Source organism: Oncorhynchus mykiss, chromosome 4 (genome assembly GCF_057628025.1).
Source record: "Oncorhynchus mykiss isolate SJ-2025 chromosome 4, ASM5762802v1, whole genome shotgun sequence".
NCBI lineage: Eukaryota > Metazoa > Chordata > Actinopteri > Salmoniformes > Salmonidae > Oncorhynchus > Oncorhynchus mykiss.
The window spans coordinates 16,327,501-16,432,500 of NC_143025.1; the positions used below are offsets into that span (position 1 = coordinate 16,327,501).

General features: G+C 42.6%; 1 protein-coding gene across 3 annotated transcripts; it reads right to left on the reverse strand.

The window, feature by feature from the left end:
* Positions 1-31,895: 31,895 nt before the first annotated feature.
* Positions 31,896-83,758, reverse strand: LOC110517476 (protein Wnt-7b). 3 transcript variants are annotated; one of them, XM_036969229.2, is made up of 5 exons: positions 83,287-83,628; positions 83,073-83,174; positions 75,088-75,314; positions 46,987-47,258; positions 32,698-34,409 (listed from the first exon to the last, which is right to left on the reverse strand). In XM_036969229.2, the coding sequence occupies exons 2-5, from the start codon at positions 83,147-83,149 to the stop codon at positions 33,930-33,932; spliced, it is 1,056 nt and encodes a 351-aa protein (XP_036825124.2). In that variant the 5' UTR covers positions 83,150-83,174; positions 83,287-83,628; the 3' UTR covers positions 32,698-33,929. The 3 variants fall into 3 exon arrangements, with proteins under 3 accessions (XP_036825122.2, XP_036825124.2, XP_036825123.2); XM_036969227.2 differs by lacking the exons at positions 83,073-83,174; positions 83,287-83,628 and adding an exon at positions 81,079-81,646 and having other exon boundaries at positions 31,896-34,409; XM_036969228.2 differs by having other exon boundaries at positions 83,073-83,758.
* Positions 83,759-105,000: the final 21,242 nt, after the last annotated feature.

Genomic DNA, 105,000 nt, shown 5'->3' on the forward strand with positions numbered 1-105,000 from the left:
GCATAAGGTGCTAGTCGATTCAGGCGCAACTGGGAACTTTATGGATTGCGGACTCGCCTGTAAGATGGGAATTCCGCTGGTGCCGATAGATCCCCCTTCCCCGTGCAGATAGCTAACCATTAGGGTCAAGGCTGGTCAGGGAGGCCACGGTTCCACTGGACATGGTAACGCAGGGGAATCATAAGGAGCGGATTAGTCTTTTCTATATCGATTCATCTGTGTTTCCAGTGGTGCTGGGGGTTCCCTGGCTGGCCAGTCACAATCCCAGGATTTCGTGGAGACAGGGGGTTCTCCAGGGGTGGTCAGAGGAGTGTTCAGGTAGGTGTATGGGAGTTTCCATCGGTGCCTCGTCGGTGGAGAGTCCAGACCAGGTGTCCACTGTACGCATTCCCTCTGAGTATGCCAATTTTCCCTTCTGTACGAAGAGGGTGACTAAATTACCACCCCATCGACAGGGGGATTGTGCGATAAACCTCCAGGTAAACGCTGCGCTTCTCAGGAGTCACGTGTACCCATTGTCACAGGAGGAGACGTTGGCTATGGAGACATATGTCATGGAATCTCTGCGACAGGGGTATATTTGGCCCTCCACGTCACCCGTCTCCTCAAGTTTCTTTTTCGCGAAGAAAAAGGAGGGAGGTCTGCGTCCGTGCATTGATTATAGAGGTCTCAATTCCATCACAGTGGGGTTTAGTTACCCGCTACCTCTCATCGCCACGGCAGTGGAATCATTTCACGGAGCGTGTTTTTTCACGAAACTGGACCTCAGGAGCGCGTATAATCTGGTGCGCATTCGGGGGGGAGATGAGTGGAAAACCGCATTTAGTACTACATCGGGCCATTATGAGTACCTCGTCATGCCGTATGGGTTAAAGAATGCTCCAGCCGTCTTTCAATCGTTTGTAGACGAGATTCTCAGGGACGGGCAGGGCGTGGTTGTATATATCGATGATATTCTGATCTATTCCGCCACACGCGCCACGCATGTGTCTCTGGTGCGCAAGGTGTTTGGGAGACTGCTGGAGCATGACCTATACGTTAAGGCTGAGAAGTGTGTGTGTCCTCCAAACGAGCCGTCTCATTCCTGGGTTATCGCATTTCCACCTCGGGGTTGGTGATGGCATGTGACCGCGTTAAGGCCGTGAGTAATTGGCCGACTCCAACCACGGTGAAGGAGGGGCAGCGGTTTTAAGGGTTTGCCAATTGCTACCGGAGGTTTATCTGGGGTTTTGGTCAGGTGGCGGCCTCCATTATCTCACTGCTGAAGGGGGGGGCAGTGCGTTTACGGTGGTCGGCAGAGGCTGACAGAGCCTTCAATCGGTTGAAGGCACTGTTCACTGATGCGCCCGTGTTGGCGCACCCGGACCCCTCTTTGGCTTTCATAGTGGAGGTGGACGCGTCTGAGGCTGGGATTGGGGCCGTGCTATCACAGCACTCGGGTACGCTACCGAAACTCCGCCCCTTCACTTTCTTTTCGAAGAAGGTCGGTCCGGCGGCGCGTAACTATGATGTGGGGGACCGGGAGTTGTTAGCTGTAGTCAAGGCCCTGAAGGTGTGGAGACACTGGCTTGAGGGGGCTAAGCACCCTTTCCTCATCTGGACTGACCATCGTAATCTGGAGTATATCCGGGCAGCTAGGAGACTGAATCCGCGTCAGGCAAGGTGGGCCATGTTCTTCATCTGGTTTAGGTTTACTATCTCGTATACACCGGGTTCCCTTAACACAAAGGCCGACGCGCTGTCTCTATGACATGGAGGATCGGCCCGTCGATCCCACTCCCATCCTTCCAGCTTCTAAGCTGGTGGCACCAGTGGTATGGGAGGTGGACGCAAACATTGAGCGGGTGTTATGGGTGGAACCTGTGCCTCCGAAATGTCCTACAGTTCGTAAGTACGTGCCGCTTGGTGTCCGTGATCAATTGATTCAGTGGGCTCACACACTACCCTCTTCGGGTCATCCTGGGGTGGCGAGGACATGAGGTTCTATGTCTCTTCCTGTTCGGTGTGCACCCAGAGTAAGGCTCCTAGGTACCCTCCTAGAGGGAAGTTACAGCCCCTTCCCCGTTCCACAGCGTCCGTGGTCTCACCTGTCAGTGGACTTCCTGACCAATCTTCCCCCGTCCCAGGGGAACACTACGGTCCTGGTTGTTGTGGATTGGTTTTCTAAGTCCTGCCGTCTCCTCCCGTTGCCCGGTCTCCCTACGGCCCTACAGACTGCGGGGGCCCTATTTACCCACCTCTTCCGGCACTACGGGGTGCTGGAGGACATCGTCTCTGATCGGGGTCCCCAGTTCACGTCCCGAGTGTGGAGGGCGTTAATGGAGCGGCTGGGGGTCTAGGTCAGATTGACCTCTGGTTATCAACCCGAGAGTAATGGGCAGGTGGAGAGAGTGAACCAGGAGGTGGGTAGGTTTCTGAGGTCGTATTGCCAGGACCGACCAGGGGAGTGGTCAAGGTAAGTCCCATGGGTGGAGTTGGCCCAGAACTCACTCCGCCACTCCTCCACGAACATGTCACCATTCCAATGCGTGTTGGGCTACCAGCCGGTCCTGGCACTGTGGCATCAGAGTCAGACCGAGGCTCCTGCGGTGGAGGTGTGGGTGCAGCGCTCCAAGGAGACCTGGAGGGCCGTCCAGGAATCCCTCAAGCAAGCCGTTGAACTGCAGAAGAGGGGCTGACCACCACCGCAGTGAGGCCCCCGGGGGGGACAGGGTCTGGCTCTTGACCCGAAACCTACCCCTCCGCTTGCCCTGCCCGGAAGCTGGGGCCGCAGTGTGTAGGGCCCTTCAAAGTCCTGAGGAGGATAAACGAGGTGTGTTATCGATTACAACCCCTTTCCTATTATCGTATTAACCCCTCGTTTCATGTGTCTCTCCTCAGGCCAGTGGTAGCTGGTCCCCTGCAAGAAGGTGAGGTGCCGGAGGTCCCTCCGCCCCCTCTGGACATCGAAGGTCCCCGGCGTACACAGTACGTGCTGTTCTGGACTCGAGACGCTGGGTGATGGGCCTGCAGTACCTCGTGGATTGGGAGGGGTACGGCCCGGAGGAGAGGTGCAGGGTAACGGTGGGGGACATCTTGGATCCGTCACTGTTGAGGGATTTCCATCGCCTCCACCCGGATTCGCCTTGCCCTCCGGGTCACCCTCGAGGCCGGCGCGCTGCGGGAGCCGTGCATGGGGGGGGGGGGGGGGGGTACTGTCACGACTCCGCGGTCTACTAGCTGCCACCGATCCCTTTTCCCTCTTCTGTTGGTTTTGTCTTATTAGTTACACCTGTTTCTTGTTTACGTTTAGTTGGGCTATTCAAGCTGGTCGGCCCGCCTGCTCTTTGTGCGGGCTTATTTTTTCCCACTGTGTTTGTGTGTGGTAGTGTGTTGGTAGCGTGTTTCGTTTTGGGGTTTTCCCTCTGGACTTAGTCCTGGTTTTGGGTATTGTGTTTGTTGCACCCGTGAGTTTTGGCATGCACGATTTTTCCCGTGCCTAAATAAAGCACTACTCAGTACTTTCTGCCTCCTGCGCCTGACTCCGCACCCACTACGCTTAAGTGCATCACACCCATAATGATGCAGCCACTTGTTTCTCCTTGATTTGCATTTACAACACAATTGTATTGATGTGTTATAATCTCTCACCCACAGAATTTAATAGACTAAACAAATAAGTAATTTGAGATTCCAGACAGACTTGACTAATTTGCAGGCTTTCCCTGATTCAATCTTTGGTGTACCTCTTTGATCGAACAGTCTATTGTTAAGCTGTCAGAGCACCACAAGTTAATTTAACTTCAAATAGAGATATAGGGCCATGATTACTGGATGTCTTGTGGTACAAGATTTAAGGAAATAATTATTGTGGGGGGATGTGAAATAGTTGATTGTGAGTTCACCCACCACTGGGTGGCCCTCTTTGTGGTCCTTCGAACCAGATGGTCTTAACCTGCCAGAGCAATACACAGAAACATGGAGCGGCTCACTCCCCTATTGAATGACTCTTGAGTGGGTGAGGGTTCACATACTGTATCATATAGGCTACTGCTCAGTTCATGATATCTGTGCACCTGAGTTCCATTCAAATGATCTGTTTCTTTATTTTTCATTGACCCCCCCTGTAGCAACCAGGTGGGGCTGGTAGGGTCACAGTCGGGCTTGGCAGAGCAGTGTCTACTGTGCCAGAGAAAGAGAGCACTGTGGGGGGGTTAAACCCTGAGATCAAAGGCCCAGTGATGGACCAATAGGCTCTGCTAGATCGTCAGTGCGACCTCTGTGCATCCATCAGGCATAAGGGTTCCGGATTGTGGCTAGAAGTGGACCGTTTGATGAGGTTGGACTGGGATAAACAAGAGGGGAAAACTGGAAGGAGGAGGAGGAGGAGGAGGAAGAGGAAGAGGAAGAGGAGGCAGAGGAGTGTTGGATTAAAACCTAACCATCCTTTCACTTCTACAAAACCACATGACGTTCATGTCCAAAGCCCTACATATTCAAAGGCATGGACTCCAGCCAGCTCCAACCCTGTGACACAGATGGAGACCGAAGTATACAAGTGCAGGCCGACCGGTCTCTCTGATGTTGCCATCGGTGTGGTGTGCTCTGCTGACAGAAGGAGTTAGCCATCAATCCTCTGAAGATAGAGATAGATAAGTCCACTCCTATTTACTTTCATACGGTACACTGCCAACGTGCTGAACCAGACAACGGCTGTGAATCAGAACGATGTCTGTTATCCTAAACGTATTGATGGCAGGGGAACAGTGTATTATAGTGGATCAGTTGTCCTGTCACTCAGGATAAGAGTTAAATGGTGAGATGACACAAACCTCCTCTATATTAAAAACAAAAGCGACGTTTTAAGTGCCAAGTAAGTATTGGTATTCATGAGCACCACAATGTGTACTTCACCAATGCCCTACCAAAGTTTTCCAGCACACAGCTTTAATCTGTTGTGTCTTTGGCTATGCCGGATTAAGTGATATGACATGCTATTCTATAAAATAATTTATCCGTAATTAATATTACCCGATTGAGCTAATCATGTAAATGTAATTAACTAGAGAGTCGGGCACCATGAAAGAATATTTATAGAGCTGTAATCTTCTGAATAAACTCTTAAAGACCTAGTAACATTTTACATCAATAGCAGTCAATATTAATCGTCATCTTAATTCAGTCTCATCTGAAAGTTGTAAATTCTTGGTTATCTGCACGAACCCTGGCTAACAAGTTGAATCAGCAATACAAAATTGGGTTTAATTATTTATTTACTAAATTCCTAACTAATCACACAGAATTACACATACACATAATTAAATCATTACTTGATTAAAAATGACGTCATAAAGGAAAACATCCCTAGCGGGCGGAACAGATATGACAGCTTGTTACACAAAAGAAAAGGGTCATGGTTTGAGTGAAAGAGCGGGAAGACTGAGGAACAAAGGGGGAAGCAGTGCTATCGTAAATACAGTATCTTATGCATTCTAAATTACCGCCCATTTGGAAAAGGAAAATGCAATAAATATTTACTCTGAGCTGCACTTTGGTAGGTTGGTGGTAGATGGAAGGCCGTGTTGTCCAACCGAGTCCTTTGTCCTTTGAAGAATGTCTCTGGTTGTCAATTGGATACGTTGTAGTAACATTGTTGTGTGATAGACGGGATACTCTGTCTGTTCCTTCCTAACCCTTGTTTGCAGCGGCTGTTGCTAACTCAACGGCTAGGAGGTATCACTTCTCTAGTGAATAAGATTTCAAAGTTCATACCATTCGCAACCAAAGCTCACACAGACAGACAGACAGACAGACAGACAGACAGACAGACAGACAGACAGACAGACAGACAGACAGGGGAGGATGATGTTCAGTACTGGAGTTTACCCATCTATGTACACAAGCCACTGTCTGACACAGCACCAGCACAAGGCAATGGCATGTAGCGCGGTCATTTACAATACTTTCTAAATAAATGTATATTTTTTTACTGTTTCTGAGTGCGAGTTGAACCGTTGTGAAAAGTACCTCATTGAAATGATTGTAAAGTCTGATCTCTTCTCACAGTTGGCAGATCCTTTCTTAGCTTGGTGACAACATCTTGAGTGCTCTGAAAGCTAACCAAAACGTTCAAAATGCAAAACATTTTCCAAATGTCCAAGGAATTGGGCTGTGGGGTATCGAGTTCTGTGGTCTCAGCTGTGTAGCACATTGATGTTTTATCAATTGAGAACAGATCACTCAGAGCATGGCATTCTGGGCCATTTTCATGTTTCCGGCTTGGACCTGGTTTGCAAATGCAAGAAAACAATGCTCCTCTCTTTCTTCAATTCTCTCTTTATTATTCCCGTTTAATTCTAGCATGCAAGAGCAAGAGGAAGGGGCCAGTTTCAAATTGATACTTTAAATTGATGTGCTAAGAAAAGCTGTGAAGGGTCTCTCTGAGTTTGCCCTAGGTGGAGTCTGCTTTTAGAACCCCAACCTCACTTAATGAAAAAAAATACTGTAGGAAGAAAATATCCTCAAGGAAAAGCCGTGGCCTAGTCCACCACCGGACACCGAGACACACTGCACAAAGAGCATGTGGGCTGTCTTCGAACTCTCCCCACCAATGTCTCCATGTAGAAACCCACTTCCCTATGTGATCTGTCTGCCTCCAAAAGACACACACTAATTCATACAAAGCAACACTCATATATTGAACCTTTACTTAACTAGGCAAGTCAGTTAAGAACCAATTCTTATTTACAATGACAGCCCACCAAACCCGGGTGACGCTGGGTCAATTGTGCACCACCCCATGGGCACCCTAGATGTGATACAAACTGAATTGAACCAGGGACTGTAGTGACACCTCTTGCACTGAGATGCAGTGCCTTAGACCGCTGCGCCACTCAGGAGCCTGTACAGACACTCATACATACAGTACAGACACTAAGAGTTAACCAACAATGCAGTTTTAAGAAATTTACCTAAAAAAAGTAAGAAATAAAAGGAACAAATAATGAAAGAGCAGCAGTAAAATAACAATAGCAAGGCTATATGCAGAAGGTACCGGTACAGAGTCAGTGTGTGAGGGCACTGGTTAGTAGAGGTAATTGAGGTAATGTGTACATGTAGGTAGAGTTGTTAAAGTGATGTTAAAGTGCATAGACTATGACAGAGAGTAGCAGCAGTGTAAAAGGGGGGATGAGAATGCAAATAGTCTGTGGTAGCCATTTGATTAAATGTTCAGGAGCCTCTTGGACCTAGACTTGGTACCGCTTGCCATGCGGTAGCAGAGAGAAAAGTCTATGGCTAGTGTAGCTGGAGTCTTTGATCATTTATAATGTTTTATTTTTATTTTTAGGGTCTTCCTCTGACACCGCCTGGTATAGAGGTCCTGAATGGCAGGAAGCTTGGCCCCGGTGATGTACTGGGCAGTACGCACTACCCTCTGTAGTGCCGGAGGCCAAGCAGTTGCCATACAATCAATCAATCAATCAAATGTATTTATGAAGCCCTTTTTACATCAGCAGATGTCACAAAGTGCTATACAGAAACCCAGCCTAAAACCCCAAACAGCAAGCAATTCAGATGTAGTAGCACGGTGGCTAGGAAAAACTCCCTAGAAAGTCAGGAACCTAGGAAGAAACCTAGAGAGGAACCAGGCTCTGAGAGGTGGCCTGTCCTCTTCTGGCAGTGCTGAGTAGAGATTATAACAGTACATGGCCAATATGTTCAAATATTCATAGATGACCAGCAGGGTCAAATAATAATAATCACAGTGGTTGTAGAGGGTGCAACAGGTTAGCACCTCAGGAGTAAATGTCAGTTGGCTTTTCATAGCCGATCATTCAGAGTTAGGCACGTTCAACGATACCCCCGGACAAGGCCAACCGGGCAGGATATAACCCCACCCACTTTGCCAAAGCCCAGCCCCCACACCAGTAGAGGGATATCTTCAACCACTAACTTACTACCCCTGAGACAAGGCCGAGTATAACCCACAAAGATCTCCCCCATGGCACGCACCCGAGTGGGACGCCAACCTAGACAGGAAGATCACGTCAGAGACTGAACCCACTCAAGTGATGCACCCCTCCTAGGGACGGTATGGAGGAGCACCAATAAGTCTGAGAAGTGACTCAGCCCCCAGTGGAATCCCAGTGGAGAGAGTGGAAACAGCAGGGGTGGTTCATCACTCCATTGCCTTTCCGTTCACCTTCACACCCCTGGGCCAGACTACACTCAATCATAGGACCTACTGAAGAAGTGAGTCTTCAATAAAGACTTAAAGGTTGAGACCGAGTCTGCGTCTCTCACACGGATAGGCAGACCATTCCATAAAAATTGATCTCTATAGGTGAAAGCCCTGCCTAAAGCTGTTTGCTTAGAAATTCTACGAACAATAAGGAGACCTGCGTCTTGTTGTTGCCTACCCTTACCACCTGGAGGCGGCCCGTCAAGAAGTCCAGGATACAGTTGCAGAGGGAGGTGTTTAGTCCCAGGGTCCTAGCTTAATGATGAGCTTTGATGGCACTATGGTGTTGACCACTGGGCTGTAGTCAATGAATAGCATTCACACATAGGTGTTCCTTTTGTCCAGGTGTGAAAGGGCATTGTTGAGTGCAATAGAGATTGCATCATCTGTGGATCTGTTGGGGCGGTATGCAAATTGGAGTGGGTCTAGGGTTTCTGGGATAATTGTGTTTATGTGAGCCATGACCAGCCTTTCAGAGCACTGCATGGCTACAGACATGAGCGCTATGGGTCGGTAGTCATTTAGGCAGGTTACCTTAGTGTTCTTGGGCACAGGGACTATGGTGGTCTGTTTGAAATATTTTGGTATTACAGACTCAGACAGGGAGAGGTTGAAAATTTCAGCAAAGACAATTGCCAGTTGGTCAGCGCATGCTTGGAGTACAGGTCCTGGTAATCTGTCTGCAGGGCAGATCTGCAGGGTAATCTGTCTGCAGGGCATTACCTTCTGAATGTTGACCTGTTTAAAGGTCTTTCTCACATCGGCTGCGGAGAGCGTGATCACACAGTTGTCCGGAACAGCTGAAGCGCTCAAGAATGTTTCAGTGTCATTTGCCTCGAAGCGAGCATTGAAGTAATTTAGCTCGTCTGGTAGGCTTGTGTCACTGGGTAGCTCTCAGCTGTGCTTCCCTTTGTAGTCTGTAATAGCAAGCTCTGCCACATCCGACAAGCATTGTAGCCGGTGTAGTATGATTTGATCTTAGTCCTGTATTGACCCTTTGCCTGCTTGATGCTTAGTCGGAGGGCAGAGCAGGATTCTTATAAGCTTCCGGGTTAGAGTCCCTCTCCTTGAAAGCAGCAGCTCTACCCTTTAGCTCAGTGCGGATGTTGCCTGTAATCCATGGCTTCTAGTTGGGGTATGTACGTACTGTCACTGTGGGGATGACGTCATCAATGCAATTATTTATGAAGCCAGAGACTGATGTGGTGTACTCTTTATGGTCAGATTTGCCAAATGGAGGGCAAGGGAGAGATTTGTGTGTGGAGTAAAGGTGGCCTAGAGTTTATCCCTTGGGTTGCACAGTTAACATGCTGATAGAAATGAGGTAAAACTAATTTAAAGTTTCCCTGCATTAAAGTCCCCGGCCACTAGGAGCGCCTGTTTGCTTATGGCGGTATACAGCTCATTGAGTGCGGTCTTAGTGCCAGCATCAGTCTGTGGTGGTATGTAGACAGTTTAAAAATACAGATGAAAACTCTCTAGGTAGATAGAGTATCTCATGACAAGCTGTAGACCACACTATCTCAGGCGAGCAAAACCTCAAGACTTCCTTAGATATCGTGCACCAGCTGGTGTTTACATGTAGTCTGCCACCCCTTGTCTTACCAGAGGCTGCTCTTCTATCCTGCCGATACAGAACATAACCAGCCAGCTGCATGTTGATTATGTCATCGTTCAGCCACGACTCCATGAAGTATAAGATATTACAGTTTTTAATGTCCTGTTGGTAGTTTAATCTTCTTCGTAGTTTGTCAATTTTATTTTCCAATGTTTGCATGTTAGCTAGTAGAACGGAAGGCAGGGGGTTTTATTCGATCGCCTACGAATTCTCAGAAGGCTTCATGCAAATGACGGGGATTTGGGCCTGTTCCTGGGAAAGCAGTATGTCATTCACGTCGGGCTCATCAGACTCGTGAAAGGAAAAATGCTTATGCCAGTTCATGGTGAGTAATCACTGTTCTGATGTCTAGAAGTTATTTTCGGTCATCAGAGACGGTAGCAGCAACATTATGTACAAAATAAGTTAAAAAATAAGTTACAAACAACAACAAAAAATGAACATAAAAACACAATCGGTTAGGAGCACGTAAAACGTCAGCCATCTTCTCCGCCGCTGTCTTACAATTGATCCATGGATTGTGTATGTGTGCCATTCAGAGGGGGAATGGGCAAGACAAAATATTTAAGTGCCTTTGAACGGGTTAAGGTAGTAGGAACCAGGCACACCGGTTTGTGTCACGAACTGCAACTCTTTTGGGTTTTTCACACTCAACAGTTTTCCATGTATATCATGAATGCTCCAACACCCCAAAGGACATCCAGCCAACTTAACACAACTGTGGGAAGTATTGGAGTCAACATGGGCCAGCATCCCTGTGGACTGCTTTCAAAACCTTGCAGAGTCAAATTGAGAAGGTTGTGAGGGCAATAATGTATGTTATTTTAATAGAAGGAAACTTTAAAGTCCATTATCCCTCTGAAGAGTATGAATTAGGCTGGTTGAGAAGGTTTGAATCCCAAGCAACCTCGCTACACAATGTTGGAAGTACAATAGACCAACATAGCTACTGTAGTAGTACAAAGCTGTGTGCTGGAAAACCTTGGTAGAGCATGGGTGAAGTACTTATTGTGGTGCTCATGATTTTCCTTTCTTTTTTCGGCTTCAGACCAGTGTCAACTTCTCACATAAAACGTTGTTTTTTCATGTTTTTAATTTCCATGGTTTTTACACCGGACAGTGATTATGCAACATTGTAATACAGCATAACACAGCAATAAAAGCACACAATAATGACAAATGGCAACAGAAATAATTAGTAGTTATTAGTTTTAATGTCATTTCCCACACAACATACATAGGTGCTACTGATAGTGTGCGATGTACTGTGTACATATGGATGAGCATGTCGTTCGTCAGTTCCAAGTGGACCAACTTGTCAAATTTAGTAGCTTCTCACATGACAGAAAGTGGCGCCTGAAAAGGAGAAATGTTTACAACCTGTGCAACTTATGGCATGCATTCGTACCGTAGGCGCGGCTTGCAACTGATGGATGAGGGCAAAGACATGAGGGCAAAGACTTGAGAGTTTGAGAGCTATCTGTGACTGATCTCTCCACTGCTCTCTCTTCCTTAGTAGAAAGACGCACACACTAGTACTAGTACACGTCACACTCCCTGTCCCTAGCTAGCTAGCAAGCTTCTTTTTCCTTCTCATCCAACTGGTGTAAGCTAGACAGACAAAGACAGGGAAAGATGATGCTCAATACTGGATTTTACCCACCTCTGTAGACAGACAGACAGACAGACAGACAGACAGACAGACAGACAGACAGACAGACAGACAGACAGACAGACAGACAGACAGACAGACAGACAGACAGACAGACAGACAGACAGACAGACAGACAGACAGACAGACAGACAGACAGACAGACAGACGAGGATGATGATATTCAGTACTGGAGTTGACCCAACTCTGCACACAAGCCACTGTCTACTCCAACACAGCACCAGCACAAGGCAATGGCATGTAGCGCTGTCATTTACAATACTTTTTAAATAAATGTATTTTCTTTACTGTTTCTGAGTGTGAGTTGAACCGTTGCGAAAAGTACCTGATTGAAATGATTGTAAAGTCTGATCTCTTCTCACAGTTGGCAGATCCTTTCTTAGCTTGGTGACAACATCTTGAGTTCTCTGAAAGCTAACCAAAACGTTCAAAATGCAAAACATTTTCCAAATGTCCAAGGAATTGGGCTGTGGGGTATCGAGTTCTGTGGTCTCAGCTGTGTAGCACATTGATGTTTTATCAATTGAGAACAGATCACTCAGAGCATGGCATTCTGGGCCATTTTCATGTTTCCGGCTTGGACCTGGTTTGCAAATGCAAGAAAACAATGCTCCTCTCTTTCTTCAATTCTCTCTTTATTATTCACGCAAGAGGATTATTACCATTGACAAAATGGCATTTGCTTTCTTGTGTTTTACATGTCTGCTACTGTTCAAACAGTCACCGGTAAGTTCCAAAGCATTTTGTCCTCTGTTCCTTTTGAGGAGGTTGGGATTTAGAGGAAGGGGCCAGTTTCACATTGAAACTTTCAATGAATGTGCTAAGAAAAGCTGTGAAAGTTTTCTCTGAGTTTTCCCTAGGTGGAGTCTGCTTTTAGAACCCCAACCTCACATAATCAAAAAAAATATGCTTGGAAGAAAATATCCTCAAGGAAAAGCCGTGGCCTAGTCCACCACCGGACACCGAGACACACTGCACAAAGAGCATGTGGGCTGTCTTCGAACTCTCCCCACCAATGTCTCCATGTAGAAACCCACTTCCCTATGTGATCTGTCTGTCTGTCTGTCTCCGAAAGACACACACTAATTCATTCATAGCAACACACATACATTGAACCTTTATTTAACTAGGCTAGCCAGTTAAGAACAAATGTATATTTACAATGACAGCCTACCCCAGCCAAAGCTGGATGACACTGGGTCAATTGTGCACCACCCTATGGGACTCCCAATCATGGCTAGATGTCATGACACCTCTTGCACTGAGATGCAGTGCCTTAGACTGCTCCGCCACTCAGGAGCCCATACAGATACTCATACATACAGACACTCATACATAAAGTACAGACACTAAGAGTTAACCAACAATTCAGTTTTAAGACAATTACCTAAAAAAGTAAGAAATTAAAGTAACAAATACTTAAGAGCAGCAGTAAAGTAACAATAGCAAGGCTATATACAGGGGGTACTGGCACAGAGTCAATGTGTGAGGGCACCGGTTAGTCAAGGTAATTGAGGAAATATGTGGATGTACTGTAGGTAGAGTTATTAAAGTGACAATGCATAGATAATAAAAGAGAGTAGCAGCAGCGTAAAAGAGGAGATGGGGGTAGGGGGAGAATACAAATAGTCTGTGCAGCCATTTCATTAGATGTTCAGGAGTTTTATGGCTTGGGGTAGAAGCTGTTCAGACGCCTCTTGGACCTAGACTTGGAGCTCCGGTACCGCTTGCCGTGCGGTAGCAGAGAGAACAGTCTATGAATAGGGTGGCTGCAGTCTTTGACAATTTTTAGGGCCTTCCTCTGACACCGCCTGGTATAGAGGTCCTGGTTGGCAGGAAGCTTGGCCCCGGTGATGTACTGGGCCATACGCACTACCCTGTGTAGTGCCTTGCGGTCGGAGGCCAAGCAATTGGCATACCATCAATCAGTCAATCAATCAAGTTTATTTATGAAGCCCTTTATACATCAGCCGATGTCACAGGGTGCTATACAGAAAACCAGCCTAAAACCCCAAACACCAAGCAATGCAGATGTAGTAGCACGGTGGTTAGGAAAAACTCCCTAGAAATGCAGGAACCTAGGAAGAAACCTAGAGAGGAACTAGGCTCTGAGAGGTGGCCTGTCCTCTTCTGGCTGTGCTGGGTGGAGATTATAACAGTACATGGCCAAGATGTTCAAACGTTCATAGATTACCAGCAGGGTCAAATAATAATAATCACAGTGGTTGTAGAGGGTGCAACAGGTCAGCAACTAAGGAGTAAATGTCAGTTGGCTTTTCATAGCCGATCATTCAGAGTTAGAGACAGCAGGTGCAGAGAGAGAGAGTCAAAAACCTCAGGTCCGGGAAAGGTATCACGTCCGGTGAACAGGTCAGATTTCCATAGCCGTAGGCAGAACAGTTGAAACTGGAGCAGCAGCACGACCAGGTGGACTGGGGACAGCAAGGAGTCATCAAGGGAAGGTAGTCCTGAGGCATGGTCCTAGGGCTCAGGTTCTCTAAGAGAAGAGAGAAAGAGAGAAAAAGAGAAAGAGAGAGAGAGAGAGAGAGAGAGAGAATAAGGAAAGAGAAATACTCCAGATATAACAGACTGACCCTAGCCCCCCGACATAAACTATTGCAGCACAATTACTGGAGGCTGAGACAGGAGGCGTCGGGAGACACTGTGGCCCCGTCCGACAATACCCCGGGATAGGATATAACCCCACCCACTTTGCCAAAGCACAGCCCCCACACCAGTAGAGGGATATCTTCAACCACCAACTTACTACCGTGAGACAAGGCCGAGTATAGCCCACGAAGTTCTCCCCCACGGCACGAATCCGAGGGGGGCGCCAACCCGGACAGGAAGATCACGTCAGAGACTGAACCCACTCAAGTGACGCACCCCTCCTAGGGACGGCATGGAAGAGCACCGGTAAGCCAGTGACTCAGCCCCTGTAATAGGGTTAGAGGCAGAGCAACCCAGTGGAGAAAGGGGAACCAGCCAGGCAGAGACAGCAAGAGTGGTTCGTCGCTCCAGCGCCTTTCCGTTCACCTTCACAGTAAAACCTTGAAATCAGCCCTAGCCTAACAGGAAGCCAGTGTAGAGAGGCTAGCACTGGAGTAATATGATTACATTTTTTTGATCTAGTCAAGATTCTAGCAGCCATGTTTAGCCCTAACAGAAGTTTATTTAGTGCTTTATCCGCGTAGCCGGAAAGTAGAACATTGCAGTAGTCTAATCTAGAAGTGACAATAGCATGGATTTTTTTGGATATTTGGATATTTTTCTGCATCATTATTAAACAGAAAGTTTGGGATTTTTGCAATGTTACGTAGAGGGAAAAAATATATATCTTTGTAACAGTCTTGATATGTATGAGGTCAGGTTCCAGAGTAACGCCGAGGTCCTTTACAGTTGTACTTGAGACGACTGTACAACCATCAAGATTAATTGTCAGATCTAACAGAAGATCTCTTTGTTTCTTGGGACTTGGAACTAGCATCTCTGTTTTGTCCGGGGTTAAATGTAAACAATTTTCCGCCATCCACTTTTTTCTGTCTGAAATAGTCTCCCAGAGACGGTAATTTGGGGGCTTCACCATGTTTCATTGAAATCTACAGCCGTCTATCGTCTGCAAAGCAGTGAAAGTTAACATTATGTTTCTGAATGACATCACCAAGAGGTAAAATATAATGAAAACAGTAGAGGTCCTAAAACAGAACCTTGAGGAACACCGAAATGTACAGTTGATTTGTCACACGAAAAACCATTCACATAGACAAACTGGTATCCTTCCAACAGATAAGATCTAAACCAGGCCAGAACTTGTCCGTGTAGACCAATTTGGGTTTCCTAACTCTCCAAAAGAATGTGGTGATCGATGGTATCAAAATTAGCACTAAGGTCTAGGAGCACGAGGACAAATGCAGAGCCTTGGTCTGACGCCATTAAAATATAATTTACCACCTTCACAAGTGCTGTCTCAGGGCTATGATGGGGTCTAAAACCAGACTGAAGCGTTTCGTATACATTATTGGTCTTCAGGGAGGCAGTGAGATGTTGCGCAACAGCTTTTTCAATTTTGTTTGAGAGGAATGGGAGATTTCAGCAATTGAGTTGTGAGACTCTGCTGTAGAGCTCACCCTTAACTGTGAGGGGGCCAGATACAATTACTCGATACCGACACATCTGTTTTGCTGATTTACACACTGAGGCTATGTTGCGCTTGGTGACCTCTGACTGTTTCATCCTAATATCGTTGGTGTCGACATGGATAACAATATCCCTATACTCTCTACACCTGCCAGTGTTAGCCTTAGCCAGCACCATCTTTAGATTAGCCTTAACTTTGGTAGACCTGCCCCCTTGTAAACAGCGTATGATTGCTGGATGATTCTTTTTAAGTCTAATACTGCGGATAATGGAGTCGACAATGACTAGGGTTTTCAAGTTGTCAGAGCGAATGGTGGGAGGGTTCGGTGTCTCACCGTAACGGGTGGAGGAGAGACCAGAGATGGCTCGGCCTCTGACTCCGACTCATTGCTTAATTGTGAGAACTGGTTGAAAGTTTCTGTCAGGTGAATGAGCGACACCGGTTGAGCACTCCTACAGCATTTCCTTCCAGAAGCCATGAGAAAATTGTCCAGCTGCGGGGACTGTGCGCAGGAGTTAATTAAACCATCTGTACTAATTTGTGGCACAGATGCTGTTTCATCCTTTCCTACACTTAAATTACCCTTGCCTAACGATTGCGTCTGAAGCTGGGCTTGCAGCACGGCTATCCTCACCATAAAGCGATCGTTCTCCTGTATATTTTGAGTACAGCGACTGTAATTAGAAGGCATAATGTTAATATTACTACTTAGCTTCGGCTGGTAGAGGTCCTGTAGAACCATGTACAGATAAAGCGTAATGGGTGAAAAGGATGAATGAAAAAAGTTGAGCGAGGGATAAAATAAAAATATAAAACGGTAATTAAAAAATAATAACCGTAAACGTCTGCAGGTAGCAAAGTAACGCTAGCAACATAACGGACAGCATCACGTAAACAAGTCCACAAGTTATGACAGGAAATTACATAATCTCCAGGGAAAACACGTCAGGATGCCCTCGATGGTGCAGCTATAGAACCTTTTGAGGATCTGAGGACCCATGCCAAACCTTTTCAGTCTCCCGAGGGGGAATACATTTTGTCATGCCCTCTTCACGACTGTCTTGGTGTGCTTGGACCAAGTTAGTTTGTTGGTGATGTGGATGCCAAGGATCTTGACACTCTCAACCTGCTCCACTATAGCTCTGTCAATGAGAATGGGGCCGTGCTTGGTCCTCCTTTTCCTGTAGTCCACAATCATCTCCTTTGTCTTGATCACGTTAAGGGATAGGTTGTTGCTCTTGCACCACATGGTCCGGTCTCTGACCTCCTCCCTATAGGCTGTCTCATTGTCGGTGATCAGGCCTACCACTGTTGTGTCATCGGCAAACTTAATGATGGTGTTGGAGTCGTGCTTGGCCATGCAGTTATGAGGGAACAGGCTGTACAGGAGGGGATTTAGCATGCACCCCTGAGGGGCCCCTGTGTTGAGGACTAGGGTGGCAGATGTGTTGTTACCTACCCTTACCACTTGGAGGTGGCCCGTCAAGAACTCCATGACACAGTTGCAGAGGGAGGTGTTTAGTCCCAGGGTCCTTAGCTTAGTGATGAGCTTTGATGGCGCTGTGGTGTTGAACTCTGAGCTGTAGTCAATGAATAGCATTCTCACATAGGTGTTCCTTTTGTTCAGGTGTGAAAGGGCAGTGTTGAGTGAAATAGAGATTGCATCATCTGTGGATCTGTTGGGGCGGTATGCAAATTGGAGTGGGTCTAGAGTTTCTGGGATAATGGTGCTTATGTGAGCCATGACCAGCCTTTCAAAGCACTTCATGGCTACAGACATGAGCGCTATGGGTCGGTAGTCATTTAGGCAGGTTACCTTAGTGTTCTTGGGCACAGGGACTATGGTGGTCTGTTTGACATATTTTGGTATTACAGACTCAGACAGGGAGAGGTTGAAAATTTCAGCAAAGACAATTGCCAGTTGGTCAGCGCATGCTCGGAGTACAGGTCCTGGTAATCTGTTTTGGCCCTGCTGCCTTCTGAATGTTGACCTGTTTCATGGTCTTACTCACATCGGCTGCGGAGAGGGTGATCACACAGTCGTCCGGAACAGCTGGTGAGCTCAAGATTGTTTCAGTGTTACTTTGCTCGAAGCAAGCATTGAAGTAATTTAGCTCATCTGGTAGGCTTGTGTCACTGGGCAGCTCTCGACTGCTTTGTAGTCTGTAATAGTTTGCAAGCCCTGCCACATCCGACAAGCGTTGGAGCCGGTGTAGTACAATTCGATCTTAGTCTTGTATTGACCCTTTGCTTGTTTGATGCTTCGTCGGAAGGCAGAGCAGGATTCTTATAAGCTCCTTGAAAGCAGCAGCTCTACCCTTTAGCTCAGTGCGGATGTTGCCTGTAATCCATGGCTTCTGGTTGGGGTATGTACGTACAGTTACTGTGGGGATGACGTCATCGATGCACTTATTGATGAAGCCAGTGACTGATGTTTTGTGCCCCTCAATGCCAGCGGAAGAATCCTGGAACATATTACAGTCTGTGGTAGCAAAACAGTCCTGTAGCTTAGCATCTGCTTCATCTGACCACTTTTTAATTGGCCGAGTCACTGGTGCATCCTGCTTTAATTGTTGCTTGTAAGCAGGAATCAGGAGGATCGAATTATGGTCAGATTTGCCTAATGGAGGGCAAGGGAGATATTTTTACGCGTATCTGTGTGTGGAGTAAAGATGGTCTAGAGTTTTTTTTCCCTCTGGATGCACAGTTAACCTGCTAATATAAATTAGGTAAAACAGATTTAAGTTTCCCTGCATTAAAGTCCTCAGCCATTTGGTGCACCTGTTTGCTTACGGCGGTATACAGCTCATTGAGGGGGGTCTTAGTGACAGCATCGGTCTGTGGTGGTATTTAGACAGCTTTGAAAAATACGGATGAAAACTCTCTAGGTGGATAGTGTGGTCTACAGTTTGTCATAAGATACTCTATCTCAGGCGAGCAAAACCTTGAGACTTCCTTAGATGTCATGCACCAGCTGTTGTTTACAAATATACAGTACATAGACCGCAACCCCTTGTCTTAACAGAGGCTGCTGTTTTTCCTGCCGATACAGTGTAGAACCCGGCAGCTGTATGTTATTCATGTCGTCGTTCAGCCACGACCCGGTGAAACATAAGATATTACAGTTTTTAATTTGTCGTTAGTAGGATATACAATATTAGTTTGCCCAATATATTATCCAGCGATTGTACAATAGTATGGAAAAGGAAGATTAGCCACTCCTCACAACGCACCCCGATCTCCTTCCTCAAAATCTCTGTCTATTTCTCCTGCGAATGACGGGGAGGAGGGCCTGTTCGGGTGTCTGGAGTAAATCCCTCTAGTCCGACTCAAAGAAAAATTCTGCGTCCAATTCAAGATGAGTAATTGCTGTTCTGATGTCCAGAAGCTCTTTTCGGTCATAAGAGATGGTAGCAGCAACATTACGTGCAAATTAAGTTACAAACAATGCGAAAAAAATAACAAAATAGCACGGTTGGTTAAGAGCCAATAAAATGGCAGCCATCCTCTCCGGTGCCATCACAGCAAAACTCCTCGCCATTACAAATGTCCTCGCTTCTCTGAATTGTTGTTGATTCACTATTCTTGTGAGGACTTCTGGTACGCACAAGTATCGTAAACGTGCACACACACACACACACACACACACACACACACACACAACACACACACACACACACACACACACACACACACACACACACACACACACACACACACACACACACACACACACACACACACACACACACACATCTGCTCAGCCTGGGGTTGGACCCATCCCATCATGTAAGAGTACTGATGTCCTAACTGTAGCTGTGGGGCCTGACTGAAGTGATCACCATATAAGTATTAACCTTGCCTGTATTTTACGAGCACCGCTTACCGCCCCTGTCCAACATAAACAGGTGTGCTGGCAAAATGACTCCCTAGGCTAATGTCTCATCTCCACATACAACTTTCTCGTTCACATGATCTATTCATCTGAAATGATTTAAAGTTTCACTTTCGTATAGTTAGTAAATATCAATTGTCTAACACATTTACCTTGAAGAATATGAGTAAATCATCTCTAACTATATACTTCTGCTGAAAATTCAATGAATAGCAAATGTTTTATATTCTAAGGTGTGCTCAAATGTTTTCGCAAACAAAAACATCAACATTTGCTTGTAGACATTTACCCTGAAGAATATGAGTAAATCATCTCTAACTATATAATACTGCTGAAAATTCAATGAATAAGCACATTTTTTATATTCTAAGAGGTGTGCTCAAATTTGTCGCAAACAAATACATCAACATTTGCTTGTAAATTATGTCCCCTATCTTTGTTAGTCTCAATAAGGTAGTGATTATTTAGAATGAATATGCAACTAATAGATATTGGTTAACCATTTCCTGGAATTATGCAAATGTTATGTAGCCTCCTGAACCGGCCTCTAACAAGTAATGTGTGTTAAAGTTAAAGTTTGAAGCCAAGAAGACTACATCTAGTAAGTTACTGTTACTGTTACTGTTGAATAAATGAAGGTGAATCCCATAGATGAAGACTACACCAATACAACAATGTAGAAGATGCAGGGTAGTGAGGTAGTCAGGTATACTGAACGCAACATACAACAGTTTCAAAGGTTTTACTGAGTTACAGTTCATATGAGGAAATCAGTCAATTAAAATACATTGATTAGGCCCTAATCTATGGATTTCACTTGACTGGGCAAGGGTTCAGCCGTGGGTGTGCCTGTGAGGGCATAAGCCCATCCACTTCGGTGTCACGACTTCTGCCGAAGTCGTTGCCTCGCCTTGTTCGGGCGGTGCTCGGCGTTCGACGTCACCGGTCTTCTAGCCATCATTGATACTTTTTTCAATTTCCATTGGTTTTGTCTTGTCTTCCCACACACCTGTTTTCAATCCCAATCATTACCTGTTGTGTATTTAACCCTCTGTTTCCCCACATGTCTTTGTCAGAGATTGTTTTATTGTCAGTGTAGTATGATTGTTGTATAGGTGCGCGTCGGGTCCTCGTACCCATGTTTATGTACATTTAGTGTTATGGAGCATACTCCGTGGACTTTATTAAAAGACTCCATTTTACACTCCATTTGACTCTCCTGCGCCTGACTTCCCTGCCACCTATTACACCTATGCATGACATTCGGAGCCATGCCCACCCACCCGGGAGCCAGGCCCGGCCAATCAAGATAAGTTTTAACTCACAAAAGGTCTTTATTACAAAAATAAATACTCCTTAATTTCATCAGCTGTCCAGGTGGCTGGGCTCAGACAATCCCGCAGGTGAAGAAGCCAGATGTGGAGCTCCTGGACTGGTGTGGTTATTGGAACGGAAATGGCGCCACACCAAACTGGAAGTCTTCCGACTAGCTTGGAAAGACAGTACTGTGCAGTACCGAAGAGCCCTTACTGCTGCTCGATCATCCTATTTTTCTAACTTAATTGAGGAAAATAAGAACAATCCGAAATTCCTTTTTGATACTGTCGCAAAGCTAACTAAAAAGCAGCATTCCCCAAGAGAGGATGACTTTCACTTTAGCAGTGATAAATTCATGAACTTCTTTGAGGAAAATATTATGATTATTAGAAAGCAAATTACGGACTCCTCCTTAAATCTGCGTATTCCTTCAAAGCTCAGTTGTCCTGAGTATGCACAACTCTGCCAGGACCTAGGATCAAGAGAGACGCTCAAGTGTTTTAGTACTATATCTCTTGACACAATGATGAAAATAATCATGGCCTCTAAACCTTCAAGCTGCATACTGGTCCCTATTCCAACTAAACTACTGAAAGAGCTGCTTCCTGTGCTTGGCCCTCCTATGTTGAACATAATAAACGGCTCTCTATCCACCGGATGTGTACCAAACTCACTAAAAGTGGCAGTAATAAAGCCTCTCTTGAAAAAGCCAAACCTTGACCCAGAAAATATAAAAAACTATCGGCCTATATCGAATCTTCCATTCCTCTCAAAAATTTTAGAAAAGGCTGTTGCGCAACAACTCACTGCCTTCCTGAAGACAAACAATGTATACGAAATGCTTCAGTCTGGTTTTAGACCCCATCATAGCACTGAGACGGCACTTGTGAAGGTGGTAAATTACATTTTAATGGCATCGGACCGAGGCTCTGCATCTGTCCTCGTGCTCCTAGACCTTAGTGCTGCTTTTGATACCATCGATCACCACATTCTTTTGGAGAGATTGGAAACCCAAATTGGTCTACACGGACAAGTTCTGGCCTGGTTTAGATCTTATCTGTCGGAAAGATATCAGTTTGTCTCTGTGAATGGTTTGTCCTCTGACAAATCAACTGTAAATTTCGGTGTTCCTCAAGGTTCCGTTTCAGGACCACCATTGTTTTCACTATATATTTTACCTCTTGGGGATGTTATTCGAAAACATAATGTTAACTTTCACTGCTATGCGGATGACACACAGCTGTACATTTCAATGAAACATGGTGAAGCCCCAAAATTGCCCTTGTTAGAAGAATGTGTTTCAGACATAAGGAAGTGGATGGCTGCAAACTTTCTAATTTTAAACTCGGACAAAACAGAGATGCTTGTTCTAGGTCCCAAGAAACAAAGAGATCTTCTGTTGAATCTGACAATTAATCTTAATGGTTGTACAGTCGTCTCAAATAAAACTGTGAAGGACCTCGGCGTTACTCTGGACCCTGATCTCTCTTTTGAAGAACATATCAAGACCATTTCAAGGACAGCTTTTTTCCATCTACGTAACATTGTAAAAATCAGAAACTTTCTGTCCAAAAATGATGCAGAAAAATTAATCCATGCTTTTGTCACTTCTAGGTTAGACTACTGCAATGCTCTACTTTCCGGCTACCCGGATAAAGCACTAAATAAACTTCAGTTATTGCTAAATACGGCTGCAAGAATCCTGACTAGAACCAAAAAAATTGATCATATTACTCCAGTGCTAGCCTCTCTACACTGGCTTCCTGTCAAAGCAAGGGCTGATTTCAAGGTTTTACTGCTAACCTACAAAGCATTACATGGGCTTGCTCCTACCTATCTCTCTGATTTGGTCCTGCCGTACATACCTACACGTACGCTATGGTCACAAGACGCAGGCCTCCTAATTGTCCCTAGAATTTCTAAGCAAACAGCTGGAGGCAGGGCTTTCTCCTATAGAGCTCCATTTTTATGGAACGGTCTGCCTACCCATGTCAGAGACGCAAACTCGGTCTCAACCTTTAAGTCTCTACTGAAGACTCATCTCTTCAGTGGGTCATATGATTGAGTGTAGTCTGGCCCAGGAGTGGGAAGGTGAACGGAAAGGCTCTGGAGCAACGAACCGCCCTTGCTGTCTCTGCCTGGCCGGTTCCCCTCTTTCCACTGGGATTCTCTGCCTCTAACCCTATTACAGGGGCTGAGTCACTGGCTTACTGGGGCTCTCTCATGCCGTCCCTGGAGGGGGTGCGTCACCTGAGTGGGTTGATTCACTGATGTGGTCATCCTGTCTGGGTTGCCCCCCCCCCCTTTGGGTTGTGCCGTGGCGGAGGTCTTTGTGGGCTATACTCAGCCTTGTCTCAGGATGGTAAGTTGGTGGTTGAAGATATCCCTCTAGTGGTGTGGGGGCTGTGCTTTGACAAAGTGGGTGGGGTTATATCCTTCCTGTTTGGCCCTGTCCGGGGGTGTCCTCGGATGGGGCCACAGTGTCTCCTGACCCATCCTGTCTCAGCCTCCAGTATTTATGCTGCAGTAGTTTATGTGTCGGGGGGCTAGGGTCAGTTTGTTATATCTGGAGTACTTCTCCTGTCCTATTCGGTGTCCTGTGTGAATCTAAGTGTGCGTTCTCTAATTCTCTCCTTCTCTCTTTCTTTCTCTCTCTCGGAGGACCTGAGCCCTAGGACCATGCCCCAGGACTACCTGACATGATGACTCCTTGCTATCCCCAGTCCACCTGGCCGTGCTGCTGCTCCAGTTTCAACTGTTCTGCCTTATTATTATTCGACCATGCTGGTCATTTATGAATATTTGAACATCTTGGCCATGTTCTGTTATAATCTCCACCCGGCACAGCCAAAAGAGAACTGGCCATCCCACATATGCTCTCTCTAATTCTCTCTTTCTTTCTCTCTCTCGGAGGACCTGAGCCCTAGGACCATGCCCCAGGAATACCTGACATGATGACTCCTTGCTGTCCCCAGTCCACCTGACTGTGCTGCTGCTCCAGTTTCAACTGTTCTGCCTTATTATTATTCGACCATGCTGGTCATTTATGAACATTTGAACATCTTGGCCATGTTCTGTTATAATCGCCACCCGGCACAGCCAGAAGAGGACTGGCCACCCCACATAGCCTGGTTCCTCTCTAGGTTTCTTCCTAGGTTTTGGCCTTTCTAGGGAGTTTTTCCTAGCCACCGTGCTTCTACACCTGCATTGCTTGCTGTTTGGGGTTTTAGGCTGGGTTTCTGTACAGCACTTTGAGATATCAGCTGATGTACGAAGGGCTATATAAATAAATTTGATTTGATTAAATTTACATTTAACCTTTATTTAACTAGGCAAGTCAGTTAAGAACAAATTCTTATTTACAATGACGGCCTACACCGGCCAAACCCGGACGACACTGGGCTAATTGTGCGCCACCCTATGGGATTCCCAATCACAGCCAGTTGTGATACAGTCTGGAATCGAACCAGGGTGTCTGTAGTGACACCTCAAGCACTGAGATGCAGGGCCTTAGACCGCTGCTCCACTCGCGTGGTCTGCAGTTGTGAGGCCGGTTGGACGTACTGCCAAATTATCTACGATGTTGAAGGCGGCATATGGAAGAGAAATTAACATTCAATTATTTGGTAACAACTCTGGTTGACATTCCTGCAGTCAGCATGCCAACTGCATGCTCTCTCAAAATTTGAGACATCTGTGGCATTATGTTGTGTTACAAAACTGCATGTTTTAGAGTGTCCTTTTGTCCCCAGCACAAGCAGCACCTGTGTAATGATCATGCTCTTTAATCAGCTTCTTGATATGCCACACCTGTCAGGTGGATGGATTATCTTGGCAAAGGAGAAATGTTCACTAACAGGGATGTAAATAAATTTGTGCACACAATTTGAGAGAAATAAGCTTTTTGTGAGTATGGGAAATGTTTTGATATCTTTTATTGCAGCTAATGAAACATGGGACCAACACTTTACATGTTGCGTTTATATTTTTGTTCAGTATATATTTAAGAAGTCTCTGACTGGGGTCTGATGTTACGATCCCGGCTTCGCCATGCGGTCTATGATGTCACTCAGGCCTCTGCCTTTGAATAGCCATGTGCTCATTGCCACTAATATCAAACAGATGATGCGAAACCTCAAAATGACGGTCTTTCAATAAGACAAGCAGTCAAAACAATGTAAAATAACTGATGAGAAACACCATTCTAACCTAACAGCAGATAAAAGGACATGTGATTTTGGAACTGGGTACAGTACTGTGTTGCAACCTTTGATGCACTAGAGGAATAGGTCCTGTTGACTTGGCAAAAATAGTTTGCACCTATTTTCTATTGATTCCATTTACTGGAAGAACACTTCATGAGTTTTGGTGTGTTGTTCTTAGATCACAAAAAAGGATAACATGCATTTTAGAAATTGATTTTAGAGCCAATAGGATTTTAGAGCCAAACATCAGCTGATTTACCTCTCAGGAACACTACAGTAAGACTATAGGAACACTGAAGCGACATATTCAACCTGTATGGCGATACAGCGTGGTTGAAATGTAAAGACAATGTTCCCGCGTTAGCAGTAAATGCCGGCTCAGTCGTAAATTACCGTAAAATGTATAATACGCAGTCTGTAACGCTTTAGCGATACAGATTGAATACAGTCTAAGATTACAATCAAATGACATGGTATACTGTAAAAATTCTTACATCACGTTACAGAGTGCTACCATACCAGGACAGACGGTTTCAGCAGCACAGTAGTGCCTCAGGACTTTCTGTCAGCTCATCAAAAGCCATCATCCCACTAGGCAGAGACGTCAATTCAATGTCTATTCCTGTCACGTTCTGACCTTTATTTCCTTTGTTTTGTATTTATTTAGTATGGTCAGGGCGTGAGTTGGGGTGGGCAGTCTATGTTTGTTTTTCTATGATTTGGGGAATTGTATGTTTCGGCCTAGTATGGTTCTCAATCAGAGGCAGGTGTCATTAGTTGTCTCTGATTGAAAATCATGCTTAGGTAGCCTGGGTTTCACTGTTTGTTGGTGGGTGATTGTCTATGTTAGTTGCTTGTGTCATCACAGGTCTCATTTAGCTTCACGGTCGTTATTTGTTTATTGTTTTGTATAGTGTGTTTCAGTGTTCAGTGTTTTCTTTATTAAATTTCATCATGAACACATACCACGCCGCATTTTGGTCCTCTGATCCTTCTCGCCTCTCCTCTTCAGATGAAGAGGAGGACGCCCGTGGCAATTCCCACGTTGGTTCAACTTAATTTCATTGAAATGACGTGGAAACAATGTTGATTCAACCAGTGTGTGCCCAGTGGGATGTTGCTCCAACAACAAACAAGACTTAGTAGAATGGTTTAGAATGATGCATCACTCTGCAGACTTTTACATATGTTCCCTACGTGTCTCCCAGGCACCCTGTAATTGATGTTCAATGTCTGGAAGACAACAGTCCTTCCTTTCTTCTCTCTTGATCCCTGGAAAATCTCAAACGTCAACTCCAACGACTCCTGACTCCTTGAATTTACCCCCTCCCTCCATGGTTTTGAGGAAGAAAAAAAAAACATTTTCACCACCCTCGCCTCTCTCCCCCACCGCAGCTGTGCCTTATCTGTGATGGCCAGCCTCTGATCCTAAGGTTCTCGTTTGTTTCACAGAAGTTATAAATTACTGGGTGGAGCCAGATCCCCAGATCCCCCGAGCCAAGCTGGAGGAATCTATAGTGCTTTTGTCAATTCTTAAATGTTAAGGGAAAAGACAGAGGAAACCCTAGCCCCTACACTGGGGCTTTTCCGGTAGTTCTGTGCAAGGCAGGACTAGCTAATGTCTTTGTTACCTCTTTAGTGACCACCCCATATCTATTCTACATAGAGCTGGTCTGATACTTGAAGCTGACAGTTGGTTCTTGTGCCTCTGGGCTGACTCTATAGACCATAGTAACTAATGCTGCCCCATTTCTAGAAGCAGTGAATTAGGATGTTTGTCAGCTGAAGCAGGACAACACTGCATGGTCAATCTGTGCAGGCACTTCAATGGGTCTGAGCAGCAAAGACTTCCAGAAAAAATGGAGAGAAAACATTCACTAGAATTGATCAGGAACTCACGAGGGAGGGCATCCAGCTTCCTGTCCTCTCTTCGCTCTGTGCTGTGGGCAACCAACTGGTCTCAAATGAGACTTGGCAGCCTTTTGGGCCTCTCTTATGTTCTTTAGACTCCGACTGTGTCTCAAATGGCACCCTATTCCCTATATAGTGCATTACTTCTTACCAGAGCCCTAATAGGGTGCCATTTTGGACAAACACTCAGTCATCTTTAAGTTAACGGATCTCGTTCTCTTGCCAAAGTCATGTACATTGGATCAGACCTCCCCCTCTTGTTTGTCCCCACTCTAAACTCTTAATCATGACCATAGATGTGGGTTGGTTACAGATACAACCACTGTTCATCCATTCCCCATTAGTTTTCAATGGCTGTGTTACTTTGCAACTCTCTCTCCCATCCCGGAACCTGATTTGGAAAAGCAGACACGTCGCTCTCTACTAGTGTGAATTAGACCAGAAGGATTAGCTTGCAGAATATAACCCAATGAACTAATGATTCTGACACCTGAACAATAGCTGGTTTACAAGAAGGCACACACACAGCAAAGTCTGTTTTTCTATCTCATATTTTTTAATGACAAAATGTTTGTCAGACACAAATGGATTTATTTTTCTCAATCCAGGGTATAGTATGGGGAGCTTATGTGGTTCCGGTCCCCAGGGTTTCAGACAACTAACAAAACACATGTTACTTCTGCTCTGGTGCCCGGCTGTAATGCTTTTCACATAAAGGAGTGGGAGCGCCCACTAAATTAATAAAGTAGCATGGCCCTTTTCACAGTTATGTAGCGCCACTTTACATTAAGATCTGGATTTGAAATGTCCAGTTTATCACACAGCAACCATTTACACTTTTCACATAATAAAAAAAACATAATTTACGAGATTTGTTTTCAATAGCTGTAAGTGTGAAAGCTCTTTATGTACAACGGTCAAAATATACCCTTGTAATGTAATTATGCATTAATATTGTTTGTCTTTATACCAATTCACCCATAATCTTTACAAATATAGACAGACACTTGTCTGTTTAAAAGCTGTAGATTTACATATGTCACATGTCAAATATACCATAAAACTCAACAATAATACCCATGGAAATATTGATTTTGAAACCATTGATTTTTTTAAAAATGTATTGGATTTAAATAGAAATGAAACAATATTTTGTTGTCTAAATTATATGGTAATATCTTCATATCTGAATTTTATTAAATACTTGCTGGCCCAAGTGAATTTCATGTTTATTTTAGTTTTCTTTATTTTTCAGGGCTAACTAATTTGTTATATCAATCATATTGTCAATGCTAATATACCAAGTTTTCAATTTTAAAGGCAACATTCACCCACATTAGTACTTCACTAGGAAATGACTAGACAAATTGTTCTCAACTCCATAGATGTGGTGTAGATTGTGGAGTTGATGACTGTGGGTGTACCCCCAACGACATCGAGTCTCTGTAAACTCTTAAACCCTTACCGTGTACCTAGGTTTGTCCCCTGTAGCTGCGCACCTTTCTTTGTTTGCTGGAATCCCAGACTTTTTAATAAAACCTATCGACTGAGTTGAGAAACCCATCTAGCAAATGACATGAACTTGTTAGCTCCTACAATGCTAATTTGAAGCTGTGGCTACGTAAACAAACCCAAGTCTTGCTCATTGACTTTCCTGAGTCCATTTGAGAATCCATAGAAAAGTTGATTTAACCATCCACAATGAACAAGGGAACTAACCAACACATGAATTGGTTCAAAGATGACTAGGCTATGGGTTTCTTCTTACTTTTTTGATCTGATCTTAATCTTAATTGATCTTAAAAAATGTGAATATTTTTTATTTATTTAACCTTTATTTAACTTATTGAATATTGACTATTAGAGAACACATCATCCCAGTTGAGGAAAACACAGCAACACAAATCAAACATTTGTGATTCACACCATTTGCTCTCCGCCACACAGACCTGATAGGTTAATCCTAGGGTTGTACCTCCTGAACAGTATCCCCACACGTTCGCTCCCTCTCCCAACCCATTTTCACCAGCCCCTTTCTCTGCTAGCCATTCTTTTCACTTGCTGTTTCCGGCTGCACATGCACATCCTTGTTCCATCCAGCCATCCCATCCATCTAGAAAACACACTCAAAAGAACGAAACTCTCGTTTGTGTCCAGAAACAAGAGGCAAACTGAGGCACTGCCTATTCAGCACAGGTCATTTGCATGGAGCTCCACTTCCCCAGTGACACTGGATGCCAATTCTGCCAACACAGAGAGTATGGAGAGGGTCCAGAGAGTTAAGATAATCACTGTACTGGTACTCTATCAACATATAATGGCAGCCATAACACTTGAGAGATAACTTATTGATGTCAATAAGTTATCTCATATCAAATGGTGATATATTGACGTACCGCAGGCCTACATCCAGGAACCTGGGCAATGCATGGTGACTGAGTTAGACCAATTAATCAGATGATAGCGTGAGAAGGTTTATCTTCAGAGGCAGCTCTGACAATCCAAGCCAGACCTTCACAAAGCCCCAAGACCACAGGTGGCTGGTGGAAGCATAATTAGGGAGGACATGCTCATTGTAATGGCTGGAAAGGGACGAATGGAATGGTATCAAACACATGGTTTCCATGTGTTTGATACCAATCACTCCATACCAGACATTATTATTATTACTATTATTATTATTACTATTATCCTCCCCTCATCAGTCTCTCTCAGACTCGCATGTGACTGACTGACTCGGAGATGGGCTTCGAGAGATAATTGAATTTTGTTCCCTGCGTGCCATAAAGACAAACAAAGCACAGATTACTATGTACACTATGTGTACAAAATAATGTATTAACAATATTGAATGATTTATGCTTCCTTCATATCGCCAATAGCCATATTAAGGGTGGTTGGAAGTTCTGAATAAGGGGTATGTTTTATATACATGTTGGTGGCTCAAACCTCTACATACAATGGCCAGACATGTAAAGCATGTGTTGAATTTCAGGGAGTCAGTGGCCAAATAAGGGCTTTGGGTATTTGGTGGAACAGTTGACATGGGCAACTGAGATGAGCACCGACATTATGTGGATTAACACGCACTTGGCCCAAACAATATTCAGTTGAAGTCGGAAGTTTACATACACCTTAGCCAAATATATTTAAACTCAGTTTTTCACAATTCCTGACATTTAATCCAAGTAAAAATGTCCTGTTTTAGGTCAGTTGGGATAACCACTTTATTTTAAGAATGTGAAATGTCAGAATAATAGTAGAGAGAATTATTTATTTCAGCTTTTGTTTCCCAGTGGGTCAGAAGTTTACATACACTCAATTAGTATTTGGTAGCATTGCCTTTAAATTGTTTAACTTGGGTCAAACGTTTCGGGTAGCCTTCCACAAGCTTCCCACAAATAAGTTGGGTGAATTTTGGCCCATTCCTCCTGACAGGACTGGTGTAACTGAGTCAGGTTTGTAGGCCTCCTTTGCTCGCACACGCTTTTTTCAGTTCTGCCCATAAATTCTCTATGGGATTGAGGTCAGGGCTTTGTGATGGCCACTCCAATACCTTGACTTTGATGTCCTTAAGCCATTTTGCCACAACTTTGGAAGTATGATTGGGGTCATTGTCCATTTGGAAGATCCATTTGTGACCAAGCTTTAACTTCCTGACTGACATCTTGAGATGTTTCTTCAATATATCCACATAATTTTCTTCCCTCATGATGCCATCTAGTTTGTGAAGTGCACCAGTCTCTCCTGCAGCAAAACACACCCACAATATGATGCTGCCACCCCTGTGTTTCACGGTTGGGAGGGTGTTCTTCAGCTTGCAAGCCTCCCCCTTTTTCCTCCAACCATAACGATGGTCATTATGGCCAAAGAGTTCCATTTTTGTTTCATCAGACCAGAGGACATTTCTCCAAAAAGTACAATCTTCTCCAAAAAGTACAACCCCATGTGCAGTTGCAAACCATTGTCTGGCTTTTTTATGGCGGTTTTGGAGCAGTGGCTTCTTCCTTGCTGAGCGGCAATATAGGATTGTTGATATAGGACTCGTTTTACTGTGGATATAGATACTTTTGTACCTGTTTCCTCCAGCATCTGTACAAGGTCCTTTGCTGTTGTTCTGGGATTAATTTGCACTTTTCGCACCAAAGTACGTTCATCTCTAGGAGACAGAACGCGTCTCCTTCCTGAGCAGTATGATGGCTGCGTGGTCGCATGGTGTTTATACTTGCGTAATATTGTTTGTACCGATGAATGTGGTACCTTCAGGCGTTTGGAAATTGCTCCCAAGGATGAACCAGACTTGTGGGGGTATACACTTTTTTCTTGAGGTCTTGGCTGATTTCTTTAGATTTTCCCATGATGTCAAGCAAAGAGGCACTGAGTTTGAAGGTAGACCTTGAAATACATCCACAGCTACACCTCCAATTGACTCAAATTATGTATCAGAACCTTCTAAAGCCATGACATAATTTTCTGGAATTTTCCAAGCTGTTTAAAGACATAGTCAACTTAGTGTATGTAAACTTCTGACTCACTGGAATTGTAATACAGTGAATTATAAGTGAAATAATCTGTCTGTAAACAATTGTTGGAAAAATGACTTGTGTCATGCACGAAGTAGATGTCCTAACCGACTTGCTAAAACTATAGTTTGTTAACAAGAAATGCGTGAGGTGGTTGAAAAATGAGTTTTAATGACTCCAACCTAAGCGTATGTTAACTTCTGACTTCAACTGTATGGTTTTCTGCCAAAGAGGTTTGAAATAACTGATTCAGGATGAGTTTTTCATATTGTTTGTTTTGGTGTTGCTAAATGTGTATTAGTAATATTATGAGAAACTGTTTGAGAGATGGTTTGGATCATTTTCACGCTTTTGTCCCCTTGTTGCTGAGTTCATACTGTATCTAGAAATAGCAACATGCCTGCGGTGGTTTTAATCAAAATTAGAACACATAAATTAGCCAAGAAAGAAACTGGCCCATCTGACAGGTAAACCTTGGGTCATCATAATCTCAAATAAGCAGAAAGCAAATATTCTCTTATCAACATATGAAGGTTAAAGCTAAAATCCACTGTTGAAACTATACCAAAGTGGTCACCCGCCTCCTTTTTGGGAAAAAGTTGAGGGATGGGCCTGGAGAAATGTAACCACTCTAAAATTCATAGACAGAGCTATGGATGCAATGACTGACCATCCCAGACATCAAAATTATAGTTTCAATCATGTTTTAAGGCTATACAGTGTTTGTTTACGTTATTTACAGACATTGGAGTAAAACAGGCTTATATTTGGGATTCTGATAGGATGAGACAGTTGAACTAAGCTCATGAGGCATTTACAAGTTATATTCTTCAAAAATCAATGGGTATATACCATTCGTTTATAAGTCCAAAAATGGATGTTGCAACTAAATATTCTAACTTTAAGCATGACGAAAAGATGCTGAAAATAATGACTGTTTTTGATCAGTGATGTATACTGATGGTTTACGTCAATGGAACTCTACATAGCCTGACACTTGGTATAGTTTAACCACAACCAATGAATACAGATGAGAATGCCAACACAGCTTTGGAAGCAGTGAATTATCGAAACTGTTGGCTAAAACCTAACATTTCCTCTCACGACCAGCAGACTTCACTCACTGACTATCAGTCTTGTTTTTCTTTGATTCTCAGTCTTGTTTTTCTTTGCAATAAATTTCAAAAAGCAGTCAAATGGGAGATTATTTCTTTTTAATTTTGGTCGTTTCTGAATAGAAAATAATATCAGTGCACCACTCTACAATACATCCAGCAATATCATGTTTAAATAATTGAGGAAGGATCTTTGCGGTTAAGAGATGAGTTCTCTTGCTACTGTCTATGCTAAATAACCCAGACAGGATGTAGGCCTAACGTCTGCTGCATAAATGACTGCAAACAAAAGCTATGCTCCAGCAAAATAGAACCAATGTGATTGATTGTGATGTGAAATACCCTGTATTGTTGATGTTTTATGTAGTCAACACACCAGTAGCAATGAAACCATTTTAGAAAAAGGGGGATTGATAGTGGGATAGTGGGATAGGGCCATATTCTAAAAGACACGCATTATCTTCAGTCAGAGTTTTCTAAAAAGTAATTTTTACACTTAGTACAAAAAAAGACATTTCTACCCGTTAGTGCTTTGTTTTAAGATACTATAACATAAATAAACAATTTATTTTCAGTGTTCAAACAGACAGTTCCAGTGTGACTGGAAAACTAACATACTCCACCGTATTCCAGTTGGCAGCAGAGGGCTTACTATAGAGACTTCTCCACTTTCAATGCGCCCCAAAGGCACCACACTTACACAGCGTTCTTCATGTCTACACAGCTCCAAAAAGAAAACACCTCCAGTTTGGGGGCTCAAATATTCACCTCTGCTCTCTCCCTCTGTGGAAAAAGAAAGTAAAACTCAAAGTTCTCACTAAAAGACTTTTAGAGTCTCATGCCAGTCTCATCCCTCAACAGTTACTGTCATTTTCTACCACATCTCCAGAGTCTGTCTCTGTCTTTCTGTTCCATGAAGAAGCCATTTTGTGAAAAAAATAACTACAAATCCCAGAGTGCAATGCACAGTTCCCATCCAGGCACCATTTGCTTCCTGTAGTCATAACTTTTACATCAGTACATGATCACACATTATTCTGTCTCAGTCAGTCAAAGATTTTAGTATTATTATCTATTGATATTTAGCCCTCACTTTTCTTTTAAAAAGCTCATATAGATTCTGCTGTGCAAAACGATGCCATGAAGAGCTGATATTGAACATTCCATTCCTTTTTATTTTTAAATCTTTCACTATTCCTGTTCCAAGACATGTCCTTTTATCTTTTCTCTGGGGTCTTCCTTGTCATCCAGGTAGTCCTGCCACGCCCCTTCCAATCATAGTACCGTACTGTAGGTCCATTATGTCATGCCCCTTTATTTGCAGGTAAACACCTCCGTCCTCTCGCTGCATGTGTTGCACTTGACGAAGCAGCACCACTGGAACTTACAGTTGCACTGCCACACTTTGGTGTACTGGTGCGTGTTGTAGCCCCGGCCACAGCACATGAGGTCGCAGCCGTCTGTGTGGGGCGAGGTGCGGTTACACAGCCTCCCCTGGGTGCCAACGCTCCCCGTGGCTGCGTCCTCCTCGCAGTAGTTGGGCGACCTCTCGATGTAGACGAGGTCGGTCTCCATGGGCTTGCGGTAGCCCTGGGTCTTCTTCACCTTGAGGAAGGTGGGCTGGCGTAGTCGGCTGGCCCGGACCACCTCCACGTGGACCGCCTGGTTGTACTTGTCTTTCAGGACATAGCCGATCTCTCGGAACTTGGGCAGGGTCGTCCAGCAGGTTTTGGTGGTGCAGGAGCCTGACACGCCATGACACTTACACTCCAACTTCATCCGCTCCTCCAGGACCTGGATGGACAAACAGGGATAGAGGAGGTTACATGGTGTTAGATTACATTACTAAACATTACATTACATTACATGGACAAACAGGGGGAGAGGCGGTTACATGGTGTTAGATTACATTGCTGAACATTACATGGACAAACAGGGATAGAGGAGGTTACATGGTGTTAGATTACATTACATGACATTACATGGACAAACAGGGGGAGAGGTGGTTACATGGTGTTAGATTACATTGCTGAACATTACATGGACAAACAGGGAGAGAGAGTCATACATGACAATGTTTTACTGGGGTAGGCCCAGTGTTGAAATAGAGAGATGACCTGACTTGGGTGGAAAGAGAAACCCAAAGAAACCCAAAGGGTGAAGAGGTTGCTAGCTAGCTCTGCTGCTGAATTGAATGATGTAAAAAACAATCCACAGAAGGTCAGTGAGAAAAGATGTTCCTTGGATAATATCAGTTTTTTCTATAATAAAAGAACATTAGACAAGACCAAGCTGTTCTCAAACGTTGGTGAACCACCACACTTTTCTAAAAACTCCCTACGAATTACCTCTTGAGCCAACAACTGTCCTTTGAAGGGATATTATTTTAGTGCGTTTGGCAATAACTACTGAACTCCTAAACCAAATGCAAGGTGAAAATGTGACATGATGTTGTCCAACAATCCTCTATTGGGCTTGGTAACATTGATGATGTTTCTTTTTAAAAAGTACGAGAACATTTAATGATACTAATGAATCACACTGCTCCAAAGTCTTCCCTGACACTTTAAAAAGGACAAACTCAGATAACAATCAGGAACCAATTTTTACAAGACAAGTCTGAGAATACGTGAAAGCATAAAGTTTCAATGTCTCTAACCGTCTTAATATTCTTTAATTAAATGTGTCAAAACATGGAGCGATACCACACTGTTGCATGGACCAAAAGACAACTGTTGTCTGTGGTGTATTTGGAGCACTTTTAGCTAATGTCTAAGTACAGTATACACCATGGCACTGTGGCAAAATGACACTCTATAGACTACCGTTCAAAAGTTTGGGGTCTCTTAGAAATGTCCCTGTTTTTGAAAGAAAAGCACATTTTTTGTCCATTAAAATAACATCAAATTGATCAGAAATACAGTGTAGACATTATTAATGTTGACTTGTAGCTGGAAACGGCTGATTTTTAATGGAATATCTACATAGGCATACAGAGGCCCATTATCAGCAACCATCACTTCTGTGTTCCAATGGCATGTTGTGTTAGCTAATCCAAGTTTATTATTTTAAAAAGGCTAATTGATCCTTAGAAAACCCTTTTGCAATTATGTTAGCACAGCTGGAAACTGTTGTTCTGATTAAAGAAGCAATAAAACTAGCCTTCTTTAGCCTAGTTGAGTATCTGGAGCATCAGCATTGGTGGGTTCGATTACAGGCTAAAAATGTCCAGAAACAAAGACCTTTCTTCTGAAACTCGGCAGTCTATTCTTGTTCTGAGAAATGAAGGCTAGTCCATGCGAGAAATTGCATATATATATATATATATATATATATATATATATATATATATATATACACACATATATATATATATATATATATATAAACAGAACCAGTCAAAAGTTTGGACACGCCTACTCATTCAAGGGATTTTCTTTATTTTTACTATTTGAATGATAGAATGATAGTGAAGCTATTAAAACTATGAAATAACACATACAGTGGGGCAAAAAAAGTATTTAGTTAGCCACCAATTGTGCAAGTTCTCCCACTTAAAAAGATGAGAGAGGCCTGTCATTTTCATCATAGGTACACTTCAACTATGACAGACAAAATGAGAAAAACAAATCCAGAAAATCACATTGTAGGATTTTTAATTTGACTGGTACTGTATATACAGTTGAAGTCGGAAGTTTACATACACTTAGGTTGGAGTTATTAAAACTCGTTTTTCAACCACCCGACAAATGGCTTGTTAACAAAGTATAGTTTTGGCAAGTCGGTTAGGACAACTACTTTGTGCATGACACAAGTAATTTTCCAACAAGTGTTTACAGACAGATTATTTCATTTATAATTCACTGTATCAGAATTCCAGTGGATCAGCCGTTTATATACACTAAGTTGACTGTGTCTTTAAACAGCTTGGAAAATTCCAGAAAATGATGTCATGGATTTAAAAGCTTCTGATAGGTTAATTGACATAATTTGAGTCAATTGGAGGTGTACCTGTGGATGTATTTCAAGGCCTACCTTCAAACTCTCTATTTTGCTTGACATCATGGGAAAATCAAAAGAAATCAGCCAAGACCTCAAGAAAAAATTGTAGTCCTCCTCAAGTCTGGTTCATCCTTCTGAGCAATTTCCAAACGCCTGAAGGTACCACATTCACCTGTACAACAATAGTATGCAAGTATAAACACCATGTGACCATGCAGCCATCATACTGCTCAAGAAGGAGATGCTATCAGTCTCCTATAGATGAACGTACATTAGTGCGAAAAGTGCAAATTAATCCCAGAACAACAGCAAAGGACCAGGTACTTAGGTATCTATATCCACAGTAAAACAAGTCCTATATCGACATAACCTGAAAGGCCGCTCAGCAAGGAAGAAGCCACTGCTCCAAAACCGCCATAAAAAAGCCAAGCTACAGTTTGCAACTGCACATGGGGACAAAGCTCGTACTTTTTTGAGAAATGTCCTCTGATCTGATGAATCAAAAATACAACTGTTTGGCCATAATGACCATCGTTATGTTTGGAAGAAAAAGGGGGAGGTTTGCAAGCGAAAGAACACCATCCCAACCGTGAAGAACGGGGGTAGCAGCATCATGTTGTGGGGGTGCTTTGCTGCAGGAGGGACTGGTGCACTTCACAAAATAGATGGCATTATGAGGAAAGAAAATTATGTGGATATATTGAAGCAACATCTCAAGTCATCAGTCAGGAAGTTAAAGCTTAGTTGCAAATGGGTCTACCAAATGGACAATGACCCCAAGCATACTTCCAAAGTTGTGAAAAAATGGCTTAAGGACAACAAAGTCAAGGTATTGGAGTGGCCATCACAAAGCCATGACTTCAATCCTATTGAAAATTTGTGGGCAGAACTGAAAAAGCGTGTGCAAGCAAGGAGGCCTTACAAACCTCACTCAGTTACACCAGCTCTGTCAGGAGGAATGGGACAAAATTCCCCCAACTTATTGTGGGAAGCTTGTGGAAGGCTACGCAAAACGTTTGACCCATGATAAACAATTTAAAGGCAATCCTACCAAAAACTAATTGAGTGTATGTAAACTTCTGACCCACTGGGACTGTGATGAAAGAACTAAAAGCTGAAACAAATAATTCTCTCTACTTTTATTCTGACATTTCGCATTCTTAAAATAATGTGGTGATCCTAACTGACATAAGACAGGGAATGTTTTCTAAGATTAAATGTCAGGAATTGTGAAAAACTGAGTTTAAATGTATTTACCTAAGGTGTATGTAAACTTCCGACTTCAACTGTGTATATATATATTTAAGCAACAAGGCCTGAGGGGTATGGGATATTGCCAATATAGCACGGCTAAGGGCTGTTCTTACGCATCGTGGAGTGCCTGGATACAGCCATTTGCCGTGGTATATTGGCCATATACCACAACCCCCCGAGGTGCCTTATTGCTATTCTAAACTGGTTACTAAAGTAATTAGAGCTGTAAAAATAAATGTTTTGTCATACCCATGGTATACGGTCTCATATACCACGGCTGTCAGCCAATCAGCATTCAGGGCTGGAACCACCCAGTTTATAAATATATATATATATACGTATATAGTACTTCACTGTTAGTGTACAGCTGTTGTTTTTAAAACGTGTCAAATAGAAATATATTTATTTATTTTTGTTGAAATTGCTGACGATTTCATTGATTGAATAGACATTTGGATGGCATTGCTCAATGGATGGTATTTCTCTGATATAACGTCAGCTTCACAGTTCACACCAATGCTTTGTTTTCTCTTCAGTGTTACATGCTGACCATACCGGACACTTCGCGTGCGCGAGCCTCGCAAAATAAATGTAGAAATCCATGTTATTCAATTATTGCACTCACACTGCTCGCGGGCTCCAACGAGCATCTGCGATGCCAAGGGCTAAAATAGAACTCCTTTCTATTTCTGACGCAGATCGAGCTGAAAGTCCTGCCTCTTCCATCTCCTCATTGGTTTATAGAAGCAGGTACCCACGTGCCATCTCCTCATTGGTTATACCCACGTGGGTGATTGAAAGACGAACTGTTTTGCCGGTTGTCGTGGCAATACTATGAAAGTGTAAATGTGATCACCATATAAGTACAAAGATGAAAAATCCTGGAAGGAGGAGAGATGACTAGAAACGATTCGGTTGGCCGTTTTATCTGTGGATTAATTGTCGGAGTAGAGGACCTTGTGCATTTCGGGTAAAATAACAACTCAATGTTTATATCCCAGGACAAATTAACTAGCAACTGCAAGCTAGCTAAATAGGACAAATTAGCTAGCAAGTGCAAGCTAACTAGCTAAATTGCTATACATGTTTAATGCTTTTCGACCTGTCCCCAAATGAATGTCATTGGTTCAGAGTTTGTTTTGATATTTTAACCTGCGTGTCGTGGTCGCGTTTGGTGTAGGGGGACAAAATAAATGTATGTACGATAGCGCACGATGGCGCACACGCGCAGCCGGTTTGGGTTCTGTGTTACATATACATTAGGAACATTAGGAACACCTTCCTAATATTGAGTTGCACCCCCTTTTGCCCTCAGAACAGCCTGAATTTGTCGGGGCATGGACTCTATAAGCAAGGTGTCGAAAGTGTTCCACAGGGATGCTGGCCCATGTTGACTCCAATTCTTCCCACAGTTGTATCAAGTTGGCTGAATGTCCTTTGGGTAGTGGACCATTCTTGATACACACGGGGAACTGTTGCGCGTGAAAAACCCAGCATCATTGCAGTTCTTGACACACTGAAACCGGTGCGCCTGGCACCTACTACCATACCCCCTTCAAAGGCACTAAATCTTTTGTCTTGCCCATTCGACCTCTGAATGGCACACATACACAATCCATGTCTCAGTTGTCTCAAAGCTTAAAAATCCTTCATTAACTTGTCTCCTCTCATTCATCTACACAGATCTATCTCAAAGGACATCAGTCTGTTAAATAGCCATCACTAGCCGGCTTCCACCCGGTTACGCAACCCTGCACCTTAGAGGCTGCTGCCCTTTATATAGACATTGGTCACTTTAATAATGGAACACTAGTCACTTCAATGTTTAAATAATGTTTACATACTGCTTTTCTCATCTCATATGTATATACTGTATTCTATTCTACTGTATTTTAGTCAATGCTACTAATATTTATATATTTCTTTATTCCATTCTTTTACTTTTAGATTTGTGTGTATTGTTGTGAATTGTTAGACACTACTGCACTGTTGGAACTAGGAACACAAGCATTTCGCTACAACCACAATAACATCTGCTAAATATGTGTGGCCAATAACATTTTGATTTGATTTGATTGAAGTTAATTTAACAGTGACATCAATAAGGGATCATAACTTTCACCTGGATTCACCTGGTCAGTCTATTTCATGGAAAGAGCAGGTGTTCCTAATGTTTTGTTCACTCAGTGTAAATTCTTTAGAGAGAGACCAAGAAACATTCTGAGTGAAGAGGACGTATTTATTTGAGTTCAACATTGTGTTTATTAATGAATAACAAAGAGTTTTCAGCAGACGGTTGGTGAATGCCCTCTTTGTATGGAGGAGTCCCTGTAAGTGGAAACGGATGTTCACAATGACAGATGCGTGCCATTCCAAAGACAGTTGTTTTGATTTTAAAGTATTTGAGTACATTGTGTTATAGAATAGAGAGTTGTGTTTGATCTGAATTCACACTGGTTGTTTGTTTTGTGCGTTGTGCCACATCCATTTACATCTGAGGGTCAAACATTCCCAATCTGGCGTAGAGTGACTGTTCCCTATGAAGTAGACCAAACCAGGCATATCTGACATTCTAAGAGGGACACTGATGCCAGCTATATGTCAAAAACAAGGGAAAATGCACTTACTGGTAATATTCAACCATATAATTATCCCTACCTTCCTGAAGACTACATCAATAGCAAGGGAAAATAAATATAAATCTCATATAACCATACACCATTACGCTTGAGTTAAATGTGGATCATTCAGCTATTTAATGCGTTGCAGATACGACATTCTCAACAGATGTTTATTAACTGTTTGCATCTGGATCAGTGTGAATGCTGGGATCATGGGTTGGTTAATTAACGAAAGAAACATGACGTTTGAATGAAAGAAGTATTTAATACTGGATTTCACAATATAAAAGAACATGCAAATCAACACTTCAAGGCCTCTTATCTTAAATCAAAACACTCTTACATGTTCAGATAGCAGTCATATATCTTAGAAACGGAATCGTTTCAAAATGCACTGGTACCCACCCGTTCATTACCAAGCTCATCTCTGACATGTGGCACACAGTGTAGTAGAGAACTCCTCTAAATGCCTAATCCTAGGGCACCTGGGAAATATTGTGTGCTGTCCTCTGCAGTTTAGTGTCAGGACCAAGTCAATCCTTGTTCTACAACAGGCCTCTACTTACCTACTGTAAATCTGCATTCTGTCACTACAGTACATGTTGTATTCTGTGACTACAGTACGTGTTGTATTCTGTGACTACAGTACGTGTTGTTTTCTGTGACAACAGTACATGTTGTATTCTGTGACTACAGTATGTGTTGTATTCTGTGACTACAGTACATGTTGTATTCTGTGACTACAGTACGTGTTGTATTCTGTGAATACAGTACGTGTTGTTTTCTGTGACTACAGTACGTGTTGTATTCTGTGACTACAGTACGTGTTGTATTCTGTGACTACAGTACGTGTGGTATTCTGTGACTACAGTATGTGTTGTATTCTGTGACTACAGTATGTGTTGTATTCTGTGACTACAGTACATGTTGTATTCTGTGACTACAGTACGTGTTGTATTCTGTGAATACAGTACGTGTTGTTTTCTGTGACTACAGTACGTGTTGTATTCTGTGACTACAGTACGTGTTGTATTCTGTGACTACAGTACGTGTGGTATTCTGTGACTACAGTATGTGTTGTATTCTGTGACTACAGTACGTGTTGTATTCTGTGACTACAGTATGTGTTGTATTCTGTGACTACAGTACGTGTTGTATTCTGTGACGACAGTACGTGTTGTATTCTGTGACTACAGTATGTGTTGTATTCTGTGACTACAGTATGTGTTGAATTCTGTGACTACAGTACATGTTGTATTCTGTGACTACAGTACGTGTTGTATTCTGTGACTACAGTATGTGTTGTATTCTGTGACTACAGTATGTGTTGTTTTCTGTGACTACAGTACGTGTTGTATTCTGTGACTACAGTACGTGTTGTATTCTGTGACTACAGTACATGTTGTATTCTGTGACTACAGTACGTGTTGTATTCTGTGACTACAGTACGTGTTGTATTCTGTGACTACAGTATGTGTTGTTTTCTGTGACTACAGTACGTGTTGTATTCTGTGACTACAGTATGTGTTGTTTTCTGTGACTACAGTACGTGTTGTATTCTGTGACTACAGTACGTGTTGCATTCTGTGACTACAGTATGTGTTGTATTCTGTGACTACAGTATGTGTTGTATTCTGTGACTACAGTACGTGTTGTATTCTGTGACTACAGTATGTGTTGTATTCTGTGACTACAGTACGTGTTGTATTCTGTGACTACAGTACATGTTGTATTCTGTGACTACAGTACGTGTTGTATTCTGTGACTACAGTACATGTTGTATTCTGTGACTACAGTACGTGTTGTATTCTGTGACTACAGTACGTGTTGTATTCTGTGACTACAGTATGTGTTGTTTTCTGTGACTACAGTACGTGTTGTATTCTGTGACTACAGTACGTGTTGTATTCTGTGACTACAGTATGTGTTGTATTCTGTGACTACAGTATGTGTTGTATTCTGTGACTACAGTACGTGTTGTATTCTGTGACTACAGTATGTGTTGTATTCTGTGACTACAGTACGTGTTGTATTCTGTGACTACAGTATGTGTTGTATTCTGTGACTACAGTACGTGTTGTATTCTGTGACTACAGTACGTGTTGTATTCTGTGACTACAGTACGTGTTGTATTCTGTGACTACAGTACGTGTTGTCTTCTGTGACTACAGTACGTGTTGTTTTCTGTGACTACAGTACGTGTTGTATTCTGTGACTACAGTACGTGTTGTATTCTGTGACTACAGTACGTGTGGTATTCTGTGACTACAGTATGTGTTGTATTCTGTGACTACAGTACGTGTTGTATTCTGTGACTACAGTATTTGTTGTATTCTGTGACTACAGTACGTGTTGTATTCTGTGATGACAGTAAGTGTTGTATTCTGTGACTACAGTATGTGCTGTATTCTGTGACTACAGTATGTGTTGTATTCTGTGACTACAGCACGTGTTGTATTCTGTGACTACAGTACGTGTTGTATTCTGTGACTACAGTATGTGTTGTATTCTGTGACTACAGTATGTGTTGTATTCTGTGACTACAGTACATGTTGTATTCTGTGACTACAGTACGTGTTGTATTCTGTGACTACAGTACGTGTTGTATTCTGTGACTACAGTACGTGTTGTTTTCTGTGACTACAGTACGTGTTGTATTCTGTGACTACAGTACGTGTTGTATTCTGTGACTACAGTATGTGTTGTATTCTGTGACTACAGTACGTGTTGTATTCTGTGACTACAGTATGTGTTCTATTCTGTGACTACAGTACGTGTGGTATTCTGTGACTACAGTATGTGTTGCATTCTGTGACTACAGTACGTGTTGTATTCTATGACTACAGTACGTGTTGTATTCTGTGACTACAGTACGTGTTGTTTTCTGTGACTACAGTACGTGTTGTTTTCTGTGACTACAGTACGTGTTGTATTCTGTGACTACAGTACGTGTTGTATTCTGTGACTACAGTACGTGTTGTATTCTGTGACTACAGTACGTGTTGTATTCTGTGACTACAGTACGTGTTGTATTCTGTGACTACAGTATGTGTTGTATTCTGTGACTACAGTACGTGTTGTATTCTGTGACTACAGTACATGTTGTATTCTGTGACTACAGTACGTGTTGTATTCTGTGACTACAGTATGTGTTGTATTCTGTGACTACAGTACGTGTTGTATTCTGTGACTACAGTATGTGTTGTATTCTGTGACTACAGTATGTGTTGTATTCTGTGACTACAGTATGTGTTGTTTTCTGTGACTACAGTACGTGTTGTATTCTGTGACTACAGTACGTGTTGTATTCTGTGACTACAGTACATGTTGTATTCTGTGACTACAGTACGTGTTGTATTCTGTGACTACAGTACATGTTGTATTCTGTGACTACAGTACGTGTTGTATTCTGTGACTACAGTACGTGTTGTATTCTGTGACTACAGTATGTGTTGTTTTCTGTGACTACAGTACGTGTTGTATTCTGTGACTACAGTACGTGTTGTATTCTGTGACTACAGTATGTGTTGTATTCTGTGACTACAGTATGTGTTGTATTCTGTGACTACAGTACGTGTTGTATTCTGTGACTACAGTATGTGTTGTATTCTGTGACTACAGTACGTGTTGTATTCTGTGACTACAGTATGTGTTGTATTCTGTGACTACAGTACGTGTTGTATTCTGTGACTACAGTATGTGTTGTATTCTGTGACTACAGTACGTGTTGTATTCTGTGACTACAGTACGTGTTGTATTCTGTGACTACAGTACGTGTTGTTTTCTGTGACTACAGTACGTGTTGTATTCTGTGACTACAGTACGTGTTGTATTCTGTGACTACAGTACGTGTGGTATTCTGTGACTACAGTATGTGTTGTATTCTGTGACTACAGTACGTGTTGTATTCTGTGACTACAGTATTTGTTGTATTCTGTGACTACAGTACGTGTTGTATTCTGTGATGACAGTACGTGTTGTATTCTGTGACTACAGTATGTGCTGTATTCTGTGACTACAGTATGTGTTGTATTCTGTGACTACAGTACGTGTTGTATTCTGTGACTACAGTACGTGTTGTATTCTGTGACTACAGTATGTGTTGTATTCTGTGACTACAGTATGTGTTGTATTCTGTGACTACAGTACATGTTGTATTCTGTGACTACAGTACGTGTTGTATTCTGTGACTACAGTACGTGTTGTATTCTGTGACTACAGTACGTGTTGTTTTCTGTGACTACAGTACGTGTTGTATTCTGTGACTACAGTACGTGTTGTATTCTGTGACTACAGTATGTGTTGTATTCTGTGACTACAGTACGTGTTGTATTCTGTGACTACAGTATGTGTTCTATTCTGTGACTACAGTACGTGTGGTATTCTGTGACTACAGTATGTGTTGCATTCTGTGACTACAGTACGTGTTGTATTCTATGACTACAGTACGTGTTGTATTCTGTGACTACAGTACGTGTTGTTTTCTGTGACTACAGTACGTGTTGTTTTCTGTGACTACAGTACGTGTTGTATTCTGTGACTACAGTACGTGTTGTATTCTGTGACTACAGTACGTGTTGTATTCTGTGACTACAGTACGTGTTGTATTCTGTGACTACAGTACGTGTTGTATTCTGTGACTACAGTATGTGTTGTATTCTGTGACTACAGTACGTGTTGTATTCTGTGACTACAGTACATGTTGTATTCTGTGACTACAGTACGTGTTGTATTCTGTGACTACAGTATGTGTTGTATTCTGTGACTACAGTATGTGTTGTTTTCTGTGACTACAGTACGTGTTGTTTTCTGTGGAGAATAGAGTGGATGAAGTCCACTTCATGAACATGACTCTTCCAACCTAACTGGGTTTTTCTACTTGTAAGAACCAAGTATGTATTCGTTATATAAGATATTCAGTTTTGTTGGCAGGGCATTTTTCCAGAGCAGTTTTTTTCCTGGCATGACGCCTTGCCAGCAGTAGTCATCGTTTCTGTCAGACACTTCCACAATGTACACAATGTACACAGAGTTATGGATCAATAAATGCTGCCTGATTCTTACATTGACACTGTATGTGTTTTGAAATCCCTCATTAGCAGATATTCGATTGAAAGTGTGGGGAGAAGGTACATAGAATACTTGAGGGTCAACCGACAATCTCGTTACAGATGATGATTCAGAATGAGGATTTCCCAAAATATATGGTGGTATAAACCACAATGAATGTCTGTGTGAAACAGAATTACTGAATGGTTGAAAACATTTACTTTACACTGTGTCCATCAAAACCTTGTCTGTTACCAATTAGTCAGATATGACCAGATTTGTCAAACTCACTGGATCCCAGTATACAGAGAGACTAAATCATTCCATGGGTTTGTCTGTATTTATTTGGGATTCACATAACTGGAGCCTACAGTGTTTGTGTCGGAATGTTCTAGATACAGAGGGATCTTTGTAGTGGTAGAGTAGTAGTCTCGGGCCAGCATCAATCAAACCACAAACACTGTGAAGAAAATCACGTTATTCCTGTACTGTGAAAATGCATCCTTTCAAACAAAAAAAATGTGTTTAGCTGAGTTTCCCCATTGTCTCGTGAACAGATTGCACTTAAAAATGTACTGATCCCCCACAACGCCCCGTTTCCACAGCGTGTGTTTGATTGAATCCCATCATCCATACCAAACCTCTGCCAGGCTTAACTCAGACTCAGACAGGTCACCTGACTACGATCCCCTCATATCAGTCTGCCTGCGTTAACTCCACCATTGTCGCTGTGCTTTCAGAAACTGAATGGGCGCAGTGAAATGGCAGTGCTGTGTTTTTGGTACGGCTGAGAGACCTGCAATAATATCCTGTTCCTGACTTTACACTTCATAATTCCATGAAAGGGCTGGATGGAGGGCCATGGCAGAACTCCATCTGGCAGCCGGCTACCGTCCTCGCTCCGCTCCGCTTATTCATTAGATCCATTTATCACCAGAACGCCAGAGAAGCCCAGGCAGGCATGCTCTCTCTTACTCTCTCTTGCTCTCTCTCTCTTTCTCTGACTTTCTTGCTCTCTCTGTCTCTCTGTTATGATTCATGTTGTTCTTTGTTCTGGGATGACTAATAACAAACAAACATAGCCCAGGACCACACCACCACCACCACCACCACCGCCACAGGAGAAGTGTGCCAGATCTCCAAGAGAAAAACACCCCACATTATAGTAGGAAAAAAAACTGTAATTGAGCTAAAGCAAAACAGGCTACTGAGAGGCTAACTGTCAATCAGCACGACCCCCATTTAGGGGTTGCCGCCACCACTCTGTAGGTTCCATTCTCTATCTGGGCTGGGGTGTTTACACATGGATGCGCGTGCACACACACAAACCACAAATGCACGAGTGAACGAGCGTGCGCACACACACACACACACACACACACACACACACACACACACACTGATCTAAAAAGATAAATATGTATTTCTTCTATGTGGTTGTTTACCTTTCTCCCTGCCTCATTGTTGTGGAGGTTCATCAGCCGGCGCGTGGTCTTCTTGATCTCGCGGGCGTCCACGAACCTCCTGGAGAACTCAACGCCGTACTTGATGTCTGCCGAGCAGCCTCCCCACTTCCAGCCCTCTTCCTGGTTATAGTATCCCTGCTTCTCCCGGTCACAGCCACACTGGCTCAGGTTTCCCTGGCTACACGCCGCCGTGATGGCATGGGCTACGCCGGCGGCCGTGATGGCGTACGTGAACGCAGCTTCCCGACTACCTGAGAAGAGGTAGAGAGGTTAGGGACGTTAAATAATTGTAGAATTACAGCGATGACAACAGAACGTCATAGAAGCTTGTGTACTATGACCTTGTTGCTCTATTTTGACTTGATGATCTCTAGTTAAAGAAATCAGGCACAATCGTCCAGGCAAGACCTCCCTGGCGTCCCTCCCTCCTACCTCCGGCCCCTCCTGCACCTTGGTAAGAAGATGGTCACAGCATCAGACCACAAGTCCTCAAGGACAGCCTCCAAGTGTGCAGTGCTGTGATTCTAGGCCGAGTGGGGAGGGGAGAGTACTGTAGCTAGGTGCTGTCCACAGTGCTGAATTCCTCTCCTCAAGCACCTTGTACTGCATGCCCACATTACTACAGCTGTGATTTGCAGGTCTGTCTGGCTGTCTGGTGCAGTTACTTCCCTTCTCCCTCTCTCTCTCTAGGAGCCTGGTGTTCTCTCGCTCTACAGTACACTTGCAGTGGTTAGGACTTCAGCATTACTGGTATAGGCCATGTATGCATGCACAAGTTCAGACAGAGGACAGTCAACAGACAAAAGTGATGCCGGTATGACATAGTATTTCCTCCAATGAGAGGAACTGTTCAAGACTGATAATACAAATGCTTTTTTCTACCATCCGTTTTCAAGTATGCATCCCCCAGACAGTGCTGTCCAATTGTCTTTAAAAGGCTGCTGTGCTCCAAAAGGGGCCGTGGATGCTTGTGCTGTCACAGTGAGTTACCCAGGTGTCCCCTGAGTAGTCCTTCATGTGGGAGAGAGGGTGTGGGCCTCAGAGAGAGAAAAAGGGGCTCTTGGCCACAGAGAGAGAAGAGGGGCTCTGGGCCTCAGGAGGAGAGAGAGTAGAGGGGCTCTGGGCCTCAAAGAGAGAGGGTAGAGGGGCTCTGGGCCTCAGAGAGAGGGTAGAGGGGCTCTGGGCCTCAGAGAGAGAGGGTAGAGGGGCTCTGGGCCTCAGAGAGAGGGTAGAGGGGCTCTGGGCCTCAGAGAGAGGGTAGAGGGGCTCTGGGCCTCAGGAGGAGAGAGAGTAGAGGGGCTCTGGGCCTCAAAGAGAGAGGGTAGAGGGGCTCTGGGCCTCAGAGAGAGGGTAGAGGGGCTCTGGGCCTCAGAGAGAGAGGGTAGAGGGGCTCTGGGCCTCAGAGAGAGGGTAGAGGGGCTCTGGGCCTCAGAGAGAAAGGGTAGAGGGGCTCTGGGCCTCAGAGAGAGAGGGTAGAGGGGCTCTGGGCCTCAGAGAGAGGGTAGAGGGGCTCTGGGCCTCAGAGAGAGAGGGTAGAGGGGCTCTGGGCCTCAGAGAGAAAGGGTAGCGGGTGGAAGGAGAACAAATGCTACTAGTGACAAACCAGTGGGTTTATTGGGCCTTAAAGTGGATATATATATTTTTACATGGATGTTTCTGTTTCTTTATGTAACATACTTTGCGTGTAACATCACTCTGTAGAATTCATGGTTGTGTTTTCTTCTTACTCAAATGTGTGTTCCATATCATGTAAACAATATTAATCAAGTATGTCAGATATCCAGGAGATTTTATGATCATCAGACCGACATGTACTTTCTGCTGTCTGGTCCAGGCCTACTGTACCAGGCTACCAGCATGAGGGAAGGGAAAATGATATTGACCACTGCATATTGCAATACAGCCAAATTACAGAAAAAAAAACATGAAAATCTCAAATGTGAAAAGTTATACGTTATTTGGCTAAGCAAATAAATATTTAACAATTTAGAAACTTGCTAGATGCAAAATCACTGCTTATTTTACCTTATTTTACAGCCCCAAACACTGTGGTCACATCCAGTGGAGGCTAAGGGGCTAAGGCTGCTAGTCTGTGCTGCTGGAGATGAGCCCGGCCATGACTGCTGCTAATGCCCTGCCTGCCTGCCCACTGCCTGCTGTATGTACTGTATGGGGACTGACTCACAAACACCAGCCTTACTGGTTACCAACAGAGTTATGCCCTGCCAGCTTATGGTCACTCTCAGCCACCTTCATCTCACACATACAGACACACACACACAGAATCGCATACAGACACATGCACACAGACACACACACACACACACACACACACACACACACAACGAACACACACACATGGCGGGGCAGTATGATGGTAAAAACAGAATGGAGTATGACGTTTCCAGGGTAAGAAGGTTGGTTCCCTGTGCCATAGATGCAGGCTTGTTTCTGGGCCCATTCAGCCTGCAATAACACATCTCATGGGGGAAATGGTATTGGTTGACACCCCCTGTTGGGTCTGGAACTGTCAACCAATGCTAATGGCGTCAACATGCTTCAGTTCGGCTGGTGCCTAGCCGAGCTCGGCTAGGAGAACCAAACGAGTGTGCTCGCATACTCCCGTAAAGGACATTCACTTGAAAACATTTCCTTTAATTTGACCTTTATTTTAGCAGGGAGTCACCATTGAGAAGAGTGTCTCTTTTTCAAGGAGCCCTGCATATACAATATTCATATTCATCTAATACAATATAAAACAAGTCAAATACAGACAAGCATAAATACACAAAAGACAATCAACTAAAACAGACACATTGTTCATTATAACATTCCTCTTTTCACTTTCTTAACTGCCCCAGGGACACTAAGGCATCTCTCGAAACTGCCCCAGGGACACTAAGGCATCTCTCTAAACTTCCCCAGGGACACTAAGACATCTCTCTAAACAGCCCCAGGGACACTAAGGCATCTCTCTAAACTGCCCCAGGGACACTAAGACATCTCTCTAAACTGCCCCAGGGACACTAAGACATCTCTCTAAACAGCCCCAGGGACACTAAGACATCTCTCTAAACAGCCCCACGGACACTAAGGCATCTCTCTAAACAGCCCCAGGGACACTAAGGCATCTCTCTAAACTGCCCCAGGGACACTAAGGCATCTCTCTAAACAGCCCTAGGGACACTAAGGCATCTCTCTAAACTGCCCCAGGGACACTAAGGCATCTCTCTAAACAGCCCCAGGGACACTACCTCTATGTGTACTGCTTTTTGGAGATTATTCAAAACATATGGGGCATAAAAACTAAAAGGCCAATTTACCTAACTCTGAAGACACCAAAGGAGTCCCCAGAGTTAACCAACCCTGTGAACATACTTTTAAATCTTAATAGTGAAGTTAAGTAAGTCGGAAGCTTGTGGAGCAGGGCTTTGTGAACAAAAAGAGCGTAATGATGTGCTCTACGTGACTTCAAAGAGGTTCAGCCAACCTTTTGGTAAAGAATACAGTGATGAGTAATAAATCTGTCTCTTGTGTTAAAAAGATGACAAATGGCATCCAGGAGTTTAAGAGAAGAGGCAGCTGTACTTTAATAAATAGTATCACCATAAGCAAGAACTGATAGAAAGTTTGACAGCACAATCTGCTTCCTGCTGACTAGAGAGAAAATATCTGTTTTTGTAAAAGGCTACTTTAAATCTTAGTTTCTTAACAAGCTCATTCGTATGTTTTTTAAATCATTGTCAATCCAAATACCAAGGTATTTGTATGACAGACTAGTTCAATTATAGAACCAGCCGACAACTGAAGACCTAATCCATCTGAGACAATCTTACGAGAACTTGAAAACAACATGTATTTAGTTTTTCCTGTATTAAGCACTAGTTTAATTAGGGCTTTCTGCACTGCTGCAATATTGGACTATAGCCTTGTCACAGCCAGGTCAGCAGTTGGAGCAATTGCATACATTGTAGTATCATTGACCAAGCATGTATATACATAGTGAAAAGACCAGGTCCTTGAATCGACCACTGCCGAACAACTACATGTACTTCACGAAATGCGGACTTCACCCCATCAACCACGATGGCCTGAGTTCTGTCACTTAGATCAGTGGTTCCCAAACCTGACTACCAGTCTGAATTAATTGTTTGGGGCAGAGAGGAGGAAGTGCAACCCTTTAGAGATTTGACAGTTTTCCAGATTTTAGCTGAGTTTCCCTTGCAATCATAAAGAGTGGTTACATAATAATCACATTTAGCCTTTTTGGTCAGTCTTACACATTGACTCCTCAGTTGCCTAAAAGAAAAAAGCGTCTGTAGTACTGTTTGTCCATTTTGAGATGCCGTAGCCAGTATACACGTACTCAAAATAGTATAACTCTAGAAATCTGTCATTAATTTTGACGTTTTTGCCAAGGGAATCTTAGTCGCACAATTTTGCTTCTAACTAGGATGTTTGGTGTAGTATTTATATTTAACCTTTATTTAACTAGGCATGTCAGTTAAGAGCAAATTCTTATTTACAATGACGGCCTCTCCTGATGACACTGGGCCAATTGTGTGCCGCCCTATGGGACTCCCAATCACGGCCGGATGTGATACAGCCTGAATGACAACAGGCATCTCTACTGTAGACCAATCACCAATGAGGGGGCGTAGACTTCCGCTACTGACTTCAGCTTGCCTCAAGAAAAAATGTTGTGTGCCCGATCGGCCCAAAAAACCCTTGTTGTAATCCAAATTGAACAAAAACGTCACAAAATGTCATCATAATACTTGTAAGATCTGTTCCAAACTGTTTTGGCTGTGAGGCATGTGGATGCCTTAAGAGGGCTGAACCTAGTAATGGTAGGAGAGCAGTACCCTCATTGTTAAATAAAGGTCAAATAAAGGTTAAATAAAACATTTATATAAAAATATTATCCTGCAGTGATCCTAAGCACAATGGAGAGCTATGTTAGTGGTAAACTGCATTATCCACTAGACAATGATATCAACTGGGAATCTGCATTATACATTAGACAATGATATTAACTGGGAATCTGCATTATACATTAGACAATGATATCAACTGGGAATCTGCATTATCCATTGGACAATGATATCAACTGGGAGCCTGCATTATCCATTAGACAATGATATCAACTGGGAATCTGCATTATACATTAGACAATGATATTAACTGGGAATCTGCATTATCCATTAGATAATGATATCAACTGGGAGTCTGCATTATCCATTAGACAATGATATTAACTGGGAATCTGCATTATCCATTAGACAATTATATCAACTGGGAATCTGCACTTTCCACTAGACAATGATATCAACTGGGAATCTGCATTATACATTAGACAATGATATTAACTGGGAAGCTGCATTATCCATTAGACAATGATATCAACTGGGAACCTGCATTATCCATTAGATAATGATATCAACTGGGAATCTGCATTATACATTAGATAATGATATCAACTGGGAATCTGCATTATCTATTAGATAATGATATCAACATTTACTACTGCTGGACTACTTTTGTTGTATCATGTTTTGACTTTGACTGCTTTAAGAGTCTCAAAATGAAATTTGAGTGTTCCACAATGTGATTTCTAAAATCTGTATTTTTTATTGTCAGTTCTTGTATTTTTATTAGCACATTTTCTTAATTTTTAACTCTGCTTTGTTGGAAAGGCCTCTTAAGTAAGCATTTCACAGTAAAGTCTACACCTGTTGTATTCGGCGCACGTGACAAAGAAATGTGATTTCATTTGTATAATTGTGGAGTGCCACTTTAATACACGTTTCTAACTCTACAACTGGTTTACGTCCTCATGAATCTGTTTTACGACAGACGCAAGACCCAACCCCAGGGTTTTAAAGGTTGTGTTTTATGCTGTGTGAGTGAGTGAGGGAGTTGCTTGATGCTTGGACTAGCAAGCAGTGAGAAACTTTAATACTGCTTCCATGGAGGAGATGTTCGATGCTACAACTGTGAGATTTCTGATGCTCCATTTCTGTGTTTGAGCCTCTGCGTCTCAGTGAGTGAAAGGTTTGATGTAGTTTAATGAGTAGTTTCATCATTGACCCGTGAGGTGGTTGATTGTGTATTGAGAAGACAGATGTTTCATGCTGTGTTGGACATGATGCTCCAGTACATCTACTCTATGATTGGGAGTTGTGTACTGTACTCCCATGCCCTTGGGGAGCTCCTACTTGTTGAACAGGCATGTGGTTTATGAAAGAGACAGGATTCCAGGAGGAACCACCCTGGGGTAGCCTTGTAGGCTGCCAGTGGAAAATTGGACTAACCATAAAAACCTCAATGAACTTGGAATGGTCTGGGGAGAAGAATAGAGAAATATTAAACCTTCTGTCTAATGGAGTTTAGTAGCAAGTGTCTGTGACAGTGTCCAATATGGACAGAAGGAGAAGGAAGGAAGGCTCAAGCTCTTCCCTGAGAGCAGTTATCAGTCAACATCCTGTGGCCATACAGGATCGCTCACTACACCCTGTACGGAGGAATACACCCTGTACGGAAGAATACACCCTGTACGGAGGAATACACCCTGTACAGAAGAATACACCCTTTACGGAAGAATACACCCTGTACGGAGGAATACACCCTGTACGGAGGAATACACCCTATACGGAGGAATACACCCTGTACAGAGGAATACACCCTGTACGGAGGAATACACCCTTTACGGAGGAATACACCCTGTACAGAGGAATACACCCTTTACAGAGGAATACACCCTGTACGGAAGAATACACCCTGTACAGAGGAATACACCCTGTACAGAGGAATACACCCTGTACGGAAGAATACACCCTTTACGGAGGAATACACCCTTTACGGAGGAATACACCCTTTACGGAGGAATACACCCTGTACAGAGAAATACACCCTGTACGGAGGAATACACCCTGTACGGAGGAATACACCCTGTACAGAGGAATACACCCTGTACGGAAGAATACACCCTTTACGGAGGAATACACCCTGTACGGAGGAATACACCCTGTAGGGAGGAATACAACCTGTACGGAGGAATACACCCTGTACGGAGGAATACACCCTGTACAGAGGAATACACCCTGTACAGAGGAATACACCCTGTATGGAGGAATACACCCTGTACGGAGGAATACACCCTGTACGGAGGAATACACCCTGTACAGAGGAATACACCCTGTACGGAAGAATACACCCTTTACGGAGGAATACACCCTTTACGGAGGAATACACCCTGTACGGAGGAATACACCCTGTACAGAGGAATACACCCTGTACGGAGGAATACACCCTGTACGGAGGAGTACACCCTGATACACCCTGTACGGAGGAATACACCCTGTACGGAGGAATACACCCTGTACGGAGGAATACACCCTGTACGGAGGAATACACCCTGTACGGAGGAATACACCCTGTAGGGAGGAATACACCCTGTAGGGAGGAATACAACCTGTAGGGAGGAATACACCCTGTAGGGAGGAATACAACCTGTACGGAGGAATACACCCTGTACGGAGGAATACACCCTGTAGGGAGGAATACACCCTGTACAGAGGAATACACCCTGTATGGAGGAATACACCCTGTACGGAGGAATACACCCTGTACGGAGGAATACACGCTGATACACCCTGTACGGAGGAATACACCCTGTATGGAGGAATACACCCTGTACGGAAGAATACACCCTGTACGGAGGAATACACCCTGTACGGAGGAATACACCCTGTACGGAGGAATACACCCTGTACGGAGGAATACACCCTGTAGGGAGGAATACACCCTGTAGGGAGGAATACACCCTGTAGGGAGGAATACACCCTGTAGGGAGGAATACAACCTGTACGGAGGAATACACCCTGTACGGAGGAATACACCCTGTACAGAGGAATACACCCTGTACAGAGGAATACACCCTGTATGGAGGAATACACCCTGTACGGAGGAATACACCCTGTATGGAGAGAGTGGGTGTGAGAGTATGGCCTTCACATCAGCTGACCACTGCCTGGTCTCCGCGCGTCCTTCATACGTCCCAAATGGACCCAAACATTTCTGGATGTGGTGGCCGCCCGCTTTTACGACAATCTGTGTTTAAAGCGGAGGCGAGCGCACCACTAAAAATGTTTACATGACACAGCAAAGGAGATTTACAACCTGAGAGAATACTGGCAGTGCTAGGCTACACTAGCAACACTCTCCTTGTGACCCCTCTGGGCTCAGCGTCCCCACCACGCCAGGCCTATGTTGATGTTGCTGACCAGGGAGGAAAAGAGGGCACAAAAGGACACAGAAAGGACACATTGGGAAGAGTCACCGTAGAAACGACAGCTCATACGTACTGAGGTTACAGCCAGCCCCTTGCCTGTCTTTTTGGTGAGCTCCTGGCCTTGACACTGGACTGCCTGGGAGTGGAAACACGACAACTAACCATTCCTCTGCTCTGGACTGCCTGGAAGTGGTAGTGAGTGGAAACACTACAACTAACCATGCCTCTGGTCTGGTAGTGTGATGTCTCTGTAGATCCTGTGTTTGGATCTCAGTAGGTGATGGGGGACAGAGGATCAGAGGACCAGACAGACAGCCTTCCCAGTAAGTCACAGAGCACAGCGATGACTTAATCACTGCTCTGGGGTGGAGCGCCGGGAGAGGGGGAGAGGATGGGGAGCAGGGGAGCAGGGGAGAAGAGGGAGAGCTGGGGAAAGGCGGAGAGGAGGGGAGCTGGGGAGAGGAGGAGAGGAGAGGAGGGGGAGCTGGGGAGAGAAGGAGAAGCTGGGTAGAGGGGTAGAGGAGGAGAAGCTGGGTAGAGGGGGAGAGGAGGAGAAGCTGTGGAGAGCAGAGCTGGGAAAAGAAAGAGAGCTGGGTAGGGGGGAGTGGGGAAGAGGGGGAGAGGAGAGGGAGCAGGGGAGAGGGGGAGAGGAGGGGGAGTTGGGGAGAGGAGAGCGGGTTAAGGAAAGAGAGCTGGGTAGGGGGGAGCGGGGAAGAGGGGGAGAGGGAAGCGGTCCCGGACGGAATCAGGGTGGGAACCCAGGCAAAGCAGAGGCAGAACACACAGACACAAACACACACACACACACACACACACACACACACACTGAGCCCAGCAGAGTAGACCAGTGGCCTCTACACACAAGCCCAGCGTCTGTAAAAGAGAGGGGGACAGCCTTGGCTTCTGAAGAGGAAAGTCTTTTTAAAGATCCTGTCTCTGACATGCACTCAGAGAGGAGGAGGAGGTGGAGGAGGATAGAGAAAGGAGAGAAAGAAGAGGAGAGAGGGAGGGGGAGAAGATAAGGAAAAGGAGAGAGGAGGTGGAGGAGGAGAAAGGGAGGAGGAGAGAGGAGGAGGAGGAGAGGGAAGAGAAGGAGAAAGGAGGAGGATAGAGGGAGGAGAAGAAGAGAGGAGGAGGGAGGGAGGAGACAGGGGGAAGAAGGAGAGAGGAGGAGTGTGTTGCTTATAGCATGGACGCATTACAGCTATAGAACAGTTATATCGTTGTAGTCATCCATTAAAAGGTACACTATGCAGAAATTTCTCCCCCATTTCCTGGTTGCACATTTTTTTATAGTTCACCTAATTTCAGTTTATGTGACAAAACAGGCAAGTATAGTGTAGAGAATAATTTTACCATCTAAATCTCATTGAAATATATTTTCCAAAACCAAAAATATTGTATTTTCAGCTGTTTGAAGCTGGTGTACAAAACTGAAAGTAAAAGACACAAAACCAAAACTTAAGAACAGGAAGCATAGAAATAGCGTACATAGAACTTCTTAGACTTTAATTTCAATGAGAATGACAGATCTATAACTCACATTTCTATGTGAATTTCGATTAATTGCCCAAAAAGTTACATATTGCAGCTTTAGGCACAGAGAGAGCCCATAATGTACAGCACAACTGTAATCATTAATTTGGAACAAAGAAAAAAGTGGCACCTGCTGGTTGTCACGAGGTGCTGCAGTTGAACAGTATGGTTCACGATTCTTTAAAGGAAAACCCCTGCTTTGTATACCAACCACTCCCCCCCCCCCCCCTCCGACTAATATACCCTGTACTACTGTTTTCCGTTCAGCTTTATGTACAGTTGCTATGAACCTATGCTCAGAGAAAATTGTAGACAATGTTGTGGTCCGTGAGGTTTGCAGCTAGAGGAATTAGCGCAGCCATGTTCCTTTACAATAAAATCTTTTTTTTTTTTACCAGAACTACATACTGGATGTACTCACATTGTAACACACTTCGGCAGTCGAAAAAAATAATGAGTCTTAACCTCTGTTCCATAGAGTGATGATGAGGAGAGAAAGAGTTAAGTTGTAATTAGAACTGAACAACAATATGGGGTCATTTGGGTTCAATGGTTTTAAATGCTGGGAAGCCAACCAATCTGCCTCCAAGACATGGACATAAGACTTACAGTTTGAACACTGTTCATGTGCCTTGCCTACACTTCTCCCATCTGTCTTCCCCCAGGTGAGGATAAAGATTTCGACACAATGATGACACTGTCAAAAAACGAGCCAGAATCCATCAAACTCCTTTAATGGAAAATCCTATAATGAGTCAGTACAGTTCAAGACCTCATCTAACTGTGCAACTTAGAAAGAAGTTAATTTGAGGTCATTGTTAGAATGATTGTTTGTGACATCTTGTTTATTGACATCTTGTTTGATATGGAACAGTAGTATGCTGTCTAGATATCCAAAGTACTGGTTGAACTGTAACTCAACCACTCATTCAAGTCTCAGAGGATATCTGATCGTCCCAACATTAACAATATGCAAAGCCTTCCATTCTCATATCCTCCTCTCAATAAGGGGTTAAAGCCTCTTTAACAGTTCCTCATCCTAACCTCTCTGTATCTGTCTCTCAACTCTCTTTAATGGCCAATAGTACTGTGATTGTTGGCACATGTAAATGTGCTCTGCTGCCCTGCGGTAGTGAACACAGTTAGTGCTGGGATTGTGTGGAACAAAGCACACTTTGAGATTACAGTTGATCCTCTCACATCCTGTTCCCCCGCGTCTAGCGGCCAGGCAGACATAGACGGACACAGATCCCAGCGGACGATAACGCCACGTGGGTTATCCACCCACCCCGGCCCACGGCATCAGGCCCCCAGGGGGCAAAGGGGTGGGGCAGGCCGGGAAACCCAGCCCCTGTCAGCAGACAATATAATCTGTAGTGGGAGGGAGGGAGGGAGGGAGGGAGGGAGGGAGGGAGGGAGGGAGGGAGGGGGGAACCCCATGCTGTCAGAGAGCAAGGGGTAGGTGGAGAGACATAGAGAGATATTAACTTTTGGGAGTGCAATGTGTAAATGTTTTATGGTTTATTTCACTTTTGCTTATTATCTATTTCACTTGCTTTGGCAATTTAAACATGTGTTTCCCATGCCAATAAAGCCCTTACATTGAAATTGAGTTGAGAGAGAGAGAGACCAGAGTACCAGTCAAGAGTTCTACACTGTTGTACATTGTAGAATAATAGGGAAGACATCACAACTATGAAATAGCACATATGGAATCATGTAGTAACCAATAAAGTGTTAAACATATTTTAAGATTCTTAAATTTCCACATATGCTGAGCACTTGTTGGCTGCTTTTCCTTCACTCTGCGGTCCAACTAATCCCAAACCATCTCAATTGGGCTGAGAATAGGTGATTATGAAGGTCAGGTCATCTGACGTAGCACTCCATCACTTTCCTTCTTGGTCAAATAGCCCTTACACAGCCTGCAGGTGTGTTTGGTCATTGTCCTGTTGAAAAACAAATGATAGTCCCACTAAGTGCACCAGATGGTATGGTGTATCACTGCAGAATGCTTTAGTAACCAAGCTGGTTAAGTGTGCATTGAATTCTAAATAGATCACTGACTGGATCACCAGCAAAGCACCCCCACACCATCACACCTCCTCTTCCATGCTTCATGGAGGGAACCACACATGAGGAGATCATCCGTTCATCTACTCTGCATCTCACAAAGACACGGTGGTTGGAACCAAAAATGTCAAATTTGGACTCATCTGATCAATGGACAGATTTCCACCGGTCTAGTGTCCATTGCTTGTGTTTCTTGGCCCAAACAAGTGTCTTCTTCTTCTTATTAGTGTCATTTAGTAGTGGTTTCTTTGCAGTAATTCGACCATGAAGGCCTGATTCACACAGTCTCCTCTGAACAGTTGATGTTGAGATGTGTCTGTTAATTGAACTCTGTGAAGCATTTATTTGGGCTGCAATTTATGAGGCTGCCAAATCCAAGGAACTTATCCTCTGCAACAGAGGCAACTCTGGGTCTTTCATTCCTGTGGCGGTCCTTATTAGAGCCAGTTTCATCATTCATCATAGCACTTGATGGTTATTCAAAGTTCCTTGAAATTATCCGCATTGACTGACCTTCATGTCTTAAAGTAATGATGGACTGTCGTTTCTATTTGCTTATTTGAGCTGTTCTTGCCAAAATATGTACTTGGTATTTTACCAAACAGGGCTATCTTCTGTATACCCCCACTACCTTGTCACAACACAACTGACTGGCTCAAACACATTAAGAAAGAAATTCCACAAATTAACTTTTATCAAGGCACAACTATTAATTGAAATGCATTACAGGTGACCACCTCATGAAGCTGGTTGAGAGAATGCTAGCAGTATGCAAAGCTGTCATCAAGGCAAAGGGTGGCTACTTCGAAGAATCTCAAAAATAAAATATGTTTTGATTTGTTTAACACTTTTTGGTTACTACATGATTCCATATGTGTTATTTCATAGTTGTGATGTCTTCACTATTATTCTACAATGTAAAATAAAGAAAAATCCTGGAATGAGTAGGTGTCCAAACTTTTGACTGGACTGGCTCCTGTTCAAAAGACCTTGTTTAAGAAAGAAAAGCACATTTTTTGTCCATTACAATAACATCAAATTGATCAGGAAATACAGTGTAGACATTGTTAATGTTGTAAATTACGATTGTAGTTGGAAACAGCTGATTTTTAATGGAATATCTAAATACAGAGGCCCATTATCAACAACCATCACTCATGTGTTCTAATGGCACGTTGTGTTAGCTAATCCAAGTTTATTATTTTAAAAGGCTAATTGATCATTAGAAAACCCTTTAGCAATTATGTAAGCACAGCTGAAAACTGTTGTTCTGATTAAAGAAGCAATAAAACTTGCCTTCTTTAGACTAGTTAAGTATCTGGAGCATCAGCAGTTGTGGGTTCGATTACAGGCTCGAAATGGCCAGAAGCAAATATCTTTCTTCTGAAACTCGTCAGTCTATTCTTGTTCTGAGAAATGAAAGCTATTCCATGTGAGAAATTGCCAAGAAACAACGGTATTGTATGAGGGGAAAAAAAGTTATATTTTTTTTCCCTCGTCAATTTACACACAATACTCCATAATGACAATATGTTTTTAGAAATGTTTGCAAATGTATTAAAAATAAAAAACAGAAATACCTTATTTACATAAATATTCAGACCCTTTGCTATGAGACTCGAAATTAAGCTCAGGTCCATCCTGTTTCCATTGATCATCCTTGAGATGTTTCAACAAATTGTTTGGAGTAAATTAAATTGATTGGGCATGACTTGGAAAGGCACACACCTGTATATTTAAGGTCCCACAGTTGACAGTGCATGCCAGAGAAAAAAACAAGCCATGAGGTCAAGAGAATTGTCCGCAGAGCGCCGAGACAGTATTGTGTCGAGGCACAGATCTGGGGAAGGGTACCAAAAAGTGTCTGTGTAGCCGATGTGAAATGGCTAGCTAGTTAGCGCTAGTGGCGTTTCAATCGGAGACGTCACTTGCTCTGAGACCTTGAAGTAGTGGTTCTCCTTGCTCTACAAGGGCTGCGGCTTTTGTGGAGTGATGGGTAACGATGCTTCGAGGGTGACTGTTGATGTGTGCAGAGCGTCCCTGGTTCGCGCCCAGGTCCGGGCGATGGGACGGATGTAAAGTCTATACTGTTACATTGATGCTGTTGTCCCGGATCACTGGTTGCTGCGGAAAGAGGAGGAGGTCAAAAGGAGGGTGAGTGTAGCGGATGTGAAATGGCTAGCTAGTTAGCGCTAGTGGCGTTTCAATTGGTGACGTCACTTGCTCTGAGTCCTTGAAATAGTGGTTCCCCTTGCTCTGCAAGGGCCGCGGCTTTCGTGGAGCGATGGGTAACGATGCTTCGAGGGTGACTGTTGACGTGTGCAGAGCGTCCCTGGTTCGCGCCCAGGTCGAGAAGTTTGAAAGCACCAAGACTCTTCCTAGAGCTGGCCGCCCGGCTAAACTGAGAAAACGGTAGAGAAGGGCCTTGGTCAGGGAGGTGACCAAGAACCCGATGGTCACTCTGACAGAGCTCAAGAGTTCCTCCGTGGAGATAGGAGAAACTTCCAGAAGTACAACCATCTCTGCATCTCTCCACCAATCAGCCCTTTTCTGGTAGAGTAGCCAGACGGAATCCACTCCTGTGTAAAAGGCAAATGACAGCCCGCTTGACGCATGCCAAAAAGCAGACTCTCAGACCATGAGAAACAAGATTCTCTGGTCTGATGAAACCAAGATTGAACTCTTTGGTCTGAATGCCAATCGTCATGTCTGGAGGAAACCTGGCACCATCCCTACGGTGAAGCAAGGTGGTGGCAGCATCATGCTGTGTGGATGTTTTTCAGCGGCAGGGACTGGGATACTAGTCAGTATCGAAGGAAAGATGAACGCAGCAAAGTACAGAGAGATCCTTGATGAAAACCTGCTCCCGAGCACTCAGGACTTCAGACTGGGGTGAATGTTCACCTTCCAACAGGACAACGACACTAAGCACACAGCCAAGACAATGCAGGAGTAGCTTCGGGACAAGTCTCTGAATGTCCTTGAGTGGCCCAGGCAGACTTGAACACGATCGAACATCTCTGGGGAGAACTGAAAATAGCTGTGCAGAGACGCTCCCCATCAAACCTGACATAGCTTGAGAGGATCTGCAGAGAAGAATGGGAGAAATTCCCCAAATACAAGTGTGCCAAGCTTGTAGCGTCAGACCCAAGAAGACTCGAGGCTATAATCTCTGTCAAAGGTGCTTCAACAAAGTACTGATTAAAGGGTCTGAATATTTACGTTAATGTAATATTTCTGTTTGCTAAATAAATAAAAAAAGAGACTTTGTCATCATGGGGTATTGTGTGTAGATTGATGGGGGAGAACTATTTAATCAATTTCATAATGAGGCTGTAATGTAGCAAAATGTGTACAAAGTCAAGGGGTCTGAACACTTTCCAAATGCACTGTATATATATATATATATATATATAGAGAGAGAGAAACAGAGAGAGAGAGAGTGGGTGGGTATACAGAACGAGAGATAGAAAGAGAGAGCGAGAAAGAGGGGGAGAGAGAGAGGAAGAGAGACCAGCCATGGGGATCAGACATCACTGTTTCCCTGACGTAGGTGTTGGGCCCCACCTAGCCAACAAACGCATTAGGGAAAACACTGCACACTGTCTAAGGGGAAAAAGAACTGACCTTTGCCCTGCCTTGGGTAATAACAACCCACTCTCTGTAGGTCGACTCACAGCCAGACTACTGTACCTGATAAAGCCTAAAGATACTGCCCACACTGTAGTGGAACCCACAGCCAGACAACAGTACAGTACCTGATAAACTCTAATGATCCTGATAAAGCCTACAGATGGTGATATACATCCTGCATGTTTCCATTAGGAGTCCCTCATCCCACTCTGTTTCCCCTGGCCTCAGCGACTTGACAGGGAGGAGGCCAGTGGATTACGCCTACCCACATGATGATGGCTCCAAACATAGGTATGTGATTTGCTGCCACTCTAGCATAGCACAGTGTATGCATCACTTGCATAGGGTTATCCACATGATATCAATTACTTGGCTATGGGTGACTCCATTTTCTGAGAGCTTCATGGACATTATGTTGTTGCACATTAAATCAATAGATACTATATCTATCCATAATAATGCTGTAGATAGTATGATAGCATAATTATCAGATTTTATTACAATAATTTACTTGAGAATAACATAGCCAACAGGAAGAGGAGAAACAGTGATGCTGAAAGGAATAGCTCAGTAGCTGTATTATACAAAGGTGAATAATGATATTTTGGGAGAGTGTCAAAGCATCAACTTATAGTGCTCTTCCAAAAAATTATTCTTAAAAAAATCTCTCCACAATAAACAAGGATTGGTTGGTACCACGTTCATCTGTACAAACAATAGTACCTACGTGTAAACACCATTGGACCACGCAGCCGTCATCCCGCTCAGGAAGGAGATGTGTTCTGTCTCCTAGACATGAACGTACCTTGGTGCGAAAAGTGCAAATCAATCCCAGAACAACAACAAAGGACCTTGTGAAGACGCTAGAGGAAACCGTTACAAAAGTATCTATATCCACAGTAAAACGAGTCCTATATCGACATCACCTGACATCCTTGCTCAGCAAGGAAGAAGTCACTGCTCCAAAACCACCATAAAAAAGCCAGACTACGGTTTGCAACTGCACAATGATCGTACTTTTTGGAGAAATGTCCTCTGGTCTGATGAAACAAAAATATAACTGTTATGTTTGGAGGGAAAAGGGGGAGACTTGCAAGCCGAAGAACACTACCCCAACCGTGAAGTACGGGGGTGGCAGCATCATGTTGTGGGGGTGCTTTGCTGCAGGAGGGACTGGTGCACTTCACAAACTAGATGGCATCATGAGGGAGGAAGATTATGTGGATATATTGAAGCAACATCTCAAGACATCAGTCAGGAAGTTAAAGCTTGGTCGCAAATGGGTCTTCCAAATGGACAATTACTGTTACATTCGTCGTATGAATCAGACCAAGGTGCAGCGTGGTATGCGTACATTCTTCTTTATTTAAGAATGAACACTGAACAATAGAACAAAATAACAAAACGAATCGTGAAGCTAATATGAGTAGTGCAGACAGGCAACTAAACATAGAACAGGAACCCACAAACACAAAAGGGAAAATGGCCACCTCAATATAATCCCCAATCAGAGACAACAATAAACAGCTGCCTCTGATTGGGAACCGTATCAGGCCACCATAGACATAAATACCTAGACCTACAAAACCCCTAGACATACCAAAACCCTAGACAATACAAAAACTAGCATACCCACCCTCGTCACACCCTGACCTAACCAAAATATAAAGAAAACAGAGATATTAAAGGTCAGAGCATGACAATTACCCCAAGCATACTTCCAAAGTTGTGGCAAAATGGCTTAAGGACAACAAAGTCAAGGTATTGGAGTGGCCATCACAAAGTCCTGACCTCAAACCTATAGAAGATTTGTGGGCAGAACTGAAAAAGAGTGTGTGAGCAAGGAGGCCTACAAACCTGATTCAGTTACACCAGCTCTGTCAGGAGGAATGGGCCAAAATTCACCCAACTGATTGTGGGAAGCTTCTGGAAGGCTACCCAAAACTTTTGACCCAAGTTAAACAATTTAAAGGCAATGCTACCAAATACTAATTGAGTGTAAACTTCTGACCCACTGGGAATGTGATGAAATAATTCTCTCTACTATTATTCTGACATTTCACATTATTAAAATAAAGTGGTGATCCTGACTGAGCTAAGACAGGGAATTTTTATTTGGATTAAATGTCAGGAATTGTGAAAAACTGAGTTTAAATATATTTAGCTAAGGTGTACGTACATTTCCAACTTCAACTGTATGTAGATACCATCGGCATTTGTGCTCTTTCACATCAAATGACCATCAATTGATTCTGAGAAAGGGAAGTAACTCTGACCAATTAATGTATAATTGGAATGGAGTATTAGTTGTCCTCCAATTGTGAGCTTTGGCTATATTACAGTCCATGAGACAGAGCTATACTTTCTTTGTTTGCGCTCAAACCGCTAATGAATAATTTACACTATCACTTGCAACTTATCATCAAGCTTTGATTATTTGAATCAGCTGTGTAGTGCTAGGACAAAAAACAAAATGTGCACCCAGGGGGGTCCCAGGACCGACTTTGGGAAACCCTGATTTATTTGAACACCTATGAACCTAGCACAGGGCTCTCATACCCTGTTTCTGGAGCGCTACCTTCCTGTAGGTTTTTGCTCCAACCGCAATCTAGTGCACCTCATACTTTATCTGACCAGAGCCATTAACCTTTCTAGGGCAGGCGTTCCGCTAGCGGAACCCCTCCACAACATTCCGCTGAAAAGGCAACGTGCGAAATTCAAAAGTATCTTTTTTGAAATATGTAACTTTCACACATTAACAAATCCAATACAGCAAATGAAAGATAAACATCTTGTTAATCTACCCATCGTGTCCGATTTCAAAAATGCTTTACAGCGAATGCACAACATATGACTGTTAGGTCATATCCAAGTAAAAAAAACACAGCCATTTTTCCAGCCAAAGAGAGGAGTCACAAAAAGCAGAAATATAGACAAAATTAATCACTAACCTTTGACGATCTTCATCAGATGACACTCATAGGACATCTTGTTACACAATACATGTATGCTTTGTTCGATAATGTGCATATTTATATCCAAAAATCTCAGTTTACATTGGCGCGTTACGTGCAGTAATGTTTTGATTCCAAAACATCCGGTGATTTTGCAGAAATACTCATTATAAACATTGATAAAAGATACAACTGTCATTCACAGAATTAAAGATAGACTTCTCCTTAATGCAACCGCTGTGTCAGATTTCAAAAAAACGTTACGGAAAAAGCATAGTCTGAGAACGGCGCTCAGAACCCAAAACAGCCATAGGAATATCTGCCATTTTGGAGTCAACAGAAGTTAGAAACAATACCATAAATATTCACTTACCTTTGATGATCTTCATCAGAAGGCCCTCCCAGGAATCCCAGTTCGACAATAAATGACTGATTTGTTCCATAATGTTCCATAAAGTCCATAATTTAGGTCCAAATAGCCACTTGTTGTTAGCGTGTTCAGCCCAGTAATCCATCTTCATGAGGCGCAGGCACTTCGTCCAGACAAAAACTACAAAAGTCCCGTTACAGTCCCTTAGAAACATGTCAAACGATGTATGGAATCAATCTTTAGGATGTTTTTAACATAAAACATCAATAATGTTCCAACCGGAGAATTCCTTTGTCTGAAGAAAAGCACTGGAACGAGAGGTAACTCTGTTGGGAGCGCGCGTCATGAGACCAAGGCACTCTGCCAGACCACTGACTCAAAGAGGTCTCGTGAGCCCCTCCTTTATAGTAGAATCCTCATTCAAGTTTCTAAAGACGGTTGACATCTAGTGGAAGCCGTAGGAAGTGCAACTTTATCCATATCTCAATGTGTAGGCCAAGCTTTGAAAAACTACAAACCTCAGATGTCCCACTTCCTGGTTGGATTTTTCTCAGGTTTTCGCCTGCCATATGAGTTCTGTTATACTCATAGACATCATTCAAACAGTTTTAGAAACTCCAGAGTGTTTTCTATCCAATACTACTAATAATATGCATATATTAACACCTGGGACAGAGTAGGAGGCAGTTCGCTCTGGGTAGGCTATTCATCCAAAAGTGAAAATGCTGTTCCCTGTCCCAAAAATAGTTATTAATACAAAAACATAAACACAAAATATATCCAATTCACGACTGCTGAGCAATTAGTGCTTTTGAGGTTGGTTTGTTTTTGGTTCGATTATTAAAAAATAATCATGGTTTCTACTTTGGTTTTGATATTATTATTTTTATACATTAAATGCACGATGCATGATGTTGGTTGAATGCTGTAACAACACAGAATAAAATAATTAAATAAAGTCCCGTGATGGTAGTGACTGTCCATTACTGCTTATTAATTACTTAAAAATCTTACAATGTGATTTTCCGGATTTTTGTTTTAGATTCCGTCTCTCACAGTTGAAGTGTACCTATGATAAAAATTACAGACCTCTACATGCTTTGTAAGTAGGAAAACCTGCAAAATCGGCAGTGAATCAAATACTTGTTCTCCCCGCTGTATCTCTAGAGAATCTGAGGAATGTTGCTTATTGAATGGAATTCAATTAATGGAACTAACTTGGGTCAATTCATTGTTAAAAATAAATAAAAAATAACCAGAATTTTGATGAATCCCTCAGCACTATAAATCACAGATATTACTTTGGAGTGACCTGTATATGTCAAACTCTCCTCCAATACAATGCCAAAACATGATTCACCTTCCTCTGTGCAGCCCACTTCTAAACAGAGATAAAAACACACTCTAATCACCGTGACTTATGGAGCGATGTGATCTATTGACAGTGACCTTGTCTGATCCGGGTCGGGGTGGGGGAGCTGGTCTGTTTAGGGGCATAGTAGTTTCCATCTTCAGCTACTGATCTAGAATGTTCCACTCAAGTGGCTTTCAATGAACCTGCTGACTTGCTCATCATTTATCTGGCTAGACGTCTGTTTGGCTCGGCCTACCCCGGCAACCCTGCACCCCTATCCTCCCCTTCTGAACCCCTCCCCATCTATACCTCTCAGCGCACTCCGTCTACTGTACACCTCTCAGCCCACCCCGTCTACACCTCTCAGCCCACCCTGTCTACACCTCTCCGCCCACCCTGTCTACTGTACGCCTCTCAGCCCACCCTGTCTACACCTCTCAGCCCACCCCATCTACACCTCTCAGCCCACCCTGTCTACACCTCTCAGCCCACCCCGTCTACACCTCTCAGCCCACCCCGTCTACACCTCTCAGCCCACCCCGTCTACACCTCTCATCCCACCCTGTCTACACCTCTCAATCCACCCTGTCTACTGTACACCTCTCAGCCCACCCTGTCTACTGTACACCTCTCAGCCCACCCCGTCTACACCTCTCAGCCCACCCTGTCTACACCTCTCAGCCCACCCTGTCTACTGTACACCTCTCAGCCCACCCCGTCTACACCTCTCAACCCACCCCGTCTGCACCACTCAGCCCACACCGTCTACACCTCTCAGCCCACCCCGTCTACTGTACACCTCTCAGCCCACCCTGTCTACTGTACACCTCTCAGCCCACCCCGTCTACACCTCTCAACCCACCCCGTCTGCACCACTCAGCCCACACCGTCTACACCTCTCAGCCCACCCCGTCTACTGTACACCTCTCAGCCCACCCTGTCTACTGTACACCTCTCAGCCCACCCCGTCTACACCTCTCAACCCACCCCGTCTGCACCACTCAGCCCACACCGTCTACACCTCTCAGCCCACCCTGTAAACACCTCTCAGCCCACCCCGTCTACACCTCTCATCCCACCCTGTCTACACCTCTCAGTCCACCCTGTCTACACCTCTCAGCCCACCCTGTAAACACCTCTCATCCCACCCTGTCTACACCTCTCAGTCCACCCTGTCTACTGTACACCTCTCAGCCCACCCCGTCTACACCTCTCAGCCCACCCCGTCTGCACCTCTCAGCCCACCCCGTCTACACCTCTCAGCCCAACCTGTCTACACCTCTCAGCCCACCCCGTCTACACCTCTCAGCCCACCCCCCGTGCTGTGTGGGAGTGAGACAGAGCTTCCTTGGGGAGATGATACTGTTTGCTATGGGCCAAGGGGAGAGGAAATAGAGATGGAACCACCCCCCACCAGCTCCCACATTCCACCCCTGTTTGTTTTCGCCTCTTCCTAAAGCACCGGACCTCTCGTTTGCTTGGTAACCAGGCAGTTGGAGCTGGTCGGCATTTCTCTTGCAGTCCGTTCGCCCCCTACCTGGTCGTGCCTTGGAGTGCCTCTCTCCAGAGCTGTACTCATGGAGTCAGGCTCAGCTCTATAACTCAACTCACAGCATGCCTGCCTGCCTGCCTGCCTGCCTGCCTGCCTGCCTGCCTGCCTGCCTGCCTGCCTGCCTGTCTGTCTGGTGCAACGCAATGTCAGGCTCAGCGCTATAACTCAACTCACAGCCTGTGAGAACTGCCTGTTAGTCTGACAGCTTCTCCTCTCTGATAATTGGTCAAAAAACTAAGGGATAGACATCTACTGTATTGCTTTGTCATTGAATCAAAGCCTGTGGGTTGAGGTCTCCAGTCTCTAATAGATTCTATAAAGTGGATTCCCAAGCCCAACCCAGGCTTTTAGTGTTGGTATGAAATAATAGCAGCATTCCTTTATTCTACACTGAGGTTCACCAACCCCTTTGCTGCATCCATTCTCCATTATTGTGCAATGAGCCAGGGGACAGAGTGATTGAGCCAGGGGCCAGACTGATTGAGCCAGGGGACAGAGTGATTGAGCCAGGGGACAGAGTGATTGAGCCAGGGGCCAGACTGATTGAGCCAGGGGACAGAGTGATTGAGCCAGGGGACAGAGTGATTGAGCCAGGGGACAGAGTGATTGAGCCAGGGGCCAGACTGATTGAGCCAGGGGACAGAGTGATTGAGCCAGGGGCCAGACTGATTGAGCCAGGGGACAGAGTGATTGAGCCAGGGGACAGAGTGATTGAGCCAGGGGTCAGAGTGATTGAGCCAGGGGCCAGACTGATTGAGCCAGGGGACAGAGTGATTGAGCCAGGGGCCAGACTGATTGAGCCAGGGGACAGAGTGATTGAGCCAGGAGACAGAGTGATTGAGCCAGGGGACAGAGTGATTGAGCCAGGGGACTGACTGATTGAGCCAGGGGACATAGTGATTGAGCCAGGGGACAGAGTGATTGAGCCAGGGGACAGAGTGATTGAGCCAGGGGACAGAGTGATTGAGCCAGGGGACAGAGTGATTGAGCCAGGGGACAGAGTGATTGAGCCAGGGGACAGAGTGATTGAGCCAGGGGACAGAGTGATTGAGCCAGGAGACAGAGTGATTGAGACAGGGGTCAGAGTGATGAGCCAGGGGACAGAGTGATTGAGCCAGGGGACAGAGTGATTGAGCCAGGGGTCAGAGTGATTGAGCCAGGGGGAGGACTGACTGAGCCAGGGGCTGAAGTGATTTAACTTTTGCAATATTTCATCATTGAGCACAACATGAACCTCTTTGAGATGAAAAGCATGAATCCCTATGGTGACAAACTGGTTGGAATGTTAAATAGAAAGTAACCAGGGCAGGGCAGTTAGATGACGGAGCCTACCTCTGCCTTTGATGCTGAGTGTAGCCGTTGAAAGGTGTCTGCTTTCATACTATAATCGCTAACATCAAGCGCTCTGCTCTTCTGTTCAGGCTGAGGTTGTTCAATCTGAAGGTGCTCAGGCTCAGGGGCTTAGGACTTCCCTGGTGCTCCTTACAATCTACAATTTCACATAAAATAACGACAGGGTTCTTTTAACTTATTGGTGACAGGGGGCAGTAATTTCACGTCCGGATGAAATGCATGCCCAAATTCAACTGCCTGCTACTCATCCCCGGAAGATAAGATATGCATATTATTAGTGGATTTGGACAGAAAACACTCTGAAGTTTCTAAAACGGTTTGAATCATGTCTGTGAGTATAGCAGAACTTATTTAGCAGGTGAAACCCCGAGGACAAACCATTCAGATTTTGTTTTGTTTTGAGGTCACTCTCTTTTCAATAACTTTTCATTGGGAATCCAGATTTCTAAGGGACCTTCTTGCAGTTCCTATCGCTTCCACTGGATGTCAACACTTTAGAAATTGGTTGAGGTTGTTCCTTTGTGTAATGAAGAAGTACGGCCATCTTGAACGAGGGTCACTTGAAGTGTACTGTTAGATACAGGCGCGTGACCAGAAAGCATGCTTCAGTTTGTTTTCTTCCTGTATTGAACACAGATCATCCCGTCTTCAATTTGATTGATTATTTACGTTAAAAAATACCCAAAGTTGTATGACAAAAGTAGTTTGAATTGTTTTGGCAAAGTTTGCAGGTAACTTTTGAGATATTTTGTAGTCACATTGAGCAAGTTGGAACCGGTGCACAATTGGCCTAGCGTCGTCCGGGTTAGGAAGGGTTGGTAGGTATATCCTTGTCTCATTGCGCACCAGCGACTCCTGTGGCGTGCCGGGCGCAGTGCGCACTAACCAAGGTTGCCAGGTGCACGGTGTTTCCTCCGACACATTGGTGCGGCTGGCTTCCAGGTTGGATGCGCGCTCTGTTAATAAGCAGTGCGGCTTGGTTGGGTTATGTATCGGAGGGCGCATGACTTTCAACCTTCGTCTCTCCCGAACCCGTACGGGAGTTGTAGCGATGAGACAAGATAGTAGCTACTAAAAACAATTGGATACCATGAAATTGGGGAGAAAAAGGGGTAAAATAAAAAATTAAATAAAATATATATATAATCTTAACTGACCAGCAACAGGCCAAAGTAGACAGCAGTGTTAAAACTGACAAGGTGTTGACTTCCCACAGGAAACAACCCACCATTCATCCCTACTATTCTTACTGTATCAGAAAATTGCTGCTGAGTATCACTCTCTTGCCATTTATCCTGGCTTTTTCCATGTCTCTGTCCAACCCTACTGCGTCAATTTGCTTTGACTATCCATAGCCCCTCCCTGCCTTGATGATGGATCTGACTTCAATTGCGTTATTAACTGAGGGAAATATGCCGTTCAATGACACCCACTTCTGTTAGCACAGGATAATTCACTCCATATTTTATTGGCTCAACTGTCAGAGTCTTGCCAATGTCATTGTGCTGTGGCATACTACAACGTGAGTGAGTGAGATTGCTAAATCTTCTGTGTCCATTGGAGGAAACACAAACATATTTTAATACCCAGGTTTCAGTGTTTATGGCCTTGTTCTCCCACGTGTCATTTAGAACATAACAGGAGAGCCAACGACTCTTCGCACAATAGAGGAACTGTTGAAGGACATGGCCATAATGAGCATGTTTCCATCCATCCTTTAAAGTCCCATGGAACAGAACTGCCAGTGTTGAGGAGCGCGGCGTTAGCCAACAGCACCCTTTTTCTCGAAAGGATCTATATTTACAGTATAACACAGAAATAAATATCAAATTACTGGCCTTTTCTGAAACAGAATCTTTCCTTGAATCAAGATATTTGGGGTTCTGTAATTCTCAATAACCCAGCTATTAATGTGTGCTTTTTTGGAAGGCGAATGTAATACCACGGAACCTGGCCAAACTGACCGACTCCATCCCAGTGCAAGCAGCGCAGAGAGAAAGCATTAGGCTTGTGGTTCCCTGATCTTTAACTCTTCAGAAAACGACGGCATCTCCCCTGATCCAAAATGAAGACTGTATCATTGAGAAGAGGAAAGGTTTAGTGTTCATAATTTGGGGATTTGAATGAAAAACTTCAGCAGGAGCAGAACAGGGATCTTTTCCTAGGAGTTGATTATGTGGGAGGAGAAGGAAAAGGATTGGAATGTTTGTCTACTAAGGAGGTGTATTCCATGACTTCATATCCCACACTGAACAACAGTACTGTCATAAATACAACAGAATTAGAGAGCACGGCTACTCTCAATGTTCACTAATTGTAAATATCAAATTAGAATCAAAAACAAGCAGCATTGAAAAACCCAATGGCAGATTGACAATAAGGTGTTTACGGAAACCACTAAATAGGGCCACTTTTAGAAGTGGAAGTTGACATGCAGCAGTGCTGGTTGATGTGGTGTCCCATGATGACCTAGTAAGGGACATGAAAACCCTAAACTGAATACTGACTGAATGGCCATCCAATGACCTTTCTACCTACAGTACTGGAGCAGGTGACCTCACAGGTAATTCTCCCATGGAGACCCTGGTAGCAGCCAATCACTGACCAGTGTGAGTCATACTGTACAGTACCAGTACCCATGGTCTGGCTCCAGTTCTGAGAGAGTGTAGTGCAACATCCCTGGTTTCACTGCCACAGATTATCATAGAGGACAGTATGGCAGTACTGTAGAGAACAAGGACTCTATCTCTCTCTCTCTCTCTCTCTCCCTTTCTCTCTCCCTCTCTCTCAGCGTATAGGAGAGAGGGAAACATCCCTCTAAAGTTAAAGTACATGCCTGACTGAGTTAAGGCTTTGACCATAGATGTGGCCGGGATCATGAGTAAAATAAGAAGAAAAAGTCATACAAATTGTCTAAAAACATAAGCAGCACAGTTGTTCAGGGACTAAAGAAAAGAAGATCCAGTAATCAGAGACATGCAGTAGCCTGATCATGTTCTCAGTGATAAGCCAGGCGTACCCTGCGGTGCTGTTCACTTCACGTCTCTCTGAAGCTTTGTAAAAAAGAAAAGATGAAAAAGAAGAGATGCTGAAAACAGAAGAAAATGAGACGAGATCCATTACCAAAGCGCCAGAATTACAACAAAGAAAAATGCTTTTAGAGAGGTTGGAGCTAAGTCAGCCGCTCTTAAATAGCAGTGATTGTTAACAGAGCTATTGGATTAAATGCATAGTCAAACCGCACTTTAACAGCAACAAAACATTTCTAAATGAAAGGAAATGTATAAAAGTCCTTGTAAAAAAAAAGGCACGCAGAAGAGCTCTGCAGAATGCCATTTCCAACGAAAACACCGTAAATGTAAATGTAAATGTTTGTCTGTTTGTAGCTTGTTCTGACTGTATGTACACACACACACACACACACACACACACACGCACACACACACACACACACACACACACACACACACACACACACACACACGAACCAAGCAATGGACACAACCAGTTTCCTAAGATGAACAACAGATGTGGCCATCTACAGTATTTTGGTTCAACAACGTTCTCTACAATAATACCATTGGTTGTCTCCTCATTTGCTATATCATTTTTCCACCATACTTTTTCCCCATTAGACTTTAGTGCTTCTGGTAACCTTTCCATAACTTTGGTACAGCCAGCAATGTACGGCATACTTTTAACCAGAAGTTCAATGCAAATCTTACATCAACAGAAACCAAGCCATGCTGCAGAAAAGTAACAGTGTTAATTGAGATGAGGATACACCGGACTGGAATATGTTGGAATGGTAACATAATGAAGACGTCTTGAGCAACCATTGACAATATGCATGGTTATACAATAGAGTTGTGCTCAGTTGGTTAAAGTTAGACTCTGATGTGTACAGCTTGGGTTTGGCTTGCAAAGATCCATTTTTCACAAGGCTACAGGGGTCGGGGCTTGGTAGTCTATTGAGTTCCACTCTAAGGCTACCATTTAGAGAAGGCTACCATTTAGAGAAGGCTAACATCTAGAGAAGGCTACCATCTAGAGAAGGCTACCATTTAGAGAAGGCTACCATTAAAATGTTTTCAATCACAGCTTCAATGACCGATGACTACCATTGCAATCAGGGTGGGAAATGTCCTCTTTGGTCCACCAGTCACTGGTGGATGCCCTAATTTTACCAGCCACTCAATTTGTTTACCAGATAAATAACAGAAAAAACGGTACCCCATCCCGCTTTCACCACTGTAGCATTGAGATGACACACACACATGTTGTTGTTGCTTTTTACCATGTGGGCTTTGGAGACATTTTGTTTAACTACTCCCAAATGCTCTGTGTGACCACCCTCCAATGTGGCTGGTAAGAATAGACATTCTACCAGCCAATGCCAAAATCTACAAACATTTGGCTGGTGGCTGGTGTTAATTTCCCACCCTGATTGCAATCCAGTCCTCCCTGCAAATAAGATTTGAAGTAACTCTTAAAATGTCAGCCTCATGCCTCCACACAAATGTAGCAAACTTATTTTTGTTTTATTATAATTGGTATTGTTTTTATCTCAAATGGTCCCCACACCCCCCCCCCAATGGTCATGCTGCTCCCCCTTTTGTCACCCCCCCCCCCCCAAACTCCAATGGACATGTATTTATTCATCACTGCTACAGTTATGATTTCTGTGTCTATTGTTGTTGTTTTTTATTACCATTTTCATTCTTTCATTCCACTCAGTCCTGCATGTTGGAGCTCGGAGCCTAAGATTTTCACTGTACCCTGCAATCACACCTGCAAACCTGTCCATGTGACAATTAAACACTCTGAATCTAAATCTGGCATACATGTCTTTCTGAGTTGAGGAAATTACAGCGTCAGACCCTAGTGCAGCAGACAATGATCTCCCCCTCCAAAGCCAAATCCTCCCCAGCCTTGAGACAGGCCCAAGAAGCCCAGACTGACCTACTCGCAGCTCCTGTCCAAAGACAGTCCTCTCCCCCAGGGCGGAGCAATTCCAGCGGCCATAGCGGAACTGGTACTGACACTCATTGATGCCCAGCTGGGCGCCCTCCCCCACCACGATGATGGCATCCGGGCGGCTCTGGCAGATGGCCCTCTGGCGAGGAGCCAGCCCAGGGATCTTGTTGCAGATGATGTTGGCACCCAATGCCACCACGGAAGACAGGGCCCTATGGATCGGGAGGTAACACACACACACACACACACACACACACACACACACACACACACACACACACACACAAAGTCAGTCAGTGCTACTGCAGGATAGATTACATGGACTTTAGGCCTCTCCAGACCAGGAATAAATTAAACCAAAGCCTTGATGAGCATTCCTTAATTACACAGTGCTGTTTTACAAAAAATATTAAATTTTAATGGATTAGAGGTGAGATAGCAAAGAGAGCATCTGAAACCAATATCTGGCGCTGCATAGGATTGTAAAACAGATCCAAGGCAGAAAATGACATTGTGTTTATTTTCTTACTGACAATGCCTCTCCGCATTGGTTTGGCTCTTGATCGTAGAGAAATGAGTTGGGAGTTTTGCGTTAATTTTTAGGTAACATGGCTAGAATTGTTTCCAGGGATGAGGGAGCTGGGCAAGCCTTGCACCGGCACAACCGTGCCTTCAATTTGTAACTGGGCTTCTCAACCAAGAAGTCACACACAACTATGTTATCCCGACGAATTTGAGATTGATCTGTTTAAAGCATGCATGCAGTGTACTGCATCGCCTATAAATATATTTCCTGTGTGAGATTTCTTTCCTTTATCCACATTTTGATAGCTATGCTACAGTATGCCTGGCTAATAGCAAGGTTTCCGACACCAGCCTCTCTGCAAGCCCAATGAGGTGCAAGTCCTCGAGGGTTAACCCTAGATCAAGCAGCCATTTAACCCATGACATGACACCTTGGAGCTTCTGCTCCTCAGAGGCTGTTCTGTAACACCTCTGATCACCACCGCCTTGGGACTTAATATCATCCCTGTTCCTGACACATGTTGGATGGGTTTGGAACAGTCATGTACCAGAAAACAGACGGCTTAACAAATGGGGTTATTTCTCAATCAGAGTGTTTATAGCCATCCAAACCCTGCAGATACATGCCTTTCAAACATGTCAGTAGGAGCCGTAAAAGAGCATGAAGACGAATGCCAGCTTTGATGTCTGACGTAGGCCTTCAAGGGCTTTACCACAAGCAGGGCAAGCTGATGCAGGCAAGTTGTGTGTCAGCGAAAAACGACAGTAGGGGTAGAGAGAGAGAGGGGGGGAGAGAAAGGGGAGAGAGAAGGGGGAGAGTAAAGAGAGAAAGGGGAGAGAGAGGAGAGGGAGAGAAGAGAGAAAGGGGGGAGAGAAGAGAGAAAGGGGAGAGAGGGAGAGAAGAGAGAAAGGGGAGAGAGGAGAGAGGGAGAGAAGAGAGAAAGGGGGGAGAGAAAAGAGAGAAAGGGGAAAGAGGGAGAGAAGAGAGAAAGGGGAGAGAGGAGATAGGGAGAGAAGAGAGAAAGGGGGGAGAGAAAAGAGAGAAAGGGGAGAGAGAGGAGAGAGAAAGGGGAGAGAGGAGAGAGGGAGAGAAGAGAGAAAGGGGGAGAGAGAAGAGAGAAAGGGGAGAGAGGAGAGAGGGAGAGAAGAGAGAAAGGGGGAGAGAGAGGGGGAGAAGAGAGAAAGGGGAGAGAGAGGAGAGAGGGAGAGAAGAGAGAAAGGGGAGGAGAGGAGAGTGGGGGAGAAGGGAGTGTGACAAAGAAAAGAGGGAGAGAAGAGAGAGCGGGGTCGACTGCATTTTGTGGATTCCCCTTCAAAACGATTATGGAACAAAACCATACTGCCCCTCTGACTCAAACAACCCAAAGAGTGAAAGAATATTGATTGTAAATTGGTTATGGCCAACCATGTTCATCTTAATTGTTTGGCTCTCTCCAGATAAAAAATAAACCTTGAATGTAAAACCACATGACATGTTGAAATTAAACCAGAACGGCAACCAGTCATCTCTGGAAACAAGAAATACTTCTGTCTAATTCAGGATCGTTGGTACTTCATCTGCACTAGAGGATGTACTATGGATGTGTTGTGGGTAAGCTTCAGTTGCAAAAGTTGTTTAAAATTCTTAAAGATTCAAACATTTAAGCCCAGTGAACTCAAATGAACTGCAAAGGATTTCATTAGTGCAAAAGAGATGATTCAGACATCCCTGCTTGCTTCAAAACTGCTGTGCATCCTAAGCAACATATACCTCTCTGTTTTTCATATCCAAAACCATATGATAAATTAACCTCACCCATGCTTTGATCTTTGCAAAGATAACATAATCACCATGCAGGCGTAACGAAATCAGGTGCATAATCAAAGTCTGGCAAATGCCATTAGAAATCTCTCAAATGTCATTCAAAATCTCAGCTTCATATCCATCCAAAACTGAAATTGAGATATAAAGCAAATAATTTGTGAAGCACAGAGCACTAAAATAACTCTGCATACCTCTCAAACCTGTTGTTCCTTGATGTCTACCAAACAAAACCATCCAAATGCTCCACCAACCTTCTCTACTGTAAAACAACCCCCATGGAGTTTGTGGTTTAAATGTATGCTGGAATCATATACTGCATTATGCTAATGTTTATGAGGTCAGGTGCACTGTAACTGAAGCTCTAGCAAGGTAAACCGATGCTCTGGATTACATCACGTGACACAGTCAGGAGAACAAAAGAGTTTGGCAGACATAGATCCCAAATATCCTATAACAACAATAACAACAGTAATACCTGTGTGTCGCGTCTCGGTCAGCAACGAGTCACTGTGCACCTCACTGACTATTAAAGTGATTATGAGGAGCTTAATGATATTGCTATTATTCTCCTGGGTAATAGTATCCTTGCCATTTCCAGCTGCCAATTCCCAGTATCACTGTCTAACATGGGCTTGCAAAAGCAGCAGACAATGCAAAACAGAGCGTTCCTCAGTTAAGCTGTTAAATCCCTGCATCATCAAAGTGCACAAATGCGATTCTGTTTGCTTAGTGACAACTCTGTGTGCACAGTAGCAGTTTGCGACAGGGAGCACTGCAATAGACACAGCTAGGAGCCCCATTGCCTGCTCAAATTAGATATTGTGAATATGTGTTAACCAAAGAATGTGTTAACCAAAAATGTGTTATCCGGTCTTCATGTTGAAAGTGTAAGTACTTTTGGTAAATGTTTTTAAAGAAAAAAAAAGATCTACAATATATACTAAACAAAAATGCTGTATAAACGCAACATGTAAAGTGTTGGCCCCGTGTTTAATGAGTGAAAAAAAGATCTCTGAAATTTTTCAAAAGCACAAAAGCTTATTAGTCTCACATTTTGTGTACAAATTTGTTTACATCCCTGTTAGTGAGCATTTTTCCTTTGCCAAGATAATCTATCCAGCTGACAGGTGTGGTATGTCAAGACGATGATTAAACAGCAGGATAATTACACAGGTGCACCTTGTGCTGCATGGGGACAATAAAAGGCCACTCAAAAATTGCCATGCTGACTGCAGGAATGTCCACCAGAGCTGTTGCCAGAGAATTTAAAGTTAATTTATTTACCATAAGCACATCCAACGTCATTTTAGATCATTATTTACAGCACGTCCAACCGGCCTCACAACCTCAGACCACGTGTAACCACGCCGCCCCTGGACCTCTGCATCATCTGAGATCAGCCACCCGGACAGCTGATGAAACTGAAGAGTATTTATGTAATAAAGCCCTTTTGTGGCAAAAAAAACTATTTCTGATTGGCTGGGCCTGGCTCCCTAGTGGGTGGGCCTATGTCCTGTCATGTGAAATCCATAGATTAGGGCCTAATGCATTTATTTAAATTGACTGATTTATTTATATGAACTGTAACTCAGTAAAATTGTTGAAATTGTTGCATGTTGCGTTCATATTTTTGCTCATTATAGAAACAATTCTGCTACCAGAAATGTACAGTAGGCTATGTAGGGATGTTAACTATAGCAAATCCAGTGATTCCCACAGTGTATTATTGTCCAGGCAAAATAACCTTCCCACAAACCTTCCATTATAAAGTGGTGGGTTGGATGGGGCTACACACACACCAACACACACACACCTATTCAGAGAGAATGCCTTTGATATGACACAGCATTAAGCTCACAGGTATGTCTTACTGAGAACTAAGATGTCAGACACAAAGTGCTCCAGTGGCAAATTGCTGGAATATCAATTGTGAAACGAAATTAACCTGTTTTGTGGAAATGTACGATATCAAATGAATAATATTTACCTTAAGTAAAAACAAATAGTTCTCTAATGAAAAGCTTTTAACACTTGTGTAATATATGTAGGCCTATTTGAAGGCAAGATAAATAAGTAGAACAGCAAAGGAGCTCGTTTTCATGTCTTATTCCACGTTGATTTTATTAGGGTTTAATAAGGTAAAAACGTAGTTCTAAAGTTCCCCGTTTTAAAAACGACATACTGTTCCTATTTGGTGACGTGGTGCAATAAAGGCAACTTTAAATGTGTGATTGACCTTAATTGAATATTATTTAATTGAATTATAGCGTACTCTGACTAATCCCTCTGTGTGTGGATGATTTATTTGTCACCCATGCAGTTCACCAAATGTCAATGTGAGTTTAACACATATAAACATTATTTGCACATGTAACGAGAGAGAAAGGAGTACCTTGGAGGATGGGGATCACAATCCTCTCTTTTCTTTTTCCACTTTAAAAACATCCTCATCCCTAAAACCTATTTCATTTTCTGCACTGTAATTAAGCATGTTTAAATTATAAATTCAAACAATGGTATGTAGTTTATAATGTGCAAATCCATACTAAACATAGGCATAGCCACTTTTAACTGCAACCATGAACCACATATATTTTAACATCAAGTTTGGGGTCTCCAGGATGGATTCAAAGTATGGTTCAGTAATTATTTTTAAACCGTAAATAAAACGTTATCTTGCGAGAGCAACTGATTCAATGACGCAAGTATTATGACTAGTGTCAATCACGTGCTTACATGTCAGAGACCGATGTTTTACAGCCACTTTTCCAGATGTGGCTTTAAATTATACCTTGGTAGATCTGCATAAAACCATGGGTGATGTAATGCATAAATCCGAATCCATATCCACATCTGTGACAGGTAATAATCCAATGCATGCGTAAAAGCTATTCATACCTTCGGGGTTTGCTAACATTGGGGGAAAAATGAAATAATGTTCTCTCTCCATTTAATTGTCTTGAACATCTCTGCCACTCTGTGGCCAAATGAAACCGTGTCCAACCGTCATTACAATGTTGTAAGGAGGATTTGGGTCTTTAAGAAGAATAAATAGACCTAACAAAAAAAGTATTTATATTACCTCATCAGAAGCAAGTCCTGTGTTACAACCTGCCCATAAAATAGGACTTCGGGTAATTGACATCGACGTAAAACTCGATCCGTTATTTACCACGTGGACCGGAGGGATTCCCCAGCTACCTGAAACATACTTGTATGCTTTGATAACGAATAGATTTTGAGTATAATTTTGTCATTTTAAACGGTAACGTCTTTAGAACACAATCGAATGTCTGGAAATACCCAATATTCAATCAAATTCGGTGCGTAAAATGCACACCCAAGCAGAAAAGCGCTGACATCGAAATAATGTTGGAATCTTCATTTTGATATACCCCAGTTGTCCTATATTCAACGATGTTGTATGTTCTATGTTCAAACCGTTTTTAGTAGGGACGTACACTGTGGAAGCAAACAACCATACCTTAACCAACAACCTGCGCCAATCTTTCAGAGAGAGATTTAACAACAGAATTATCCAACAAGTATCTCGAAAATTAAATTCATATAGGCCTACTCAGTATGTCTTTGAACACAAAAGCACACAAGTGAGCTAACTAAGGGGCCCGTTGATTGGGTCAACTTACAGGTAGCTCCCACTCGTAAGGATGAGGAAGATCTGTGGATAGTAGACTGATAGCAGTACACTGCGCGACGAGAATATGATCATGATGACATTGAACAAATGTCCGCTTTCTGATGGAGTGAAACGAAATAATGTGATAAACTCCTTTTTAATTCCTTGATGTCGCTCGTTTTAGTTCCCCTTTGCTCCAAAATCAAACAGCTGACTCCCCGTTTGCTGCGAAGCGTTTGCGGTGCTCGCTTGAGTGGCGGTGCTATGCAGCTCCTAGCTCCCAGTTCCAGGGCCGTGAGTGTGCAGCGGGCGCGGAGATTGGCTCTGTCATCTCTCAGCGGTAGAGGCTGTTACAGAGTGTGGTTTCCGAGCCGGAATGATGATGGTTTTAGGGATTTTGGATGGCAGAAAAGTGCCTTTCTTCACTCTCATGAGAGTCGTGGCTGCCATTGGGCAGAGAGACACTGCTATCCGCCCACTTCTGCGCCACAACAGGACCATAGGGTGATAGTGATCCGCTGCAACCCTGGAAAGCTGTATTTCATTCATCAAATCAAACTCCAAAGTAAACAAACACTGGCGCACTCACTGACGGTTTCATCTTTAGGCCTACTGATTCACACACACATCATCAGTTTGAAAAAAAAACGGCCGTGCGTAATGGCGTAAAGCAAATATATTAAATTGTATTGCAAACATTTTATTCAAAGCTTGTTAAAAAAGTTAATGTAATCATATCGTTATTTAATTAATAGACATACATTGTGAAAAGCCTAATAACTAACTGTATATCAATTATCAATTGATATGATGTGTTATTAATGGCTTCAGTCTATCTATAAAAGAGTACTGCAGGTTAAGGTGTTAATACCAACAAGCTCTCACAGTCTCACTGCAGAATTAGACGTTTTAATACTCAGGATCCGCAAGGTGCATCTTTGCGTTGAACCCGGTGAATGAAAGGCTCCGTCTACACAATCGCTTCAGCCCAACGTGATTTCACTCGTCACCTGCAGACTCCACTTATTGTGTGTGAAGAGGTCATCGTGAAAGATTTTCCCAGGCTGATGGAGGGAGTAGTAGGCGCGGGAATGAGCTAACTGGTTTGGCTTGATGAAACCATGAGATATCTGGTGACGCTTCACTTGGAGTGATTTTTCCCTATTTGAACTGTTTAGATATGAATACCTGTGGAGGTTATCCGTTAGGCCAATTTCACTCAAGGATCACAGCAATGGAACGAGCTGGGGAATGACACCTGTTGTTTTGATAACTGTGACATGGCTATGGATTCTTGTATGAGGAGCAACACTAGTCTGAAAGTCTTACCTCTGTTGAAATAGATGTGTTTTATTACTATTTTTTATGAACTGGTTGCATATAATTATTCTCTATGGGGTATGGCATCTCTTCTTGTTTTTGCAAACACAGAACATGTATAAATCATCTCTCTTTATGCATCAAGGTGAGCTATTGCAAAACAGGTAAAAACTCAGTCTAGGCTGTGGAATGTGGAAATACAACTCAACCAGGCTGCCGCTATTAATGAAGGTATGCAGCAGTGAGCCGGAGCGGTGGAGACAGACAGCGGGTCAAATTATCTCCCTATAGAGCGTCAGACCAACCAGACTCTGAGCAGAGGAACAAAAACTCAAATTGAATATGGATTCATCTTCTTTGGGGGGTTTTGCAAACCGCTAAATAATTGGACAGCTTTTACGCACGCGTCCAGCAGTTGTCCCTGATGGCTATGGGTGTCAGGTTTATTTGAACACTGACATGGACGGAACACACTGAGTTTTTTTAGTTAGTTTGTTATATGTCATTTAGGTCAAAAGGGCAGGTGGGTCGAATTACTGCCCGAATTACACTGCATTTGTATACATTCAGAATATCCATAGCCGTATGTGGTACAGCGTGTTGTAGGCTATATTTAAAATAATAATACACACAACAAAGCAACATAAACATATTGACAGTTGCAATAAGTACATTTACACTTACCCAAGCCTTAAGTAGATGATGCCAAAACACAAGAAGACGTAAAAACTCCACCTTCGGAGGGGTCTGTGCACGATCATAACCGCTTCTGGGACTGGCCATTCACTAGAATGAAATGGTCACGCTTATGTTCACATTGGCAACACTACAATACCTAACCTTTCCAGATGCAGATAGGCCTGTAACTTCTGTTTTCCAAAATGTAAAATCTAAACACCTTTGAAATATTTAGCCGTCTGAAATCCATTGTCAACGCGTCACAGGTGAGAGTCGCAGAGTGATGTTGATCCAAAACGTGCGTGTTAAAAAACGAAACACTTATGAGAGTGAGAGAGAGGGGTCGAGGAGAAAGATGAGTTCTCGAGTGAAGCGTTCTTATATTTCGTCCTTTGTATCAAAGTAGGGCAAGTTATGTATTCTCACTTGTTCTTGCTAGCGCCAGGTACATTTACACCCGGTGCAATGTCCTCTTTTTCAATAGAATCTCGTCTGAATTGAAGCCGTGACACATCGGTTGCAGTTCCTCTCCCTTGACGACATCTTAAATTCTTTCCATGTAGCTGCAGGTACTCTAATACAGGTAAGAAAAGTTCTATCCACGCCTCCTCCTTTGAACTGGTATGGATATGCAGGGCATGGGACGGGCTTCGGGGTTGAGCTGAACACGTGCAGTTGTTGTACAGTAACACACAGATAGCCGAACCGAAACGGCCTTATATACTGTAGGCTAGTTGAGGTTGCAACCTTGGGTATTGCCCACCAGGAGATAGACTTTCCTCATCAAGTAGCCAATCAATGGTAGCGATTAGTCCACCAGTTTACATTGTGACTAGTGAGTAGAAGAGTATTCTGCATTTAATTCGTATAGCAACAAAAACAACTTTTATGGCACATTTAGTGAATTATAGACAATATGTAAAGCTCATTAGGGAAATGTATTCTTTTTGTTTCGATAGATCAAATCATAGGGCTCGTTTTCAATACATACGCGACAGATTTTCCTACTATGATGAATGCGTTTTAGAACAATTCATAAAAATGCCTCCTTGAATGTCTGTCCCCTGGGGTCCCTTCCTGCTGTATAATACTCCCCCTGGTGGCTAAAGGAGACAACTGCTGTCTTACTGCCAGAAGTCTTCTGTGTTACTGTACTGTCCTATATGATGTGAGTGGGTGTGCCTCTGAATGTGTTTCTTCTGACTGTGGGTCAAGCTAGGTCTTCTAGGTATATCACTACACTTTTCACATCAAGATGCCATCACACTTGACATTACAGACAGTTTGGTGGCTCATTTCATGTATATTTTAATATGATGTGTGCCTGAGTATTCATTAGAAAGTGTAAATCACCATCAATATGCAAATGTATTTAAATTGAGTTTTGTTCATTTCTGTATTTTTTTGTTGCATTTGAATTGTTTAAATGACAAAGAAATGTAATCCATTATTCAAGATTCCATAAGATTTTATGAATCATTAATGCTCTTTGTTAAAACAGCACATAAACTGTAAGTCATACCATATTTGAATAAAACATCTAAACTGGAATAATAATTACAGTTTAAACAAAAATGACAGACATGACCCATCTCTGTGCTGCTGAGAGTTATTGTTAACCACGAGAAACAGACAAAACACCAGAAACCTTTGTTTCAAGACATCCTTGCTTTGTGGTTTCCAGGCATTTTCCTTCAAAACATGTCCATCAAAATTCCAGATGGATTTTTTGAAATAATGAACGTCAACATAAAGGCCCAGGGCGACATAAAAATACACGTATTTGATGTGTCCCTGTAAAAGATGGATTTGTTTCTCTCTCTTCAAACATAACTCTTGGTAGAGGCTGGATGGGGATGGTCCTGTTTAGTTTAATTAAAACGTTCAAAGGAGCTCCCATGTTTTATTAGGCCCGATCCTCAAAGACCAGGGACAAAATACGTCAGCGCTATTTGTCACCCGCCACTGTCATTGCAGACAGACATGTCACACACATAGGCCTACACACACACGCACGCACGCACACACACACACACACACACGCACGCACACGCACGCACGCACGCACACACACACACACTCATGACACTGTGGTGGCTGGCATGTGGAACATCTTATGACATAGTGTTTATAGTGTTTATTCTACTTTAAAGAGCTTAGGGAACAGGAGCAGAGATGAGAGCATTAGGGACAGGGAGGACTCATCAATCAAGCCAAGTCCTATGCCACAGCACACAATGCAGTCAGTTGTTTCAAGCAGAAAACTCTAGTGATACTCATGTGATTGTAATTAATTAGATGATTAATTAAGACAGTCAAGACAGTTGCAGACAGTGAAGAATATTTAGATATTGATGATGTTCAAATTAGTTACATATTTAATGTGCATAGTGTACATAAATAACTTGTACAAATAGTAAATAACATAAATAGACTACTAAAGCAATTAGGCCCGGGGGGGTTTGTGGTATATGGCCGATATACCATGCTAAGGGCTGTTCTTAAGCATCACGCAACGCGGAGTGCCTGTATACAGCCCTTAGCCACAGTATATTGGCCATATACCACAAACCCTGAGGTGCCATGTTGCTATTATAAACTGGTTACTAACCTAATTAGAACAGTAAAAATACATGTTTTCACATACCCGTGGTATACGGTCTAATATACCTTGGCTTTCAGCCAATCAGCATTCAGGGCTCGAACCACCCTGTTTAGAGAATGCTTTAGAATGTAACCTAATACTTGCTTGTAATTGTAGACTGGGAAGAATTGACATTCGCCATCATCCCCTATCTGCAAGCATGACCAATGGCATAACACCTTATTAATATGTAAATTCAACCAGCCAATAGGAATACATAAACATTATACTACATATTTCTGCAAAGGCAAGTGAAAACATCCTGTTACAATAGCATATACAGTGCCTTCAGAAAGATGTCATACCCCTTTACTTATTCCACATGTTGTTGTCTCTCTCTAAGAGCTTTGCACACCTGGATTGTACAATATTTGCACATTATTCTTGTTCGGGCGACCCTCTGCGTTTTTTTTTATTTTTATTTTTTATTCCATACAAGCTTCCTTCTTTACACTCTGTTATTTAGGTTACTATTGTGGAGTAACTACAAAGTTGTTGATCCACAGTTTTCTCCTATCACAGCCACCTGTAACTGTTTTAAAGTCACCATTGGCCTCATGGTGAAATCCCTGAGCAGTTTCCTTCCTCTCCGGCAACTGAGGTAAGAAGGATGCCTGTATCTTTGTAGTGATTGGGTGTATTGATACAGCATCCAAAGTGTAACTAATAACTTCACCATGCTCAAAGGGATATTCAATTTCTGCTTTTTTTCACCCATCTACCAATAGTTGCCCTTCTCTGTGAGGCATTGGAAAACCTCTCTTGTCTTTGTGGTTGAATCTGTGTTTGGAATTCCCTGCTCGACTGAGAGACCTTACAGATACAGTGGGGCAAAAAAGTATTTAGTCAGCCACCAATTGTGCAAGTTCTCCCACTTACAAAGATGAGAGAGGCCTGTAATTGTCATCATAGATACACTTCAACTATGACAGACAAAATGAGAAAGAAAATCCAGAAAATCACATTGTAGGATTTTTAATGAATTTACAAATTATGGTGGAAAATAAGTATTTGGTCACCTACAAACAACCAAGATTTCTGTCTCTCACAGACCTGTAACTTCTTCTTTAAGAGGCTCCTCTATCCTCCACTCATTACCTGCATTAATGGCACCTGTTTGAACTTGTTATCAGTATAAAAGACACCTGTCCACAACCTCAAAAAGTCACACTCCAAACTCCACTATGGCCAAGACCAAAGAGCTGTCAAAGGACACCAGAAACAAAATTGTAGACCTGCACCAGGCTGGGAAGACTGAATCTGCAATAGGTAAGCAGCTTGGTTTGAAGAAATCAACTGTGGGAGCAATTATTAAGGAAATGGAAGACATACAAGACCACTAATAATCTCTCCATCGATCTGGGGCTCCACGCAAGATCTCACCCTGTGGGGTCAAAATGATCACAAGAACGGTGAGCTTAAGCCAGTACATGTCCAGGCCCGTCTGAAGTTTGCTAGAGAGCATTTGGATGATCCAGAAGAAGATTGGAAGAATGTCATATGGTCAGATGAAACCATAATATAACTTTTTGGTAAAAATTCAACTCGTCGTGTTTGGAGGACAAAGAGTGCTGAGTTGCATCCAAAGAACACCATACCTACTGTGAAGCATGGGGGTGGAAACATCATGCTTTGGGGCTGTTTTTCTGCAAAGGGACCAGGACGACTGATCCGTGTAAAGGAAAGTATGAATGGGGCCATGAATCGTGAGATTTTGAGTGAAAACCTCCTTCCATCAGCAAGGGCATTGAAGATGAAATGTGGCTGGGTCTTTCAGCATCACAATGATCCCAAACTCACCGCCCGAGCAACGAAGGAGTGGCTTCATAAGAAGCATTCCAAGATCCTGGAGTGGCCTAGCCAGTCTCCAGATCTCAACCCCATAGAAAATCTTTGGAGGGAGTTGAAAGTCCGTGTAGCCCAGCAACAGCCCCAAAACATCACTGCCCTAGAGGAGATCTGCAAATCAAATCAAATCAAATTTTATTTGTCACATACACATGGTTAGCAGATGTTAATGCGGGTGTAGCGAAATGCTTGTGCTTCTAGTTCCGACAATGCAGTAATAACCAACAAGTAATCTAACTAACAATTCCAAAACTACTGTCTTGTACACAGTGTGAGGGGATAAAGAATATGTACATAAGGATATATGAATGAGTGATGGTACAGAGCAGCATAGGCAAGATACAGTAGATGGTATCGAGTACAGTATATACATATGAGATGAGTATGTAAACAAAGTGGCATAGTTAAAGTGGCTAGTGATACATGTATTACATAAGGATACAGTCGATGATATAGAGTACAGTATATACGTATGCATATGAGATGAATAATTTAGGGTAAGTAACATTATATAAGGTAGCATTGTTTAAAGTGGCTAGTGATATATTTACATCATTTCCCATTATTAAAGTGGCTGGAGTTGAGTCAGTGTCAGTGTGTTGGCGACAGCCACTCAATGTTAGTGGTGGCTGTTTAACAGTCTGATGGCCTTGAGATAGAAGCTGTTTTTCAGTCTCTCGGTCCCAGCTTTGATGCACCTGTACTGACCTCGCCTTCTGGATGATAGCGGGGTGAACAGGCAGTGGCTCGGGTGGTTGATGTCCTTGATGATCTTTATGGCCTTCCTGTGACATCGGGTGGTGTAGGTGTCCTGGAGGGCAGGTAGTTTGCCCCCGGTGATGCGTTGTGCAGACCTCACTACCCTCTGGAGAGCCTTACGGTTGAGGGCGGAGCAGTTGCCGTACCAGGCGGTGATACAGCCCGCCAGGATGCTCTCGATTGTGCATCTGTAGAAGTTTGTGAGTGCTTTTGGTGACAAGCCAAATTTCTTCAGCCTCCTAAGGTTGAAGAGGCGCTGCTGCGCCTTCTTCACAATGCTGTCTGTGTGAGTGGACCAATTCAGTTTGTCTGTGATGTGTATGCCGAGGAACTTAAAACTTGCTACCCTCTCCACTACTGTTCCATCGATGTGGATAGGGGGGTGTTCCCTCTGCTGTTTCCTGAAGTCCACAATCATCTCCTTAGTTTTGTTGACGTTGAGTGTGAGGTTATTTTCCTGACACCACACTCCGAGGGCCCTCACCTCCTCCCTGTAGGCCGTCTCGTCGATGTTGGTAATCAAGCCTACCACTGTTGTGTCGTCCGCAAACTTGATGATTGAGTTGGAGGCGTGCGTGGCCACGCAGTCGTGGGTCAACAAGGAGTACAGGAGAGGGCTCAGAACGCACCCTTGTGGGGCCCCAGTGTTGAGGATCAGCGGGGAGGAGATGTTGTTGCCTACCCTCACCACCTGGGGGCGGCCCGTCAGGAAGTCCAGTACCCAGTTGCACAGGGCGGGGTCGAGACCCAGGGTCTCGAGCTTGATGATGAGCTTGGAGGGTACTATGGTGTTGAATGCCGAGCTGTAGTCAATGAACAGCATTCTCACATAGGTATTCCTCTTGTCCAGATGGGTTAGGGCAGTGTGCAGTGTGGTTGAGATTGCATCGTCTGTGGACCTATTTGGGCGGTAAGGAAATTGGAGTGGGTCTAGGGTGTCAGGTAGGGTGGAGGTGATATGGTCCTTGACTAGTCTCTCAAAGCACTTCATGATGACGGAAGTGAGTGCTACGGGGCGGTAGTCGTTTAGCTCAGTTACCTTAGCTTTCTTGGGAACAGGAACAATGGTGGCCCTCTTGAAGCATGTGGGAACAGCAGACTGGTATAGGGATTGATTGAATATGTCCGTAAACACACCAGCCAGCTGGTCTGCGCATGTTCTGAGGGTGCGGCTGGGGATGCCGTCTGGGCCTGCAGCCTTGCGAGGGTTAACACGTTTAAATGTCTTACTCACCTCGGCTGCAGTGAAGGAGAGACCGCAAGTTTTCGTTGCAGGCCGTGTCAGTGGCACTGTATTGTCCTCAAAGCGGGCAAAAAAGTTATTTAGTCTGCCTGGGAGCAGGACATCCTAGTCCGTGACTGGGCTGGATTTCTTCCTGTAGTCCGTGATTGACTGTAGACCCTGCCACATGCCTCTTGTGTCTGAGCCGTTGAATTGAGATTCTACTTTGTCTCTGTACTGACGCTTAGCTTGTTTGATAGCCTTGCGGAGGGAATAGCTGCACTGTTTGTATTCGGTCATGTTACCAGACACCTTGCCCTGATTAAAAGCAGTGGTTCGCGCTTTCAGTTTCACGCGAATGCTGCCATCAATCCACGGTTTCTGGTTAGGGAATGTTTTAATCGTTGCTATGGGAACGACATCTTCAACGCACGTTCTAATGAACTCGCACACCGAATCAGCGTATTCGTCAATGTTGTTATCTGACGCAATACGAAACATGTCCCAGTCCACGTGATGGAAGCAGTCTTGGAGTGTGGAGTCAGCTTGGTCGGACCAGCGTTGGACAGACCTCAGCGTGGGAGCCTCTTGTTTTAGTTTCTGTCTGTAGGCAGGGATCAACAAAATGGAGTCGTGGTCAGCTTTTCCGAAAGGGGGGCGGGGCAGGTCCTTATATGCGTCGCGGAAGTTAGAGTAACAATGATCCAAGGTCTTTCCACCCCTGGTTGCGCAATCGATATGCTGATAAAATTTAGGGAGTCTTGTTTTCAGATTAGCCTTGTTAAAATCCCCAGCTACAATGAATGCAGCCTCCGGATAAATGGTTTCCAGTTTGCAAAGAGTCAAATAAAGTTCATTCAGAGCCAACGATGTGTCTGCTTGGGGGGGGATATATACGGCTGTGATTATAATCAAAGAGAATTCTCTTGGTAGATAATGCGGTCTACATTTGATTGTGAGGAATTCTAAATCAGGTGAACAGAAGGATTTGAGTTCCTGTATGTTTCTTTCATCACACCATGTCACGTTAGTCATAAGGCATACGCCCCCGCCCCTCTTCTTACCAGAAAGATGTTTGTTTCAGTCTGCGCGATGCGTCGAGAAATCCGTTGGCTGCACCGCTTCGGATAGCGTCTCTCCAGTAAGCCACGTTTCCGTGAAGCAAAGAACGTTACAGTCTCTGATGTCCCTCTGGAATGCTACCCTTGCTCGGATTTCATCAACCTTGTTGTCAAGAGACTGGACATTGGCAAGAAGAATGCTAGGGAATGGTGTACGGTGTGCCCGTCTCCGGAGTCTGACCAGAAGACCGCCTCGTTTCCCTCTTTTTCGGAGTCGTTTTTTTCGGTCGCTGCATGGGATCCACTCCGTTGTCCTGTTTGTAAGGCAGAACACAGGATCTGCGTCGCGAAAAACATATTCTTGGTCGTACTGATGGTGAGTTGACGCTGATCTTATATTCAGTAGTTCTTCTCGACTGTATGTAATGAAACCTAAGATGACCTGGGGTACTAATGTAAGAAATAACACGTAAAAAAACAAAAAACTGCATAGTTTCCTAGGAACGCGAAGCGAGGCGGCCATCTCTGTCGGCGCCGGAAGTCACTCGGAGGAATGGGCCAAAATACCAGCAACAGTGTGTGAAAACCTTGTGAAGACTTACAGAAAACGTTTGACCTCTGTCATTGCCAACAAAGGGTATATAACAAAGTATTGAGATAAACTTTTGTTATTGACCAAATACTTATTTTCCACCATAATTTGCAAATAAATTCATTAAAAATCCTACAATGGGATTTTCTGGATTTTTTTTCTCATTTTGTCTGTCATAGTTGAAGTGTACCTATGATGAAAATTACAGGCCTCTCTCATCTTTTTAAGTGGGAGAACTTGCACAATTGGTGGCTGACTAAATACTTTTTTGCCCCACTGTAATTGTATGTGTGGTGTACAGATATGAAGTAGTCATTAAAAAAGTAATGTTAAACACTATTGTTGCACACAGAATGAGTCCATGCAACTTATTATGCAACTATTTTACTCCTTAACTTATTTAGGCTTGCCATAACAAAGTGGTTGAATTCTTATTGACTCAAGACATTTCAGCTTTTAATTTTTAATTCATTTGTAAACATTTCTAAAAACATAATTCCACTTTGATATTATGGGGTATTGTGTGTAGGCCATTGACAAATAATTGGAATTCATGCCATTTTAAATTCAGACTGTAACGCAACAAAACTTGGAAAAAGTCAAGGGATGTGAATAATCTCTGAAGGCGCTGTATAGGGAAAAAATGTTTTTTTGAGATTGAAAACCTTGGGCCCCAACAACATGATCAGGAAAACTCCTGGACCAAACGTTTTTATTTAGTTTGGTCTATTATCACTTTGTATTTCCTGTAGCTAGATCCGTCACTATTTGACCCAATTATAAACATTATGTTACACATATAATACCTGTATTATAATCTTACACTAAATTGTATTGGCAGTTTTGTCCCATTTACATTGTGTTACGAAAGTTCAAAGTGTCCCCTTAAAAGTTTCTGAGATCTCTACAGTATGCTCCTCTGTAACGGTCAGTGATTTTTTTGGGGAAGATTGCACAATTGTATCTGCTTTTCATTTGTGATCTTTTCAAACTGCAGGAGCGAAGAAGGAAAGTTGAAAAAAGATTGGCCTGTGTTTTGGCAGAAGTCAGATGATATGTTGTACTGTCTTCTTGAATATTATTAAGTACTCTTGACCAACAACTAAACAAGAAAACCCAAGAAAACCCACCGGACATCCATGTGTTTGTGTGGGAGTTCTGTCAGCTGGAAAGCGGCTGCAGCAGTGCAGTGAAAGGGATAAATGCAGCAGCATGCCAAACCAAGGCCCCAGGCATATGCAGCTCAGAGGGGGAACCAACCGGGCGTTATGCTGCTCCCTGGTGTCTCCGGCTCCATCAGCTCCACACTCTCTCTCCAGATTTTAACACTTCCCTCAATTAGCCCAGGGAAGATTTAGGTTGGCACGGAGATGGTGTGGATGAAAGAGGACTTCCTATTCCTGAAAGGGGGCCCCAGCTCACGGTCTGTCTGAGAGAGAAAAGACTGAGACCAGGATATGGATCACAGCAGAGAGGGAAAGAGAGAGCGGGAAAGAGAGAGAGGGAGAGAGGGTGAGAGAGGGAAAGAGATAGGGAGAGAGAGGGAAAGAGAGAGAGAGAGGGAAAGAGAGAGAGAGGGAAAGAGAGAGGGAGAGAGAGGGAAAGAGAGAGGGAGAGAGAGGGAAAGAGAGAGAGGGAGAGAGAGGGAAAGAGAGAGAGAGAGGGAAAGAGAGAGAGAGGGAAAGAGAGAGAGAGGGAAAGAGAGAGAGAGGGAAAGAGAGAGGGAGGGAAAGCGAGAGAGGGAAAGAGAGAGAGGAGGTAAGAGAGAGAGGGAAAGAGAGAGAGAGGGAAAGAGAGAGAGGAGGAAAGAGAGAGAGATGGGGAAAGAGAGCGTTAGAAAGGGACAGAGAGACTGAAAGAGAGAGAGGGAAATAGAGGGAGAGAGGCTGAAAGAGAGAGAGGGAAAGAGAGAGAGGAGGAAAGAGAGAGAGATGGGGAAAGAGAGCGTTAGAAAGGGACAGAGAGACTGAAAGAGAGAGAGGGAAATAGAGGGAGAGAGGCTGAAAGAGAGAGAGGGAAAGAGAGGGAGAGAGAGAGAGAGGGAAAGAGAGAGAGGGAAAGAGAGAGAGGGAGAGAGAGGGAAAGAGAGAGAGAGGGAAATAGAGAGAGAGGGAAAGAGAGAGAGAGGGAAAAAGAGAAAGGGTAAGAGAGAGAGGGAGAGAGAGAGAGGGAAAGAGAGAATTAGAAAGGGACAGAGAGGCTGAAAGAGAGAGAGACGGCGTGACCTGTATGACCAGTGCAGAAAACATCACACAATTAGTTATTCTAACCATTTAAAGGTATAAAAAAAAACGTCTACTTCCTAACCTGATGGATGCGACTGAACTCCTCATTTTCTGGTCGGGCACAGCTGTGGATAACCGTACGGGGGTGTGGAGTGGACCAAGGCCTGATTAATTCCCCAACATGCCCACTGATATTGGGGCCTGAGAGGAGAGGCTTGACTGGGTGTGTGTAGATACGCCAGACTGTGTCCACATGTGGCCCGGCTCGCTCCACTGGCTGATTAGAGCAAGCTGAAATGCTCCACCATGCCCTCTAGATGGAAAGCAGGTTTTCTGAGGTTCACTGTTGCTTGCCAGAGCCGAATGCCACATCAGGGTTGCTTGAATAAAGATTTAATAAAAAAACTCAAAAGTGAGTGGGGTTTTTTCTAATGTTAAACCTTCAAATGCTAATTTGCGAGGTTGCTATTTTAAATAGAGTGCACTTCTCACTTGGGCCTCTTGCCAACCTGTCAAGTGTGTTTTCTGATCAGTCTGATCACTCAGACATTGCAGAGAGTCCCCAGATCGATTTACCCAGATCTGACAGTTTTGGACTCAAAGCTATAGCCCTTTTTGTCAAGAGTACATTTCTAAATTGTCTAGTGGCTTAGAGAGAGAAAATCATTCAGTTTCTAACAGGAGAGGAGCTTCCTCTGTCTGAGAAGAGATTAGGATGTGCTGCCACTACTCTGTCTGGGTCATGGTGAGCTGTGTGTTTTGAGTAAGGGTCAGAAGTTTTTCCACAACAAATTCCACACACAAATTACCTTATTAGCAGAATACACCAATCAAGTGAAGAGTCCATCTGCAGACGTGAGCGACCAGTGATTTCTCAACTCTGTTAAACAGCTTAAGATCACTTTATTTGTCTATTGTACACCAACTGAAATGTATCCCAAATCAACACACAGCCTGTTAAACAGAATGATGCCATGATTAACCGAAGGCCACATACGTAGAGTGGCGACTCTATAATGATGCACCGATCACATCCCACATTACACTGAGCTGTCATGGTGATTACAGGGGACAACAGTCTGTTGATGACTTATGATCCCATCTGGGACTTCATTGTGTGACGTGTCCTCCCCAAAGCCCTGAGACAATAGACTCAACAAACATTTTGGCCATGTGTAATATTGAGTGAATCCCACTCCCCTGCAGAGTACTGTAGCATACCAGACCTCCACTTAATCATTGTCTCCTGGCCAATGCCGAATATGTGAGGGCCCGCCGCATCCGGACACAGTATGCCTCTCCTAAGCCCCTTAGATCCCGTCATTATGTATCAATACTCTCTCCAATTCATTCCAGGGATAGAAGGCCTGTTGCAATAGTTAGAGAAGCAATTTGTATACAGATGTTTGAATTGAAATCAGATGGACAAGAGGCCATCACCACATTTGTGGACATGGATTGTCAAATGAAAGGAGGACAGGCTGTCCATAAATGAGCATGTGTGTTGTGTTTTGGAATGTGCGGTAGACGAATGACTGCATTAAGCTTTAGTGTTTTCACATGCTGTCTGTAGACAAGATCCAGTTCATCTACTAGCAGACAAGGACCGGGTCCAGTTCATCTACTAGCAGACAAGGACCGGGTCCAGTTCATCTACTAGCAGACAAGGACCGGGTCCAGTTCATCTACTAGCAGACAAGGACCGGGTCCAGTTCATCTACTAGCAGACAAGGACCGGGTCCAGTTCATCTACTAGCAGACAGTCATATTTGAGTTCACCATTCAAAAACAAAAGAAAAAATGATTGTAGTTACCCCCAAAAACATAAAAACATTCTGGTCTGCAAATGGAACTGAAGGATTTGCATTGATAATAAAATCAGACAGACATATTGCTTGTATATGGCCCGACCAATGACAGTTTGTTCTATGTTAATAAACCATACCTATATGAGAAAAACTTTTAGAACAGACTAAGAAATCTAATTTAGTTTTTGGACATTATTTTTTCTGTAATATTAGCATTATAAAAGTTGTCTTTACATCCAGAGGAAACTAGTCCTCTAGTACATTTTAGTTTTGTTTTCAAATAGACGGCATGATAGAGATAGACAATAATAGCCTCCATTTATTAGGTTGTGCTTATTGGCGTAGTACCGATTGTGCTTATTTGTGTAGTATAGATTGTGTATATTGGCGTAGCATAGATGGTGTTTATTGGCGTAGTATAGATTGTGTTTTTTGGCGTAGTATAGATTGTGCTTTTTGACGTAGTATAGATTGTGTTTTTTGACGTAGTATAGATTGTGCTTTTTGGCGTAGTATAGATTGTGCTTTTTGACGTAGTATAGATTGTGCTTTTTGGCGTAGTATAGATTGTGCTTTTTGACGTAGTATAGATTGTGATTTTTGACGTAGTATAGATTGTGATTTTTGACGTAGTATAGATTGTGCTTTTTGACGTAGTATAGATTGTGTTTTTTGACGTAGTATAGATTGTGATTTTTGACGTAGTATAGATTGTGCTTTTTGACGTAGTATAGATTGTGCTTTTTGGCGTAGTATAGATTGTGCTTTTTGGCGTAGTATAGATTGTGCTTTTTGGCGTAGTATAGATTGTGCTTTTTGACGTAGTATAGATTGTGATTTTTGACGTAGTATAGATTGTGCTTTTTGACGTAGTATAGATTGTGATTTTTGACGTAGTATAGATTGTACTTTTTGGCGTAGTATAGATTGTGCTTTTTGGCGTAGTATAGATTGTGCTTTTTGGCGTAGTATAGATTGTGCTTTTTGACGTAGTATAGATTGTGATTTTTGACGTAGTATAGATTGTGCTTTTTGACGTAGTATAGATTGTGATTTTTGACGTAGTATAGATTGTGCTTTTTGGCGTAGTATAGATTGTGCTTTTTGACGTAGTATAGATTGTGCTTTTTGACGTAGTATAGATTGTGTTTTTTGACATAGTATAGATTGTGTTTTTTGGCGTAGTATAGATTGTGTTTTTTGGCGTAGTATACATTGTGCTTTTTGGCGTAGTATAGATTGTGCTTTTTGGCGTAGTATAGATTGTGTTTTTTGGCGTAGTATAGATTGTGCTTTTTGACGTAGTATAGATTGTGCTTTTTGGCGTAGTATAGATTGTGTTTTTTGGCGTAGTATAGATTGTGCTTTTTGGCGTAGTATAGATTGTGATTTTTGACGTAGTATAGATTGTGCTTTTTGGCGTAGTATAGATTGTGTTTTTTGACGTAGTATAGATTGTGCTTTTTACGTAGTATAGATTGTGCATTTTGGCGTAGTATAGATTGTGTTTTTTGGCGTAGTATAGATTGTGCTTTTTGGCGTAGTATAGATTGTGTTTTTTGGCGTAGTATAGATTGTGCTTTTTGACGTAGTATAGATTGTGCTTTTTGGCGTAGTATAGATTGTGTTTTTTGGCGTAGTATAGATTGTGCTTTTTGGCGTAGTATAGATTGTGTTTTTTGACGTAGTATAGATTGTGCTTTTTGACGTAGTATAGATTGTACTTTTTGACGTAGTATAGATTGTGCTTTTTGACGTAGTATAGATTGTGCTTTTTGACGTAGTATAGATTGTACTTTTTGACGTAGTATAGATTGTACTTTTTGATGTAGTATAGATTGTGCTTTTTGACGTAGTATAGATTGTACTTTTTGGCGTAGTATAGATTGTGCTTTTTGACGTAGTATAGATTGTACTTTTTGACGTAGTATAGATTGTGCTTTTTGGCGTAGTATAGATTGTGTTTTTTTACGTAGTATAGATTGTGCTTTTTACGTAGTATAGATTGTGCTTTTTGGCGTAGTATAGATTGTGTTTTTTGACGTAGTATAGATTGTGATTTTTGACGTAGTATAGATTGTGCTTTTTGGCGTAGTATATATTGTGCTTTTTGACTTAGTATAGATTGTGCTTTTTGACATAGTATAGATTGTGTTTTTTGGCGTAGTATAGATTGTGTTTTTTGACGTAGTATAGATTGTGCTTTTTGGCGTAGTATAGATTGTGTTTTTTGACGTAGTATAGATTGTGCTTTTTACGTAGTATAGATTGTGCTTTTTACGTAGTATAGATTGTGCTTTTTGACGTAGTATAGATTGTACTTTTTGACGTAGTATAGATTGTGCTTTTTGGCGTAGTATAGATTGTGTTTTTTGACGTAGTATAGATTGTGCTTTTTGACGTAGTATAGATTGTACTTTTTGGCGTAGTATAGATTGTGCTTTTTGACGTAGTATAGATTGTGCTTTTTGACGTAGTATAGATTGTACTTTTTGACGTAGTATAGATTGTACTTTTTGATGTAGTATAGATTATGCTTTTTGACGTAGTATAGATTGTACTTTTTGGCGTAGTATAGATTGTGCTTTTTGACGTAGTATAGATTGTACTTTTTGACGTAGTATAGATTGTGCTTTTTGGCGTAGTATAGATTGTGTTTTTTTACGTAGTATAGATTGTGCTTTTTACGTAGTATAGATTGTGCTTTTTGGCGTAGTATAGATTGTGTTTTTTGACGTAGTATAGATTGTGATTTTTGACGTAGTATAGATTGTGCTTTTTGGCGTAGTATAGATTGTGCTTTTTGACTTAGTATAGATTGTGCTTTTTGACATAGTATAGATTGTGTTTTTTGGCGTAGTATAGATTGTGTTTTTTGACGTAGTATAGATTGTGCTTTTTGGCGTAGTATAGATTGTGCTTTTTGACGTAGTATAGATTGTGCTTTTTACGTAGTATAGATTGTGCTTTTTACGTAGTATAGATTGTGCTTTTTGACGTAGTATAGATTGTACTTTTTGACGTAGTATAGATTGTGCTTTTTGGCGTAGTATAGATTGTGTTTTTTGACGTAGTATAGATTGTGCTTTTTACGTAGTATAGATTGTGCTTTTTACGTAGTATAGATTGTGCTTTTTGACGTAGTATAGATTGTGTTTTTTGACGTAGTATAGATTGTGATTTTTGACGTAGTATAGATTGTGCTTTTTGGCGTAGTATAGATTGTGCTTTTTGACTTAGTATAGATTGTGCTTTTTGACATAGTATAGATTGTGTTTTTTGGCGTAGTATAGATTGTGTTTTTTGACGTAGTATAGATTGTGCTTTTTGGCGTAGTATAGATTGTGTTTTTTGACGTAGTATAGATTGTGCTTTTTACGTAGTATAGATTGTGCTTTTTACGTAGTATAGATTGTGTTTTTTGACGTAGTATAGATTGTGCTTTTTACGTAGTATAGATTGTGCTTTTTACGTAGTATAGATTGTGCTTTTTGACGTAGTATAGATTGTACTTTTTGACGTAGTATAGATTGTGCTTTTTGGCGTAGTATAGATTGTGTTTTTTGACGTAGTATAGATTGTGCTTTTTACGTAGTATAGATTGTGCTTTTTGGCGTAGTATAGATTGTGTTTTTTGACGTAGTATAGATTGTGCTTTTTGACGTAGTATAGATTGTGCTTTTTGGCGTAGTATAGATTGTGCTTTTTGACGTAGTATAGATTGTACTTTTTGACGTAGTATAGATTGTGCTTTTTGGCGTAGTATAGATTGTGTTTTTTGACGTAGTATAGATTGTGATTTTTGACGTAGTATAGATTGTGCTTTTTGGCGTAGTATAGATTGTGCTTTTTGACTTAGTATAGATTGTGCTTTTTTGGCGTAGTATAGATTGTGCTTTTTGACGTAGTATAGATTGTGCTTTTTGGCGTAGTATAGATTGTGCTTTTTGACATAGTATAGATTGTGCTTTTTGGCGTAGTATAGATTGTGTTTTTTGACGTAGTATAGATTGTGCTTTTTACGTAGTATAGATTGTGCTTTTTGGCGTAGTATAGATTGTGTTTTTTGACGTAGTATAGATTGTACTTTTTGACGTAGTATAGATTGTGCTTTTTGGCGTAGTATAGATTGTGTTTTTTGACGTAGTATAGATTGTGCTTTTTACGTAGTATAGATTGTGCTTTTTGGCGTAGTATAGATTGTGTTTTTTGACGTAGTATAGATTGTGCTTTTTGGCGTAGTATAGATTGTGATTTTTGACGTAGTATAGATTGTGCTTTTTGGCGTAGTATAGATTGTGTTTTTTGACGTAGTATAGATTGTGCTTTTTGACGTAGTATAGATTGTGATTTTTGACGTAGTATAGATTGTACTTTTTGGCGTAGTATAGATTGTGCTTTTTGGCGTAGTATAGATTGTGCTTTTTGGCGTAGTATAGATTGTGCTTTTTGACGTAGTATAGATTGTGATTTTTGACGTAGTATAGATTGTGCTTTTTGACGTAGTATAGATTGTGATTTTTGACGTAGTATAGATTGTGCTTTTTGGCGTAGTATAGATTTTGCTTTTTGACGTAGTATAGATTGTGCTTTTTGACGTAGTATAGATTGTGTTTTTTGACGTAGTATAGATTGTGATTTTTGACGTAGTATAGATTGTGCTTTTTGGCGTAGTATAGATTGTGCTTTTTGACTTAGTATAGATTGTGCTTTTTTGGCGTAGTATAGATTGTGCTTTTTGACGTAGTATAGATTGTGCTTTTTGCCGTAGTATAGATTGTGCTTTTTGACATAGTATAGATTGTGCTTTTTGGCGTAGTATAGATTGTGCTTTTTGACGTAGTATAGATTGTGATTTTTGACGTAGTATAGATTGTGATTTTTGACGTAGTATAGATTGTGCTTTTTGACGTAGTATAGATTGTGTTTTTTGACGTAGTATAGATTGTGATTTTTGACGTAGTATAGATTGTGCTTTTTGACGTAGTATAGATTGTGCTTTTTGGCGTAGTATAGATTGTGCTTTTTGGCGTAGTATAGATTGTGCTTTTTGGCGTAGTATAGATTGTGCTTTTTGACGTAGTATAGATTGTGATTTTTGACGTAGTATAGATTGTGCTTTTTGACGTAGTATAGATTGTGATTTTTGACGTAGTATAGATTGTACTTTTTGGCGTAGTATAGATTGTGCTTTTTGACGTAGTATAGATTGTGCTTTTTGGCGTAGTATAGATTGTGCTTTTTGACGTAGTATAGATTGTGATTTTTGACGTAGTATAGATTGTGCTTTTTGACGTAGTATAGATTGTGTTTTTTGACGTAGTATAGATTGTGATTTTTGACGTAGTATAGATTGTGCTTTTTGGCGTAGTATAGATTGTGCTTTTTGACTTAGTATAGATTGTGCTTTTTGACATAGTATAGATTGTGTTTTTTGGCGTAGTATAGATTGTGTTTTTTGACGTAGTATAGATTGTGCTTTTTGGCGTAGTATAGATTGTGTTTTTTGACGTAGTATAGATTGTGCTTTTTACGTAGTATAGATTGTGCTTTTTACGTAGTATAGATTGTGTTTTTTGACGTAGTATAGATTGTGCTTTTTACGTAGTATAGATTGTGCTTTTTACGTAGTATAGATTGTGCTTTTTGACGTAGTATAGATTGTACTTTTTGACGTAGTATAGATTGTGCTTTTTGGCGTAGTATAGATTGTGTTTTTTGACGTAGTATAGATTGTGCTTTTTACGTAGTATAGATTGTGCTTTTTGGCGTAGTATAGATTGTGTTTTTTGACGTAGTATAGATTGTGCTTTTTGACGTAGTATAGATTGTGCTTTTTGGCGTAGTATAGATTGTGCTTTTTGACGTAGTATAGATTGTACTTTTTGACGTAGTATAGATTGTGCTTTTTGGCGTAGTATAGATTGTGTTTTTTGACGTAGTATAGATTGTGATTTTTGACGTAGTATAGATTGTGCTTTTTGGCGTAGTATAGATTGTGCTTTTTGACTTAGTATAGATTGTGCTTTTTTGGCGTAGTATAGATTGTGCTTTTTGACGTAGTATAGATTGTGCTTTTTGGCGTAGTATAGATTGTGCTTTTTGACATAGTATAGATTGTGCTTTTTGGCGTAGTATAGATTGTGCTTTTTGGCGAAGTATAGATTGTGCTTTTTGACGTAGTATAGATTGTGATTTTTGACGTAGTATAGATTGTGATTTTTGACGTAGTATAGATTGTGCTTTTTGACGTAGTATAGATTGTGTTTTTTGAGGTAGTATAGATTGTGATTTTTGACGTAGTATAGATTGTGCTTTTTGACGTAGTATAGATTGTGCTTTTTGGCGTAGTATAGATTGTGCTTTTTGGCGTAGTATAGATTGTGCTTTTTGGCGTAGTATAGATTGTGCTTTTTGACGTAGTATAGATTGTGATTTTTGACGTAGTATAGATTGTGCTTTTTGACGTAGTATAGATTGTGATTTTTGACGTAGTATAGATTGTACTTTTTGGCGTAGTATAGATTGTGCTTTTTGGCGTAGTATAGATTGTGCTTTTTGGCGTAGTATAGATTGTGCTTTTTGACGTAGTATAGATTGTGATTTTTGACGTAGTATAGATTGTGCTTTTTGACGTAGTATAGATTGTGATTTTTGACGTAGTATAGATTGTGCTTTTTGGCGTAGTATAGATTGTGCTTTTTGACGTAGTATAGATTGTGCTTTTTGACGTAGTATAGATTGTGTTTTTTGACATAGTATAGATTGTGTTTTTTGGCGTAGTATAGATTGTGTTTTTTGGCGTAGTATACATTGTGCTTTTTGGCGTAGTATAGATTGTGCTTTTTGGCGTAGTATAGATTGTGTTTTTTGGCGTAGTATAGATTGTGCTTTTTGACGTAGTATAGATTGTGCTTTTTGGCGTAGTATAGATTGTGTTTTTTGGCGTAGTATAGATTGTGCTTTTTGGCGTAGTATAGATTGTGATTTTTGACGTAGTATAGATTGTGCTTTTTGGCGTAGTATAGATTGTGTTTTTTGACGTAGTATAGATTGTGCTTTTTACGTAGTATAGATTGTGCTTTTTGGCGTAGTATAGATTGTGTTTTTTGACGTAGTATAGATTGTACTTTTTGACGTAGTATAGATTGTGCTTTTTGGCGTAGTATAGATTGTGTTTTTTGACGTAGTATAGATTGTGCTTTTTACGTAGTATAGATTGTGCTTTTTGGCGTAGTATAGATTGTGTTTTTTGACGTAGTATAGATTGTGCTTTTTGACGTAGTATAGATTGTGCTTTTTGGCGTAGTATAGATTGTGCTTTTTGACGTAGTATAGATTGTACTTTTTGACGTAGTATAGATTGTGCTTTTTGGCGTAGTATAGATTGTGTTTTTTGACGTAGTATAGATTGTGATTTTTGACGTAGTATAGATTGTGCTTTTTGGCGTAGTATAGATTGTGCTTTTTGACGTAGTATAGATTGTGATTTTTGACGTAGTATAGATTGTGATTTTTGACGTAGTATAGATTGTGCTTTTTGACGTAGTATAGATTGTGTTTTTTGACGTAGTATAGATTGTGATTTTTGACGTAGTATAGATTGTGCTTTTTGACGTAGTATAGATTGTGCTTTTTGGCGTAGTATAGATTGTGCTTTTTGGCGTAGTATAGATTGTGCTTTTTGGCGTAGTATAGATTGTGCTTTTTGACGTAGTATAGATTGTGATTTTTGACGTAGTATAGATTGTGCTTTTTGACGTAGTATAGATTGTGATTTTTGACGTAGTATAGATTGTACTTTTTGGCGTAGTATAGATTGTGCTTTTTGGCGTAGTATAGATTGTGCTTTTTGGCGTAGTATAGATTGTGCTTTTTGACGTAGTATAGATTGTGATTTTTGACGTAGTATAGATTGTGCTTTTTGACGTAGTATAGATTGTGATTTTTGACGTAGTATAGATTGTGCTTTTTGGCGTAGTATAGATTGTGCTTTTTGACGTAGTATAGATTGTGCTTTTTGACGTAGTATAGATTGTGTTTTTTGACATAGTATAGATTGTGTTTTTTGGCGTAGTATAGATTGTGTTTTTTGGCGTAGTATACATTGTGCTTTTTGGCGTAGTATAGATTGTGCTTTTTGGCGTAGTATAGATTGTGTTTTTTGGCGTAGTATAGATTGTGTTTTTTGACGTAGTATAGATTGTGCTTTTTGGCGTAGTATAGATTGTGTTTTTTGGCGTAGTATAGATTGTGCTTTTTGGCGTAGTATAGATTGTGATTTTTGACGTAGTATAGATTGTGCTTTTTGCCGTTGTATAGATTGTGTTTTTTGACGTAGTATAGATTGTGCTTTTTACGTAGTATAGATTGTGCTTTTTGGCGTAGTATAGATTGTGTTTTTTGGCGTAGTATAGATTGTGCTTTTTGGCGTAGTATAGATTGTGCTTTTGGGCGTAGTATAGATTGTGTTTTTTGGCGTAGTATAGATTGTGCTTTTTGACGTAGTATAGATTGTGCTTTTTGGCGTAGTATAGATTGTGTTTTTGGGCGTAGTATAGATTGTGCTTTTTGGCGTAGTATAGATTGTGTTTTTTGACGTAGTATAGATTGTGCTTTTTGACGTAGTATAGATTGTACTTTTTGACGTAGTATAGATTGTGCTTTTTGACGTAGTATAGATTGTGCTTTTTGACGTAGTATAGATTGTACTTTTTGACGTAGTATAGATTGTACTTTTTGACGTAGTATAGATTGTGCTTTTTGACGTAGTATAGATTGTGCTTTTTGACGTAGTATAGATTGTACTTTTTGACGTAGTATAGATTGTGCTTTTTGGCGTAGTATAGATTGTGTTTTTTTTACGTAGTATAGATTGTGCTTTTTACGTAGTATAGATTGTGCTTTTTGGCGTAGTATAGATTGTGTTTTTTGACGTAGTATAGATTGTGCTTTTTGACGTAGTATAGATTGTGCTTTTTGGTGTAGTATAGATTGTGCTTTTTGACGTAGTATAGATTGTACTTTTTGACGTAGTATAGATTGTGCTTTTTGGCGTAGTATAGATTGTGTTTTTTGCCGTAGTATAGATTGTGATTTTTGACGTAGTATAGATTGTGCTTTTTGGCGTAGTATAGATTGTGCTTTTTGACTTAGTATAGATTGTGCTTTTTGACGTAGTATAGATTGTGTTTTTTGGCGTAGTATAGATTGTGTTTTTTGACGTAGTATAGATTGTGCTTTTTGGCGTAGTATAGATTGTGTTTTTTGACGTAGTATAGATTGTGCTTTTTACGTAGTATAGATTGTGCTTTTTACGTAGTATAGATTGTGCTTTTTGACGTAGTATAGATTGTACTTTTTGACGTAGTATAGATTGTGCTTTTTGGCGTAGTATAGATTGTGTTTTTTGACGTAGTATAGATTGTGCTTTTTACGTAGTATAGATTGTGCTTTTTGACGTAGTATAGATTGTACTTTTTGACGTAGTATAGATTGTGCTTTTTGGCGTAGTATAGATTGTGTTTTTTGACGTAGTATAGATTGTGCTTTTTACGTAGTATAGATTGTGCTTTTTGGCGTAGTATAGATTGTGTTTTTTGACGTAGTATAGATTGTGCTTTTTGACGTAGTATAGATTGTGCTTTTTGGCGTAGTATAGATTGTGCTTTTTGACGTAGTATAGATTGTGATTTTTGACGTAGTATAGATTGTGCTTTTTGACGTAGTATAGATTGTGATTTTTGACGTAGTATAGATTGTGCTTTTTGGCGTA

What these genes read in the sequence shown, in the direction of transcription:
- LOC110517476 (XM_036969227.2), bottom strand. Translation starts at nt 81,161, where the DNA reads ATGATCATATTCTCGTCGCGCAGTGTACTGCTATCAGTCTACTATCCA. An exon ending in CTTACGAGTGGGAGCTACCT is followed by an intron (nt 75,315 to 81,078) that starts GTAAGTTGACCC and finishes CCCGATCCATAG; the next exon opens with GGCCCTGTCTTCCGTGGTGG. An exon ending in ACAATGAGGCAGGGAGAAAG is followed by an intron (nt 34,410 to 46,986) that starts GTAAACAACCAC and finishes TTGTCCATCCAG; the next exon opens with GTCCTGGAGGAGCGGATGAA.